Here is a 136,507-nt window from a genome sequence, read left to right as displayed (position 1 = left end):
AAAAAAAAAAAAACTGAAATGTCATGAAAATAATTTTAGAAGTTTATTTTCCTTATCTAGACCAGATGTTTGGGGAACTTCTTTTGTTAAATAAACAAACAAAACATGATTTTTAAGCCCCTCACTGTATTAAAAGTTATCTTTAAAAGAGGACCGTTCATTTCAGGAAAAACCTTTCCAACTCCAAAAAAGCAGAAGGGCTTTTCTTTCTGGTGCCYTACGAGCTTCATCTCCACATCGCTTCTCCCCTTTCTGCTCCCTCACCTCCTCCCAGCCTCACTTCTAACACACCTAGGGAGACATAGCAGAGACTATTTTTTTTTTTTTTCACCCGTGCTGTTTCCCTCACCTCCCCGAGCAGCTCTTGCTCTGTTTCTCCTCTCCCAGCTGCACCACAGGTGCCCACCCAGGGCAGGCTCAGCACAGCAACAGCAGCCAGCCTCCCCTGCCTCCTTAAATTGCTCTGCCGCACCAGAGCCCCGATCGCAGCCCCCCTGCTCCCCCCCCCCGGGCTGCCTCCTGGCCACAGCTTCCTCCCGTTAAACCATCAGCCTTGCCAGACCTTACCCACCGGGTGCCGGAGCTGTGCAGACAGCCACCTGCCAAATATTTGGAGATCGATGCTGTATTTAAACAAGCACACAAAATTGCTGAAGAATTCTCACAGGTGTAGATGGGCACTGATTTCTTTCCTTTGGGTTTTAGCAGCCCTTGAGCTATTCCTTCAGAAAAGAAAGGCTTTAAACCAAATGGAGTTTTCTACCAAAAATGTTTTGCTTCACTGTTTAAAAATATCGGCCATGCTTCTGCTGGGTGCGTGTTTCGCRGCTCGCCTGGCAAACGCCGGGCTCGTATCCGACCCCTCCCGGCAGGCGTCCCTCAGCAGCTCCGAGGACCATCTGCCGTGGCGGGGCGTCAGCGACAGTAACGGTGTTTTGCAGGTGCAGAAAGAGCCGGCCGGGCCGGGAGCCGGAGCGCACGGACCCAGCGGGGAGCACCCGGCTCCCTCCGGTGTGCACCGAGGCCGGGCCGGCGGCCGGCGCTGCCTCCCGGGGTGCCCCGGCCCCTCGGAGCGCTCGGAGGTGGGAGGCACAGCCGGAGACGGGGAGAGAGAGGAGGAAAACGCTTTGGGATGCTGGGCACATTCACATGTAAGTATGTTAACACTTTTGAAGAAATTACCATGCCCGGGGTTGAGTCAAGCTTCAGAGCTCTCCTTAAGAGTTTGCCTTTCCAGATGCTTTCATGCCGGGAAAGGAAAGAAATGTCCCCAAAGAGCTGAGGAGAAGGCTGGAAAGGTCAGCCGCCGAGGCAGCCAGCCTCCATRCGATCCCCTCCATCAAGTGCAGAGTGTCTAACGGCAAAGAAAGCTGCGAAAAGCAGTCAGATGTCCTAAGGGCAAAGACCATTTMATCTGCCACGTCCGCCCCGGCACCACTGGAAGGTGGGAAGTGGCTCCAGAGAGAGCTCGGCCCTGGCGCGYGGGGCAGCCAGCACCTCTCTGCTCTCCCCTCCTCTCCCGTCCCGGGAGATGGGCCCGGGGGTTCCCAGGCTGGGGGGAACCTGCTGGTTCAGATCCTGGCCCCGATAGGTTTAGTTAAATATTGCGTTTCAGGCTCAAATGCATAAAACAAGCTGAAGAAAATGAATCATCGCAGTAAATGATAAGGTGAAAAATCTGCTCAATAAAACCAACCGCCTTGGGGCCTCCTGCACATAAAAGAACTTGAAATAGTGCTCCAGCTCCGGAAAAACAATAGAGTTCCCAGAGGAATCCCAGAGCCGCTCTACTTGAGCTTGGAGTGCTTGCAAAAGCAGTGAGAAAACTGGTGCAGAAAGTGTCAGTGCCCTGGTGCTGCCAACAGCCACGTGCGCGTACCTCCTCCGGGGTCTGTCCTGCTGTTTCTCCCGGAGCCATGGGYGGCTTGGAAAGCACACGCGTGTGCAGAACCCCAGCCAGGACCACGACACCTGCGATCTCTTCTAAAAATATTCAGTTAACATTCAAAGTAAAGAGGAAGCTCCTGCCTCCTGTCTGCACTGCAGTAACAGGGGTGGAGCTGGTCCCTTGACTAATCYGTCGGTAAGACGCACCCGCGAAATCTGAAATTGCCCTGTTTGAGGGGTGCGTGCCAGCTTTGGCAAATTTCCAACAGAAGACATAAAGGGAAATGTCCTTTCCTTCCTGCCTGTCAGCCTCCCGCTCTCCTCGGCATCCCTCTCCCAGGGACTGGAAACACGGTGCAGGGGTTGGTGGCTGGCCAGGCGCACCAGTGGCTAAGCTCTGGCCGACCAGCTGAGCATGGGCCACTTTGCTTCTTTCCTGTATACACATTCAGTGATTTTAATGTAAAACTTGGGTTTTYCTACAGAACAGGAGCTCCAAGTGCTCAGCACGGGATTCACAGCCAACRATAAAACGATTTGAGCGCGAGGCTTCAAAGGCTCTTGGAAATGTCAGCTCTGTACAACTCCCGCGTGCTAGGGAAGCGTGTCCCCCGTCCGCAGAGCAGGCACGGCGTTAAATGTCAGTACTTGTAAGGCTCCTTTGGCAAACCTCAAAGTGCTCTCGCCGGCKCATGGATTCCCTCCTCGCTCCCCACGCGCAAAGGGAAATTCTGCCTCGCTGCAGAGGACACCCCAGGGAAAAGCCAACTGCCTGCTGGATACGGCACTTTGTCAGCTAAGAGGCTTTCCAGAATTCAGCCTCCTCCAGGGAGCCGTGGGCATGGGTCAAACGCTGGTGTAGAGGTCTGAAAATCACATTTTTTTATAGCCCATCTTCCTGCAGGCTGGAGATCCACGTGCCAACACAACGCTATGTGCTTGATCCCCATTATAATGCTAATCCTCTATAGAGTGTGACGTGGCTTTGCTCCTATTCCCAGCAGGAGCTGAGTAGCATCCCATTAATGAAATTATAACCACAGCTCGCACAGCGCATTTCTGCCGAACACATCTGAAATCTCTTTCCCTCAGAGGCTACATAACCAATGCCTGGGAGTTATCTCACTGCTGTTATAAAAGCAACATGATTAGAGAGCTGAACCTAATTTAAATCCCGTTCAATGCTATTGTAAAGCAGCAAGAGACAAGTTGATACGTAATCTGTCGTTGAGGCATCCTCAGAGTGGGCACGTTGGTTTGATACCCAAAAGTTTAAGGGCTCAATTCAGAAACTTTAACATAAATTACAAATCCTGTGTGAACAGGTTCTGTTTGATGAGACTTTCAGCTACTTAGGTACAAGTCTCATTTAACTGTATGACCACTCAAGTGCTCATAGCTGGGCACAGGCTGAAGTATTTTCTCAGCTCCTCAGTTATCCTGAATATGCTGTAGCATCTCTTACCCCAGTGTGAGCAGCGGGTGTGAAGCTGGGGGAAATGATCATAATAAATCTAAAACGGGGGGGGGGGGGCAAAGTGGAGTATGGGGAAGTTTAATTGTACTAATCAGTTCTGATACAGGATCCTCTAATCCCTCGCTCTACGGGTACAGACTGTGTAGGGGACTGGCATGGGGGTGTAAGTGTGGGATTTTTTAGGCTACATTGGCTTCTCCAGAGAGACAAAAATCCCCAAACTGTCTGGAGGAGAGCGGCAGAGAAAGCTGACGGACACCAGCCTTGCTGCCCTGTTCGCCTCAAATGTGGGATTTGAGGAATCTCAATCTCACACAAATTGCACACAGAAATTAGAGCCCTGAGCCACCTCTCTAGAAATACGGGTGTGAATTAACTCAGAGCCCCCTGCGGCACTCTTGTTAGAAGCAGCAAACTTCTTAGCCTCTCCGCTGCGGAAAGGTGATGCTGSTCCCCACACGCCACCAGGACTCCACCCTGGAGAAGACAAGGTGGCCACCACATCGCAGCACAGCCCTGTTGACCTAGATCAGTCAAACTGGACACTGATATAAGAGATTTTTTCTTGCCCTTTCATAGCTCCCACAACACCCCAACAGCTTCTATAATCACCCCCCTGCAGAGCCTTAACAAATTGCCAATTCTTTTTCACATGGAAAAAGCAAGTTGGCCAGTACCCGAACACAACAGCAGACTGCAGCATTAAACTGCTCTCCTGAGCCTGAAATCATAGAGACCATCTCCTAACATTTGCATTTTATAATTGTTCCTGCAAAACAAAGGAGAGTTGAATCATGCCTTTTTCTCCCCTCCCTTCCCCAGAGCTCCTGAAGCCAGATCACAGAAATTTCGCCTGTCTAGAGGGTGCATCTCTCCCCACTGCCGAGCAGAGGGCTCCTCATTACCCACCTACAGTCACAGAGCATTTTGTCCTACCTAAAGTCAGACCCCGTTCCTGGCACTTGGCCATGCCTGACTTTGGATTTCATGCCCAGCAACCTGTTTTCCTCCCCAGGTTAGACACTATCTCTTACTACGAACTGGCTGCAGGGTGTCCATATCGGGCCATGCGTGCAGTGTCTCGTGACCTTCAGCCCTTTATGGGACCTTTGTCCTGGAGCTCCTGTCTCTGGTCCAGCCAGGCTATGATTTCATACTGTATAACTAAACATCTTATGTCATAAAATTGCAATTTGATGGGGGAGAGAAAGAGGAAGGAGAAGCGGCTGTGAACATACAGGAAGGGAAGCAGCARGGAAGGGACCACAAATGCAGCTCTGGGAGGAGATCCTCTATGCCCTATTTCCCCCTACACATGAGGTGTAGACCTTACCCTGGGTTTATTTCTGCCCCGACAGGTTTTTCACAGTCTGTAAAAGAAAAAGCTCTTCAGTGCTGAAAAATTGAACAAGAGCTATAAGCAGGCAGAACATTTGTTTCCTTTGATTTGAAAAGAGCTCAGCTTAAGTTATCCCGCTACAAAGGCAGAGGATATTACAAAAATAAACAGGCAAGGGGGTCTGCTATTCTCCAGGTTCCCGTCTGCGAAGCAAGSCTGATACTTCCCCACAGAGGGGGGTTTTATGGATTTCCTCAGCGTGAGCTAAAGGTCACCAGCCTCCCGGATTAAACCCACAGCTGGATTCCTTGAATAGCACTGCCTTATCTCCCGTTCTCACTTGCCAGGCTTTGTATCCACCTGCCCCAAGACTATAGCTACCGTGGTTGTTCCTAGGAGCTGAGGTAGCTCGGCTCGGCTCTGTGAATAACTTCAGAATCAGCGTTGAAGTTGACAGGATTAATGGACTTGAAGTCAGGTGAAGGGACAAGACCAAAGGAGTGATGTGACCCAGGTGGCCGCATCCATGGACAAAGGTAGCAACAGCCACCAGCCCAAGCTGGCGTCGTCTTTTTCAGATGTCCAACACCACAGTCACCCCGACTGCAAATGGCCCACACTGGGATCATCAAYTTTCTGGCTTCAAATTCTTCAAAAGAGAGGGAGAAGACTTCTAGCTCTGGGAGTTCCCAGCACAGGACGATTGCCTTCCTTGAGGCAATATTTCTCTCTCTGTTTCTGTTTGTCTTCCCATACAGAAATTAGTATTTCTTTCTAGAACTGCCTTTCTCTGCTCAGATCTCTCACGCAGCTGCATTATTCTTCTCTGTCACTCCTGCCTCCTAGGATCTCACCAACCCTTGGCCTATTTTGGGGTATCTCCTGAGGACCCTGCAGCTGTTTCATTGCTTTAGGTGTTAATAATGCTGTAACAAGGCTGAATTTTTAATTCTGTGACTTACTGCAGAGTCTAATCTTTCTCCAACACCACATTCAAGTCAGGGCTCCACTCTCACAATCTTCCTCATGTTGACTAACTAACTAGCCCATCACCCTCCCACTGAGATGGATGGGACCAGCCACATTGTACACTGTGTGAGTGAGACTGTTAATCTATTTATTATTTTATATTTACAACCCAATTAAAATGTTAATTATCATTATATTTTTATCTTGGTGCTGAAATAGGGCATAGACAACATCAGAACCCAGTTTTGCTGTGTCAGGAACAGCTTGTAATTCAAAGGGGAAAGAAGCACTAAAATCGAGGTATCAGACCAGAGTTCAGTGGCAGATTTGGAAGTTGGTTTCTTCTGAGCTTAAGTGCCAGACCAGTCATCAGCCTCTCTCACACTCCTCATCTTCGCCATCAACACCAGYCTGCTCTTAGTTGTTGGGACCAGACATATACCTGCTGCAACTAGGAACAGACAGCTAAGTATTTTAGGAAGGGAGTTAAGACTTCCAAAATGAACTCACCCTTTCAGTTCATGTGCTAACAGCACAGACTGTCACAGGTTTATTTTTAAATGGCCTTTCCCTCTACCGGTGCAAAAATTTCTTCCCATTGACCTGAACGACACTAGCAAAGTCAAGTGGAATATATATTCTTTCCTACTCACTAAATATAGTCATTGTTAATCTGAGCATGTTAAAACCAAAAGGGACGAGACCTGGAAGACAGTTAATGCTAACATGATGGGAGCAAAGGGGAAGGGGTGAGGACTAATCTTGTTGAAGGCAGAATCAGATGTTTAAAATGTAAGCAAGTGAAGTGACTATCTGTCTTGGACTTGCAATAGCTCTATCTGTCTCCGGGGACATGGCACAAAGACTCTTGACTGAGGAGAGACAGGTAAGCAATGGTCTCACTGAGTGAACAGCAGCGTGAGAAACAAGGACACATGTTCACATGGATAAAACTGTGGGAGATCCACAGTTAAGCAACCAGCAAAACCAGCTTGCATAGTGTTTGCAGAGCACGCTGCTGTCAGGTCGCTAGGAGAACATTTTACAGCCACTTTAAAAACAGTGACCCAAGACAACAGATACTCAGAGTCTCTCTTTTTTTAAAATGTAACATCCTTTTCTTTTAAGTCAGACTTTGCATAAGTTCAAGGTTTCAAGGTCTGGGGGACCCAATGCATTTTTGATAAGCAATGGCTTATTTTAGTCAGGTTAGTAGCCATAAACAGAAATTAGCTACACAAATGATAATTTGGCAATAGACTGAAATCATTTGCAAGACCCAACTAGACTACAGCACGAGAAGGTCAGTTCATAGCAGGACTGTCTCATACGAAGATAAAGGGAGGACCAGCCCTGCAGTCAAAAGATTTCAGACTGGTGCAAATGTCCACAGCTTTTTACTGGCCTGATGCCTGGTAAAACCAGCTCACCAGAAGCCCACTCTCTGAAGCACCTAGAAATGACCCTGCAAGCTTTAACAGCTCTCTCTTTCCCAGGAAAAGGAAGATGAGTTTCCTCATCATAGCACAGTGGGGTAGAAAAGCCCAAGAGCAAACCCCAGCCCAGCAAGAAGATTTGGGTTCGCAATAAATCTGTGAACTATGTCGGCTTTCAACATGTCTTTGAAATGGCACAACATCTCTTTAAGCACATCGGCCGCTGTCCAATAGTACCGATTAGCTGCTCCTGCACAGAAGGAYGTCACATATGCACCAGGCAACGGCACAAGAGAATCTCCCCTGGCTTCCAAGGGGAACAAGGAGATTTTCACAGCTTGTCGCTTGCTACAGAGTGCTTTGTTAAAACACTGGTGATAATAAGCAAACAATAATGAATTTTTGCTTTCTGTTGGCTATAAAAGCATTTGCTGTTTTTCTTGAAAAGGAAATGACTCCCAACTTAAAACACTCTTGGAGCAACCCAAAAGCTTTTCTTCCAGTCAATGCAAACAAAAACGGGGGAGGAGAGCTAGAGAAGAGGTGAAGGGGTGGTGGTGGTATCAATGGGTACGGTATCTTCGTTGCACAGGTAATGCAACCCATYCTGAGATAACTGTAAAGAGGTGTTAAGGAGAACATCTCTTTCCAGCTTGAGCTTGCACCAGAAAGAAAAGTCAAGAGGAAGTTTTTTTARTATGTAGCAAGTAGAGATGGGAATGTTTGACTATCTGAGAGACGACAAATGTACTGTTCTTTCCATCCTGAGAGTTTTATAGGAGTAAAATATATCTGTGTAATCCACCCAAGGCCTGACAGCACTTGTAAATCAGTCTGAATGCATCTATGATAGTTACTTGAGAGAAGAGTAGGACGCTGCAGAAMAAAATGGATTGTTTCCTGTCGCAGGACCCAAAAAACATGCAAGTCTCCTCACCAAAATCAGTCCATATTAGCCTCCCACTAAATTTAGTGTTGCTGTGAGAAATTCATAAGCRGTAGCTAAGCTTATGCATTGGAATGATTTTTAACACAGCAAATTCCAGTTTTAACAGTGAATTTCATCTGCAGCAAAAAATGGAAGGAAGTACCAAATCACACCAATCCATCAGAAACTGTCAAAATTGACTTTGCTGGTCTGAATGGGTGTCTTTCTCGTTCACACAGTGCTAGAAGTTTAGGGCAGAGAAGAAAATCTGCAGAGTTTATTGGACGGTATWTGACCATACTACAAAATGTGGGTGTAATTAACCCTTGAAATTGGTGACACTACACCTGGGATGAGTCTGCCCATTAGGCCKGAGAGGTGGGAAGGAAGAGAATTTAAAAAAAACCCATGCATATGTTTCAGTTTGATGTAGATGTGGCCAAAGACCTAGCAAACACAATTGTTTATTAGAGGTTAGTCTTCATCTAAAAGTTAATTAGAACTGTACTGCAAAACTTAGGGGGCTCAAGATGCTAAAGATGAACTTTAACGAAGGTTTAATTACTAGAATTACCATGAAGCATTTTGGTTTGAATGCCCCCACTAACAGTATGGGGCTGTGGCATACCTGAGGAAGTCTCCTAAACAATTTATACACACTGCAGTGGCATCTCTCCTCTAGCTACCGCAACAGTGACAGTAGGAAGAAATAATTAAACACTGCAAGGAATACTGAAGTTTAGAAGTCCCTAGCAGATAACATTTTTGTACAAAATCATCACCAGTGCAGAGTGGGATTAGACTCTGCTTCACACATGGAATGATCATAATTCTGCTGTCAACGTTTTTCAACTTGGAAAGCCAAAGTGGCCTCATTTCTGGAAGCGATGAGCCGAGCTTCATTTTGGCTATAATGGCAGTTCAGTGCATTAGTACCTACATCTCCTCTTTAAAAAATGTATGTTACTGGTCTACAGCAAATTCCCATTAAGGAAAAAAAATACATTATGAAAATGTCCTAACAAATTGGGACACAGCTATTTTAATGAAAATGAATACAATTTCATTAATAAGAAAAATATTTGCTTTTTCCTTAGCACATCAGTGTAGCAGCCAGAATGTCTGCAAACCCTGCACTGAGCAACCCTTTCTAACTGGTAAAAACAGAAGCAATGCCCAGCACATCTGAAAAATTGATTTATCTTTAAGGCATTGCTAATAACAGCAACGAAGGCTACAGTCACAATGGATAAGACCCATTCCATTAAGCTATAGCTTTAATTAATTGAATTACAATGAAATTGGAGTTCAAATTAACACAGAAACAACAGGTCTGACACTGTATTTTTGAACTATTTTTTAACTTATCAAAAAGATAGTGTCTATTATCTGCACACAAGTCCAAATGCGAGGTCCATCTGCTGTTCTCCAAGCTGCCAGCGCAGCTCCGATGCCGGGACAAACTTAGGGGCTCCTGCCGGAGCCCGGCCATGCGGAGCCCAGCACCCGGGGTCGGAACAGCCCCAGCATCTCCGTTTTGCCCATCTTTGCTCCGCCGGCATGGCTGGCCCCAGCCGTCCCCCGCATCCAACGGGAGCAGGGGCACGCATGGAGCTGCTCCCTCCCTCCCTCCCGGGAGGGCTCGCTTTTCCTCGTGCCCACTGCAGCCCGAGCTGCTCACCACCAGCGTGGTGGCAAATGGGTCCAGCCTTGGGCCACTCGTCGCCTGGTTCTGCTTCCAACCACGATTCCCTTCCCTGTGAGGGCTGCTCTTCCCCGTGGCTGCTAGGAGCATTTGATGTTTTTTCCCAGCTGTCAGCCAGGAACGGAGTGCTCTCGTGATTCTTTCAGTGACCGTTTCTTACGGGGTTTCAGCTTATAAATCGCACATTCTGGGGAAAGCAGCAGGCGACCAGGCACCGAAGGTCGTCACTGCTCTGCCGACGCTTCTCACCCGCCGCGCTGCGGCGACCTCGGAGGCAGAGCCGCAGCATCCGACCAGGCGCAGGGAGACCCCGCCGACGCCAAAGCCACCGCACGCCCGTGCTCTGCGCCGGCCCAGTTGGGTTGGACAGTCAGTGCCTCTAACCAGGTATCCCAAAAGATTTTAACAACATGATCATAGGATGCCAAAAATCCCCAATAATCCAAACGCTGATGTAACCTGTTTTTGTCAYAGTCTTGATGTTCCTGCTTGGAGCAGATGCCTTATTAGCCATTTAATTCTCAGCTTCACAGCAAGGCACTACGAGAGGAAATATAAAATCAACAAGGCAGCTGCAACTATCTTCATGTTCTCTCTCAAATTTAATAGAGATTCATGAGGCTTTGCACTAATGCGATGAGAGAAAAGGATTACATGGCTCTCGTACCTCACTCGGATATAAAGGAGGTGAAAATCAGTAATCAGCACATGGATGATAAAGGCCAGGCAGAAATTGTACTAGAAATGAAGATGCTAACGGGAAATAAAGCAGCGCCTCTTCAGCTAAGGCAGTATGTCCAGTTCAGGCCAACCTGTCTCAGAAGTATGTGGCCACAAATAAAGAAGTTTGTCTGCAGTGGTGGACGCATTAACGTGGTGCGCGAGGAGAGAAAGTTGGACTATTTCCCTTCCGGAAGGGATGGGTAACCCGAGTCATGATAGAGTCCCCCAACCTAGTGGATGGCAGAGAGGAGATAAACTGGTTGTTGCTATTTCTCTTTCCCTGTGAGGCCAAACACCACATGAATTCAAAAAGCTAGCAAAATTTTAAAAAAGGAAGATTGCACTGCAAGGTTTTGTTTTAACTGAACAATAATTAAGCTGCGGAGCAGGGAGCGAGCTCCGACCAGGGCAGCGGCCGCAGACCCTCGGCAGCTCTGCCGCCCTTCGCGGGCACCGCCAGCTCAGGAGGGGCCAAGGTGCTGCTGGCATCTCCCCTTCCCGAGACGCTCCAGCAGTCAGACCAGCTCACTGCCACCACCACAAGGCTTTCAGCGAGCCGGGCAGTCACAACCCCACGTTTTCAGAGCCCAGCCAGTGCCAGCAGGCTGTACCGGTCCCACCTGGGGTCCTGAAGTGGTGCCACCATGTGGCTCCCTTTCCYGCAGGAGCAAAAGGGCTGCAGGGCTTACGGGAACTCCTCAGACCAGCAGAACAAGACCTGTGTTTCTTCCTCTCCACTGGCACCTTGCTGACGGCTGAGCCCTCGTCATGCTCAGTTAAAAAGCATGGACACAAATGACTTTACTGTACAAGTACTATTCTTACCTGTGTAGTCAGCGTTCACTTCCTTTAACCTTCCTCCTCATCTCCTGGACATATTTCACGTGATGCAAAAAGCAGCTGAGCATTAATCCTGCAGCCACTGATCCGTCCTAGTCAGCCCTTGCGACGCAGCCCAGCCCTCCTCCTCCCGCTTCGGCCCCGTTGCTTCCCCCTGCCGTCTCCCCCTCTCTCTCAAACGCATTTTTGCACCTGGATGCCAACCCACCCGAACGGGATCCGCAGCTAGCGTCATCACTGCCGAGGCAAAGCACGAGAACCCGGCCCGGAGCTGGGCGCCCTGGCGGCGACCGTTCGACGCACCGCAGACCCAGCCACGRCGTCGTCCGCCCAGTCGGTGAAGTCCCCAGCAGAAGAGGAGAAGGAGAGTCCCTCATGCCAGGGATCATGCCCTGTACTCTCGCCAGCACATCAGGAAAAAGCATAACCCTCAAACCGCACATGAAATGCCCTGAGAAACTTTCCACCTTGTGTCCTTTGTCTTAGATCAGAAAACTTGCCCCTATATATTTTCTTTGCCAACCAGGGAACCTTGTCTGTCATTCAGGAATGCTACTGGGATATAATGGTACCGCTCGGCCTCGGGCCAGCCTGCGTGTGACTATTTATCAGCACCAACACGGCCTGAAAGGGCTTAACTGAGGTTGGACCACAGTGTACCAGGCGCAGGACACACAGCTACCAAGAGAGGATCCCAGCCCTAAAACGCTTAATCAGGCAGCAGGAAGGAGACAGGAGTTTTTTACGACCCTAGTTTATAGGTGTGGAAGATGTTTGCCAAAGGATGACATAAATTGCGCAAACCTTGGGCAGAGCCAAGACTGGAGCCCCAGAAATAACGTCAATTTATTGCCGTAACCTGAGGTCCGTCCCCGTGCCTGTCCCGTGAGCGGCTTGGCTCGGTCAGCCCTGCTCCTCGCCAGGATGTTGGCTACGCGACCGCGCTTTCAGGGCTGCTGTAAATAAAACACGGAATTACACAGTAGTTAAACCAGAGCTTTTTTGCTGATCGTGTTGAAGACAGTGACCTGTTTATGCTTGCCGCATCTCTTATTAAAAATAATGGAGCGGATTTCACCTTCGTAGCTTATTTCCACGGAGTCAGCCTCCGCGCCCCCAAGTGAATGATAATAGCTGCCGTGCCATCGTAATTCCCGCGCAGTAAAGCATGTTCAGACCTGTTACCTCCTGTTTGTTCTTGGCATGGATCATTGCTTCTTCCACCGCTGCGAATGCCAGGCAAAAAAAGAAAAGTGGTCTCCCAGCAGAGGTGTTTAATAAATTTAGCACACATCTGTGAGGAGATCCAGGGACAAGCAAGGCAAGGGAAGCTCCGAGAGGCAACAGGGCTTCACAGTGCTGGCTCCGGCACCTGGAAACGGCCACACTAATTAGTCCGAGGAAAGCAAACATTGGCTGCTGCCGGTGCCAGGCGGCAACCCGAGGTGAAGGCAGAGCGAGAGCTTGTCTTTGTTCATCGCTTCTGTTTGCTACATTAGGGAAAGAAAAGCTGCTGCATCTTTTTTGTGCCTCAGAGGTACTGCCAGCCGCAAGCCAACAAGAAATAATGCAAGAATTGAGTAATTTGTTTTTTGTTTTTTGTTTTTGTTTTTTTTAAGCTTTCCAGCAGCAATCCATTTTTATTCTGCATGTGGACAATTCAATATCAAAACCACAGAGTGCACTTAGGCAAAGCAAAGGCAAGAATTCATGCAAAGCAAAAAATATGACTTTTTGTCCAGTCCTCCAATTAACTTCGCTGGCAATTTGTAACATGAAATTCATAAAAATCCTGAGGCACTTTTTTTTTTTTTTTTTAATACAGGTAAGCATCTTTTATCTTGCAGGAAATTTCCTTTTTCTTTCTCTGCAGGAAAAGCAAGCGCATCAATAAATAAGCAATGAATCTCCAAAAATTTTCTTTGACTCAAAGGCAACGTGAAATTATACAGCCTAATTCACTTGGAGCACTCCCGCCTCGGCTGCGCACGTGCGTCATTCCCAGAGGCAAGCAGTCCGTTTCTAAAGGACAGTCCATTAACCGTCACGAAAGCCCCTCTCTGCCCCTTTGGCGCGGCCACTGACTCGCTCCCGCCATCCCCTCCCTACRTCAAGTTCCTTAATTCAGCTCTGGCTGCTGGCACAAACAGCCRCCCCCTTTGCAGGCATCGCTTCCCTTTCCAGAGGTCTCTCCTCCGCGCCGCAGTTGCTCTGCGTGCAGAACATCCACAGAAAATGACCCAGGATCTCCGCTGCCCTCCCTGCCCTCGCTCCGCACCGGTCCCTGCGGCCAGATGCAGGGAGCGTTCGCAGGCAGCAACTGCTGCTTCTAGCTCAGTGGGGACCACGTCCCGCTGCCACTGCTTCTGCCCTCCAAGCGCTTCGGTGCTCGACTGAAGTGCGTCGGCAATTTCAGCGAGTCCCTCGAGTTCCTGCAGGGTTTTTGTTACTGAGAAAAGAGTCAGATGGCGTTTCCTTCCCAAGGAAGGCAAGTATCATAAAAAGACACTTTAGCTGTCTCAGTTGCCTAAAGCAGCCAGGAATTCGGTACGTCAGGTCACGACATGCACCTAGAGGGGCACCAATTTTGGCTTCCTGCCTGCTGAGCCCTCCAGGAGCTTGGAGTCGTTTGGAGAAGGCTTAGTTAGTCCCAGCAGATGAGTCTTGGGATAGCATCACTCACAGCTCTTGGGGTACTGCAGCTCAGAACAACACAGAGAGAAGCTAACGGAGGGCCCGAGCCTGGGTTCAAGTCCTGCTACACGGTGTAGATGCACTGGAGATGTTCCTGTCTGCAGGAGAGCAAGGCCCCAGCCATCCATGTAGCACTGGTTCAATATCTAGCCAGAGGGAAAAGCTATCTAAGGCCTCCATCTCAATAGAAACTACCAAGACAGCTCCAGCCCCGTTTTCCTAAAACCTGCAAGGGAAAGGAGTCCTGAGAGAGAAAGAAAAATTGCAAAGCTCGACTCCAGTCTGCGAGCGGTAACAGCCAGCTCCTGACTCGCAGCACAGCTGAGCGCCGCACTTCCCCATCATGCTGGGACGCTGCCCTCAGAGACAGAGGATACTCGCTACCAGAGCTGCCTGAAACATCTTTGACAATAATAAACTGCTCCGTCTTGGCTGATTGTCCACAGGAGGGTTTCTCACGGGAGAGACAGAGGATGGGGTGAGCATTTGGCACTAAGGGAGAAGGTGGGGGTTTAGGTCTATCAGCTCTGCTCAGGGTAGGTTTACTTCCTGCCAGAGGAAGGCCTTTACCAGTGAGACGTCATCAGCTTTTCCTTGATCAAATGAGCAGTTACTTGTGCAGAACAGCTCCAGCTGCTTCTCTCCCCGCTAATGTGGCCCAGGCAGTGAAGGACTCTGTGGTGATCGGTTGCATCTATGACATTACTGTGCAAAACGTGCAAGAAAGATTCAGTTTTCCCTCAATGGGAAAACAAAAACACATTTGTAAAGCTCAACATTTTCCATGGAACAGAGCTTTTCAGCCACCCTCTGTCGCCTCTTTCCCCTTCCCAAGGGAAAGCAAACTTGCTTGCAGAGCAAGCCCTGCAGATTCTGCTACCTCAAGAGCTGGCAGCCTTGGACCATTCCTCAGAACATCTCCATTCAAGCACCATTTCCCACTTTTCCTCTTCTGTCAACAGCTACTTCACAGGGTTTGCCGTTCCCACATTCCTCTTGCTTTTTATCTCCCATCTGTTAAAGCCTCTTTTATTATCCCATGCACTTCTTAAGTCAATGATGGTTATCCACGTTCCCTTCCATGCTACATCTGCCATCATTTGCAATTTGGACATTTTCAGAGGCCTGTTTGAATGCTGCCTTAAAACTTTAATCACAACTGTTTCTCCCAGCCTGAGATAATTGGGTGTTAGAGACTGCTTTTCTTATTTATTTTTAGCAGAAGATAAGACACTTTTACAGGTGTTTCAGCATAGTAGGGGAGGGGAGGAGAAAGAATTCAATTATGTGATCAAAAATATTCAATATTCTTTCCCAAGTTTCCTTCCCTCCTATGCAGAAATTGTCAGCATGTTCAGGCAAGCACACATGCCCCAGCAGCATAAAGGTCATGTTTTACCTGTCTCAAAAGTCCTTCTCTTCAGCAAACAGTCAAATCCTCACCATTTCCAGACGTTATCAGCAATGGAGGGACAGGAAATGTTCCAATCTAACTAATTTTAAGAGAATGTAACAATTATTCAGCAAGCTTGTGTAAATTAGGATTGCCTTAGGTACATTTAGCTAATTATATTGGATTTTACGGTGGAAATATGATGCATTAAGAGCCAGCAAYGAAAAGGATGCACTCTGACTCCTGCCCAGTTGATAATTCCTCTTGATTGAAAGGATTTAAATAATGAAGAATTGATAAACATATCTTTGTGCATGCAAAAAGAAAGGGAAAACCCACCTCACATCATAGAGATTTGCTTTCTGGAAAAGCAATTGGGCTTTAAACATCAGTTCTGTGATGGTTATAGGAACACAGACAGCTCCATCATACCAAGTACATACAGATGCACTCAAAGAGCATCCCTGCCCCAGCTGCTCACAAACTAAATAGACACGGCCAAGGGTGGAAGAAAGAAAGCATGAACATTTCTATTTGCAAATAGGGACCGTAGCAAAGAGATTGCCTTGCTGTAAGCCACTTAGGGAGTTTTATTGGGATTCAGAACTGAATTCATATTTCCTGAATCCCACCTGGTTCTGTAGCAACACGACTGTCGCCTGCAGCAGGTGGGTTTAACTGGCTGCTGCTGAGTAGCTGAAATGCTGATGAAGGCGACAGAATRGCACCCAGTGACTGTAAATTGAGCCCAGTAGTGCTGGCTTTTGAAATAACCCACATGCAGTCATTTTATAACTATATTGACAGCAAGAGTTGCATGAATGCCAGCAAACCTGTCATTAGCAGTGTAAATTAGTATGATTTTTTTTTTTTTAATCATAACCATCAGAAAAAAGCCAATCTACATTTAGCAGAGCAAAGTATAATTATTTAAAGGAACCTCTTTGTTTTTCTTTTAGGTGYTGTGTACAAAATAATGTGGGTTATGTGAAAAGGTCATGGGAAAATAACCACATTAAAAACTGCTGTGCATATAACATTCCCCTTCTGCAGTGATGGAGGGGCCAGAGTGGAATACGTGTGAAAGAGATACCGGCTGAAAGGGGAAGTATGGGTGAGGCATACCATCCGGCTTTCCACGTAAGGCAAGGGTCCCTGAGGTTCTCTGCAGTGATTTGAGGTAAGGACATTACTTCTCTTCAGCCACACTCAAAACCACTCGTCCAGGGAGCCTACAATGTTCTGCAGCCTACGTTGGAGCCGTTCCAGTTGATCACACCAGTTGTCCTAGTCCCAGGCCTCACCCCATGCAACCTTCAGTTATCTGGGAACAGGAGGACGAAGAGCTCGGGCGCAGAAAGGATCAGGCTTGGTAGCTAAGAGAGGGCTCCATGGAGGAGGGTGGAAAGACAGCATAGAACTGGCAAACTCATCAGCAYSTGTGSCCGGCAGCAACAGTGGCTCGGACTCCACTGGGAAGTCCATCATCGTAGTCCTCATCGCACAACCACATACACGGCCCCCATGGGAAGTCCTGGTTTACCTAAGATTTCAGGAACGGGCTCCTGTCCTGGAAAGCTGTTCTCAAGTCATTAGCCTATGTGAATTCACCAGCAGCTATGGAAATATTTGCACAGTGTAGTCAAAGGAGCGGATGGATTTCCCCATTAAGTCACCCATTTGCAATTTTTAATGGAGAATTATATGCATTGCTCCGATTCTACTGGGACACACTGAGAAGAAATGCAAGGGTCAACAAATCAGTTATTAATATTACGCACATGTACAAATGAAAGCAACAGCAGTTTGTCACTCATCTGAAAGCTGACAGGAATACGGCAGAATAATAGGGTCTTTCACAAATTCAGACTGCAATGCTGCTCCTGACACTGGCATCTAGCGATAGCTTTTTGTCAAGGAGGGGAGGGAAAAACAAAGCTTTTTGTCAAGGAGGGGAGGGAAAAACAAAGCTTTTTTTCCCCAGAGTGCTCTAGGAAGATCTGTAAGAAAAAAAAATACACAGGTTCTCTAGTTGCATAAATTATGTATCAGGAGCTTTAGTAGGAATGGGGCTTTGTCATAAAATAATTTTCAGAAGAATAAGAAAAGGGAGGCAGTATGTTTTTGAAGGTTGTAACAATGATATAACATGTTATATAGATGGTCATGAATGCCTGTAAGTATTTCCCTGCGCATGTCTATCCACACTTTCCAGGGATGGAGGCAGAAGAGGGGAGCGCTTCCATTAACCCTTTGAGCCAAGTGCCGCTTACTTGCAGTACAGCCTTTCAGTGCAAGCAAAATGCAGTTTCCAGGTCTCTCCCACTCGCACTCAACCTGTCCTGCCCATTGCGGTGAGGCTGTTCCACAGGCAGACCGAGGCTCTGCACAACTGTCTCCAGCGGARCGTCACGTCCGTGTACACCCTCCCAGGTCTTCGGGACAGTACTTCCCAAGACTGGCTTTCTGGATGCTCATGGTCTTCTCATGACTCACCAGCCTGCAGCCCTCTTGCAAACAGACCTTTATGGCTTGTGCTGACTTGCCGGATGCTCTTGCAGCTTGGACGATGAGCGGAGACTCCGTACTGATGTTAGTAATAGTGACTAAACACAGTGCCAGATTTCAGTTAGCTCYATCAGCGCTAACCAGTTTTCGTACTGGAGAGGCCATCACACAGTCCATTTACTGCAGTTTCTGCCCTGCCTCTCTGGAGAAAGCACTGGAAAACCTTCTGGTTTATATAGTAATAACCAATGAGTAGCTCACAGTAGAAAGAAAACTGTACGTTAAAAACCCAGCACAACGATTATCAAATTCATTGTTGGTTTAAGAGAGCATAGATTGAATAGAATGAATGAACTGTGCCAGCTGCAAAACTTCAGGCAGATGGAGTATGAAAAAAGCAGCCCTGGCTGCTAGGAACGATCTTCACCTCTTTTGAAGGAGATATTTCTACAGTGAATGTATTTTTAAGTGATTAAAAAAAAAAAAAAAAATTGTGCAAAGATGGTCTTGCTTTTTCTCAATGTTTCTCTGAAATAATTACAAACATAACAGCTCTTCAGAAGATCAATAGGCAGGATTATAAAAATATCCCAGCACAGACCGATTGTTGCTCAATAAAAAATATTATTACTAAGATTCAGCTTTACTTCTTTGTATTAAATAGAGAATATTTACAGCCCAAGGAAGTACTTGTTTCAAACTGAGATGTCATTTTTTAGCTACRTATTAATCTTTTAGGTTCACATCATCCACCATCATCCATTAACTATTTAGTTAACTTCCCTAGCTATCTCCAAGATGTTCTGAATGAACCTACCAGAGAAGTCTTCAATCTCCTTGCTGCTGGGAAGAAGAAAAATCCTACACTGCAGAAGAAACCAGGCAAGGAAAGTTTCTTCACATACCATCACTAGCACTTTGTTTTCTTAAACACAAGTACAAATTAGTGACTTATTTATATGAAGATATTTAAGATGCAAAACAAAGAAATCTGGTATGCCATATTGTGTACATTTACTATTAAGATTTTAATAGTCAAGAATTTAATATATTTCAAAGTAACTTCAAATCCAATTTTAATGCAGAGATGTAACTGAAAACAGAGCATGTTCTAGGCTCTAGAAAAGGGGGAAAATCCCCACCAAAAATGTAGTCTTAAAAAGTTAGAGGAATCCTATAAGGCCTCTCCGGTACTAGGAAATCTCATTCCATCTGTCTACACGAGTGGAAGTGCATTTCTCATCAAACATCTGTGCATGCCAGAACATCATGCTCACAGGACAGGGATACAGATATCCAGATGCAGGATTACTATTTGCATTACAGTATTGCCACCTAAAGATTTTAGCCTCATTGCACAGCACGAGTGCACAAGGTTCATAGTCGAGAGCAGCAACCTTCAACCATGTAATACAACAGCAACATCATACCCCGTTCTCCTTCCTCAGTTTAAGCTTTCACTTCTTGTCACCTCTACGCTGTGCTCAAAACTCTCAAAAGTGGTATGTTGCCCTTAAGCCAACGGTTACAGGCCACTGAGCAAAGCAAAGTACCACCATTGCCTCCATCCTTCTCATGAGGAACCGAGCCCAGAAAGACTGAAGTGATCTCGTAACTTCACGTAGGGAYCCTGTCGGAGAGTTGGGAACAGACCACACTCCCACCATAGGCCAGCCTGGTGCTTTAGCCACACTAATCTGCCTTACTTCTTGAGATGGATGAAGTTCTCAGTTCCCGTTCTTCTTGTCCTGCTTGGCATGTTAATATGCTGTCACAGTGGATAATGCTTCAGCCTCCCGTTGTAGAAATGCGCAATCTAAGACAACGGTAACAGGTGACAGACAGAATTCATGAACAGGTGTTAATTATAAAAGCCTTTGGATAATATTTTTCCCAATGAAATAACAGGTCGAAAGGTCAGTGCAATTAGCAGAAGCGCCCAAGGCCTGACATTGTGCACTTGGCCAGACTTTAATTAGACAAATGGCAACATGTTTGTACAAATCTTGACAATTAAAGCCAGCAGCTAATATCACTCACAATACTTGGCTAAACTGTGTACGGATAAAAATTGTAATGAATAKAAATCAAAACTGAAGCTATAATGCAGCCTCTTAAACACATTTCCTTTTCTTTTTTTCCTTTTCCTTGTCTTTTCAAACAGTATTTGGCAACATTGCACAGTTGTATGCTGTTGGGGTTCAGGTTATATTTTGGTTATGGGAGGATTTTTTTTTTTTTTTTAAACTCAAATATTGAAGTATTTCTAAGTTTTGTAGCAGCCAACACAGAACCAACAAAACACCTCTGAACGTCCCTTTTTCCTGCCTCTGTATTTTGTACACCCTTGTAGCGGCCTAAGGCTTCACAACGCAAACCTTCTAGCCAGGAGCAGTGCTCCTGCAACAACCCACTGACTTCATTCATGCTTAAAGGTCCTCCTTTATCAACGTGATTGCAGCACCTGAGTTGAAGGATACACAGATTTGAAAACCTGTCACCACAGTCAACCACGCTGCTCTACAGCGTGGCCAGGAGTAAGGGGGACGCTGTCACAGCAACCTCAGCTCCTCACACAGGAGTTACCGTCTCACGAGCCCACAGACATCAGCACTGATGCTGAGCACCATTAACYGGGTGCCTAATAACAAAACTCCAACATTTTTTTATGATCAGGGCTAATGAAGATAACAGGGAGATTCYGAATTTTAGAGGTCTTCTTTCTCACCGTATTTGAAGTATTTTACTTTTGACAAAACTCTACTTATAAGCAATATCATTTAAAATGTTAAATAAAAAGGGCAAATTCTTCTGTTTTTTGTGTGGTAGCAGAAAGCTTTTCCCCTCTCCCCGGTGTCACAGAGGAGTGATGCACTTCACTCGTAAGAGAGAAGCAGCACTATGTTTATTGCAGTAAGACAGCGCCTTAACAAAGTTCAACCATAAATAAGAATGATTTAACGAGGCTCGATTGGCAAGGTTCACTCAGTTATTTACTGCATGAAGGACAGGGTCAGATGCGAGCGCAACGGAGACTCTCCCGTTGAGTCATGAGGTTCAGAGAGGACCCCCTTGCTTTCCAAACTCCTCCTGAGAGGAGCCTGCGTGCAGCTGGATCCGATCCTAGTCTCAGACTTGGTCAACAGTTTATGTCTAAGGGATTATGGGCACAATTAATCAGAGATATAACTCAGCAAAGTTTCRCGAAGTTCGCAAAGGTTCAGCATGCTGTTAATCACTTACCAAGGATCTGTCGCAGGTAAGGAATCTCTCAACCTGGAGGAGTAACCTTGAGCCCCTGCCAYGCAGGAGAGCTCAAGGGGTCYGGGCTGCCCCCTGTTTATGGGGGGGAGATGACTGACTCAGTCATATTTGCATGCTAGACGGGCCTTAGTGGGCGCACRCTGAATCAGCCCCTACATACGTGCTGTTTACAGGGAGGTYMRGSYKRRGGGGGAGAGCACATCGGGGGGGAAGGAGCACACCGTCACAGCTGGTCAGAGCGAACATTTTGGCAAAATAACTTGCAGCATTACTACAAGGGAATGAAATGATTATTTTTTTTGTGATAGCACCAGCCCATCTCCCTGTTTTACACCTGATGCAGTTTTCCATTAGTTTCAGCCATACAAATAACAAGAACATTTTACAGCGAGGAATTAGCCCGTTATGATTTCTGTTGATAGGCAGAATGGAAAGGGCACACTGGCACTATGTTAACAAATCAGCCATTTCATTCCTTTTCTCCCTTTTGAGTTTTCATGGATACTTCTAGACACTGCAATGGCTCATCCTCCAGACAGTCCAATTGAAAAAAAAGTTAGGTTTGGTGATTCAGTGTTTCAATACAAACATTGTTTACAGCATTTTTCCTTGTTATTTCATGACATCAACAGTTGGCAGAAAAAAAAATCATTTAATTTCATTTGCTGTTCATAGGGCTGACTTCCTCCCCACTTACAGTCTGCTGGCTTTTTTGAAAGGAACATTTTTACATCACAGTGACAGTGTTTCATTTTCTTCATAAAAACAGGTTTTCAGATATCTGTGGTTAGTGTCATGCATTTGAATCAGGTTCTCACGTATCGTAGGTTTAACTCTTACCTCTCCCTCCCCACTTAAAAGAAAGTCTCCCAAATCTTTCGGTTATCAGCAGCGGTTTCTCAAAATGCTCCTGCAGGTTATTTGTCCCATCAGTCCCCTGGGAGCTCAGCACCACATAAAATATCATTCCTTGCCCACTTTGTCTCCTTATCTATAATGCCTTAAAATAGTAAGAGCTATAGAAAAGGATGAAAGATGTGTTTAATTTTTGCCATGCGTGATACCATTGAAGTCATTAGCCACTACTGGTTCCAATGGGAGATTATGAACAGCAGGAATTTAACACGCTCATTCCACAGGATTAATAGATGTATGGCTAACGGTGCCTTTGTGTGCAATGACAGCTTGAGACTGTCGATTTCTACCATTTCCTGATTCAAAAGCATCAGGCAAGCCAACATTCATTCAAGAAGCACAAATAGAAGATGTAACTGATGACAAACATTTGAGAGATGCATAAAAATTTAAAGCACAGGAAGTTTTTGACAATGCGATGTGTGAGTACAGGGCACATTTTAACTGGACCATGTTTTAAGAAACCGCCAATATCCAGCTAGAAGCTCTCCCAAATTATAGCATATCATCGTATTTTTAGATGCATCTTTTATGAAAAGGAAGGAGGTCAATAAAGGTTACTTTAGTATACTAGCTTTTTCCAGTCTTTCTTTGAGACAAATTCTATTGCCTATCGTGATAAGACAGAGGGCATTCACCTCTGGACTTAATATGGCTCTGTAAAGTTACTCCAAACACACAGGATATCACCTAGAATTTGCAGAGTAGATGGGAAAAAAAGAGTTATTTCCATCTTGATTAAGATAGCCAGTCTTTGAGAATTAGGAAACACAGAATTATTGAATAGTTAAGATTGGAAGAGACCTCTGGAAATCATCAAGTCCAACCCCCCTGCTCAAGCAAGGTCACTTAGAGCAGGTTGTCCAGGACCGTGTCCAGTCAGGTTTTGACCATCTCCAAGGACGGAGGCTCCACCACCTCTCTGGGCAACACTTAGAAGTAGGCAGACAGTAGTCAGCCAGGGAGTTAGACTTTAGCAGAGAGAGTCAGGGAGCTGCGAGGGCAGCTGCTCCCTGCAGGACAGGGAGCCAGGAGCTGAGCGTGGCCACACGGTTGACGGGCCAGGGGCCTCGCCAGTCTGGGCCCAGGCCCGCAGTACCTGAGTGAGCAGGGCAGCCCCAGGAGTGGCAGCAGGGATTAACTGAGAGTCCAGACTGCCAGACAAGTTTGCAGTGATGACACAGGTCTGAGGTCCAGCTGGTAAATCAGTCCATGGGTCATGAGCTGTCATGTTGCATATTCAGGATTAATTGTCAATAGATTATCAATCTTCATTCAAATTAGAGGTACTAAATTAACATCTTACAAGTTGCAAGTTCACTGGAAGGTAAAAGTGGATTTGTTATAAACAGTCAGGACTCACTTTAAGATTATACAAAATCCAACAGGGTATTTCCCCACCTAAATTCACCTTGTGYAATACAGAGCAGGGAAAATTCAGGTGAAATTAAAGACATGCTTTGCATTACATATTATCAGGAGTCCTTTGATAGTACAAACAGAATAACAAAAGCAATTCTAGACCAGCTGGCTACCAGAAAGATGGAGAAATCTAATTAGCAGGCAAGCAGGTATTAGCTTTCAACCAACTGCTCCAATAAAGCCTTTCCCTTTATACTTAATACTCAACCTAACTACACTTTTGGTACTGAGAGGATCTCTCTAGAAGCAACACAAAATACTCAGAAAGCACTCACAGTTAAATCACAATAGAAAATAAATCAAACACGGAGCTTTCAACTTAAGGGATATGTTTAAGGGAATTTCAAACAGATTGTCATAAAGTTATAGCCAAATTAATTTATGGTATCAAATAAGGATGTTAGACCACTGCAAATGCTGTATTTCATGCTTTCAGATCACGAGGCAAAAGAAAAATTAGCAAAGAAGTGGATGACTTAGCACTTTAACCTCAGTCAACAGGTCCTTCACTTCCTTGCTTCATATAATTAGTTTGTGGGTATGGATGGGACAAGAGGAGTATATGATAAACTCAACTTAATTTAGTAGAAATTTAATTAAATAGGACTTTGCAATAAAATTCTTCATAGAAGATAATAGGCATTGCCTTAAATCCATGAAAACATGAATTTGAAATGTTATCATTTGTTGTCCCATTTAAAAAAAATGGGCAGAATGGTGCTCAGTTATTTCTAATGCAGGAAGTTTATCTAGTGAGAAAGTCTATATTCCAAAATAATCGGTGTCAAACAAAATGTTATGAAGAGTTACAAGTGACAATTGATGTGAAATTATGATCAATGCCAAGAGACTGCAGATATATCTCAGTGGCTGTCAGCTTCTTGATAAAACCAAGTAGTTTTGAGCAGAACGATTATGCAATTTGAAGGAAGCTGACCTACAAGTGAAAGTAAGGTCTCTTCACCTATAGGAAAAAAAAAAAGTATATACTGAGCTCCCCAAATAATTCTCTTTTGTTTTATTACCCACCAGCTGTCTGAACAGCTAATTATGAAGCTGTTYAATACATTTAATTCATTCAAATTAGTGTACCTTTAGAAGAAGTGAAAGCCATTATGAATCCAGCTTTTAAACTACAAAGAATATACTCAGATGGGTGGATTCCGAAAAGTTGATGAAGTATAAGTCATTCTTCAGACTTTCTGCATTGAGAAAGATGTTCTGAAGGAAACTGATTAGAGGATAGATGTGTAGAAGCACTTACTACTTACCTAGGATATTTCGCTTTCCTCTGACAAAGAAAAGGGGGGGGAAGCTAAGGCTACAGACTACCTTTGGTATAGCAACACCTTTGTTTGCCCTATAACTCCGTTTCATAAAGTTATCCATTACTGAGAAATTATTTCCATAATGCCTAAAGATAAAAACAAGGCTGCAAATGACTTAGCGGTTCAAAACTCAACAAGGTTCTAAGTAATTTTCTCACATCTCAATTGAAACAATCTCCACGGAGAAGAGAAAGGATACCACTTGAGCAGCTTCCACGGTCTGCCGGTGGAACTACTTTTTTGAGAGACAGCTGCTCTGCATGAATAGAGACAGATGAAACCTTTTTTTGTATAAAGTGACATTTTTTCTTTTTTCTAATCCACAAAACTATAAGCTGGAACTCCCAAGACAGTAAGGAAAGACTGGTTAACATATAAAGGAAAACAAATGCCCTTCCAAAGTGCTTTGGAAAGCTAGCATTAATGTTCTGAGTCCCTCTGGTTTCTTACATGCATGCAGGGGAAATAATTCAAAGCACCCACAGCTAAACAGTTACTCATATTATTGTAACCTGACTGAATTTAAAGCAAAGCAATCTCACATTACATTCAGTTTCCATAAAACAGAAAAAAAACACCCAACCCTAGTACTAGTTACTGCCAACTCAGAGCTACAACACAGCCTTCCTCATGACTACTCAAGCCTACTTTTTTCAAACAAGTCTCTCTTGCACTTTCTAAAGTCCCTCTCGTAGCAACCTCAGGTATTTCCCACCAGAAATACATTTCTGGCAATATAACCAGGTGGTACAGGGCCCCCCTAAGGTCTGTGGCCACATCACAAAGAACTGAGCATGTACAGTTCTCAGGGACAGGAGACTGTGGCAGATGCAGTCCACTTCCCCCTTTCCTGCAGATCTCAGATCTGCTGCCTGGTCCCAGATGCTTAGCAGGGACCTGTATTTGGGTCCAAAGAGAGGTCTCTTTCAGGGGTTGCACTGAAAATCGATACCTGGGAAAGAGAAATTTGAAAATTTTCCACTTCAAAGTTCTTAAAACCCTTGCCTGATATTCAGCTGCACATTCTACTGATATATCAGACACCAGAAATCATACTGCTTATTATAGCTAAAGCTCCGTGCTGTATTTACAGCAGTTACAGCACAGCTAATGTCTGTGAAGACTCAGACAAAACAAGCAGAATCAATTTCTAAATGGGAATACATAGAGAGGAATTATTCTGGCAAAGCAGTCCAAACTCTTATATAATACAGTGAAAATGCCCATTCTGGTGGGAAAGGAAAAAAAAAAAAGAAAAGAAAGAAAACAGTAAAAACACCAGTACTTTTTAAATCCTGAAGAATACAGCCACCCATATGAGAGTGCTAAATGCAAACAAGCCTCAGTAAACAATAAAGAGTGTATAAAAATGCAGTTTAACCTAAATTTTCCTGGAGTTAAACACTCCATCTCACTTCATACCACAAAGGGGATCTCTTTTTCAAGAAGTCACTAAAGCAAGAAYCTTCTTAAAGAGAATAAATCTGTAAAGCAGCAGCAAAACAAGCTGCCCAGCCTATTTTATCAGAGCTGTGATATTACATGACAAACAACTGGCAACCTAGCTGCCAGTTATTTAACCAYGGTGAGACTTTTGACTCCATTTATGAGGAGAAAGATAAAACTGCCATAAATTTAAAACTGTACAACAATCTGCAACAGCTGTCTACAAAATCTACTTTACATCCTTGTTTATCTCTGTCTTTACTAGCATTTTCATCAACATTATAGAGAAAATGCTATTTCCTTTACACGAGTCAAAGGTTTTTTTAGTGCTAATACAAAAAATCTTAGAAGTAACTTTTAAAAGACGTAGGTAAACAGTGGATAATATGGATATATATTATTGACTAGGTGACTCTTTTTCATCACAATTTATGGGGTCAATAAAATTACTCTGCACCATACACTGAACAGTATATCGTTTCAGGGACTGCCAGTTCTGCCAGTTATTACTGGCCAAAAATTGAAAAGAATCACAGTTTAAATATCATTCTGTCACTCCAGGTGAGAAGTGCCAGCAAGTGGCATATTGACTGCAGTTTTGAACCACCATGTTACCCAAGATTTGAATCATATCAGTGGTGGGGGGGTGTTACGCTTCATTTGAACAAAAAGATTTTTGCGCTGGAGTTACTAATCTGTGTAGTTCTATGCAGTTAACATACCAACTAGTCGTGAATAGTTTTTACCACATGCATTTCTCTAATCCGATCTCTCCATCTGCCCTCCACAAAATTTGACACATTAGAAAGTGAGATATTATCATCACAATCTTTGTTTCCAGATCACAGAGATTTTTGGGGTTCATTAAAACTCCATTCTTTATGAAACCAGAAAACTGCCAATGAGGCCATCTTTTGAATACAGAGACTATTACAAAACCTCACAGTTCAAGCAAGCTTGGGGAAGCATTCGCACGAACCTTTTGTGTAGATAAGGAAATCAGTGCATGCCATCTGATCTATTTATATAAATGATCAGAGCRATGTTTCATCAAAACATACACTGGAAGCACTTTTACAGAATGTCATTAAGTGTTAGTTRAAATAGATAACATCCAGATGGAATAATAATATTTTGCTTTATTTTAAAGGGTAGTTCTGTAAAGGCCAAAAATAAAAATAGCCAACCCCAAACCCCTAAATAAAAGGCAAGACATGAAGACATTTTTGAAACTTGCTAAGACTTAAATCTTGAACCAGCACCATTTAAAATGGATTTACTTTAAACTTATGAAGTGAGATCTAATTAGACATGTTCCCTATGATCCTGAGCATTAGGGGATCAGTTCATTTCTAACTATATGTCCAAATATTGCTTGTGACACCTTGCTCTAGAGAGATATTATTTATCCCAGGCAACGAGGCAGTTCTAGAAATTTTCCTGCCTCACTGAAAATACTGAACAAATCAGAGTTTCCTTAGACTCATAGAACCTGACTTACTACAAAACTAACCATTCTGCCTTCCTTGATGGAAATCCTAATCATACTAACAAACGTCTGAGGTCAAAGTACTTGCCTTGTTTCTTAATCCTATTTTCCTCAACATCCATTAGCACCATCAAAAAGAAATGACCAGGGACTGACTGGTCTCTCAGTCTGAAATGGTAAAGCTGTTCAATCAGACACTGCTATATGTGTGAAGACCCTCAAAACAGATACTAAATAAACTTCCAATCTGCCTAAAATGGGTATGCTGTTCTCAAGAAACAGGTATTTTATTGTAATAACCACGGTATGCACTGCCTATCTGGTATTTGTCTGCTTCCCCACCCTSCTGGACAAAATTAAGGAGAAAAGCATCCAAACTTCAACACCATAAGACTGTGATTCAGCTGTGACCATTGTGTTTAATTTTCATGAAATTTGAAATGAGCTCAGCATACCAATTTTAGAGAACATATCTCCATTTCAGATAAATGCCTTGAATGAGATGCATCAAAACTAATGTAACTTTTTTCATAGAAGATCTTATGATGATGAAATCTATTTAGTATAATTATAAAGCATTTCTAATATATGTCCTTATACTCAGAAATCAAACTAAGTCTATACCTGTAGAAGAATACAGTATAAAATCCATTCACTCACAATTTCTCTTTCAATAATGAAGGCTGGAAAACACCCTTACATCATAGAACTGTAAAGATCCCTTACCAGCTTAAGTAAATTTTAGGAATAACTATGCTCCCACTATCTTTGTATCAGGACTCGTTAAGGTGTCTCAAGTTGTATATTCCTGAACAAAGTGGTATCCAAAGATGATCATTCAGTGATTTGATTCAGATCTTGGTCTACATATATGCCTTCTGATATGCAATGGTACTTATTGAGATTTTTCTTTAAAACAAAGTTTACAAATTCAACTTGACCATTTTAAAACATCAGCCCTCACTTAAAAAAAAACAAAAAAAAAACAAAAAAAAGAAAAAAATCATAAAAATGCAGTGTCCCAAGAGCATCATTAACCTATCATCTAAACATACTTATTGTGCAGAACAGCCTTCTTTTGCCTACTGTAATATCCATTAGTCTAAACATCACTCAAGATTTTCTTCCTTCCTGCAGTCTTAACCCCTTTAAACAAGATTCACAACAACCACTTTTAGAAGATTTACGTAACAGTAAGTAAAGATCACATAAATTCAGCTCTAGTTGCAAGAAGATTGGAGGATTCTTTAATTTTATCTTATTTTCAGTGATTGCTTTTTTATATACTCACTTTCAAGCTATCTTTCAGAACATTTTCATTAAAAAATTTCAAGTCTCACTGTACTACACAGAATGCTTAATAAATAAACCTGTAATAATACTGAGTTCACAAGCCTTCTGAAAAGCATTAACTGGTATCTGTCAGTAATTCATAAAAGCTAGTTAATAGCTTCCTCAAAAGTATGAAAGATACTTATATAGAAGAATGCTGTTTTTCTTTAAAGTATGCCTGCTGAACGACCACAGAAATACACTTGCTTCTCTAGCTAGCTAGAGAGAACAAGCACATAAAAAAAGCTACTGACTACTGGTTACCGAATCCAAAGGGTCAACACCTCAAATGGACGCTCGCAGACCATGCTAAATGATGGACAGAAAATTCCGGCCCTGTGCAAAGAACCGTTCACCACTCACATGCCCAGCAAACACGCATTCTTACATCACTGTGTGCACGAAGGAAGATGAAAAGTGTTTCTCCACTCAAGCTGCTCCCACAGGCAGGCTAGAGAGTTGCTACTTTAAAAGGACAAAGTATTAAAGAAAATGAATTTGTAACAGAAGTTAATCCAACAATTAAAGACTCCACAAGAACTCTGTAGCTAATGAAAGGCGTTTCCTTCTTTATTATTGTGTAATACCTTATCACAGAAACAGGATATTTACAAATATACACATATAGACTGCTGATCATAAAATGTTACTGAAGAATTAGTCAAAAAAATCAATTTACAAAAACCAAAAACTTTCCAAAGAGATTCTGGCTGAAAAAATTCAATGAAATTCCAAGGAGACAGTTCTGTACAGAAAGATAGGTTTTAGCTCCTTAAGTTCTGATAATATTAGACAAGGGAGTTGTGAACCAAGTGAGCTAAGCTCAGCTGTACATTTGAGATGAGGCAGTTTTTTATATAATTTTTCCCCCCACATAATTTCGATGGTCAGTTCTCAGGAGGCACTAGTTTGTATGTTTTTGGAAGCTGCAAGCATTGCTCTCACTTTGGCCATAAGATCCTGTAGAAAATAAGAGGAAAAAGATTAGACTTCTTGGGCTTTAAACAGCTGAAGCATGTGATAACTAAAACCTGCATGAAATGGCTACCTTATGCTCCAGTCACATAGGATACTCAGTGTCATGAGTCTCAAATTTTAACAGCCCCTAATCTAAAAGGCTRAAGGAATTTGGAGGAAGTTCCTATAACTGAATCTAAAATCTGCCTTCACTACACTGCTACAAAGTGTTTTACTGAAGTATTTAGAACAATTTCTACGTGTTTTTCTACATGACAAAAAGCATAAGTCAGCTTAACTGGAACTGAAAAACTATGGCTGTCTTCATGACACCCCAAACTGTTAAGCACTGAGAGGGCAAGAGGGGGGGAGGGAAAAAAAAAATGGTAAGAAGAAAACAGTAACAATTCTATACAGGACAGCTTTTACAAACCCTGTGGTCAAACTTTAAATTTCAAAGGCGATTTTAAAGCTGAAACAAAAATTAACAGTGCAGTGGAATTTCCACATATGCCAGAGAGACTGAAACACAAGACTGCTGTGAAACAAAATAGCAACTCTCAAACATGTCTGAGCATCCAGGGGGAACAGCATTACAAAAGCAAATGAAATTTCACCTAAATAGCATCCGATAATTGGGCTGCAAAAAAGTGGTCACAAAATAAAACATGTATATCAGTAATGAATTACAAATTACTTAAAAACATTTCTTCACAAATGCAATGTAGATGAATTAAAATACCTGGTTCTTATTAAGCATTTTTCATCTGAAGCTCTCAAAACACTTCATAGGGGAATTCAGCATCATTATTCCCATGTTATAGATGAGAGGATTTGAATGAGAAAACATACTAAAGTTGGCCAAAGTCAACTAGCACACTGGCAGCAAAACAATCTTGCTGATAATTAGGTAAATTGGATTTCTTTGCTGCCTCAGAGATAACAAGATGCTAAACTAATCTGTACTGGGACATATCTTGCAGGTTCACAGAAGTCCAAAAGCTCTTAGTTACTATTTGTGAAAAGTAAAACAAGAACCGTGTTTTAATGAGTTCTGGAAGCTGTTTGTCAGGGGCATTTTAAACTGTATTGCAGTTTGGTGGCCAGGACTAGTAATCTTTCCTTCTCTTACATCTGCATTTTGAGCAAGCAGACCAATATTAGCTTGCAGATGCTATGCCATAAAGAACATTCAATACAAGAAATACATGTACCAGTAACCTTTGTCTGAAAGGTATATATTTTTAAATGATGGGACGTTTACTCTACCTCAAAGACCCKGACATAGTTCATATCTCATTTCTTGTACTGGCGGTTTCCGTGTGTTTATTTGGTAGCTGAAGAAGTGCTATGGCTTTTGAGCTCTGTTTTCTTTCTCCAGTACCTATAGTTTTTATTGTCCATTTTACTACATATTCCTGTTCTTGGTTTCTCTTCCAAAATGAATCAAAGATAGTGTGTAAGGTACTAGTCTAATAGTATTAACTCCCAACTACCACTATTTCCCTAGGGGAATTACATCTTGGAACAATATTAATTTATTGAAAGAACAATCAGTTTCTATCCAATGAAAAAATAATATGAAGAGCAATTTTGATTTTGTTTTGTAAATTTTCCAAAGCATAATTCAGAAAGAGTGTTCCTCCTCTAAACTTGACATATAAAATTAAAAGAAAGTTAGACACATGTATAAACTGCGAGGACGAGTGAAATTAAAAACTGTAAACAGTGATACTATGTAATCGTTTTTTAAAAATAAATGAAATAATTTTGACAAAGGTTGAGTATCTTAACATTAAAACTGTTAGGGAACCTGAATACATGTAGTTCATTGCACACCATACTAAGGCATATACTCGATACTGTTATTCACAGATAGTCATGCAGTAGTGATTCACAGCAAACATAACATATCAACAAAATCATAACAACAAAAGTTCACATATGTAAACAGCAACAAGGGTAAAATCACTGACTTGAAGATACTGCTCAAGGCAAAGCATACTTGCTTTAGTTTACAAGACAACGTATTTTTCCTCTGTTGCCAGCCCTGCAAACTTAACCTCCGCCAAGGTGATTCTCCTTCGTTCTTTCTTCCATGAATGAAGTTAGAAATACTACCTGGTAAGATGGGCTCTCAATAATACCTGCTGTTGGTAACTGATGATGTTGGTTCCAGCATAAGGTGGACTTTCATATCTTAACAGTACATTAAAAATGAGCTTGACCTTTAGAGGTTTGATAACACTTGAAAAGACAGCAGCTAGAGAAGCAACAAATTTGTTTTTTTTGATAAGCAAACAGATTACGAATGACAATGAGCATGTCTCTACATCGTATGCAAAGCTCAGAATTGTACAAGATATTAAATGGAGAATATGACATGATGGAAATACTTAATCAGGCAAGATGTTCCAAATTTGCTTGTTTGTACCTGAGTGATTTTACTCTGCACTGAAGACACAATYGCTGAAGAGATCTGGCCATCTTTTTCCTGAGAAACTCCCCTAAAAAAGATAAAATCAGAATTAGAAATGTATAGTATACGCTTTCAAGATTCATTTCACTGACCATCATAATTTTGGGCTTTATTGTACAAGTCTCATACATTAGTCAACAGTTTCCTCATTCAACTGGAAGCCACGATAAGTCACAGTCAGAAGAGTCACTCATGCAACTGATATTAGAGAGAAATCTGAATAGCAGGCTAGGGATTTTCAACAGGAGTTTTGTATTTAGCGGAAACTTAATTATGAATCCCTCAAACACATTACAATTTAAAGCAATCCCCTAAAATTCCACTTCAAAGAGTTATCACATTTAGTGACAGTTACCAATTTCTAACCTAGAATTAGGTAGTAGAATTTTCAGTGCAAGCTTTACTTTAAGAGTATGTCAAGATGTTTACTTGAATGAGGTCCACAATCTCCCATTTTCCATACTAAATAATCACGTTTCACCTCAAAGGTAACAGAAACTTCTCTGACAAAATTTTTACTATTTTAAACAGGAARAAAAAAAAGTAAGTATAGCATAGGTGATGTTAGAAGTCTTCCAGTATTTGAAATCTGATCCTAAAATTTCATTGTGTTGCATAAAAACTCCAGCAGATAACAGTTGCAACATCTTCATTAGACTCTGATGCACACAGTACTGTCTGTCCTCCCAGTGTCTTCTACTTTCAAAAACCCCCCAAAAAACAAAAAACAAACACACACAYATATATAGATATCTGTATCTACCTACCTATATATTTATAAATAGATAATCTCCTCACTATACAAATTAGGTCAAAAGATACACTCATGGTCAAGAGATGTCAGCACTGTCATATTACAGTAAGAAAATGTATTACCTGGAGCGTTCCTGGCTGGATTCCCTACTCTCCACAGGAGAGACACTAGTTGAATGTACAGAATTTTTGTGTGTGGATGGTTTGCCTGGTGATGCAGATGGTGAAGGAGACCTAGCTTTGGATTTGGTACGTGATCTAGACCGCCTCTTCTTCTTTTTTTCATGGGGACTTCTGCAAGAAGGAAATAATTTATTGAAGATTTAAAGCAGTATTAAACTAGCTGGGTGGAAGCTACTTCTGATACTTCTATATGTAGCCCTCTTCCACATGATACTTCTCATGCACTGAGCAAGCATTAAAATCTTACCACAAACTGTATTTCTATGGTCACACAAAATACTCCCTCAGCAGCCCTTCTTAAATCACATTAGGTTCAGCAACTACTAGTACCTGAGCCTCTCACCTGGAATATTGCTTTATAGATACTCAGAAATTACTGTCCAGTATTTGATAGTTCAAAGGAAGACAGAGAAAAGTCACTGGAGACTTGCAGAATAACTTTGCAAGAGGAAAGTTCCTTCCTGAACAATACCAGAGAGTTGGTGTATTATGAGAAACTTAAGAGTTTATATACCTTTTATAATATTCATAGCCCACAAATGAACAAACTATGGAACATATATGCAATATCAAGCTCTAAGAGAATTCAACTAGTAATATACTAATGATAGAACTATTAACATCTTTTTATCTAGCTATGAATTTATGCCCTTATGTTTTATATACCAGTATTGACATTACTGTAATTAAAATTACTTAATTAACTTTGAGGCCAAATACCTCATTGTGGGCACATCTCTCTAGCAAGCTGTCTAGTGCATAACAAACACTGAGTTGACTGCTGCCACACAAAATTCAAACCTGCTCTCAGCTATCAGGCAAAACATACACTACTCGCTCACAGAAAATCTAAGTAAACTAGTTTATAACAGAGCTAGAACCCAAAGCTTGCTTCCATTACAGCATTGCGGAAAATGTACTCCACAACTGAAGACTGTGAAAAACGGTCCATCACAGCATCTAGATAGTTACTTGAAAAATTAATAAGTCAGTCCTAAGAGTACTAAAACAGTAGGCTTTCTGCAATCACAGCTGCAATACATCCTCATCTATGTTTAACTCCAGTACTATTTTTCAGTCTACATTTTTGGCATTTACTGCCATATTTTACTGTGCATTGTTCTGTTTTCTGTTTGAGACTTAACAAAAGTTCCCAATTTCTATCTATATAAACAACATYGTCTGAGGAAGAATCTGGTTTGTTTCACAATAAATCATAAAAAGTCATTTATAGCTTAAATTGCTGAATGGTCAAGCAGCAGACACACCAACACTCTGCACTGGAAAAATAACACAGAGCTATGAAAAATTCTTGCCTTTTTAAGAGGAAAAACATTTTAAGATTCTGAATATTGAATCGTTTCTGCTTAACCAAATTTGCAAGGTGAACTCTACAGAAGCTTCTATTATCTCAAGTTGTTGAACACAAAAAACCCTCAAAGTTTAAGTATACTGATGAAGCTCTCAATTATATACACCACATATCAATCAATTAGAGGCTGACAGAGACTTCAAGTTATCTTAAGAAAAAAAAAAAAGCAAACAACAAAGGAGTATTTTAAAAATCATATAGGTGAAAATGAGCTCTTTGCTTCTTACTCCACACGAGATATGGAGAAGAAYGTTAAAGAATCTTCAAAGATGAGAAGAAAATTTCTGTATGCTTAGTTTAATAAACTCAATGTGTTCAGTTATGTGTACATTGTATGTGCACATGTATGTGTATGAACAATTTTCACTTCCTTTCACATTGCAATTAGAGGTGCAAAAGATAAGACTTTTGGGCACACACTTTGCAGATGCTTTACTTCTGCAATCAGTGAGCTGAAATAACGCTTGTTACGCCATTTTGATGATAATAGGCTCAGAAAGATGATATGCAAAGTGTGTGCTCAGAAAAGGCACCTCTTGTTTCATACTGCCCATTCCRGTCATACAGTAAAAAATTGCTGAATGTAAATCATACTGATTGCTAAACTGGAGTTTCCCCTTATTTGTGAAGATACGATGTATTCTCAAACAACTTCAAAATACCAGTATGAACAACAAAGTACCAATATATTGCCTCTGTGCAGCAGCCGTACAGCCAGCACAATCAAAGCCAGACAAAACGACCCAACAAGGAGGAATCTCTCAAGTCCAAACAAAATCTGAACTCTCACAGCTAGGAAACAGCAGTATATGTAAGGTACACTGATCTGGTTGTACATTTAGTGTTCAAGCATACTCAAAATGGGGGGAGAAGAATTAGCGCTTCTATGKTTTTTTCCACAGATGTTTCAAAATACCATTTATGATTTATAAAACTTCAGATCAAAAACCTAAGATTTACCTAGGCAGYATACAAAATATCAGACCTGTTTCAAGCCCCTCGCCAGGCTGGCACAAAACATTCTCCAGGACTGGGTACACTTACCTGGAACGTGTGCGTTTCCTACTATTTCCAGGACTATTACTAATGCGATAAGCCGTTGGAACACTCCTTTCCTCTCTCCGCCTTTCTGGTGTGTGAGCCCTCCTCCGAGGTGACCTTGATCGTGACCTAAGCAGGAAAAAACATCAAAAAGTTTGTTTTTTGTTACTTATGCTATTTATCTCATTACTTTTATTTCAGTGGAATTCTGCTGTCACCAAACCCAAATATAACGCCAGCCAAATGCCTATTTTATATCAGCATGGGGGTTTAGTCTCCAAGACTTGTCAGTTACATAAGAATTTCCAACCCATCTGGTACATTTAGGACAGAGTTATCCATTGCTTTTCACTCCCAACAGGGGAGGAAGCAGTTCTCTATGGCAGCGTGTGCTAATGTCAACTTCTACATCAGTAGGCAACAAGGTTTTTACTTTAGTGCAGACAGTCACCTTTTGTGGCAACAGCGTTTGCTGTTACTGTGCTGGCATGCACAAGTCCAATTTGGTTTGGAGCCTAGAATTATCAGGCCTGACCTTGTCCCAAATTAGCAGTACGTTTTCAGAATTGCTGCATCACAGAGATAAAGAGAAATTTTTGTTTTCAGTGCATCTCTAACGCTGACAAGTCCAGGAAATTTTGTCCCTGATGTTGCAGAATAATCCTAACACGGCCAAGATTTTCACCTGTGCAAGTGACTACCAACCCATGACCAGCATTGTTTGGCACTAGCACTTCAACTTGAAATACTTTTCCTATGGACAGAGAGAGACAGAAAGAGAGAAAGAGAGAGAGAGAAAGCATGCCCAGTTAAGATCAGACATCAATTTAAACAGCTTACGCTTTTTCCTCCGTGATTTGGAATTAAGTGGATGTACAAGTAAAACCTGATATTTTTTTAGTAACAAAATCAATGTAATGGGAAAAATCCTGAAGGACGGAGGGGAGGGGGGGAAGACGGAGAAGGGAGCAAGACAGGGACCCTGCTTGAAAAAACGAAAGAGAAAACAACYCCCCAGTCCCCCCCAAATTCTTGGTAGTGATAGTTAGTTTTGGTCCCACTGAGCTACATAGTTCTAATCATTTTACTCAGAAATKTATTTATTTCAAAGCCTTTCCGATTTATGTATTACAGACTTCACTCCATGTCTATTAAGCATTCATCTTCTCGAAAATACCTAATTTGTGTTGACTAAAAGAGAAGCATTTGTGAACCACTGCAGACTCACACCATATATATAAATATGTATTTACACACGTGTACACACACACACACGCCATTTCTCTTACACCTACAGTAAAACAGGCCTACTGAAAATAATAATGATTAAAAAAAMCCCACAATGGCAGTTAAGTATTGTAAGTTAACTCCTTTTTCACTTAGAAATCTGATCTTTACCAGGCCTTTCAGAAGGATTAAAAAAGGAAAAAAAAAAACCAACCAAAAAAAAMMCCAAAAACAGATCATAAAGTTGGGGGTCAGTCAGACACCTTGACGTTTTACCAGGATTTCCCTCAAAAGAGCTCCAGCAGTCAAATCTTTTCGTTGTCGAAGCTGACTGATAATTTTCCCGCTCTGTTGCTGCTGCCATTGATGAGCTGCTCAGACTCGGTTCCATGCTCAGTGTCCCTGTGGATGCTGTGAGTCTGTGATACGGAGGCACACACTTCACATTCAGAATAAAATGTGCTAGTTTTGGTATTAACTAGAATCCTGAAAAGGCTCAGTCCCTTAACCAAAAGCGGAACCTTAGTGAAAGAAGCTTATATGGACCAGCCTATAAAAAGTCCAAACAATCAGAAAGAAAAACGCATTAGCTTCATTTTTATGAACTGGATATGACTTCCTTGGTTCTACAACATTCTCCCAATTACTAATGTTAAGAAATTTGGCCATTAACTTCAAACAATTAAAAATAGCTTAACAGTTTTACTGTGACACATCAATTATTACTTAAATTAGACTAATTGGTATTTCATAAGACACACTATTCATTTAAATAAAGTTAATATCACTTGTGTTTAGTAGCATCCCAAAAGCTTGAAGTGTTACGCAGCTTGGCATGTCTCATTACAATGTAGGAATAGAAACTACATGGATAGACACTGCCTCAGCAGTAAGAAAACAGATTTGAAAGGAGAAAAAAAAAGATACCTGTTTTTACAAAGAACAACTACTTTCAAGTTTCTCTTAAATTTGTGAAACTGAGGCAGAAAGACACACATACGCTTAAGTATTCTATCCAAACTCACTCAAAAGTAACCCACTAATAAAGCATCCCACTACTGATTACTGTTTGTGACTCATTAACTAGATAAACAATGTACATGGCTTAGCACTGTTCCATTACTAGGCAGTATAAAGAAAAAGGATCAAACTGAACTTTAGACTTTCCAACTSTATTCTATTTTAAAATTGAACATCCAAAGTTCATCTGACCAAATCACTAAATCATACAATACATAATGAGCTCCTTTGCATCCCTTCCTCTCTTCTCACACACAAACACACTTACACACATACAATACACCATAAACTCAGATCATATGCTTTCTATTTGATAGAAAATGAAGACTGACATTAATATGGTCATTATTGACACTTACTGTCCACCAATTGCAAAACCTCAAACTCTTCAGCTAGAGCACCAGTGACTGACAGTCTACACTACTGTAAAAACCACCCTTATCAGATACAATTCACAACAAATCTGTTATGGTGCTTTAAAGTTAATCAGAAAAAAAGGCACCAAAGAAGCACTCACTACAAGTGACTGAAAAGGTACCAAAGGCTGTTTGTTTTCCAAGACAGATTTAATAAATTTGCCTCATCCTTGGCATTAATTACTAATTCATAATAGCTAGTTATCTCTTTGGGACTAACACCTCCACAGAAAGCCATGCCGTAACACCTTATGGTGCTGCTGGACATGGTTTACTGCTTTCCATGATTTTTGTTTAAGTTTAGATCTGTCATACCGGTCCAGAATTAAAACCACAGTATATCAAGAATGGGACTAATTTTTGTACAAAAAGTAACATGCATTTACATAAAGGAACTGCTCTTAGCACACTATATGCCACAATAAAACTAATACACCTGGGTTCCTTACACAGCTACAATTATTTTAACTTGTTTCTTTAAAATAGGTTTGGATGCACTATCTAGAAAAATGAATATCCAAAACATTCTTTGAATCAATTTGTTGTTATCAGAACAGAATTTTTAACTTCAATACTGCTGAAGATACNAAAAAAAAAAAAAAAAGCACAAATACAAAAAGACTATTTTAAATTAAGCAGAGCCGCTAGACCTTTAACAATTTAAAAGCAAATGATAAGCCAGTGATATAAGTGATATACACAGAGGTATACTGCAACGTTCATCTGTAGGATTTCTAAACACAAAACCTATTTTGAAAATAAACAAATAAATACAAAAACCAAAGAGTAAAAGCTTGTAAAGAACACCAAATTCCACTTGTACAAAGACAGCACAGAAACTTACAGTAAAGTTCTATGTTGAACTTCACTTCTCACATCTCGTCCCTATAAACTTGTCACAATAAGTTATATAGTAACTATGTTTTTTAATCTAATATTACTTTTTCAAACAACTTTTACAATTAACTACTAACTACCAAGAGTGTTTTTACATAGAAGCTCAACACATGTCTATATGGAGACCCCACAACATCTAAGGCTTTAAGAATATTTCTTAAATACAGGGCATGTGATGATTGGTCATTATCACACTTTAGAGTTTATTATTCATCGACATCCAACTGCAGATATTCTAATGAGAAATTATGAAACAAGTATAGCTTCTCTTTTGGTTGTCACAGTTAAGAATAATAGTTGAAACAGTTCCAAATCCAAAATAAATATTTTCATTGTGCAGATACATCAAACCTAACAGAAAAGTTACGAAAATTTGTTTATTAAGAAAAAGATCTTGTCTGTTATTCTAAGTGACTTCATTAACAGGTTCTGTAGCAGCAATTACTACAGAAAGGGAAAATTCTAGCTTTTATTTTTCAGTCCACTCCAGAGGCTAAGTAAAACATCAATAATTGTTCTATATTGAGATTTGGAGGTTAGAATACGCATTTTGTACAAAATAGAATAAGGTGACAAGAGCTACACCATACAACATTAGATTGAGACATTCAAATAAAACAAAGTTACTCAAAATAGGGACATTACAGTTTAATTTAGCACCAATATCCACACAATAAAGATTACCCTATAAGCCCCAATTCAGTAACATCAGGTGAACATCACATTAACTTCTGCAAATAGTTCAGAACTTTATCCCAGGGGGGAATGACTCTTTACACTATTCATTCAGCAGTAAGCTATAACATCTAGTGGTTTAGGRATCTTGGAAAGAATACTATTCTGGGTCAAGCTTTGGGAAAACGAAAGAGCAAAGAGATTTGAAAGGTGCCATATTTGAAGGAGACAAAATGATAATTAAAGGAAATAAATTGCTCTGAATTAACACCAAATATATAAATAAAAAGGGGGAAAAAAACAACCATCTTCATAGTTAGGAACTAACACTTGCCTTTTTGTTTTGAAACCGTAAGACAAGGCATGTGTTTTAACTTAAACATTAGAGAGAGAATAGATCTATCTGGCTGGGTTATGAATCAGCCTCCCATTCTTGCTTCTTTAAAAAGTTTTCTGGTTTCAGGAGCAAAAGCCTTAATTTTGGAAGCACAATGAACATGTCAAAGCCTAACAGACACTTCCAGTAAAGCCTGGCTAACTATCATCACAATTTCTTATATAATGTGAACCATATGGATAATTTTTCAAGGGTGCTAATTAGAAAAACAGGGCTAGAAAAGATTACTCAGTATTTCCCAGCTATAATTCTTGATACAGAAATTTCCCATGATGGAGTTTTCACAAGCTGTATTAACTACCTTTACCACTGAGACAATATGAAAAGCTTTCTAGTCTCCCTTTTATCAATTTAAATTCATTATTCATTGCCCAGACCTCAGGGACTGAAAGAAGAATGGCCTATTCCCCTCTTTCGTGGCATATATGAAGACTCATTTCATCTTCCTTCAGTCTTCCCAAACAGTCACAATTCCAATTCTTTCATCTTTTTCGCAGCTTCAGTAATTCTTACAGATCTCCTCTAAACTTCCTCTAACTGGTACACATCCTTCTTAAGTGTCATTCACAAGGCTGGACACAATACTCTAGCTAAAGCCTAACTACTGCCATACAGAGCAACAACAAATTTACTTCCCATCTTACAGATATTGTTCCTGTTTATACATCTCAGTACAACCGCCTTCTTTGCAACTGTGGAACYTGTCTTCCGACTGGTGATACTTGATCCATCCTGCATAAGACCTGCTTGTCTTTACTGACTAGATCTTTTTTCAGGTTACAAAAATTATTTCAAATTCTGTCTCCCCATCAACTTGCTCTTTACTGGTAAATAACAATAACAACAAAAAAAAGAGTTAAGAGTAACACAGCTCTACTAAGGTAAACCAATACTGTCACTATATTAAGTAAAAGAGTCAGGAAAAAGGCATTCATTAATTTGAATTACAAGAGGACACTGGGCAGAAGTTTAGGTTTAGCCATGTTCTTTTGAAATGCTGTAATTCAGATTTCTAACAGGTCTCTTACCTGCTGTAGTGGCTACTACAAGTGTTTTAAATGGTCTGCAAAAAGTTCAAAGGGAATTGGCAACCACTGAGCAATGATGATACTGCCATAAAGTCCCAGAGCAAATGGATTTCTGAATTGGAGAGACCCTCAAGAAACCTTGGCTTAAACTGGTAGAAAAGCCTTTTCCATTCAGCTCTAAGTTTGGTCAAGTTTTAAGATGTGGTGCAAAATGTCTTGAAATTTTGTCATACAAATGTAAAATTCAGCTAGCCAGCATCAAGCCTTTTGGACTTCTCAATTAAGGTGTAGGATTCAACAGCTGATCAAGAAAACAACCAACCAGATTTAATCAGGTGTCGTGTTGATTCCTTATGTTAGGGCTATTACATGCCTGTTACCTGATTTGTACCTGTAGACAAATTCAACATGGCACCAGCAGAACCAAATGTAGACTAGCTGAAAGAATTCAAACCTCTATAAAGGACCAGGTATCTTCTGATCACCCTGAAGTCATTGAAAACACATCTTAGTACACACCAAACTGATCTTGCAAGTTCTCAGTGCCAGATACAAGCTCATGCAAGATGCAGCACTGTCTTTATCACATTGAGCTGCATACCCAAGTACTGGTAAGGATCTTCTCAGGTGATTCTTTATCCTTTTGAAGGTACCAGGGAAGACAATTTCATTCTCTCATCATTACTATGATGTTCCTCCTTGATTTTACCATAAATCAATAAAATAGTGGACAAATATGTACAACATAGCTTAGATGAAATGGCATGGCAGCTCTGAGTGAAGATATGGCTTGACAGGGAGTTGACGAGTGATTCACCCGAGGAGACTTTTCCAAGATCTCCTTAGCCCTGAAGAGACTTGTATTCATTTCTTAAGCACAGAAAGCTTCATTCAGCATCACTCCCTTTAACACACTGGTATGCACAGAAAAGGAATGGCACAGAGTATTTTGGAATGTGTCCTAAAACATATGGAGTATCAGTACTGTCAAGGTCAAAGGTAGTCAAACAAGCAGCATGTCAGACCAATCATTTAACCCTGTGCACCAAGTTCTTTTCATTTAATTTCTTGAATCTCTGAATAGCAGAAATGTCTTCAGCAAAGAATCTTAGTTAACCTAAAAACGCAGTATAAAAGAACAAGTTCTAAATCATTAACACTTACTAGTCTTAGTGTTAGATACTTTGCTAAACAAACAAACAGAAAATGCACAAGGAAAATATGCGAACAGAAGTCTTGGCAYGTTGCTAAAAAGGGGTAGGAAAGAACTGAGACATAGCTGAACCTGCTTTTCTCAGGAACAAGCATATAAGGCCATAGGCTGGGCCACAAAGATAAAAGGAAAAGAATATACAATTTTGAGTGCATCAGATAAATGTACAGCAATAGTAGCATGTATATGCACAAATCATTTGAATCAAAAGTTACTTAAATACTGTTCAGGTATTCTGTAGCCTGATTCAGAAAACACTACTCCAAGAATATGTCCTCCCTACTGACCACAGCAACTGCTATGTGGTTGGGCTTTGAGATATTAAAAGTTTTACTGACAATAAATTTTAAAGGTACTGAGACCCAAATGTCTTAGATGTGATTAACAGTATTAACAACAGAATATATATTATATAATCTTATAATCAGAGAATTAATATAATGAACTTAACCTCCTTAATGATTAAATATAGAGTTAACTGCACTGGGCAACATTCTTATTTGGTCTCTCCTCCTCCTCGTTTTCACCCTTCTTGGTTCCCTGTCATCTCTCTCCTGCCATTCATTCATCTATCTTTTCACATGCTACTCAACTGCTGGCTTCCTTTCTGAACTTTGCCGTTCAGCCACCTGGTTCTTTATCTCTCATCTTAATATTGTCTGGTTACTTTATTCCAGCAACAGCCACAAACTTCTTAGCAAGTTCTCTTCTTCCTGTTATAATCACATTCCTACATATTACCATGAGGTATTTTACTGACCAGACTGAAAGAGCATTTACTGGTGCAAATTTTGCATTAGATAATTAGAAGCTAATGATTATGTTGTTAAAGTTATTTTAAAAGATGTTTTACATTTGATTATTATTTATTCAGCATCCTAAAGGTGACCATACTCTTCGTAACGGTTATGAAGAAGCTTACAAAATGAAAGAAGTGCAGAAATGTGTTAAGTATTAGCCCATACAGAACTCTAAAGAATACATTTGATTTCCAAACCCACCTTGAATGCCTGACAGTTCTATAGGCAGTGGGAAGTGAGTGCTTTGCTTTTGAGTGTGATCTAGATCTGGACTTCGACGACGAATGATACTTGGAAGGTGATCGAGATCTTGTCCGAGATCTTTTCTTGTGTTTCTTTCTTTTCTTTTCTTTTTCTTCATCCCTAGGAGGATCTTTGCTTTTGCTCAAAGGCCTTTCTGCTTGTTTAACTTCTAAAGTAGGTAAAGTTCTTACTGCAGTAACAGGACATGGTATACTACTGACGCTCTGCAATCAAAGGTAAACAAAAAACAACACAGTATTCAGTTTTCAAAGATACATACAAATTTTTAATCTGAGAAAGTCTTATATATATGCATAGACAACACAAACATCTCTAGTTCTTTATACTAAACAGAGGGCTAAACTTCTACTCCTGTGCACGCCACATAAATGCACCCTTCTTCTGGCAAAGAAACTTAAGATATCTTGCTCAGTAGTCTTTCCAGCTGTACTATGCATTTTTTGTAGAAATGCTGCATGACAAGTGCAACAGCAAGGAAAATAATACTTAAAAACTCATCTTACATTTTTTGACTTACAAAAGCACATGAGAAAGACGTTCAGCTTAAGAAAACATTTGATAAATCAATAACAATCTACCTCCCATAAATGCTTTAAATCTTCACAGTACTGCATTAGTATTATTGGGTATGTAAGGCTGACATCTTCAAAACACGTATCTAGCAGTATTTAATAGAGGCCTATACAGTCCCCCAGAGGTATGTATGCAAGTTAGGATACACATGGTAAGACTGTCAGCTTAACTAGGACACAGTTCTGAAGTTTTCATCTGTGGTTGGTTTTTTTTTGGTAGAGAAATGCATTCTAAAAAATGGGCACTATCAGATAACGGTTCATCTATGTATCCTTTCTATTTAAAAAGGGATAAAGTTGAAAATACAATCAGGAACTACTGACATTCAAATTTAAGTTCTAAAGCCACTTTCATCCCTGAACTGTGCTACTTCAATTACAATGTCACAAAAAACAGTAAAATAAAATGAAATAACGTTGATACGAAATATTTCTATACCTTGTAAAATAAATATTTTGCATGTAAAGAGCTGGAAAGATCATAAAATGTTATTAATCTTAAAGATAAATCAGGTCATTGCTTAATTCATACTCAGTGAATAATTCTGACTACAGTTAATTAAGCAAAGCAATACTCCAATAAATTTTCATATTATYAGTTTGCACCTGAGAAAATTCTGCTGAATGCCTTGTTTAGAACAACTCAAGTCAGGCACTATAGATATGCTCCTTATTTCAAATTCTGTCACTCCCCAAGCTGCCATTTCAAGGCAACTGGAGAAATCAGTTTCCTTCTGTCATAATTTCCGCTCTGTCTGGTCTGACACTTTCACCATTTGATACAAGGATGCTTACCATGATCAGAATAGAAACTAATCCATTAAAATGTGAAATAACCAAATTAGAAATTGGTGATATYTTCTCTCTCTTTATCCTTCTCCTGCTGTGAATATGTCAAGGCAATAGAGTTGACCACATTTGAATAATTGGAAATTGGGAGTTCCTTCCAGTATTAGAGAGCCATGATTCTTTTCTGAGCTTTAACTGATAACGGCTATTACAATATTTACAGAAATGGCAATGAAGCTGTATTAAACTTGTTTGCTTCAAGGATTTTAAACATTTCATAGCATGATCACTTGAGTTAAATGTAAATGCCCCTCCTATTTCAGAATTGCTGGTTTACTAGAGGCCCATTTCCAATTCCACTAACTTCACAATCCGCATAGAATTCTAGACACCTCATCTCCAAACTCCAAGGTTTCCTCAGAGACTACTGCAGCCTACTTTTGTTCCTCGACAATGTTATTCATCTCTTTATACAGTGTCTTAGTCTTCCCTTTGAAGATTACTGAATATGTAACAGATCAGTTTGCCTTGAAGTAGATACCTCTCCTAGCTTGAAACAAAATAGCTGTAGGCAAAGTAGAGTTAAGAGGGAAAACAAGAGAGAGAACTAAGAAACAACAGCCCTCAGTGCCCAAGTTCATTTAGCTGCATAAAATACAAGCTATCACACCAGTACCAAAAAGGAAATTAATACTGAACAACACGTTACTTTCAGCACAAATGTCGCGATGCTTTCAGCAATCGGAATGGAGAGCCCCAAACGTTCAGCGCCCCGACGCATACAGAAAGCATCGGGGTGCTGAAAGGGTGGGCTCTCCGTGACTTTCCGGAGGCTTACATGAAGAGGGACAGAGCTGGTCAGATATCTCCCTTAGGTGTGGTCACAAGCTCTCTGCCTGTTCAGACAGAACCGCTTCAGGTWACTTCTGAGTCACGTTTGGGAAGCTACAGTGGAAGCCATGCAGAAGGGACTTTTCCCCCTCGGTGAACACGTAGGTCCCGGAGCACAAGACGACACAGAAAAAGAAATCACCTGCTGGACCAAATCTACACAACACACCATTGAGACGGGGAGCTGAGATTATAGCCGTCAGGGCACAACAGCAAGATCAGCTGCGAAGAAAAGCACCGAATCCCTCAGTGGCAACTCCGTTTGCCTTCATGGAAAAAATCACTAGCAAAAGAGTCCGAAACCCCACCTGCGCGGACTGTAGAGCTAAGTGAAAGAACTTAATGCCAACAAGTTGCAAAGCCACATAGAAAAGTTTCTAGGTGTGTAAGTAATGCTGCTGAATAAAAATCTTTGAAAGAATCCACCCTCTTAGTTTCAGACAAATAAAAGAAAAAATAGATATAATTTTGCATTTTCAAGTTTGAATGGCCAACTACACACAAATTAATGGCCGTGAACTGGTGTTTGTTGTATGGATCAGTACGGCTTTATATCTCAAGTACTTTGAACAATAATAATAAAAAAATAATAAAAAAAAGCAAGCCCCCCCCCCAAGTTCCAAATGCCAGCAAGTTTCCTCTCCCCCTCCCACAAAATGCCACATTAGTATGCAATTTTGTTTCAATGCTTTTGTCTGTTCTTTTTATAAAACAAGATGAAGAGAGCCTTCCCCCACAAATGGCCTGCCTCCATGCCAAACAAAGATATAAAAACTATATAGTAAAAAAATACAAACTAAGAAATGGATGACCCTGAAAGATTCAGTTTTCCCTAAAGCTCTTCTTTAAGTACTTGTCAYATAATATTCATTAGACAATTAAGTTTTGCTCATAAATCAAGGATTTTTTTTAAAAAAATATATATATACACACAGATATAAAATTATATACAACTTGCACACGTTTATCATTCTGTAGATGCATACTGTAATACCTATGGTCCATTGCTAAAAAAAATAGGGTCAACTACAGCAGTAAGTATCAGAGATATACATGATCTGTACTAGTTGATAACCCTCTTATGCTTGGCAAATCTTGAATAGCATCTTATTTTTAAACCTGCACTATGAATTTCTGTCTCACTTGTAAACATATTATCCTCTGCAGAAGAAAGAATATTGTTATACACAGGACAAATGTAAGGACAAATCATCTGACAAAAAGAACAAAAACAAATCTTCAGAACTGAAAAGATGAAAGAAGCAAAAGAAGTATTGCCTTGTGCTATAGAATCTTTATATTCAAAGGCAAAAAGGCAGATGACATTTGGGACATGCCATTAAAACAGAATTACTTTCAAATTATGTGCTTGTCAATTTTTACAGCATTATGATTGCAAAATCTCTCCTTGTTTAAATTGGAGGGTAAGAGTTATATAGATAAGAGTTTGGGTATAACTAACTGTCTTTTACATGCAAATCAAAGTACTCATCACCCACAAAGCATTTCTGACACAGTATACAATATGAGAGATTAGCAGAATAGTCTGTATTAGAAACCCAGCAAATATATTATTGGCTAAATCATGGCTTGTATACAAAAAATATACTGTACTACAAACGCAAACCAGCTGTCACTTACATCAAGTAGCTACTTTAAAGAAGTTAAACACACTGTACTACAGGGAATATATGAAGCCTTGTCTTGCGAACCACCAGTGCTGGCCCCTTCTCCTATTATTGTCAGATATCACCTGTCCCAGTAGATTCTGGGAGACACTATATCACTTAACAGTCACTTAAGACCACTTTCTTTGAATAGGCCYCCATAGGCCTTCCTTTGGCAGGGACAGCAGGGATTGGACTTCAACTACACAAATTACATTTACTAAACCTTTTTGCAGTAAGTAGTGATTTAGCAGGTTAGGTTTTCCCTTCTGCAAGATATGTATAATCTGCTATGGTCGAATACTGTTAAAAACATTAAGCAAATGTTCAGAAGCAAGACAGACATCAACCCATGCCAATTTTCCTCCCATAAGGCTTGGCTACAATGAGCTGGAGAAGCCCTGGCCACAGATTCTTTTCCTTTTTCTCTACCTATTGTTCCCAGACGCATCTAAAAACAACGCTGTTCATGTTGACAGAGCTGGGAAGCATCAGAGCTTTCAGCTGGCATATGAGTAGTCAAACATTTTAACCCCACAAAAAGGTGGTATGGCCTACTGTATGTATCCCTTACAAGTGTAATATTTGTATTCAGAATTCAACTCATGCAAAGAGCCAGCATTATTTTATTAAACTGAAAAAATTGTAAAAGAAAACACCAACCAACCCCTTCCCCCCAATCCCATCTTAACATGAGCCCTCCCAATATTTAGCCTTACTTAAGGTTTTGGTTCAAAATGAATAAACAAAATTCATGTTTTGGAATCAAGTTTGAATTTCAGATTATGAAATAGTTTAGAAGAAATGCAATTTGCTTGTTAAAACAAAACAAAACAAAAAAAACACTCTTCAACCCAGCACTCCAAATCAGTACTCCAGTTCTGCATATCTAACTCTTGCAGTCCTTAAAACTAGAAGTTGTTCCCTATCATAAGCCAATGAACTTGTGTTTGTTGATGATGGACAGATTGCAACTAACAGATGTGTTAGTTGGCTTGCTACAAAAGTGTCTATGTGAATTATATATGAAAACACAAAAAGTGAAATGCTACACAGTTATCTTTTACCCAAGACTTCAAAAAGGGCAGAGATTTGACTAGCTACAACATCACTAGAAGCTGATCCCTTTTGGGGTCTGAGCCCCTGGTCACTATGACCAAACTTGAACATTTTTCAAGTACTGGTCTGATGTATAACTGTGCTGCTGTAATGCATGCCAGTACAGTGAAAAGCCATTTCTGAAAAGCTGTGCTGCTTCATCGCTCAAGCTGATCTTTCAGCCTTCTGTTCCTCTTGCTTGATTTTACTTTAAGCAAAAACAGGAAACCATATAAAAAAAAGGAATTCAGCTACAGAAAAAGCAGATTTAACTATTTTTATGATCCAGGTGAAGGCAAAACGCATAAAAGCACGATAGTCTACGGTATCAGCTGTCCTCTACATGCAGTCAATAGAATCAATTTTGTTCAAAGGTAAAACATATATTCAGTAACAGCATTTCTTTTAAGAAACATTTGGTATCAGGAAAATCTGACAGAGGTCAAAAAAGCTTTGCTGGTCTAATGCATTTCAACAGAGTGTGATAAGCATGCCTTCAGCAAAATTCAGGCTGCGTATACACATATAAATAGCATTACTAGTTTTTACACAGTTATTAGGCAAAAGCAATCTCATAGGCATTATGCATCTCCCATGGAAATTTTCAACTCCTTTTCATGCTTTATTATACAACTCAGTCACTACTCCAATTTCTGAGACAGATTTTAAACTACAAAAATCATTCCACTACATTTCTTTTATGACCATTACATATCAATCTTTGTTTCCTGGACTCTTTGCTGGGTGCTCCTTCCCCCAAAAGGGGAACCAAATATGTTAGATGACATTTTTGGTGGACTTTTGAAAGTAATAATTATTTTTTCTTCATTTTGTGGAACATCCCTAATTAATTCCACTGACCAAATTGCATAACTAGTTTTTCATCTGTCACTAGGCGTAGTTCTTGATTCTAGCAGTGTTTGTCATTCTGATTATATACCAACTTGTTGACAAACTGATTGTATATTGAGACCTATAACCTTGGTAATAAAAGTAGATAAATACTTTTTAAAACATGCATCATGTCAGATTTACTGAGCCACCTAATTAATGAACAAACAGACCTGATACAAAGAGGCTCTCTAACCAGTGTCATAAAAACATGAACAAAATAGGAAAAAAACAAACAAAAATCCAAACCAAAACTATGTATTTATGTATAAAYGGATTTAGATATCGTGATGAAGCTTACGGGATTCTGAGTGTATACACAACAGAGGTTAACAAAACCACAATATGCTTTCATTTATCTTTTGCCACGAAAAATTCTTGAATCAAATGGTCTGTTATGAATAGGCAAACCACGTAAGCAGAACAAGAGCTTTTACAGCAGACAGCTTATGTACCAAACCGTATGTAGTTGGCAGAACTTTCAAATATGGCAAATCGAAACTGGTGACTCACTATTCAAAGATATCAGCTTGAAAAACATTTATATTTCAAACTAAACTAAAATCAAAACAAATATATACATATATACACGTGTATATAGAGAGCAAAAATGATAGCAAAAATGAGAGAGCATGGTAGGAGGAATATTTGTTCCCCAAGATATTATGGCATTTTAGACTGTTCATTCACACAGTACTAGTATTCCCAATATAAATGTCAATTTTATTTCAAAAAGAAAGGTCACATTGGTGACATTTAAATATATATTTGAAATTCTAAATAAAACCATTTATCAAGAAAGCATTTCCACACCTTTCTACTGGTAAGAAGTGGTAAAACTGGTTGCTTCAAAACTCTCCTTAAACACACTGGATTTTTTTTTTAATGTGAGAAAAAGTGATACCTCCTCTGAAACTGTACTTATGTGAGAGAAAGAAAAAAGTTTGTAGCAACTAAGTTTACTGGGAAGAGGAATTAGGCAAGGTTTTTCCTGAAAAATTGACCATTTTCAGTAAGTTGACCTTAGAAGAAGTTCAAACATGAGTAGGGACACTTATCTGCTCTTCTGAAAACATGACAACTGTTAGTGAAGAGTTACAGTTATTTCAAGCATCCTCTTCATAAATATCAAAAGTATCTTAGCTTAAGAATGTATAGGTCCTTGACAAAACTCCTTGAGAAGGACAGTAGAACTGAAAGGCTGGGAAGTTTTGCGCTATCATTGTATGTGTTGAAGAGTGAATGCAAACAGAACTGGAAAAAAAAAAAAAAAAAAAGTACTTAATACACATGCCAGTCATAGGCAAAAATTTGTTAGCAGTAGCAGTGATCCTAAACAGGATCTCTTTTAGGATGTGTCCACACTCAATTCACAAACCTGCTACTCTATGCTGATATGGATCACCCAGAACACAAATCTCTCTTTCAACTGCCTGTTCTCCTAAAACTTTGAGGCATAATCCACAATTTACTTAGGAAAAAAAAAAATCACAAACAATTGAGGAATGAATTATTTGTGATGTACTGGAATTCTCTTCTTAGCACTGTGGGAAAGGAAACGATGGAAAGCCACATCATTCATTCTACCAGTCTGCCACAAGCGAATCAATATTTGTGATTTTCAACAAGAGCCCAAAGATGAAAGTTTGCTTGATCAGTGGAACAAGAAACAGCTTGTTGGCTTTTCTGGGAGCGATGTATTTCCAGAACTAGGAAACTGAGGTTCTACTTCCCAAAGATACTTGTGTTTGCAGCATGCACAGAAGGTCTGACTGCAGACCTGCAGTTTATAAACAAACACAAGAATTTTAATTTGGCTTGTGTAGGATCCAGCAACAAACCCCTGAGGTGTATGAATTTCAGGCCCTGAGTATACAGACTAGGTTTCAGGAAACCTTACACAATCCACACCAAAGCCCATTCCTACTTTGTCCACCTGCTGGTTACAGCTATTGCAGTGAAGATGCAAGTCTAAGGCGACTTTGTTGAAAATGGATTTTGACAGAGTTTTTCTTCCACTAAGAACAGAGATTGTCTGGACTTGTTGGAGGTGGTGATGCAGGTACTGAAAATACAGACAACCCCCACCACTAACTTTTTAGCAAGCATACATGAAATTACTCTGGATTGGGATATACTCATGATAAAATAATGCTTAGGCTGAAGAAAAGGAGTGACACTCCTGGAAGTAAAACTATCACTTCATAATCTAGGGCATGCACTATACCGGCAGAAAGAAAGAGAGAGACTTGCTACAAAAGCTAGCAGAGAGAGGAAGGGGGGGGGGAAAAAAACCCAAACAAGTAGTAAACTAAGCTATTCTCCTCCATGGAAGGGGAAGAAGTCAAGTAACTAGGAACTCAAGTGGAAAATATACAACATAAAGTGGAAAGCGATTCTTGGACAGAGAATGTAGCTCTGCTGCCAAAACCTGCTGATGGAGAGAAAAGCCTCGGTACGGAGCTATGATGTATGAACAGATCAATACTAGAAGGTTTTTACATACATAATAAATGCGAATCCCTCATTTAGGCTATTAAAATTGTAGTTATTTTGTTGAAATCAGGAAGGTTTTATGTGAAACGCATTATTTCTTAGCTACTGCAAACAGCAATTTCCATTTATGTATAAGAAAAGAGCAAACTAGTGGCTTCGATCAATGTAAGTTTTTAAGAGTTCAGTTTTATATTTCTTCAAAAAATTGCAAAAAAGCAAAAAAGTCACCAATTAGAGACAGGAGACAAAGAATACAGTATTTATATGATTTCTACTTCTTCCAGCTTTCCACAACAAGCCGGAAATGATTAATTCCAGAAACATCATCTCTCTCAATCTGTTTACAGTGGCCTTGAAGACATCAATAAAAATCACAAATATACTATTGAAATAAACCATTCACTGGAGTAAGAGGACAGAACTATTTCACTGCTTCTAGAGTCTGGGATGAAGCACACAATAGAAAATTTCATTCTCTATCACAGAAAAAGCTGAGACCTTGACTATAGCTTTGTCTATGTTACTGTAGAACACACACTTGCGATCTGAATTTTTCTGTAGCTTGTACTTTTCCGATTAATTTCTTGCAGAAATGTCATTTCTCTCTTCTTTATAGCACAAATACAGGTATTCTGACTCAGCGCTTAACTCGCACATTACCACCTGCTGGCTTTTGTGAAGGCTCACCATTTCTATCCTAATGGAACTCTTAAAAGTATTAATGAACTAACTTGTACCAGGACTAGAAACCAAACTTAAAAATAAAATCCATGTACACATTCCTTACTAAAATAAGACCAAAGTGAAAAGGAAGTAAGCTAGCAAAATTTTACTTATCAGTTGCAGCCCTCTAACTGCTGTGAGAAGTACTATATATTTACAGTCATTATTTTACAAATTTTAAATTACTAGCTAAAGATTAGTCTGTATTTCTGTTGGGGGGGGCACATGTGCGAAAGAGCGTGCGCACAAGCAATTACCTATATATTACAGCTATATACATGAGGGGTGTGTGTGTGTGTATATATATATATCATGATAACACCAACCTATTGATTTTTATATAACAAACTACTAGAAAACCCATGGACATTGTAAAATAGAATTAAATACTTTTACAACTTAAGTTACATGCCTTTTGGTCCAAGATCCCTCTTTAAGCTTACCTACTCAAAAACTAAGTGTTATAATGCAGATTTCAAGAAGCTCTAGCCAAAGAGATACTGTAATTATAACTGCTGATCAATAGACTGACTGGTAATAGATCTATCCACTGCAGAAGATAATGCCAGTTAACTGATTACAAGTTACTTCAGCATAATTAATCTTCTTTTTCTTCTTTGTGATAAATTCTAGTAATCCGGTGTACAGTGAGAAGAAAGTAACTCTTAATTTCCTTTGGCAACAATAGTCCAAACAGTTAAACATTATTAGCAACTCCACTATCTCTCTTGAACCAGACATAAAATTGTCATCAACATTTAGGTTACTTTTAGATTTGGCCTAAGAGTGCACTATCATGATGACCCACTCAGAACAGAACTTCTGAAAGCCCCCAAACTGACATTATCCTATGGTAATATCTATTAGAGTTGAATATCCAAACACTGAAACCAAGTGTGAACAGACAGGAATATTACAGATGCAGAAGAAAGGTGGAAAGCAGTCTGGCTCTGCCACATGGCTATTTCCACACTAGGCTTCTGGAAAGCAGCAAAGTGTACAAATTTCTACTAATATATATATGTATATATATATATATATATATAAGAAATTTTATTTATATATATAATTGAAAGTAGTGCAGGAATATGACACTCCAAATTGATTTGCTACAGATACATAGCTGCCTCTATTGCCCAAAATAGAGATTCTGCTGAACAAACCCTGGGGATTAGATCATTTCATCATCAAGTAGGCACAGGCATGCCCTGTGGAAGTCAACTAAAAAAATTATTAGTCCCCTTAATTCTTTCACTGTGAGTTTTTTGTTTTGACTCTTTTTTGACTATCTGCACAGTGGGTAACATGCACATATACATCTCTTTGTATCATGTTCCACTATCTGTAAATTTAGAATTTTATTTTAAATCATCTCCTTACACTAAAATGAAGCCTTTTATAACTCCCCTACTAAACTGGAGTCTAAAGGAGAGAGAAAATATCCCAGCATTCTAAGCTTTTAAAGAATTTACATTAGTCATCTAACACAATGTTGACAAAGAACAATCATTATATAGTCCAGTTTTCTCCCACCTGTGTATTTACCTTCTCGATTAAGGATGTCCCAGCTGGAAGCTTTAAACTGTATGGATCAATTCACTAACTATTCACCTCAGGTTTATGCCAGTGTAATAATGAAATCAAACAATAAAACTTGAGAACAGTAGCAAAGTAAGTCTTAATGTTCAATTGTCTGTGAATTGTTTTTAAACTTGAAGATGTCTACTCACACCAAAATACACATTAAAAAAGTAAGTGTTAAAAAGCTATTCAAATAACCTTCAAAGGAAAGCATTCTAATTCATGGACCACTAGTGCAGACAAACTCACAAGCTTGTTTTACTTTCTGTAACTGACCTCTGTATTGTGCAACATATTTCTCTACCAATTCTGTAACTGACTGATATGAGAAATACCTAAGATAACTGAAAAAGATTAACAGTTCTCTAAATTCAAATTTCTCTCCATTTGCAAAAGCTTTTATCTCTTCAGTCAACTTCATAAAATACTGTCAGATTCACATTCTGTAGATAAGTTTACTGCTAGCTTTATGGTAAAGAGAAACTTATTTCCTGCTTACCTCGACATTGAAGGAATTCTCTTCAATCTTCTCAACTTCTGCTTCTGCCAGAGGATTTTTCAGGGTCTGCAAGAACAGCGCAGCTTTCCTTTTGCGTTCTGCTTGTAGTTGCTTTTCTTTTGATTCTTTGGAGGCCTGTGCAAGCTTCTCTCTTGCTGCAGCGGCTAGTCTATCCTCTAGCTTCTGTTTTGCTGAGACACAATTAAACATTAAGTTCACAGTGAATTACTGTTGAGCAACTTATTTCCTTAAAAACRCCCCTTTCCCCCCAAATCCTCACAAGTCCTTCTATGACATCCATTCAAAGACATAACARGGACATATCAGCTTGAAATTACAAAATTCCAAGCATCTTAATTTACAGATAAACCACTTGTTTGATGACAAGCATTAAAGACTAAGTTTAAAAAAACTGACATGAAAGTCCTAGTTACAGCTCCTGCGTCTGTATTGTAGCGTTTTATGAGTCAAACACCACTGAACTCTACTGAGAGTATGAGAAAGCACCCCACTGTTTTAGGCACCACATAAAAAGCTTTCATCCTCACAGCTGTCAATCTAGTCCTACAGTAATTTACACAGCTCCAGAAGCCAACTTCAAGCATTAGTACAGACCACACTACTTTTTAAAAGGAACCACCACCAACTTTTTTCTAGGAAGTTATTAGTTTTTCTAAATAGCAACATTTGTGAGCAAGTCCCCATATCCTTCTAGTTTGGCCCAATATTTTTCAGTTCCTTTAAGGCCTTGAGAAATTCTTAACTAACAGAGAAGAGCAAGATCATCTTCAGAAAGAAAAGATGCAGAGGGATATTCGGACACAATCAATTTTACCACCACTCTTCCCTATTAACTCGTACCTCAGCCTGTGCAAGAACAGCAACATAAAAATGCTGCTGTCAGCTTTACCTTGTTAGAGTTCTGCTAAATGGATACTTGTCATATGTTTACTCCAATTTAAGTTCAGTACTTGCAAAGAGGTTTCAGAAACTGAAATCCCTTCCAGCCCTTTCCCTAGCTAATTTCTCCCAAAACAACCACACGTGAAAGAGAAAGAATCAACAGAAAGAATTTTGTTTCATCTTCAGAAGAGTGTCTCTAATGCCAGATCTGCACAGTGCCTCTCTGGATCTTCTTACACATCCCACCTGAATCCCAACGCTGTGGAAATATCTAATAAGTATGGAATTTAATAGGACAGTCCTGAGTATTCCAAGTCCATCCTCTGTAAACACATGGAAACAGTGCGTACACACTGTTGGGAGTGCATACAGATCATGATCTTAAATTCAGCTGTTTGTTAAGGAATTTATTATTTATCTTTAAGAGGTAAAAATCCATTCATACATTCACTTCTTCCTGCTCTTCTAAAACTTTCTTGCACGGACAGAATCACAGCTACAGAGGAATTCCAAGGTGCCAGCCACAAGCCTCTCTGAAAACTCTCAGAGGAGGAAGGATGGCAGAGGCATAGAATTATCTGGGCACTGAGCATGCACCTGACTCTGGAAAAATGTGGACTATCACATGAGTTTTCTAAATAAATACTTTGGGGGGGGGAGGGGAAAACACAGCCTACACACTTTTATAAACAAACATGCGAGAAAAAAAATTTAAACCATGCAACACACCTGGTTTAAAAGTCTCTATCAGTAATTATACAAATACACATAAAAAATGGATAAACATAAATTACAATTTACTCAACTAAATGTGTAATGCAACTCATATTGCTTCCAAAATACAGCTAAAATGGATATACTTTTTCAACTCACAAAATGCAATACTCTGATATTGATATATCCGGAGTATATTTCATGGCTACAAAGYAGGCTTTTAGAGCTCTTATTAAACTAATTCAGTTAAGTTTGCAACAATTATCTTTCATTAACTGAAAGATCATGTTGATATTCATTAACAAAATGATAAAAATTTATCTGCAAATGTGTGGTTTCAGCTCACTTTAGCACAAGTGCAACAAACAACAAAAACACCTTATCTCACAAAAATTTCACCTACTGCATGTTGAACTGAATGGATTGTGCGACAGCTATCTTCTCTCCAGAAGATATCAGAAAGTTTTAAGGCATGACAATAATAATCTTAATTCTACATCTATATTTTGACATCATTAGCTCTATAATGGTGTAGCCATTGTTCTACTATTTTCAACTGAATGCAGTAATACTTCAAATATTTGTACATTTAACAAGAACTGAATCATTCCCTTCAAGACAGACAAGGCTTTACAGTAACGCATAAATCCCCACAACTTTATCCCCAAAACAAATCACAACCAGTAAATGTCATTCCCCAATTTAAACTTTGGAAGATCTCTTAACATTGGCAATTCTGTAAGAAAATTCCTGTATAGCACATGTAGGACTTGAACAGTCTCCCTGATGCATCAAAATGAAAGAAATATAAATGCAGTAAACTTAAAGTTTCATCATCAGCTGAGGTTAAGATGGGAAAGTGATTTCATAAAAGGGAACATGGTTACTCTTTACTGCTTGCAAAACAAGTTCTGATGTACAATAATATTTTTGTTTAGATTTACATTGAAAAAACTTATTTGGAAAATTATTAGTTTGTAAATAAAAATATGTACTAGTGATCTTTTAATGTACATAAAAGCAAATGTGTTACCTTAATTTCTCTTTAATATTCATGGATAAGTGATCTTTGACTGCATTATTAATGTAACAAAAGAAAAATCCTTAATTATGAATGCAGAAACTTGGTTGTTTGATCATTCTCACATAATAGTTAGTTTGTTTTTTTTTAATTAAATGATACGCTTATCTGAGAGTTTTTAGAAGCCTCTTCATTCACAAATTGTAACTAAGTTTTTATCTGGGAACTTTCTGGATAGACAAACAGAATTCATTCTGGTAAGTCCTTAATATCCATGAGAAATAAATACAGTTTCTGAAATTCTGGTTAAGGGTGATACATTATTTTCATTTAAAATAGACCTTCCAGAAAAGATGCTTAGATCACTATGCGTAATACGTTAAGATAAATGGACATACGATTTGAAATAGATTAAGAAAAATCTTATATGTAAAAAGATACCAAAAGGCATTTTAAACATCATACTATGTAAAAATAAACACACTTTCATAGATTGGTGCCCTTGTATTAGAAAGCACAGAAACTAGCTTGCTGACATCAAATAATTTCTCCTCTTCCTACATTATAGCTAAACCTCCTGAACCTGAAAAACGTGGGATACTTATCCTTTTCCACAGTATTTATGAAAACTATTTAAGTAGCAGTGTAAATTCAGCAACTTTTTCTTCATGCTTCTTAAAGCAAGAAGCAATGTCAACTCTCCATTTTGCTCTTTTCATGGCTCTGATTCTCACCTCATGTTTCCCAGTCCTCTTTATACACACTTCAAAGCGTTTACACAAAGAGCTGCTCTAGATAATCTTCAGAAAGTGTGCGCTATTGTTTCAAGCAACATTTACTGTTATGTGATTACAGAAAGAAAATAAACCAATCTGTTTACCTATGCATCTAACAAAAATTGTCTAACCTTTTTCATCTTACACTTCTAGATTTGTGTTCTGTGCACAAACAAGATGACTTTTGTTGAATTACACTTTTYCCCCACACACAGCTTTTTCTAACTATATCTTAAACTTCATTTTTATCATATTTAATATTTCCTATGTGCATTAGATGTGTGCACTACAGCACACTGCACCACAAAGTTTAAAATGGAACTGCTACWCAGGAGCAAAAAACCCCCTAAGTTTAAAAGATGAAAAATTACAGTTATGAATACACCACAGAAATATAAGAGCAATATTAAGTTTTTAAGCTGATAAACACTTACAGCACCTTACTTTAATAAACAATCTCTACTGTGAAACAGCCTTGGGGATGAAGGGGGAGAAATTTGATCCCTTTAAAAGAAAATTTAATTCAAATTCATAAAACATACCCTTCTGCCCTTACATGCATAAGCACAGTAACAGAAAAACCCAAAGACTTAAAGGCACTGTATTATAACAGGAACAAAACAGTAAAGAGTTGATATTAGTGCATACAGGCAGGTTATATAGCTGAAAAATAGCTCGAAGCATTTCATTGTTCTGGGAAGGAAAGCAAGTAATGGGCATGCTTTTTTCTGGACTGTGTTAATGCAATCTGGAAACTAGAAGTCTAGTGTTTTATTCAGAGGCTGTAATCAAAACAAGAATATCAAAAAGACCATACATTATGGCAAAGCACTCAAATCCAGTTTGACTTTAGCTGAGCAACCAAAGAAAACTTCATTCTTAAAAATAAGCAGGAAGCACTGCCAGGGGAGCTGATTCCTGTTAAAATGACATAGTGAAGATTCAAAATACCTGAAGCATCATACTTATTCACACAACAATTTTGCAGTTTGCCTGAAGGACTCAATCTTTCATTTTGCTTTCAGTGTAACAYTGGATACCTTGTTTAGCTTCCAACTCCTCCTGTGTAAGTTGAGGTTTTTTCTCTTCAGCAGCAGTACAAGGAGCGATAACAGTTGGAGTATGGTTTGAAGCACTATTAGCATTCTCTTGGCCTTCCTTGCCCTCTTCTTCCTCCTCGTCACTGTCATCATCTAATTTAACACGGTTTTTCTCCAAGGGAAGAAGGTCATTTTCTTTGGCCTTGATTGCAAAGCTTATTGGAGCAAATGATGCTGTGAATGAACAGGTAAGATCTTACACATCATTAGACAACAGTAGAAAGCAGGTTGAATTTTTTTACTTTATCTATTACTCATGAAGACTACACCATGAAAAGATAAGGGGGAGGGGGAAACACAACACTTGAGTCATCTTAACGTTATGCAAATTACTTCAGGGAAAAAGGACATGACTGAAATAGGTTTTTTTGCTTAACAACAAATGTTTAAGTCTTTTTTAATACTTCAGTAGAAGCAGGAAAAAAGATACTCTAAACCACCTCAGGAACTGCATTTTCTCAAGTTAAATAAAAACAATTTAATATTCTGTCCCAAATAAATTGTGTTTGTCTAAGTAATTTTTCTTTCCCCAAATAAGCAATCTACTCTTTCAGATTCAGGNAAAAAAAAAAAAAAAGGCAAAAAAAAGCAAAGCAACAACAACAACAACAAAAACCTTGTGCTCTTCGGAAACAACATGACTTTTACCATATTTGAGCTTCTGGACTCATTTAAGAAGTCTGTAGCAATTTACCTTGTGAATTTGTGGATATGTAAATATTTGGATCTATTTTGTGCCTTTCTTTTTCAAATAGCAATGGTATGATTAAATTGATCAGAGAACCCCTACTGTACAATCTTCTTTTTTGTCAATCTCCTATGAAATTTTCATCATGCAACCGAGTCAGATACATAAGCCCTTGGTTAAACCAAAGTATTAGAGGGGAGGAGAAAAAGGAATGCTGGCCACAAATTTTAAAATTCTATGTTTTAAATGCAAGTCCTTTTTTAGAGCCAACCATATGGTTGTTAAAATGCTTATTCATTTATTCTAAATTAGTTAAGGGTCCCCCCTCCACCCAAATTACATAAGAATTGATCTTTGATTAAAGCATGAACCAGAAATGCTCCAGTCTAGGATAAAATATTTCATAAAGCTGTAAGAGGCAGAAGATAGTTGACAATAGTTTTGCATACTTAATCGTATCGCGCATTGTCATTACATTGCCAGTACCTCTACATTACCTCTATAATAAACCTTAAGATACATCTCCTCATATTAAATAATGCCTTTAAAAATTCTATTTTTATTGAAATCCGATATCTCAGGCCAAAAAGAAAATCCTAGAAAAGATTTCAGTATTTCCTCTCCACGTTTAATTCTTTCTTGTTGGAACTATTTTCCCAGTTTCTCCTCACTGAGCACTCCGTCAAGGCTGCTTTCTGAGACAGTGTTGGATATGCTTGCCTACGTTTCCTTCACACTAAATGTGATGTTTTGCAAAATGATAGCATTTGTCAGGCTCACACAGCAGTACTTAAAGACTTATTTCCATCTATATGAAAATTAATTACTTTGGGGAGTTAACAGCATTTCATTATAGGAGAACTAAATGCAAAAGCTAAGCAGTTTTCCCCAAATACAAGTATTTCTTAGCCAGTCTTGCTGTGGCAAGATTGGTGGTCACCTATTCCTTTCAAGCAGCTGCTGTTCCCCCCCAAACAAAAAAGGCAACACAACGCACTCAGCCCAGCACATTCAAAGGAAGAAGAACATCTGCATATAGACAATAGAATGCTGCAGTAAAAAGGAAATTGTGGATCATTTCAAGCTAGGATTTACTCGTGGATTTTCCAAAAATAATAAGCAGAGCTAATACATTACTACATTTAATTCTGAACTAATCCTTTTCCCTCAAAGAAATTTCCTTGGAATAGTTTTGAAAAGCAGTTTCTGGAAAATATGGAATTAATCTGTTAACCGTTTATCCAAATGCAACTTTAAAGAACAAAGGACTGAACTTCTCACACATCTCAAGCAATAGCAATCTACTGCCATATGGTCTGCTGCAATATTTCTTCTCTCTCAAAATGCCTTTTGCATATATATCCTCTAAGCTTTCAGTTAGGAAAATTTAAATACAATAATTAATTTACACACCAAGGTTTATGAAAAATGAGCTTTGCAACTTGTAATTCTGGGGATAGAAAATAGGCTTAGAAATAAGGAAGAACCCAAGAATTACAAGATAACAAATAGCAACAGTGATTTTCCAGCTTTCTCATATGGCCAAACAAATCATAAGTGAGATTTTTAAGCCTTCAGAGGCAGAAGAAAAAAATCTGGTACAGATGTTATGTCTGTCTTATAGCCAGCTACTGTATTTTGGTTACAAGAAACTGGGATTTGTACCATATTAGAGAGAGGAAATGGGAATAAGTTTAGAGGAAGAGGGCTGACATGAAACAACGTTTTGGTTACATTTCGTAATCTATATGTGAGCTAAAAAAAAAAAAAAAAAAAGCAGCACTCTGCATTGCCATTTATTAGTAACCTTAACAACAAAAAACATCATTGCATTTGCATTTTCTATTATACGTCACATTCTCTTAAAAGGGAATCTTTGAAGACAGGAGAGATTGCTCCTTCCCTGGGAAAGCTACTCAGCCTGCCCAGAGAAGAAACTGCAGCGGGAAACTGCAGGAAAGAGCTTGGAGCCTGCAGCCCACAGAGAGAAAGGAACTGCAGTGAGGAGCAGGGAAAAACAAAAAGAACTTCCCACAGATCACAGGGAGCAGGCAAACTTTTCAGCAATTAAGAAAGCCACCGAATTGGCTGGAAGGCAGTAACCACCCATGGGAATGCAGGGCAAGAGTTAGTTTTTTCCTGTTTTGTTTCTTTAATTGCTTTTAGTTCTACTTAAAAGATTTGTCTCTATTTTTTACTGAAAAAAGGAAAATTAATGATATATATTTCCTGACAGCCCAGGAAGTCAGCTCTGGGAAATATATAATATTTTCTCAAACTCAGGACAATATTAGTGTGTYATATGACTTGCTTGATTGGTTTCCAATGGATCCTCCCACTTGGTCCCTCTGCTGCTAAGACTGCAAGAGGAAAAATATTCTACTTAGAGAAGGACCTTTTTTCCAGCCTGACTAACTTCCAACATGGGAAGACGGAGAAACTAAGAGAAACTAAGGAATATGCCTAGCCTACTTCCTCCATAACGTACAGTTTCACTAAGACTACAGCTTCTATTCAGAAGAAATATCTCCTTTCTTGTAGGGAGCTTGTAATAGTCAAGTTTTAAATGGCTTAATGACAAAAATAAGATTCTATTAAGGCCAATGATGAAAGCCTTCAACTTTGTGCAAAACTGAAATAAAACAATTATTCTGTCAGACAGTTAACACCTGATATGATCTGATATAAAAAAAATATGAAAGCAATCAAATTATTTCAGTCCTTTTTTGAAGCTTGTATTGAAAATATTTCTTCTACATGCTGCAATTCCTTTCCTTACTTTTTTTTTTTTTTAAAGTATATTCCAACAAATATTTTAGCGTCCAAATCATGCCAACATACCTTTCACCAGTTTACCATCACTGACAGTTTTAGAAGGAGGAACATCCTTTTTAGTTCCTGGAACTCCCTTAGCACTTGGTTCAGATGCATCTTCAGGTGTATGTTCATCTGCAAATTGAGTCTCACTTGGAGTATCACAGGCAGTATCCGCTGGAACATCTTCAGATGAAGATACTCCCTTTTCAAACAGAAAAGGGCAAGGTTACGAACTGGGTAATTCAGGACAGAATTGCTGCAGTATCTGTAGAGCTGCAATTCTTCCAGCCACTTCAAAAAAATCACATTATTAACAGCTAATTGTATATCAGTAATCTATTCTATGCAGTCACAAGTTAAAGTTTGCTTCTTTTAAGTACTGCACTGTTCCATATAAACCCAAAGGTTACACAGAGACCTGCAATAAGAATGTGTTGTGATTTTAAAGGAAAGAAAATGTTCTTCAGCTGGTTTGCTTTTGCCAACAACTGTTTTAAAAATAATATTTTTAAAATTAGGGCCAAAAAGTATATCCAAGGTCTACTCTTCTAGGTCTTGATCTTCAGGGTTCAGAGCAACATCCATTAAAGTTAATTCATAGTGGCAGAATGAAAGCTCATGACATTTTTGCTAATACACAATTGCATAATACTTTCTTTACAAACTCAAGTTATTACAGGGATGACCACAGGTTGAAGTGTTTGATTTGTTCCAATCTTCTGCCGGAGAAACAATGGGTCCACTGATGGCTTTTGTGGCACTAAATTGACAGAATACAGATGTTTGGGGATTTTCAAATAGGATACTGGAAGCATAAACTATTATTGGTTCTACTATTACATGACCATATCAAGCATTTGACCCTGCTTGAGCAGGGGGGTTGGACTAGATGATCTCCAGAGGTCCCTTCCAACCTCAGTGATTCTGTGATTCTGTGATTCTAGGTGAGCTCTAAACTTGTACTACAAAAATATTAAGACGTATATTGTAGAACATTAAAAATATTTAAAAGGTGAGTCAGGGTATCATATTAAATAATGTAACATTTAAATGAGCCTCTCAATAAGTTGTTTGGTTGCTTCCAACTGGCGGCTGTTAAGTATACTGAATGTTGGTATTGAAGAGATCCTTTCACTGCTCCCTGCAGCTGTGCCCTGACCAACAGCAGTAATTTCTGAAAACCTTCAGAGAGGAAAAACACAAAGGAATCTAGGGCTTCAGCCTAAATTTACTGAAGCCAAAAGTCCAATTTCCTATTAATTTTAATGGCCAAAGGGAGAGCAATCAATTGCAGTAGTTGCCTATACTTACATTATTAAAGTAAAAAAAATAATATTGAAATCATTATTTAAAAAAAAAAGTATTATCTACAAAAACCATGCAGTAGGAAAACATGCATTGCTACACAAGACCTCAAGGAACTTAAACCAGTTTCTGCTTGCTTCTTAGCTATATTCATTTGAACATGTAAAAGAAATCCTTTATTACTACATTTTGGTTTGTGTACATTTTTCCCCAGAAAATAAATGTTAACAAGTCCTTATTAATTATGTAACTACTATGAATTCAAGCCCATTGATTTGCAAATACAAAATTCTAGTATAACAGTCAGCATTGTGGTAAAGGACAATTTTGCATGTAACACAGCAACTGAATAATCTATCATATTTACCACAACTTGTCTTTAAAAGCAGTGTTTTCAAAACATTTTTCATTAAGGGAAGTGTCCCAAACACTAACTAGTAGTGAATTGCATCATTTTCCAGAAAGCTATTTTGAGGAGTTAAACCGAAAGAAGTCAGGTCTATTTGTAATTATTCTTGAGCCTCCAATCTAAGCCTTAAGATGACAAATGACCTAAGGCCTAAAAAGAAAACAGCTCTTCCCCATGAAAAGTTAAGATGATCTAGATGAAGTGTTTCTGATGCTATCTGTAATTTTCAGTAAGAGAAAAACCTACTCTAGTGCTATTAGCTAATGTGAGAATGGTTTAAAAACAAGGATGCAAAGTCTGGATATCATCTTCTAATAACCTGGACTAGAAGTAGTGAAGGAAGTAGGACACTGAAACRAGATTTTGAAGCTCCAATATTGCTTGTCAGCCATGCCAGGACTCCTCCATAACAAAACCTCCCTCAGAAGCAGCATGTCAGAAAAGTAGTTTAGCTACTATTTTATGAAGAACCATGAGGCATGTGAGAAGATGGGACAGTCAAAAAGCCAAACCTAGCCATTCCAAGGACAAAACCCTAATCCTAGAAAGCTCTAGACCTCCTCAAGGCATATATTCCCTTGTGTAGAATGTCAGAAATTTCTCTGGTTGCCATTTCATATCGTAACCACGAGGTTACAATATCCCCCCAAAATGCAAAACAAAATTCAAAAACAACAAAAAAGCATTCAAGCCATGAACATCTTTATACAAAGAGTTCCATTTTTAAAAAGTCTCATGGTAACATGCCAGAAAAACAATTCCTTTTCCCATTTACGATACATTTTTAATATATCTATATACAAACATTTGTGTACCTGAGAGTTGTCATTGCTCTCTTTTTGAAGGAAGAACTGTTTTTTAAATTCATAATAAGCATTATATTGGTGCCACGGCTGCAGAAACTCAAACCTGTTAAGAGAAAACTGAATTTGTGAAAATGCACATGAACACAGTAAGTACAAACAATCATTTACCATCTAACCATCTCCTGCAGAGGAAATGCTATTTAATGTTTGGATGCAATACAACTTATGCCTAACATACATTCATAGCATGGTTTCTAGAGACATTTTTGTTTCATTGATTGTTCTGGGCAATAATGCTTTAACGTTACCTTTAGATAGGTCCCTGAATTTCACACACACACACACACACACACACACACACGATAGTAAGCTAGTACACCCCTTTTTGAGATATGCGTGCCCTGCTAATATATTTAAAAATGAAACCCTTAACTATTACCAACTATTAAAACAAAAGTTAAAATAATGCCTTCTCTTACCTAAGATCATTCTTGGCACGAACACTAGTTTCAAATTTTATTCCATTCCTAGCAACATACTCGGCGAGCTTGTCAATAACAGGCTGGATATCTGGGGGTGGAGGTATAATGGCAACCACTGGAGCAATTGTGCTGAAAACATCAGAAGTACATCATTTTTACAAAGAGAATATAAATAGCTTTCAGACTCTCATTTTAACAAGTAAACATTAAATAGAGGTTTGCTCTCTGGGTTCATTACGCAGTTAAAGCAGCTACTAATTTTCCATCAAGCAAAACGTTCATAGTAGCTGAGTAACAATAACCACGCATAATATCAAAAACCAAAGTGGAACCAGGTGATCRAAACAGTATAAACACTGAAGAACACTACTAAGGAACCAGGAGTAATAAGATTGTTACTGAGCATTTCATATCGCAGTGCAGGAAAGAGTCCCCTTCACTGAAGCAGCATATCTACACAATTACACGCGGTACCTTGTAGAAGTTGTGGTAGAAGTCAACCCACTGCTGCTATCAGTTGTGTCTGGGGGAGGCGGAGGTGTCGTTCCAGGGGGTGGAGGCACTGTTGCTACCCCTGTGGTGCTTGACACAGTCACCCCCGCAGGCAATGCATTGTAGTAGGTGGCAACGTCTATTCCTGGAGGCGGAGGCGCAAGGCAATAGGTTCCGTCAGGTAGCATGTAGTAACTATAATACATGGCTGCCACGGTTGCTATGAAAAACAACAAAAAAACAACAAAAAAAAATCCAAAACATATTTAATATCAAAATTTTAATTAGAAGAAAAAAACCCAATTAGAAAAAAAMCCCAAACATTATTGCATCAGTACAAAAACATCTAGATTCTATATTCACACATCACATTTTAACACAAGAATATATAAATAATATTTTTCAAAGAAAAACGTTCATATTAATGCACTTAGAATGAGTGAGAAATACATACATCAAAGGACATAATCAGTACTTACTGAGGATCAGATGAAAACCAGATAGGTATGAATAAAGAAGTGAACCAGAGAAGGCCTACAAAAACCAATCATTTCATATGAAATCATTCTTCCTAAACTAATTCACCTCAGGCATTTTAGTTCAATTAAAATCGTGTATGCACTAAGAAGGAAACGCACACAGATTCAAAACTAACTTTGAGAAATTAAACCAGTAGATACTAGTATCACTAGTGGTTTAATTAAAGCAATAGTATCACTATTGGAACAAAATTGTTTTTCAAAACAGAAAATTAGAATAAATATATACTTAGTTCTAMGTTCTGGTTTATTAATAGTCTTTGCTACTACCACTGATGAAAATAGAAGTAACAGCTYTAGATAAAGCTAATAAAAATTTGCTTTGAGCATTCAAGTAATTCTTGTCTTAACTGGTAAACACATTTGCATTACAAGCTTTGGGATCAGAGTTGTGTTGATTGTATATCCAGTTACATAAACAGTATATCCAGTTAAATAGAAATTAAACGATGTAGCCTATTAACTCTGAAGCTACGTAGTCATTCACATTCACAAAACGTAGAAACTTAAAGCTTAGAGGTGATTTTCTTTCGGTATAACAGAAAACATTAAATTATACTACCTCTGTAGGAGTTACAACTGTAGTTTGGCTGACCTGAGTTGGAAAACGGGTAATTTACATATGCTACAGTCATAACAAAATTATGGATATTTCACACCCACACACCAAAAAACCCCACACAAATTCACAGTGGCCAATATTTTATTCCATTCATGATCTAAGTACAAACTCTTCACTGAAGAAATAGCTGCATACGTCACTGGTATTCATTATGAGCAGAACAGAATTTACTTTTAAGAATAACCTTATTAGGTAACCTTAATCTATTTTATTGGCAGTGAATTTTTCCTCTACATTTGATGGGTCAAACGTCAAGTTTCAGATTTGGGGTCACTTAAGTTCATCTTAAATTTCTGTCCAAGCAGATGTCAGAAGGCACATATTTCACGTTGCCCTTTTTTTTTTTTAAATAARCTTGCTTTAAGACTACAGCTGCTTACTTCAGTAATGTGCCATTGCAGTTAGYACCATAATTTTGTATTTCAAAGTACTATATTTAACTTTGATGCTTTTTAATTTTATCTGGTGCCCCTTTTAGCCTTCCATTAGGGACATACACAAGCCAGGCACTGAAGCGCTTCATGATTAGCCATTCATTTTATTCTCTCCAATGYGGCTTCTTACTTTAACCACATCTCCCCCTACCAAGGCTTTCTAGCAGAGACAACCTAATCGCTTCCTGGTCCTGTGATGGCTAATCTATTTTGTAGTAACAGAAAAACAGCTATTTCAAAAGAAAAGGTTAATAAAACACACTGCTAGTGAAAATTGCCACTAAAACCTGCTAATTTTGTGTGCTTCTTAAAAATGGAGAGAAAAATCTTCTATTTAAACTGCATTAGTTTAGATGAATTATCAGGAGTTACAAAAGACACGTGCAAGTGCAAGTTGTATTTAACCATATTAGCTTTACCACCTTACATTACATCACAGAAACACTACAAGAAATTTTTCTTTTTAAACATGGGTAAGAGTTTTACTCTTTCCATAAAAGCTTGAAGCTGAACATTAACTTTCTTTGCATACATTTATAAGCAGCATTTTTCATGCAAATATATTAAAATAGTTTAAAATGGAAGGGAATTACTAATTATTTCCAAGATAATTTTAGGACAGAGAAATAATAGTAGTTTGCATGTCTCAAATTGGATCCTTTTCGCAAAATCAACACTGATCTCATTAACTTAGCACAAAAGTTGCACAGTATCAAAAAATACATGTAATTTATATATACTAGATAATATACATCTACTTACTGAAACCWCAAAAACCAGACACGTTTTGCAATTTAACACCAAGACAAAGAACAATTGAATTGATTAAGTTTTCCACACTGGAGGTTTGTCAGATTCTAAATGCGCATTTGTAGAGAGTGCAAAGGCTTTTTTTTTTTTTTAATTAAAACATAGTATTTAATAAGGGTCTAGTTAGCCTACCACTTTTGCATAGCAGTTACGTCTTGTAATACTAAAGATTTTCCACATAAGGGTGTATAAACAAAAAGTATTTAGGTAAAAATATCACAAGGTATTTAGAGGAACAGTTTATGTCCCTGGAGGCAAAGCTTAACCAATGCTTCAAATTATAAAGAATTATCCTCTTAAAGTGAGTTTCATAAGCAATCCTGTATGGCAGTATTGACTTTATTCAAAGAATAAGTTGTCTGTAAGGACAGTAGAATAAAGATCTGTTGAGTTATAAAGGCAAGAAGAGGAGCTGCAAACTTTACTATTAAATGATAAACTTCTACTTTGAAGTTATGCATCATATTCATTCAGATCCAAGGCTGACATGAAAGTAATGCGCCTCAGTTTTCTGATTACTCTAGAGACATACTAATTCTACTTTTAGTCTTTCTTGAAATATCTAGCAATTTTATTAAACAAAGAATAGCCTCTGTGGCTACGGAACTTAAGAGGTAGCCCTCCAGCTCAGGCATTGTAATGAGAAATACATTTTAAAGTTCAATTTTTAAAATTTGAATCTTGTGTTTTCCTGAATTTTATTTTCCATGAGTAACATTGTACCAGTGCACAGAATAAAAGAAAGGTGAAATGATGAAAAATTATATGAATTGACCATATAATAAAAGATTTAAATATTTTTTCACTTTAAAACTACTGCCAACGTTAGAGCAGAATATCATACTAAAACCTGGATTTACCACCTAATCGAGATCTTTCAATATATATAATTGTATCTTTGCAGCGTTTTTGTAGTGTCAGACAGTCCACCAAAATTGTTCAAAGCAGATTTACTATATGCTTTTTTGCTTAATACAGCAAGCTTTTTTTGATGGAACTCTTGTGAATTACCTTATAGAACAGTTTTATATTCAACACTGAAGACATTTTATAATCTCAGTGCACTGCTTCAGAAGGTATGACTGAATTAGTTTATCCGACTTGTTTATTACTACTTGCAAAAAAACAGCACTAATGAGACCTCACTAAAACAACTATTTTACTATTATGAAAAAAATGGCTCGCTTAAACAGGTACGCCTGTACTTACAGCTTGACATGAAAAGGATTATAGTTCATATTAGGTGCATTCCAAATCATTCAACATTTAAGTTTTTAAACATTAYGTTTTACTAAAGAAATGAAAGATCTAAAATCCGATCTTTAAGTATGAATCACAGATGATAGTATTAGATAATGTAATCACATGATTATCAGTTAACATAAAATATTTTTTTGAGTTATACCAAAAGATGTGCTTTTGAACTCAGATTTTGCTCTGCACTTTTTTCCCCTTAAAAGATTTTACAAAGGCAATGACCTGAACACTAAGCTACTCATAACAAATCAGTTACAAGACATAAATGCACAGGGAAACATTTTCAAAGTAAACAGTACTCTTTAATCTTTCATCATCATCTTACTAACGGAAAAAAAGAATGAAAATTATTATTTAGTATTTAGTTTAATGTAAAGTTCTAAAATGCCATTTGATTTAATAGCTACTAGCACCAGATACAAAATGTCACAACTACAGAAAAAGATTATGAAAAGAGCAAGAAACTTCCAAAAAATTATTATTATAGACTATTGCATCTGGGCTCCTGGCTTCTTAGGAAAAAAGCTGTAAATTTGTGTTGGGGGATTGGAATAGACTCTTGTTTTGGAAGGATTATCACCTTTCTTACACAATTCTGCTGCATTAGGCTTCATTAACAGCAACTGATCGATCAAAAACATTAAGGGTCCTGTGCTAATCATACTTGCATACTGAAGAGTTGGCTGCCACCCCCAGTTTTTTTTGCTAAGCAACTAACAATGTGACAGATACTCCGTGGATAAAAACACCTTCAAACATTCAGGAAGTTGAAATAGAATAAATATTAGCTATGAATGAACAAATATGAAGCTAATACATTTTTCTCCCCATCAGCATTCACATACAATTTAACGTGATAAACTATCAGCTGCCTAATCACAATGCACTTACAATCAGAAGAATATTCTACTTGTGATGTCTGTACAGCTGCCCCATCTGTTGACTGTGGTGTAGATGAGTTATTATCTGATTGTGCTTTGCGGACCAGTGCTGCAAGCGGATGATCAGGGTCCACTACCTTCAAAGGCTGCAAGAATCATGAAAACAGAGAAGAGATTAAAATTTGAAGTGTATACTTGAAACATAGTATCATAAATCTAATTTTGGAAGGCAAATCTATCTAAATTAATAGACATCAATAATACCATCCACGCACCAAAATTCTTGTTTCTGTAGCTCTCTATCTCACATCAGTATCAACTTGATTCTTTCTTGTATATTTGTCCAAAAAACCCTCATTTAATGTGAACGTAAATCCATGACATGAAAAAAGTGTATATTCTCCTTAGTTTACCAAAGTTGTGATCAAATACAGAACTTGATTTGTCTAAATATTCAACAATGTCCCTGCCATTCCTCTGAAAGCCTCAGATGTGTACAACCATCTGCCATTCTCATTATTCCACTATCGAGCAAGCTCAGAAAACAAACATCTTTAACGCATCCAGTAAAACTTAGACTTAATGAGCGTTACTAATTCTGCTGAAATATTAGTCACTGAAACTATTATTTGATGTCAAGATTCTATCTACTAAAATCTAAAAAGAAAACATTCTATCTTGTTTAATATATGAAAAGCATTAAATATCTTAAAATCTTTAGCTTCAGAACAGTTTGTGGGATAAGCTCTTGACTGATATGCTGCCCTTGATACCAGAGCACATCAAAAACAGGAACATTATGGCTTAAGAATGGAAAAATAACAATTTATGTACTGGGAAAAAAGTAACTTGGAAGTTTACTAAAATATATTTACATTTCCAAGTAACTCTGAAAAAAACAAACAAACAAAAAAAAACTTTGCTAACAAAACATCTTAACTCCTGCATATTAGAATTTGTGTGTCCTGTAATGAGACATTTTACAAGGTAGAAAGTCATTTTAATAGGGTTGAGTACCTTCATGAGCTCTTCAAGTCTACTACATTTTTTAGATGCAAAGAGACTTGGATGCAGATAGTTTCCATCATCATCATCGTCATCATCATCTTCTTCCTCAGATTTGACTTTTGAATCTAAATAAAAGCAGTGTCTGAATTTTATCTGAGTTTTATATGGATTTGCATAGGGGTAGGAAGACATGCACAGGTGATGCATATGTTCTTCCTTTAAGAAAACATGATTTTCATAAATTTGCTTATTCACAAAAAGTGACAGATACAAGAAAACATTGCTAGCCATCAATAAAACTAAAACTTAAGTACACAGACCAACTTTCTTAGGGTGTTTCTAAAAGCTCCAAGATCATAGCAGCTTTTGTATCTGAAAGTCTCACCAAAAGATCTTTTTATAATACAAATCTTTTTCTGTTTAAGCAAAATTTCCTCTTATTTTGAATCACCATATCAATCTCAGTTGCAGGATGACGGTATTGCCATTCCAATATGTCAAAAAGATGTGGCTTTTCTACCAAATAACATCAGTGGACATTTCAATGACTCACATCCTAGAGTCAGCCATTTGACAAGCAATCACTTACGTTTTTTCTCTTCTGTTTTATTTTCAGAAGGAGCAGCATATCGTCCCTCTTTCATAGCTTTCTGAATGAATTTGTAGTAGGGATTGAGGTAGTGATCAAATCGCAGGAAGTCAAACTGGGAGTTGCGTGCTTGCTTGGCTTTTAGCATAATCTCGAACTGTGCTCCCTGCTTACAAACAAAGTTTGCAGTTCGTTCTATAATTGCATGCATTTTTGCTGTTGGTGGCTGTGGGAGAAAAATAACATATATTTTCATAAGCAGCCTGTAAAGTTTGCCAGAACTCCAGAGAGAATTAGAATCAGCATCAGTTCCCTACCCCACTTCTAGCTTTCTTTAGCATCATAGTTTCATAATCACTTTCAGTTGGTGGAAGCCAATCATTACTGAAAAAAGCAGTTCATCCTTCCCCAGCTGGTCATACATCTCCTCTTTGCAACATCCTCTCCTTGTACCAGCGCAAGTATTTTTGCCATTGCACACCAAACTCAACTGACAAACAAATCCAGGTTTGAGATCAGGGCAACAAAGAAATTCTTTTAAGCCAAGTATATTCCMTAGCAATAAAACACACTTCTGCCGCCACCAGACAGGAGACAGATGTGTTTCTTCACGCAGCAGTGCCAATTTCAAGTGGCTCTATTTTAAAATAACTCAAGGTGCTCTGAAGACTCACCATGCAATTTTTTCTTCCCAGCAGCTGTTCTCTATACTGTTATCACTAAACATCCGAATATTGTTCCCTAATTAAAAAAGCTTGTTACTATGCATTTTCTTGAAGGGGACATGTTGCTTCTCAAGACCAACATAAGAACTGCAATTCCTATGTGCTGTCACATTCTCACAAAGAGTCAATGACAACACTGAATACTTCATTAATAAAATAAAAAAGAATTTGAATAAAGGTAAACAGCATCAATGCATTTCCACTTCTGAAATTTCATGTAAGGAGCATTGCAACCTCAAAACCAAAAAGTGAAAAGAGGAAGAATGGATGAACTTCACCATTCCTTGTCTTTAATTTCATACTCAGATAGGTCTGTTTTGTCCTGTGCTCAATAACCTGTAGAAATGCATAGTGTATACCTATGAAGAATGAAGTGTCACATTAATGATTCATTTTAGCTTTCACATTTTTTTTTACTCTAGAATCAGAAGTACATTGCAGAGCTCAGAAAATCTTTTTTTAAGAGATCAGAAGCACACCAGACATTGATGCTCTATTTAAGAAAAAAAAAGTCTGAATGTGACCAAAGAACACATTTTTTAGAAATTATTTCAGCTGATTAGATTCTTTATTAGAACAACATATTCAATCTGGAAAATAATTAGCTGTTTCAAATTTTATTTGTCCCTCTAGAACACTATCAAAGATTCTTTTAATTAGAGGCAATGTAGTTCTCAACAATCTGACAGCACTTTCTGCATAGTCGGTTTCACAATTTAATCCTATGTTGAGTTTTCCTATTCCTGCGGTTCTTATGCAGAAATACAAAAAACACTTTAAGGCCTAGAGATTCATGAACAAAGCTAAAAAAAGAAACAAACCCTTGAGCAAAGAAGATCAAAAATGATTGTATCTGAAATTACTGTCTGGTGTTGAATTTGCAACTGGTGCTACTTCATAAGCCTGGGAAACAAACACTATGAGTATTAATATGCTTCCAAGATCAGTAGCAACACCACTGATCCACAAAACTTTCCAAAGTTCATGAAGTGAGAAAAATTAAACGGCCATCAAATAGAGAGGCAGCTGTAACAGACCTAATCCAGTTGCTATTATATTTAATAAAAAGATGAAACATTTTAACTGATAAGATCTATTTGTTAAAATTTCCGCACATAGGAGTAGCTGTCAGAATAGGGAAGAAACTGTTCTGAAAAGTACTCCAGTTACATTAATGCTATAACTTGGTCAGGCATTCCGATCTTTAATTATTTTTGTAGTTAAAAGTTTTTCCTAGGTGAGTTTCCCTTACTGCAAATTAAGCAACTATCCTCCATCAAGTCCAGAAAATAATTTAAGTCTCATTTTGCCTCTCAGAATTCTCACCTAGAGAAAACAAAGCAGTTCTCAATCTTTCCTCATAATTTTAAAAGATAATATGCCCTTATTGCACACTTCCCTGGCAWTCCAGGCTACTCAGTTTATCCACAACCTTCTTAAAATGCAAAAAAATGCAAAAAATTAAAGTTTTAAGTTGTAGAAGACTTTCTGTATCTTATATACAACTCCTGTGTTATAAACTCCAGAACGACATTACTGTTGCAATGGGTGTTACCATACTCTTGACATTCAACAGYTCACTACAGCCTCTAGATCTTTTTTGCAGTAGTGCTGCTTAGCTACTTAATCTTCATTTAACATTTACACTTTGGACTGTTCTTTACTACAGGAACTATTTTATACCTGTCTTTATTGAACTGTAGCTTACARATTTTGAATGAAGTCTCCAAGTTACCAAGTCGATTCTCAAATTTTATCCTGCTTACAAGCACTTTACAGTTTCCCCCGCAAAATGRTTAACAACATTTACAAGTGTCCTTTCCCACCACTATGAACACCATCAGCAAACTGTCATAACTATACCTCACAAGTCTTTAATTTAAATGTTTATTTGCAATAGACTCGGGAGAGACCTAGGACATCATTTTGTCATGTTCACAAAGTAACAATGTATCGCTATGCTTTTTCCAATCACCTGTGAACCAACATCACGGCAATCTAATTTATGAGGTGTTTCTCTGCGCTATGGGAAGAGGGTACAGTAACAAGTACTTTTTAAAATGTCTGTGAAACCCCACCAATGATTTTTATTTATACACATACATTTATTTATACACACACACACACACACTCCCCCTCCCCAGCATTTGCTCTCTGTTCATTTGAATATACTGGAATTCAGTAGCTGACTTACTGAAGTAATTTTGCTTTTAGATCCCATATTGTATTTTGCAACTACATGTAAGAATATATCTTAAGCTTTAGAAGAAAACAAAGCAAAGCAGCTTTGTAGAACGGCAAAGTATCTTTCACTACAGTTAATTCTTGAAAGCAACATCCAAAAGCTAGAAAAACAGTGTCTGACTGAAAACTCAACATTCTTATTCTAAGACTAAAGTATAACTCATAATACAAAGGCAATAATGTATAAAAATCTTCACTGAACTCAGATGTAGGTTTTTAAGCACTTCACTATTGAAACATGTTGTAAGATTTAATAGAAAATAGAGAAAATAAAACTAGAAGWAGTAAATAGATTTGTTAAATGTCTCTTATTTCATAGACATACAAAACAAGATGGATGATTTTCAATTAGTATCTAATTAAGTAGAAAACATCTTACAGAAATACCCTATGTTCAAGACTAATTATTCTAACAAATTGACTTGAATCTTTACTGGCAAAGGTTATCAAACTGAGAAGGCAGCCCCAAAGTAAATTAACACTTTCACAACAACACTGTACAAGACAGAATATTATTTGACTTTTCAGTATCTCTTATAAAACTTGAAGCATATTGAAATTCCTCATGTTTACAACTGTACTCAGATACCAATATTACCTCATTTCACTGAAATACCGTGAAAGGAGAAGACTGTTCAGGCCCCTTCAGGGAAAATATGCAAGCTGCCATCAAGTTTACAGCTTACAGTGTAGCAAATTCTGGTAACATCACATGAAGGAAAGAACTTCTGTAATGCTATTYGTAATTTTCTAGAAATAAACTATTACTTTTCTCCTTGAATAGGCTAGTCTTAAACACAGCTTTAAATACAATCACTTCCTCCCCCCTTCAGATCAAGACTGAAGTAAAAAACACAGAAAGAACCTCTAAAAAAAGCAATCTTTTGGTTTAACTGCCCTTTACATTKGGAATGCCAACCCCGGAGTTYCTTTAGGATTTTCTTAAAAAGAAATCTGCCATTTCATACACACTTCATCTTGTGTGCTGGCTGATGCAGAGTGGTTACCTTAATAATGCGCAAGAAAAACAATTGCATTTTTCCAGATTATCTAGAAATAATACCACAAGTGATGCTAAAAGCACTTAGCACAAACATTTTAATATTTTCTATGCAAGTTTTCTATGTGAGAAAGAAGATTTAACATAGCTGTCTAAATTGGAACAAGCTACTATACTAGCTAAGCTACTGTTCTAGAATGGTTTAAAAATCTACCAAGCTAAAGCTAATGGAAAAATGCAAGTAAGGCACCATAAATTCATTGAAAGTGTCAGAAAAATAGGCTGTTTTGAATACACACACTTACCAATTCCACATCAGAAGGTACATTCAGTCCTGAAGGTGCAACAAAAGGTTCCTCATTTTCTTCTACATTTTCTGTCTGAACTGTTTCTACAAGAAATGACAGAGTAAAATACTGTATGATGAAACACAGTAAAGTACACAAATATTCACCAAAAATTATTGAAACAAAGTGCATCTAAAAAGATGTGCAATCCAGGAATATCTCAAATGAAACTATAACCAGCATTAGCACTAAACATATATTTAAATGTCTCCTCTCCCCTATATTACATGCAGTCTTGTTTACACTAAATATGAGTAAGATTGTGTAAATCATGTCTTAATGGAGATATTAAGAAGTCTAAAACCCTATAATCCATAACCCTGAATACAGTACTGAAGCTAAAHAGGTGTCAAATCAAAATGCAAATATCCTTTCTCACATGACTACTACAACTTTTTTTTTTTTAATTAAATAAAGGAAACCTACCCAAAATKAAGGGGATTAAAAGACAATGATTAAAGTCTTGTAGATACCAAGTTTCTCTAAAGCTATTAAGACCCAGGTAGGTGGTAGCTGAATCTAGTTGTCTGTTAATCTACCATTTCATCCTATGCAAACAAGACAAGCACTTCCATCATCTTCCTAACCCTAATGAAAGYTGTAGAGTAATGCAATAGGGAGGCTAAAATCTATCTCCCACAGAGACAAACCAGTAGCTGACTTAATAACTGATTAAAATAAATGTTGCTAGTCACCTGCAAGGTCAGTCTTAAATTTGTTTGATTATTCTTATACCAAGTTTAACATACCCAAATACTTAAACAGATTCATCATGTGAACTGCTTATCTAAAAATAGCTATTCTTTTATAAAGGTCAATTTGTATTACATTCTATTATGTGGCACACCAGAAACATTCCTCCAAAAATATTTTGTTTTAAAAATTCCTACACTTATTTATGKGGAAAGTTTACATTTTTAAAACTTTGAGTATGATCTATTCTACTAGCTTTGTTTTAAATATCTTCAGAGAAACCGAACTCCAATCTCAYCCTAACAAGTCAGGGAACACAAACACTAGTAAAACCCAAAGGATGAAAATGTAACTTATACAATAAAGTTTATGTCTGTATTTTAAAGTAATTCATCATCATCCTGACATTACATTTTTATTAGCGCTCAGCTTCAAGAATTTATGAAAAGTTACAGGCAAACTTGAAGGACAGGGTTGAAGAGAGCAAATAAAGCAATGAAATTTCCGTAATAATACATACATTAAAATCCAAGACAATGTGTGTTTTCTATTCTTTATGAATTTAAAAATCAATGGGTAGACTTGATGTATTTACAAAGGATAAACTATTAGTTACCTCATATGTTAAAYGGCATCTATGGATACAGACAGCAGAACAACAGCTTATCATGTGTCGGTGTCATAGCAAGTATTTGCACAGAAGCTCCTACCCATGCAAGAAAGTTAAGTCTTTGTTCCTTAACCTTTTTTTTTTTAATGGACTTAAACAGATTAGCTCCAAAAAGCACAGAGAAATTTTGGCATCAAGGAAAGGAGAAAGAATAAGCAGCCAAGAAAGAACAGGACTGTTTCTTTTGGCAGGAATTCCAGCTAACACTTAGAGAGTTCACAAAACTACAGTCTGGAATTCACATTACTGTTACCTGCATCTTCCAATACTGAATTTTGTTATACTAAGATTTACCAAAAAAAAAAAAAAAAAAAAAAAAAAAAAAAAAAAAAAAAAAAAGGTAAAGAATTTACAGGCCTGTGTTATTGGAAATTCTGGTCATACAGCATTCAGTTGAAAGACTGTATAGTTAAAGTACAGCAAAACATAATATAGATGTTGCTATCTCACTTCCCCCCCCCCCAAGTACTTTTCCTCCCAACTTCCTAGAAAATCCTCTTTTGTTATCCATCATTACTAAATATATTCTAGAAGACACAGTTCAACAAGAAAGTTCACAACTAAGACAATGTTCTAATGATCTGCTACGAAGGCCTCTGCTTCCCATGAGCAGCACCGAAAATTCTCAGATTGCACTGCAAAATTTTGTAATAGTTTAGCACAACACTTCCTTGCTGCATCAAATATTAAACACAATTTAACTTGTAAGGAAAAACAGGTAGTTATATCTCTTTGCCAATGATTAACTTGTCATATTTTAACATCCATAAGGAACCACACTCCTAAAAATATGACTTAAGACTGGAATTATTCTAGATACCTCATCAGTTTAGCAAAGAAAAATAATGTGGAGCAATCCAGACCAACAATTTGGACTCATGACAGCACTCTTACCAACTGGAATTTCTGCTTGTTCCCCACAGAAATGATCAGAGGTAGATTCCCTAACATTATGGCATGTTTTCATACAAAGTTTTGCAAACAACTCCCACCATATAGGCATGCTATAAGGTTCAATAGATTCTTGTTTAGGGACCAAAAAGAAGGGGACATTCACTTTTTTAATCTCTACGCAGGAGAGAGAGATGTGGGAGCTGAACAACAAACATGCTCTCTGTTATCCCCAATTTTCCAGTAGGCTTATCCCTAGCTATTTACTGGTCTACATAACATGCAAAACATCCATTTGACAAGCAATATTCAAAAACTGCAGGCAAAGAGAACTTTGAAACTGGTTGGTTATGCAATTTACCAAACAAATGGGAATAAAACAAATCAAAGATAACCCAGAAAAGACTGTGCAATTCAGTATGAGTAGTGACGAGTACAGGGGAAACTTTTGGCAGAATGCAAGTGGTAGTGACAGTGCCCTGACGTAACCTCCCATACCAAACTGCAAAAACAATCGAACAATCTTTAAAATCTAAAGAGATCCTGCATTTTCTTTTTATATCACACAACTTGGTAAAATAAATACATCTCATACCATTGTAATCCACCAATATGCAGTTAGACAAACTAATTGTTTATTAAACGATCCTAAGTTTACTAAGACATAGTTCAATAACACTGTGAAAGCTTCCTTAAGACTTCATGTTAAAAATACAAAGTTATTGTAATTAAAGATGGGAAACTGAGAACTGGAACTCTGCATTTTATAAGATCCTGGAGAGGGACACACTATGTTAAAGAGAGATTAGTTTTAAAAATTAAGGTGACAAAATCTAAGCTTTTAACAACAACAACAACAACAACAAMAAAAAGAAAACATTGTATTCTGGTTAATTATTGTTCTGTTGTTCTATGTTTGTAGTCACATTTTCCTTCTTGACCAGGAAATATAGTGGTAATAGAAAGCCATGTGAGGAATTACTATTTATGAATAGGAATCTGCAAGACAGCAGAACTAAATTTTCTGACTACTGTAGTATTGACTATGAGGTACCAGGAAAACATTTGAACACATCAAGAATAAAGTTTGTAAGAATTCAGTAAAACACTTCCTGAAAGATTTTGCTGAAATGCTTTGAGATTTTTAATGCGCATTTTAATGAAACACAGATTTTTAACCTTCAACTACAAGTTAACATGGGAGACAAAGGTGCATGTTCTTCATCTAAATTAACCCCTGGCTATGTTTACCTCTTACCTCTCTGTTTTGCAGGCTGATGCTCCTCCTCCTCAGTGGGTTCTGAAGGGTCATAATAATCACTGCCATAACGGAATCCCACTGCATTATATGTACCATCCTCTGCCAAAGCTTCACTCAGTCTCTTATATTCCTCCTCTTGAACAAAAATGCAATTACCAATTAACACAACATAATAAAAAGCTAATTTCTCAAAAAAAAAAAAAGCAATGCTTCTCACTTAAGTTTTTAAAAATTAAGAAATTTTCACCTGTTCATTTTAACTTTAATTAAAAATCAAACAGAAAGAGGCAGCATTTATATTTGCTGACTATTTCTTCCTGAAGAAATAAAGGCTGGGGGTTAAAACATTCTAGTGAAATTATGGACACAAGAATACTGACTTTCAGTTAAAAAAAACAAAACAAACAAACAGACAAAAAAAAATACACTGAAAAAGAAGAAGAATGTGTTTATTTGGGGTGTTTTTTTTGGTCTGAAATCCCAGTCTGCCCTCAGAATCTGGGCAATTTCTGTGTGGATCTATATTTAAACTATCCTGAGGTCCTCTCACATACGCAAAGACTCCCGTTTTTCGAATCCACTGGGTACTGTCAAGATAACATCAGAAAAAGTGAGTATAAAATAAGTAGGAGTAAATTTAATTTCGTAATTATTTATTTAAACATGTGCTAACTCAGGAAGTTTCCTTGAGCAATACCTTGCCTCGCCTCCTCCTCAAGCAAGTCCGTATGCAAGGCTAAATACCTCTCTTCATCACAGAGGGCATCTATTCTAGCTTCCTCTTCAGACAATTGATAATCTCTGTTCCACGTGGAATATTCAGCGTCATATTCAGAAAGGTCATGTAGGTGACCACGCCCATCATACCTGCAAGATGAAAGAACTGGTCAATGCAAAAAACTTAGGGCTTGGGTTTATGTGACTACTTAAATACTTACCCATTAAAAATGAAAAAAAAATACTTATATGTTAAAACATATTTCCTTTTAGAAGTTACGTTTAATTTTGCTAATCATTTGTCACCAACTATTGAAAATTTGTTTAATTGTCTAAATTCCTCTCAAAGAAAATAATAAATTACTACAATTAAAGGCAAAGGTATCCTTTAATAGTTTAAATGGGATCCATTTCCTTAACAGCTCTTACCGTATGTGGTTCAACCAACCAATCAATGTCACTTGCAAAATATGTTTTTCTGGAAAGTCAAATAGCTTACATTCACACAAACCCGAATACATAAATACCTATCCGTAAGAACCAAACGGTCGAAATTTCCTCGCTTCTTTCTGCTAGTCCCGAACTCTCAGGAGATATCTTCACCATAGAAACTTGCGTCCATTGGAGGTAAAATCATGGCTAGGCTCGGCCCCTAGCCATTTGGCTGAGGAAATAAGTTCTGGGTTATGTGATAGAGAGACACACATACATAGGAACAGTAACATATACATGCAATTCAAGGAGGTTCACCGTAAAAACGGCAAAGATCAATGACGTACAGTTCCTTTCTACTAAGCAGAAATAATTTTATTTGCAGGAAAAGCATTGCATTGGGATAATGTTTATGCATCAGTAAAAGAAACTGATTGAAAAGTAAAGTGACAGTAAGCTCGACTCCGCTGAGGTGTCTTCCCACACACAACTCTTGACTTGTGCCAACTTGCTAGACCAAAAACAAAGAAAGTAAATATTCTAATAGCAAAAAGTTAATGAAACACGTAGGTCTGGTTAATCAAGCTCTGTCCACAGGCAAACTTCAACCCATGTCTTCTCATARCAATGTGTTTTTCTCAACAGGTGAAAATGAAGACTTCCTGCTGCTGGAGATAAAAAAAATCTAAGCTTCCAAAGGAGTTTATAAGATTAGTAAATGCAAACTTCCTTAACTTATAAATGTAGGTTATTTGCATTTTTTGGTATTATATGCATATACATGCACATACTTAGTTTTTGTTCCCAACAATTTCTGTAGCTACTCTAATTTGGGTTACTGTTGCGCAGAATCATAAAAATGCCTCTACCTGCTAAAGAAATCTGTCATAGAAGTGAGCTGCCATTAAAAGACAAGCATTGTAACACTTCTATTTTCATATAAGAAATAAAACATAACTAACATACGTTTATGGTTATTTTTTCTTCTCTTTTTGTATTTATTTCAATGTGGCAATTAACTTCAATCATAAAAATCATAAATGGGGGAAAATCCAATATAGTGCCAGGGTATTTTCTCCAGTCTTCTGGAAGGCAATAAAAAGACTAACCCTTTTTTTTCCCAAGCCAAATACACCTGTTAAAATTGAAACATGGAAAATCATGTTTAGCACCAAAACACTGATGAAATTGAGGGAACAAATGTCTATAGTATGTCATGTGATCCTTTTCAAACCCAAATTCTTCCATCTTTCCCACTGAAGTTTTCAGGGATAGCCACAACTCCTCTTAAATTTATTCTGAATAAATTTATTTCTAAATCCCATTCTGCACTGCTGATGCTATTGTACCAAAAAATTCTATTACTCTCTCATGCCGTAAACCAGCCCCCACTACAAAACAACCAAGAAAAAAAAAGTTGCACCCGACATAAAATTTGAAAAGCAAGCAACTCCAAAATACAGAGCCATTCTGCCTAATGCAGTCACTCACAGCACAAGGAGAAAGCTATCTGGCCAAGAATTGCTCTGGAGGGATCCCATCAATAGCTTGCAGCCAGATTACGTAGGAGAAATAAGTAAAGTCCAGTTTCCCCTTATGTGGATAAAAATCTTTCCACTCCCCACACTGCACTCTACTTGTTTTGGGGACACAACCATTAGATGTCTAATAAGTATTCCCATGCAATAAGACTCCCTTAGTTTCCAAGTGAAAAAAAGATGATGTTTGGGGTTTGCATTGAAAACAGCAGCTCATTCCCACTCTCCACACCACGCTGTAAACCCTACCCTAGCAAGTGGAGGAGGAAGCCTCAAAACACACTGATTATCAGAAGGGTTCGGAGGGAAACTCCCGAAGCTGTCAGAGAGGAGAACCCCAAAGTTCCCCTTGCCAGGGGGAAAGGCTCTGCAATGTTACAAAAGAAGCATCATTACCAGGAGGAGCAGCCCTCCAACTCTGCCAGCGAAGAAAATCCCCACACATCTGCCAGAGCGAACCCTCCTTCGCTCACACATCCCCCCTCACTTGCCCACAGCATAAGGGGAGGAACAGAAAGAGGCTATAACAGGAGATCTCGCAGCAGAGGCTGGGGGTTGGGTTGCACCGACCTATCGATCATGATCTTGGGGTCTCCCATCCAAGGAATAAGGTGTCGCCCCTGCTCCTGGTACTGAGCCTTCTCATCATCTCGAAACAGCTTGCAGGCATAGCCGAACACCAGCAGCTCCACACGGCTATTCCCACCTCCACCTCCTCCTCCTCCACCTCCTCCGGGGGGCCCAGGGACCGCTCCCCCGCCTGACAACAACATTAGGGGCGGCGGGCCTGCTTCTTCTGCAGTCCGTCGAGAACCCCCGACCCCTCCGTACATCACCAGAGGATGCAACGAGGAGGAGGAAACTCGCAGTAACAACGACTGTCCGAGAAGCGAGTCCCCCTAAAGGCCGGGGCCGCGCTAAACTCCCCAGCTCCAGAGCAACACAGTCGCCATCACCCGAAACAAAATGGCGACACTTCCGCTTCCGCTAGGAGAGTAAATGGCACCCGGGTTTCCGGTAGTTAGCAGATTCGCCTAACGCTTCAGGAAAACAAATATAAAATAAAATGAAAACGCAGCGAAAAGCGGCTTTATGTTGTCGCTGGCGGCTGAGCGAGGGTATTTGGGCGGCATGTGGTGAGCAACTGTCTGGCAGGCGGGGGGGGAGCAGGACGCCCCGGCAGTGGTGAAAGTGCGCAGGGCAAGCGGAAGGCTGGGGTGCGCGTGGAGGGCCGGGGCGGGGGCTGCTGGCGCCCGGGGCGGCCCAGGGCGGGGCGGGGCGCTCGGGCCCGGCGGCGGTTAGCGGCTCGTCACGGCGCCAGGTGGCGGCCGAAGCGGTCGCTGTGGGAGCCCTGCGCGGGCGGGGGGGCGGACGGGCTCGCCTGATGCGGGGTTTAGGCTTAAAAAGGCGAGTGACGCAGTGCGCTGAGTTCCTCAGGGCACCCCAGCGAGCCTGCCCCCAGGGAAGGAGGAGCTGATGGGGCTAACCTGAAATGAAGAGACTGACCAGTGCAGGGCTAGGCAGAAAAAACGCGGTGGAGTTGGCAGCTCTCGAAAGGAGAAGARTTGTTGCGGGACTTGACTGGAGAAAAGTAAAGCAGGAAGCCAGAGGTGGTGTCCACTTAAGGCTCTGCGTGGGAAGTTCAAGGGGAGAGTGGGTCTGGGAACCAAAGTTGGAAGGGAAAAGATTGAGGAGTAGGGGAAGACTTTTCTAGAAAGGGAATTGGTTAGATGGCTTTGCTAAAACTATGTAATCTAGACTGAGCCTATAGAGCCCATAGGGGCAAGAAGCCATCTAAAATGTGTTCTGATGGAGAACAGTCTTACAAGAGATAAGAGGGGAGAAAAATAAATGTCCTGAAGTCAACAAATATATATCCAAGAAACAAGCTTCATGATGAATGTGTGGAAATCTTCAGTAATCTGCTTGCTTCAAAGCCTTCAGTGAACAAATCTGCTAATGGTAGATGCTTCTGACTCATCTGTGTTCCTAATTTTTAAAAATATTGACTGAGCTGTTTCAAAGAAGAGMGATGTTCCAAATATAATGCTAACCTTTGAAAAACATAGATTGTGTACATGCATATCAAGGAGTGATTAAGAACAGCCTTGAAGATTGTGGAGCAGCTTGATACCACCTGGGAAACATTCAGAATAAAGAAAGGAGCAGGAAAAAACAGTAGGAAGTACTCCAAGAAAAAAAATTAACAGCTCTTGATGGGGAGTATAAGAAAGCAATTAAATATTGACATGTAGCAAGGATTTGGTGACTTTTGTAAGGCCAGTGTTAATGAAAATGATTCAGCCAAAAGATAGAGCAAGAACCCGTCAAATAAGTATGGCATAAAAATGGCTCCATGCAGCTGAAGTGGCAGTGTAATAGGATAGCTTCAGAACATTTTGCTAGGATATCAGCATTTGAGACAAGGATATGAACTGTGTATGAGTCAGATAAAGGACAAAAATGGAAATCTTAGTTACAAAGAATGCAATTACAGAAAGATGGAGAGAGTATTTTAATGAGTTCTTTAATGGTGAAATGGATAAAGGTGAACAAACAGCAATTTTCCAGCTAGCTGAGCTGTTTGTAGAAGAACCAAGAGATGATTCAGAACACCCAGGAACAAGAAAGCACCAGGTGTTGATAATGTTCTTACTGAATTATCAAGAATGGGGGGGGGAGGGATAAGCTAACTACAAGACTTTAAAAAACTAATTTGTGTTAGTTTGGTGATTTGAAAATAACCTAAAGAAATGGAAGAGGGAAACCATGTGTCTAGTTCTGAAAAAGGGGACAAAATGAAACTTGAGGCCTGTAGTAGCATCTTATTGCTTACTGCAGCATGTGATATTCTAGCCTATATGTTACTGTATAACTAGTTTGCAATCAGGAAAGGAGTTGAGAGAGGTTTCTGGAAGAACTACTGTACATCACTTTCAAATTATTGATTACCTAAGAAAAATAAATAGGAACATGACCAGACTACATATGATGTGCCTTAGTGTATTTAAGAAAGCACATGATAGTGCATTATGAATTTGCACAGTAATCAAAAAGCACTCCCCTCATCTCTTCCTCTGGGTAGTTCCCTACCCCCTCACCCCAATTTATAAGAAAGTAAAGTTTATTTCATTTGTATTTTTTGTTCTAGTGTATGTCATCGTTGGGAAGGAAAATGAGATAATCATACTACAGGATTTTTTTTTTTTACCACATTTAAAGACATGTCTAACTTTAGTATCTGCTAGTAAGAAAAAATACTCTGAAATGACTATAAACTTCTGGTTTAGGGCCTTTATATGGTAAACCGCCCATGTTGGTTCAGATCTTTAATCAGCCCCAGTTGGCCTGACTGTGTTGAAGAGTAGTTAGCTATGAGGGGAGAAGATTACCAAATGAGTAATCTGTCCCTCTCTCTTTTTCTATTTTCTTTTTGTAGTCGGTAGGAAAGCAAGTAAAAATAAGTCTTTTTTTCCTATGCCGATACCAGGCTTTTTTCTCTTTAATAATAGAGCTGTAGCTTTGTGCTTTACCTTTAGCTGAAAGCGGAGAAAAACATTTTTTTTTTTCCTCTGTTCTTAAGTAGGTCTGAAAGAAGAGCATGTTGTGCTGATTCTAAAGAAAGAAAAATACCATTTGCATCATGTTTTGTCCTTCAGCGATAAAAAGAAATTTTCAGCATAGCAAAAGAACAGATCAAATGTTATTCCAGATTTACAGGAGAAAAGAAATCACAAGTTACAGAGTTGGAGACCCTACAGAAAACAAAGCAAAGGAGAGGTAAGCAGCTCTGTACAGAAACTTGCAATTTTTCAATAAGTAAGAAACTGTCATTTTTGGGATGGGAATTGGTATAGATTCCAAGAATGGACTTAGATTCTTCCATATTGGTTATAARGGGACAAAACTATATGAAAAAGCTACTGTAAAAGATTTTATTGGTCAACACGTGAATGGTGCTTTCTGTAGTAAAAATGGAAAGCTTGTGCTTCACTATACTAATCTTGACATTGGCACTCTTTTAGAGTAGGTCTGTTATTTTTGTAGAAAATGCCATGCTCAGAAGATCTTAGCTCCAGCCTGACTAAGGAAAGTGAACGTAAGGGTGTTTTTCTTCTTGGTCACCATTTGTTCATTACAAGACTTGGCATGAGCCTGCACTGACTTCCTTATTCTCCCTCAGTGGTATTTTGTAAGAGTAGAGCTGCAGTGTTCTTTAGGGAAGGATGCACAGAATCTGTGAGGTTTACTTGAATACTAAAATTGTACATAATTACTCTCTTAAAGAAGATGGCTCTCTAAATTCTCATGATTTTGAGTAGGTTTTATTGTTACTTTTGCCGTTACAGTAGGATCCACATATAAAACATTTGGTAGTTCTCCTTGGACTCGCATTTTAAATACAGAATTGCTGTAACATAGTAGCTAGATAAACAACTTATGGATACGTTAATGACCACAGTATGTATCTGGCTGCATTAATGATTGGGTACCAAGTAGTGGTTGAGGATTTCCAGCTTTTTTTTTTTTTTTTTTTAAGTTATAAGCTTGCTGCAGTTCATAGTTTAGTTGCTCACTTTATTTCCAGAGTTACTTACCTCTAGTATGAATTGTATAGAGCTTCTATTTATCTTTCCAAAAAAAAAAAAGAGAAAGGGGGAGGTGGGGGGGAATCACCTGTCTTTTTAACACATTGATTTAATTTATTGACTACCTTTCTTTTTCTGGCAATTTACACAGATAAACCATGTATCCTTTGGTGGATTTTTGTGTGTGTGTATTGCATAGCCTGCCAATTCTATGACTAACTTATCTGGTTACTTTATTTTGGGCAAACTGCTTCTTTCATGATGGTGGTCACAAGAAAAAAAAAAAAAGATGTGCTTAAATATAAACAGAAAGCAGTTTACACTAATGCAAAAAAAAAAGTATCCAGAAAAAGATTGTATTTTTTTTCCAAGATGTTTCCCTTAGGAATGTCCATCAGGTTCCATCAGGTAGACCTTCTTGCTGAACTATATAGTTCAGCTATAAACTGTCATAATTCGGTTGAAGTTTCAATTCCTGTCGTTTTGATGGAGTAGAGCTTATGATGCTGATGATGACAAAATACTATAAATGTAGATGAGGTTGTCCCTTATTTTCTTCCATTTACTTTATTTTTTCTGTATTCAAAAATATTTTCACTGTTGTATTATAAAAGTTATTTAATTAATGTGCTTGAGAAGGGTAAATTAAAGCTTATGAGTCGTACTAACAGTCAATGTTGAATTTGCTCCTGAATTCCTTTATATCAGTAACTTCGTTTTTTTCCTGTTTTTCTCCAAAAAGTGCTTGTCTATGAGACTTTTCAGCTAAAATCTGTATAATGTAAGCAATTTCTGTTACTGTGCAAAAGATTCTTAGAGCAAATGAAATAGCTTTAAAATAAATTCAGTTTATAATTAACCAAATTGTTTACATTCAGCTTTCATCTCTTAGATTTGATTTTGTTGTTACTAGGGAAACCCATGGCATTTGCATTTTGGCATAAGTTCCATACAGACTGTATTATGGTTTTGTGTGCAAAACAGTATCGTGGATAGTAATGTACATTCTAAGGGTTTGGGGGGAGTTTCCTCTTTTTTTAGTAATGCTCTGACATCGGATAAAGTAATCAAAATGAACAGCTGCTTTGTATGTAATACTGATGTATTTAAGGGGAGCCTTCAAAGTTGGTGGTATATCTGTCTTACCTCAAGAAAGTTTTGCATTAAGTTCTTTGTGCAACAAAGCAGCCAACTCTGTGTTGCAATCTGGTCAATAGTACTTATCCCTCTTGATTAAGAAAAATCCCCTCTGCAAAAGAAGAGGAGGTCATAGCTCGGCAGGTTTAGTATATTCAGATAATAAACTTATTTTTCTTATGAGCAAATTTTGTTTTGGGATGTAGGTTAATCAGTGGTTAATAGGCAGTACCATTTTTCTAACGGTGTGATAGCATTCTTAATTAAACCTTGGAAATCTCACTTCATACATGAGGAAATAGTTTTTTCTTTTTTTTTTGAGCTTTGCATCATTGAAAGTATATGAATATCAGAAGGAAAGGTCAAAGTCTGCCTTCATGTAACTGTGTATTAAAGCCACTGTTATTTATTTGTATTAGTGGCATGCCTAAGGAACCCAAGAGAGATTCATCTGCCTCAATGGATTGTGAGGACATATTTATTACTAATAACAACAAAGAAATAGAAATTATTAATGGTTTTCATTTTATATGATAAAATGAACATCAAAGCTAGGGACAGGCTTAGTTGCAAACTTCATGGTTCTGGCAATTCTTGTTGCAAATGAAGTAAATGTTGATCTTCAGCAGCCACTGCTTTTCTGAGGCTTTTTTTTTTCTTTTATGGAGGCGGGGGGACATTGGATGGTGATCTTGTTTGATTTTTAGTGCTGGCATTTGAATGTTAATAAACTTGCTTCATTGGTTCCTTTAATCCATAAAGAAGAGAGACATGAATGTGTGGAGAAGAAAAATTACTATTTTTCCCCCCTTTGTTGGCATACTGTCTGCAAACTGATCAGAATATCCTTTACTATCTTTGTGGATTTTTTTTTTTTGCCTCACAGTTACTTTCTAATTCCTGTGAATGTTCACAATAGCAATTTGTTAATTCTTTTAATCCATCTGTGCAGTGAGTTATCGGCTTGCTAGACTGCTGTTCGCATCAGTGGGGGTTTTATTGATCTGTAATGGAAAGCAGAACATTAAGTCCACATCATAGGATGTGAGCCTAGAATACAATCATTTGCTTAGTTTCTATGGAGAATTAAAGTTTGAGTAGGTTAAACTGTAATGTTTATTGTTGTCAAACAGAAATCAGCATTTCCCCACCTTTGTGTGGGGGATAAGTGGGGAGATGTTGTCTTGTGAAAGGTTTACATCCAGAATTGCTGCTGGAGTCTACCTGCACTGTGATAAGAACTGGCACATGAACAGTTTGCCTAACAAGCCTGTAGGCAGTAATCTTGCTTCTAAGTCCTTGACAGTGTCTGTGAAATGATGAAGTCATATGAACTTCAGAGTAAAGGTTTATGTTTGTTTGAGGTCCCTAATACGCAACTGTTGTAACAACGTGCTAGTTCATACATACTTTTGTATTGGATCTTACTGCTGCATTGTTTAATGTCTGAAGTCTAAAACATTTTAAAAATGCTGTTTGAAATAAACATTCCTTTGAGTCAGAATATAACTTCAAGAAATTGTAGCTTTTGGGTAGACAGCTTACAAATCAAAGCGGACTGCAATTGCACATATCAAGTTATGTGGCTGAGTAAGAGCTTGTCAGAAGTGTGAAAACAGTCCCTGATAGATACGTTAACCCAGTGTCAGATGGCACAGTTGGGCAATATACTGCATGCTGTTGCTTATGGCTCTCTGCATCTTGCAGTTGCCTATTGTGCAGAGGAGAAGATCTCCTGCAGCACTGTCTTCTGTAAGGCTGTATGATTCACAAAGATATCAAATATGAGGCCTGAGGGCCTTGTATTGATATTGACAGTTTGAGTAATCAAATCAGTTGATTTTTTTTCCCTAAGGGTTCACATTTCCCTGTCAGAAAGTCCTTAGGTTTCTCCTTCAGTGATCGATGTTTGGTTTCTAAATGTCTCAAGTGTGAAGTGTTTCATACTCAACAGCTGGTGCTTTCAGTGCATGCTATGCACTTTGGCTTCAAATCAGTCAGTGTAGAATTTGTCACTGTCTTCCTCTGCTTTTTCTCTGGTGCAGCTTGTCATTGTCCCTTGCACACAAGTCTTGCCTTTCCCATTCGCAGTTTGACTGGGATCAAGTAAGAAACTTGAAGCCCTGTGGAGCTGTCATACCTTTGTAAGGGATCTGCTGGGATAAATTATTAGCGCTTCCATAATGGCAAATTCTAAGACTTGAATTAAAAAAAAGGAGAGGGAGGGAACTCAGTGCCACTGTTCATTGAACCATGCTTAAGTACTTTATCCTTTGCTATGTTTGATTTTTGATAACATTCTTTTCTGAAGGAAGAATCTGCGCTAATAAAACAATAAATATCTGTATGTAAAGGTATGTACTTGGATCTAGTGGTTTATTTCCTATACTTGAAGTAGTCTGTGCTAAAACATTGTAGAACAGAGTGTGCTGATTGGGTGATGAAGAAAACATCCTACATTGGAGTTCGTTATTTTAACATTTATTGACACTTTTTTTCAAAGTTGTACCTGTCCTGCTGTCTTGTAATGATGTTGCTTTCCAGAGCTKCTTTCTCCAATTTTTGGATGCTGCTTTTCTTAAAGGATAATTCTACGCACAAGGCTCAGAGCATTATCGTTCTAAGGGGAAAATCCTGAGCTGCCAAGTCTGGAAGTAGACTGCTCCAGGATCTCTTGATGCTTCTCATAAAGAAGCCCCTTTGCCTAATGCAATAGTTACTGTTTTCTTAGCTTGGAAGTCAGAACTGTTTAAGGCACTCCAGTTAATATAATTTGCCTGTACAGGAGAATCAAAAAGAAATACTTCTCAGTGCTGAGTAAGTTAATAAAATCTACTGTGAGTAACAAAGACACGCAAGATGCTTTTGTCTTCTCCATTTTGTGTGCTGCTTTGATTTATAAGGAAAGCACATGCTATAAAAAGTGTTGATCAGTGTGGTARGCTGAGGTCTCGGCATATAAGCAATCCAAGCCTTATGATGTTTTTCCTATTCTTGTAGGCATCATAATATAGGAAAATCTTCAAAGAGGAAGATCTCAGCCTAGCAGCTGGCTTTACACAGCCAAAAGTAGATCAATGAAAAGCTCTTAATTTCAAATAGCATGTGCATGAGTGTGTGACTGTCTTGCGAGCAATAGGAGAATGAAGAGCATTTATTTCCTTGAATTTCTGGCTTTGTCTTGTGATCTGAGAGCCTATTTAAAGGGTCTTGACAAGGAGTATTAGAGGAAGGCCATCAGGGATTATATTGTATTAATAATCAGCTGTGTTTGGTTTGCAAATATTGATCACAGAACTTCTTTTTGAGTGCGAAGACTAGGGGATGGGCCAAGTTTGAGTTGTGAAGCTAAATGAATATCAGCCTTGATCATTGACTTAGTCTCAGAGGTGCAAACCAGGCACAGTACAGAGCTACCAGATGTACGCTTTTTTTTTTTTTAAACATTAAGCCAAAGACTTAGAAAATATTTTCTTTTAGAACACAGTGGCTGACTAAAAGATTTGAAAGCCTTTGTGGGAGAACTTTAACAGCAGACTGGATGCTTCAAAGATAAGTTTATATCATTTTAAGTAAACAGGACATCAGGATTAGAGAAATTCTGCAACTCCTCAAAAGATAAAATCTGCATTGTCAGCCTAGACACAATCAAATCCACACTGGAAGATGATGTTAAGGAAAAGCTGCTGTCAGACCTAGCACCTTAGATACCAAGTCTGAAGGAAACCAAATTTACCATGCTCAAAAAAGCTACATGATTTAACAGAGACAGAATGTGAACATCTTTTAGTACTGTGGCATAGCACAAACACTTCTTGCTTTTTTCAGTTACTATGTCAGTGACTCCAGACAACCTGCTGCCTTTATAAGGTCTATTTCTGGATCGTGCTACATTAGTTAATTATTGGCCTGACTATCTGCAAAATGTCAGTGTGGTTTTGGAATGGATTCTAGCAAAGAAGCACTTAAACTTGCAGTGTTAATCTTCCCAACTACACTCAAAATGCTATCTTTGACTTGTTTCTCCTAGTACTTGTTAATTCTCATGGCCACAGAGTGGAAGTGCTTTCCTCCTGTGAATCCAGTCACTCTCTGACTATTGGCATGAGATGCTGTCTGCTCCAAAGGTTTGAAGCCGGATTGGATGAGATGTACTGATTTTTATTTACTTGTTGATTGCTTGTGTCATCCAAAGCCTTTTGAGGCCAGTTCAGCTTTTTAATAAACACTTGGACAGACTTCTCACTTTTTTTTTCCTGATTCTAATTCTGTGATGTTGAGCATTTATTTTAATACACTACCAGAAGGCAATTCATTGTTTCAAACTATCTCTGTATGTCTAATTTCATGTACTTGTTTATGAACTATGGGTTATTTTAGGTTAGGAGAACCTACTCAACTTTCCTAATGCGTTGATAGGGGGTGGTATTCCTTTAAACAATGTGTAGATATTCTCATAGTTGCCGTTGTTTTTTGATGTTTCAGAAGCAGCAAAAATATATCAAAACACCAATGCAATATGTACAGTGTAAGCATGTTGCTTCAGAATTTGGTAAATGTAATGACTTGGACCCTACTCTGTGCATGTAGTTCTTTCATATTATCTTTCATGTGGAGGAAAAAAAAAGTAACAATTTTGTCTTGTTTGGCATCTGATATTAATGATTTTATATATCTAATAAATCTGGTAGGAGTTTTGCTGTTTTACCAAGCTCTAAGTCCAGTGGTGTGATGTAGGGGTAAGACAGGTGGCCTTTGCTTTCTTTCCGGTCTTCTATATTTATTCAATGGAACCCATGAAAGATTACACAATCCCTAATGTTCCTGTTTCCCTTAGCACTAGCCGGGTAGTCCAGTTCCTATAAATGGAGCTAAATTCCTAAATATATTAGGAACTATATTGCTAAATATGGACTAAACTCGAATATAATTTGTCTGTAACTTTTTCAAATACACTGTTTTCAGGCTTAGATAAAGAGATCAAGTTGATCAAGTTCTTAATTTTTCATGATGGACAATTAAAGTGGAATTTTCTTCACCAGATCAATCAATTTCTAGGGAAAGTGAATGCATATGACTCCACCTGGTTTCAACAGGGGCTATTACCTTTTGGGATCCTAAAATCTGGAAAAATATAACTCATTCTTTGTCATTTATGTGAAGAGRAAACAGCTGTTTAGCAATTTAGAAAACTAGAAAATCCAGGAATTTAGTTATTTTGAGGGAAAGGTCCTGCTTATAATAAAGCAAAACCAAAAAAAGTTGTGAAAGCTTCACAATTCTATGAAAACTGTTTAACTTACGTTTTGAGCATAAGCGCCTCAATTGATTTAGCTGATTTCCTGGTAGATTATTGTGGTTCATATTGTCTGTAAAATTAATGCATTTCTTAGTTATTTGGTTTCTGCTCTTCAAAAGGAATGGGGAAAGGTTCCTCCAAATCATAGCATCTGGCTTGTGTTGGTTTCTACCGAGGGCTGCTTTGGCTAGAATTAAATTCATTATTTTAGTAGTTTTGTCCCCTGTTAATCACAACTGATAGTCTCCTGTGAAACCCCTCTACTATTTTCACTACTTTAATAAAACTGCCATGCATGTAAAGCTGTAATTCTACAACAGAGCATGTCTTTTGATATTTATTCTTGTTCTTTGTGAAATATGTTTTGTAGGAGTTATTCAGGTACAAGCTATTTCGGCAAATGTTATTAAAAATGGTATTTGAAAGGAAATGGGTTAGGTAGAGTTATATGAAATACGGTGAAGCCTAAAAGCAGGATTAGGTCTATAGCTTTGCTATGGATCCAAAAATCACCTTTTGTCTGTTGTGGGGCCTGGATTTTCATATCCAAACCTATAGCATCTGTTTTCTTTATTTTAGAATTTGCTTTCTTGTGGACTGATTAATATGATGTTTTTGTCACATCTCTGATGCTCAACTGAGCATCCTATGGATGGAATATGTTCCTAGATAATTTCTTGTTGTTGTTTTCCTTTAACCATTTTGTTCTGGGACTAATTCTGGAGTAGAAACATCTGATGTGGCATTCAGTAGAGATGCTGGAGACCCAGGCCTAGCTTTGCCTGGTTTGGTGCAGGAGGTTAAATCTGTCTTCCATATCCTAAGTGCTGTCATCCTTGGGTAGTTTGCTAGTCTGGTGTGGTGCACTTCTGATTTCTCTCTCTGGATTTTGTGTGGAAAGGGGGAAACTATTCTGATCAAACAAACATAAAGTGAGGTTTCAAAAGCCTGTGTTTCACAGAACTGACATTTTCCAACCAGGGAACAAGAATTTTAAGGCTAATTATAGTTAATTAACKCTGGATAGAGATCTTCAAGTTATGCTAGCTGGCTATGTCATGCCTTTGGGCCTCCAGAAGAAAGAATGGGCTTGCAGTCTGTCCTGCAAAGATTTGAAAAACACAATGCKAAAGAGAAAATTCCTGCTTCTCTCCAATTTAGGAACATCCTTGGCTGTGGGAATTAAAAGAAGGATTTAGCTAATAATTCATCTCTGGGAGGTAGAARTCTGTAAGTGACTCTTGTTCCTACCTAATTAACGCTTGTTTATTTGGAAAAAGAAACAGTGCTTATGGTTGTAAGAAACTCAAAATTCCAGCAATGTCAAAAATATTCACCTGGAGGACTTCAGCATTCTTTTTCCTTGTTCTTTTCTGTGGGCACTACTTATTACTGCAATAAGAAGTTTGAGGGTGACTGAACATCAGGTGTTTCAGGAATGCAAGAGACAGTGCCATTGTGTTCTCAAATGGGTAGGTGTCTGCAGAAGTACTTCACCTAAGGAATCATTGGGTACAGTTTCGCCATGAGACAGGATCTGACCCTACAAGCACTCAACATACTGCATGCTATGCAACGTGTATGTTATTAGTGTTAGTACAGCTACCAGGCTAATAGCGTACTGTGAAAACATCTTGAGATGGGAAGATTGTGGCTTCACGCTTGTGTGAGCTATCCAACCTCCAAAACAGGATGTTTCCCCGTCAGCTGTTAGTGATGGAGAGAGAATGTCCTGTTCTAGAGACTCCCTTTCACCTTATGACTAGTGGTCACTGAAGAGTAGACACTGAGTATGCATAAGGAATCTCTACAGACTAGTCTATGAACCAGAGCATTTTTCAACTCTCATATGTGATGTGTTTGCATGGATTAAAAGTATGTGTGTCTTTGCACATCTCTGCATTAGGCATAGCCCCTGCTACCTCTTCACAGCTTTGATTTGACAGTGATGACTTTCTACACATGCATCCAAATGTGGCAAGTGTATCACTAAACATTATTCACAGATAATTTATTGATCTTCATTCTCAAAGCAGTGCTCAGGAAACCAACAACATAGAATGTAGTGAAATATCTTAGGGTATCCACATGGGCAGTTCAAATGCTTTTTTACTCACATATAGTGGATAAACTGCTGTGCCAGTACCCGTGTTGTGTATTTATTAAAAATGTATTCTTGTGCTTTAAGGTACTTGTTACTGTCTTCATGTCTGATAGCAGAGAGAAAGAATGACACATTTACTATAAATCAGCACATGGGTACTGGCTTTCTGTTGAGAGAAATATTATTTATTAGAGCAGCAGTTGGCAGCACTTACTGCCAACTTTTCTCATCTATTTAGGTGATGGATAGTAGTAGTCTCACTGCATTGCCAGATGCATCTTTGGTCATGTGCTATTGTGCTCTTTGTGTAGGAATAATGTACTGTTTGAAACACTTTATGAAAGTGTTGCAGTCTGCTATACAAACCTAACTTCCCAGTAATTGAAACATATTGTTTATTTTAAGATTTGTTCTGTTATTCTGTACAACATATGGGGATTAAACCCATATAAAAATGTACTAATGCTTTGTAAAGAGAAGTCTGATTGTACCCTGAAAATGCAAAAAGGCAAATATAACGTCTTGGATAACTTCTGTCTACTTACTGTTAGTGATGTATCTGTTAAAAAAGAGTGTGTTCTATGGAGACAGGGCATGGCCTAACTGGAAGAAAGCAAACTTCTATTCTTTTCCTTATTCAGAAGATGTGTTACACTGAAAGCAATACAGGAATGGTATAGTAAAGCTGGGGACCAATCTCCGGATTTTGAGTCCTAGTCCTATTTTGAGCATAGGCACAAATTTCTTGACTACCTAAAACTAGCTGTCCCTCAGAGTGGAGTCTGCATTAGGATTTTGTCTTAGAAAATTTTTGATAGCTTTCCAAATTTTCACATGTGTGTTGCACTGAATTGTGGTCAGGATGCCAGGAAACATTACTATTTTCTTCCACACTGAGTAGGAAAAGAAACTGAGCTATTTGGTTGCTGCCAAGTTTAAGATTCTGTCAAGTACCTCATCTTCTGGAGCAAGCCCACAGAAAATATTACTGTAACTGTGAACTGAAGCTGAGCAATAAACTTGGATCAAGGTCAAAGTTGAATTATACCCCAAAGTGTTTTGGGGTKGTTTTGGCCTGATCCTTTGGTATAGTGAAAGGCTACTCACAAGCCTGGCGCAGGGCTGAACCTGGTTGCCTTTCTTTATCTGAACCTTGAGCTTAGTTTTCATTCGTATTTTAAACATCTTAGCTTTTTTGCATGTCCTGAGTTTAAACACTTCAGACTTGTCTTCATGGCCAAAATGACTGCATAGCATTATATTTGAGTTACTCCTCTAGTGGCTGCACGATGGAGTTCCTTCAGCTCAAACTAATTTAAATGGTGCTGATTACACAGTGCTTAGATAACGGTGCTGAAGCAGTTGAATTTGTAGTTGGGAATAGCTAAGAGTCAGGGGCTCTCCAGCTCATCTGTTGAGAGGCATGCTACTTATAACTGCTTTACCAGGTAAGCGACTGTTAGTTGTGGACAAGAGTTTGCCTTATTCACTTGAGTTTTGCCCTGAAGCTGTTGGTTATTCTGGTCATTATTTTCCTTACTCAGTAAGTCAGGGATAGTTGTAACGGGATAGTTTTCCACCTTAGGGGCTATCTGTTCCTATGCAGTATATTGTGCAGTACTGAGAAAAGGCATCTCTAAAAGGTCTTTGGGGCAAAGGTGAATTAGACGCTGTACAACTTTCGGCACAATGGCACAGAGATCCAGGACATGAGGCCTATTCTTAGGCATGCAGCAGTAATAAATGCAGGACAAATGTTTCCAATTATATTCTATTTATTGCATTGCCTTAGTGTCCTTAGCTAAAGCAATAGAACAAAACCAACTCTTGACAGCAGCAAGTAGTAATATCTTAAGAAAAAAATCCACAAAAATATGCACCAAACAAGCCTTGGATTTTCTTCAAATGAGGAGCAGGGAGGGGGGAGCTCATTATTCTTCCACCATGCAGCTGCTGTGCTTGGTAATTAGAGAAAGAAATGAAAAGCTTTCAGTTCATTTCTGTGCTTTGTTTTTAATGCACCAGTGGAGGAGCAGACACACCAAAAGCCTGTGAGAGAGATCTTTTTGCTTGATCTTTGAAGGGTAGGGGAGTTCTTCGAGCTAGCTAATGCTGCTTCTAATAATAGGTGTGAACCTTGCAAATCTATTGAGAGTCTACTTGTGTTCAATTTAAATTATTCAGTTTTGGGGTACCTCCATTGCAAATACATGTAAAAGCTAATTTACTCGCCTTCCCCTCCTTATTTGTCCTTCAGGTTATGTGTGTGAGCATCATACATGCTTGACATTATTGTGAGTTTACTTGAAAGGAGGTATGCATTTACTCTGCAATCTGTAGGACTGAGTTTATAAGGCCCTTCCAAGGGACAGAATAAGGCGTAATCCCTCTAGCCATGCACACAGGCACATATCCATGCTTCCATTACTCTGTACTGTTAAAGGGCTACATAGATGCTTGCATATTGCAACTCAAAGGGTAGCATAATTTGTAACTAAATCAGAGGACTGGAAGTCAGAARTCTGGCTTCACCTAGTTGTGCTATCAGTTTGCTGTTTGTGACCGTATCTTGCTTTATGTCTACCACTCAGTGCAACACAGTGACTTCTGGAGGTACATAAATAGCTGAATGAGACTGGTCTTATAAGATCTCCCTCAAGGAATACTTCTGGCTTTGCAGGGTTTCAGCAGAGTCCTTTTTGCGGTGTACAGGCATCTATATTTTCATTTATCTGAAATGTTTTCCAAACTGAGAGTTTCAGCACATCAGTAGTGGTGTCCTTTTTTTCCCTCCTCCCTCTTCTCTCAGTTCAGTTCTAATATCCAAACAATCCCGAGTTCACATGTGTTTTATGACAGTTCTCTCTGGTAATAGTTTGGAATTTGATTAGTAGAATAGAAAAGTGTAGAAAATATGCCAGTAATCTTCTGTAACTGTACTCCTTTAATTGCAAGTAGGTGTGTGCAGCGGGGAAGAGACCAAGGAAAGACAATTGTCCCAAAGAGCTTATATGCCAACAAGAGAGATGTCAAGTAGAAGCTGGGAATCATAATGAACAATCTCTCCTTGTTTCCCTACAATTATTGATACTGGCTATCTGTAACGTATACTACAGTTGTCTTCATTTCAAAAACAGTCCACTGTCCTCATTATACAACTATATTACAAGATGCAAGTGTACAAAAATACTARGCATCTCATAGAATAAGCTTTTTTTCTTGTCACTGTTTTGTTGATTCCTTCTGCCCCCATCCCCCCCAACCTTCATGGGTGTAATCACTAACTGGACTTTGTAATTAGAGAAGAAACATGAAGGATGTGCTGCTTGTCTGTTTTTGGCAGAGAAAGGCTCTAATCATTGATATAACTGAGAAGGGAATTAGGAGGGATGGTTAGTTTTTGTAGACGAGGTGAAAAGTCATTTGCAGATTTTCTGTGAATGTTAATGATCATTAAAAGAGACAATCAGTTGCATCCATTCAAATCAAAGTGAGGACTGCTGGCTGGCAAAGATTTCACATTGGTCTGCTTGGTGTGTAGGAGTAGTGATCTTTGTGATTTATTCAGAAATTTTCCTTTCAGATACACTAACTTGAACAGAACCAGCTATTGATGTCATATTTATATTCATATCCTGTTGACTGTCTGGCATGTGTAAATGACTTCGGAAATGTGCATTTTTCAGCAATTTTGAAGCAATAAATTCTTTGCCAAGAGATCTAGTGTATTTGGAAGGTGAGAGGGAACTGAAAGTTTCTATGTGCAGATGACATCATAAAATAACAAAAAACCATGAAGCACTGCTTGTAGCATGCGAAGCTGTTTGGCCAGATTCATATGTGCACTATGACCCACATTGTCTGTGCAAGGCAGAAGAGGGGCCTTGGCTCCCTGGGAGTGGTTATAGTTCCTTGATACTCATGTGCATGCTGATAGATTATTACTCCTTCCCAAAGTTGCCTCTTTATTAGTGACACAGTCCTTCTCTGCAGCTTTTCTTGTATGACAAAAATGGCTGGTAGCGGGAGATAATTTTGGTGTCCCTGTGTCATGTAAGAGCGGATCTTTTTTAGGAAGTAAAAGGACATGCAAATAGAATGAATGGAGGTTCAGAAAGGTTCATTGTAGAAACCAGTATCTTGATTTTTTTACTTTTTTGAGATGCCTAAAAAGGAAGCCATTCCAAACCTAGGTTTTGCATCCTTTATCACTTCTTCTCCCCGGTAAACATTCGGTTATTTGAAAATGAAATGCAAGCTTTCATGCCAACAGTACTACAAGAGGCTGGAACCAGATGTTCATTTAAAATTATTAGCAGCTAGACAGTAATAAGCACATTAATGTTAGGGTTAGAGTGTCCCTAACAGTGCGACATCTTACTTTTCCCAGGCACCTGTGTGTCTGACATATCCCAAATGTTTGCAGTGACACTATCAAGTGTTCAGAGGACTGAGTTCAGTCCTATTTACAGATGCGATGTATGTGTGTGGAAATTTCTGCATATGAAATGCAGGGTGCTTTCCTGCTTAGGTCAACAAAGTCTATTAAGTTTGCTTGTCTAACGTTTGTTAGAGACGCATGATAAATGCTTATTTAGTTAATGTCTCATGCCTGTCAGGATGAGCTGAAGGAGATTAGTTGCAAATAATTGCCATTGGAACACTTGAGTTATGTGAAACTGAATTAACTGAGAAAATTTGTTCTAGTCTGCATCAACCACACACCAACCTCCTGGGAAAAAAAGAGCGTGAGAGTCTCTGCAGGCTAGTGGGAGTGCTTTAGGCAGCAGCTATTAGTGAACACTATTGCTTACTAGCTATGGATTTTTTTTACTCCTGTTTGGCACAATCCATTATTTGTGCCTCTCTTACAATCTCCCAATCAGCCAAATTATGATCATGTTGAACTCTTAAGCATAAGCATTACAAAAAAAAGGAGAAAAGCTTTTGAGAAAGGTGTAATGTTTCTTTGTATGCATAATGCATTACCAGTGACACTTATGTATGATTTGCCTGAAAATGTGCTGATTGTAGCAGCATATTTATTTGCAATAAAGTGTTATTCTATGCCTGCAGGTTGTRTATTAAACAACTTTAATTAGAGAAGATAGATTAACCAGGAAACTCATACAGATTAACATAATATGGGTAAAACAGTATTTATATGGTGCAGTGTCACTGTAACCCTCTTTCACAACTGTAATCTCTTTGTTGCTTCCTTTACACCTCCAACCTGCTGATTGTATTAGCAATTTCCAGCAGGGGCAGAAGCCTTGGATAATTCATGCCGGTTGTTCAGAGTATTATGAAGCTATCTCAGTTATGTGTAGTAAGAACCAGATCTTGATTTCATTAAAGTAGATGGCAAAGCTCCCATTGACTTAAGTGGGATCAGAATTCTGATTTCAAAGAGGAAATGAATTGTCCTAAGTGTGTGTTCGTAAATATGCAAAGCACCTCAGGATAATTTGAATGGCATAAGATTGAAAATAAAATACCACTTTAACATGTCACAAAAATTACGTGAGTAATATACTTTCTTATCATCAGTAGATGACCTCTCAGAATTGCTTATCTTTTTTCTTTCTACTTAGGTTAAATAACCTTGATGTGATGACAATCTGACCACAATTCCTTTCAAGGAAATGGCTTGAAAATACAAAGTATATTTAATCTTGTTAAGGGTGACCACATGGAAAAAAAATTAGCATCCCATGTAATGAAGCTGTCAGTGATGTCATATGGCGAATGAATACTGCGAATCAATACAAGTTGTTCTGCTTGTCAGCATTCAGGAAACAAGTATGTTAAAACTTGGCAGCAAAATCTTAAAATATAGGCAGGAATTGAATTGTAAAACTATTAATTTCCCTGTCTTATAATAACTTGATTTAGCCAGAACAGATTTACACCAAGCCTATTACTAGCTACAGAGAGAATTATTGAATAGGCACACAGAATTTCAGACTAACACAAACATGAACAAAGATGATATTTCATTAAGACACTTGTACTTTACAGCTCGCCAAGAATCACTGGTAAGCCTACTCTAAGCAGCACTAGATAGTGCTGCATAGTCTTCAGCTGAGCTCTTCGGGTCCACATATAGTATCCTAAATGAAAAAGGCCCCCAAAAAGTGGCATCAGAAAAAATTTCTCTTGAGTTTTGTAACTGTTTGTTTCTTTAAAGTAAATTTCCATTCTTGCTACACTTGGCTTCATAGATTGTTCTTGTACAAAGTATGGGATAACTTTCAAGAGCAAAAGGGAGGACATCATATTTGAGTGCAGCACAAGTAGCTCTGAGACCACAAAGAACTCCAAAGCCTAAATGACATCCGAAGAAATACATTTCCTCCAAAAAGAGATCTTGCATTGTGTTGGGACTCTGTGCACTGAAAGGTACAAATGCTCATGAACAGTGAGTAGATCAGACTTATTAACCCCCCCTCCCCCCCGGTGTCACCGGTTGCGAGTCATTCACAGAATTTGCTCTCACTGTGGGCTATGCTAGCATGCCATATTCTTAAGGACTCTCAAAACACTTTCTACACTTTAATAATATACGGGTGGTGATTTTGCTACCAAAATGCTGTCACTTTTCAGGCAAAGCCTGGCAGCTACTTAGGTGCTATTAGCAGTGCTATGTAGCAGCTACAGCAGCTAGCACAGCTGCTTACATGCAAAGGAAATGTGGATAGCCAAGTAGCAGGTAAATATCTTGGTAATTTAAGATCATGTTAGAAGGAAGTTGTACATTATGAAGAACCTATTTGTCACAGTATGAACTGCTCTATATGTCTGTATAAATCTCTTCATGAAGTATGTGGGTTGATGCCTCTTCTGTTGGGAGAAAGTAATTTGTGATCATAATGGGCATCACAAGTTTTTATCTCCTGTCCAGTGGGGAACAGGATCATTAGCATAGCATACAGAACAGCCAGGCTTGGACATCTAGTTCTTGTATCAACTGTAGTGAATTATCAGTTCCAGAGAGTGCTTAAGTACTATTGTAGAAGTCTTGTCTGTGCTCTAATGCTGTCTGATTCTGCTTAGTTGGGAGATCTGGGTGATTTGTTCCCTGAAGAGTAAGCTACATAGTTTAGACAAACTGGTCGCTAATTTTTATAGAGCTGTATTTTTTTTCCGCTATTGTCATCAGTCTGAGTGATTTTTATATACCTTTTTTAATGGGTGCATTTGTAGTCAGGCAATTATCGTTTTGTCATCGTGGCTAAACTGAAAAGAGCATTGTGCAAAAATGACAGCGCTATCTATGTTTCAGTATTGCTGAACCTAAGCAATACGCTCTTCATCTCATAACTGTATCCGTCTGTAGTCTTCCCTTCCCTGTCTCTAGAGCAACAACAGCCGAGCAGCTGCTTGATCACATGTGGATTGCATATTATAAGGCATCTAACTTGTATTCTGATCTTGAGGTGACTTACTACCTGCAAAGCTAAGGACCCCATGGCCTGCATGTATGCTGCAGTCTCTTGTGTAACTAGAAGACCTGTAACAACACAGCATTAATAATAAGTTTAGGTTGGATTTTTTTTTTTTTTTTTAATGAGTAGTTATTTTACACTCATGCCCCCTTTATTCCTAGGTGGCAGTGTATATTGATAATAAAGATGCCATCAGCTAATCATAACCACTTACAAAACTAGGATGCTTGCAAGCACACACTGAATAGCTTAGGGACCTCCATTAAATGGAATATTACTGTAATTATTAATGTAAGTAGAAATACTAGTAGAGCCAAAGTGGAAATACTAGTCAGTATTTTGATTTTAGTTGTCACAGCTCTGACTTTACAGAGTGCTTGTCAGACTTGCAGCTCTGTTGTGAAAAGCAATATAGTTAACATAGCTGGGCCAAATGTAACTTAACGAGTTCAAGCGATATAAAGCGAAGGTGTTGCAGCAATAATCCTGGTCACTTACTGAGGTTCTAGCTTGTACTGGTATGCGTGCCCTATATGTGCTGTGATGTCTGCCTGGAGTATCTGGACAGCAGTCACACCCTTCACAAGAGTGTCTGTGCAAACTGATGACTCTTCTCTGAGAAGGTCCAGGGATGCTTTCATCCTCTAATGGTCCTTAGTCGCACCTCCCAGCCTAGTGCTTGCGCTTCTGAAAGATGTGTAGTCTAGTACAGAGTAATGCAGAGATGCTGAAGGAACTAGCTCAGAACCACAGCTGAACAGCTGTGTCAAGGCACTGCTGCTGCTTCTGGACCTACTGGTCCTGCCAAGGGCCCCCTGTTCTCACCTACTGACACTGCTGTGATACTTTCAGGTATTTCCACATGCTGCTGTTCTGGACTGAATAGACTGATTTCCAAGAGTGAGCTCAGAGGTTGTTCAGCCCATATCAGTTATAACTTATTTTTCCCTCTGAGACATATGGATTAATTCTCCCATAATGCTAGATGTTGCCTGAGCATGTATATAGCTACGAGAATACATAGAACAAGATTTAAAAGTCTTGTTAAGCTCTTGCTCTGTTCTCTTTGCTTTCCTCCTTAACATTTTCAGGGGGATTTCTAATTAGTAGAGCTACTTAGAACACATGGGAGAGGACTGAAAGAAGAAAAAAATAAAGGGGGAGGGAGCAGGAAACATGTAGTAGAGAAAAATATGTTCTTGCAAATTTTGTTTTTTAAATGAAATCTTCAAACAAGCTCCCCTAGCATTTGGAAAAAATATATAAAATCACTCATGCTAAATTCCATAAAGCTCTTGGGATTCCTGCTCTTTTTTATTTGTGAATAGTGTTCTCTCATCCAACTGTAACATAAGATTCATGAAGAGCCACAGACCATTTATCCTCACCTCTCCCTACCTGTCCATGGTAGAAGCCGGGTATCTTTGTTTCACTTTGGAGAGGAGATCCCAATCAAGCGCATGGTCTAGTTATAAATATGCCATGACTCAGTTTCTGTCCTGGAAAGGTTACAGTCTTCATTTCCTGTCTTTCCCAACCGAGGACACTGGGAGAAATCACTTCACTGTGTTTCTGTCATGTCCCAGGCAGTTGGCAGAGCTGGGAATGAACCCAAATTTCCTAATGCCAAATGCGGTGTTCTCCTCATTGCACTACATTTTGCACAGTATCTGACATGTACTGGCCTTTAGTTTGCCTTGCACAGTTGTTACTCTGCAATCAACTTAGTAGATGGAACAAGCTTGCTGAATTTGTGCATTTGCTTATTTAATCTTTTGTAGATATGCCTGTGTAATGAAAACTTGATAAAATTTTAATGGTTTTTAAAAAAAAAAATACAACAAACCAACCCTTTCATCAGCAAATCATTATCTCATTGTAGACAGGTCATGCCAGAGTGTTTTCTGGCCCAGAATCTGAACAGCGTCTAACCAGGAGAAGTCATTCTTCAAACRTGAATCCCAGAATGAGCAGTAGCATTATATAACATCTATGAATTATTCATCAGCTCTGATTTAACATTCATCCTGACACTGAGTCTAAAGCAAGCCACGTATTTGYTGGTAAAAATAACAATTTGCATTACAGTAGATAATAATGCAAATTGTTATTTTATCCTTAACTGACAATATTGTTACCTTAACTTTATCTATACATAAGAGTTGTATCGCTTCATACTTTGAAGTCCTCTGAGACCCAGTAGTCATTCTTTTGAAGTTGTTTTATATATACATATATGTGTATGCATGTGTTTTTAGATGTATCTACACACACATGCACAGCTGAAATTCTGCCTTTGTTTTTTGAATAATATCAAAAAGGCAAAATAAAAGAATTGTGTAAATGATATATTCAATGTGTTACACTTTCTACAGTATGCTAGCAATCCTTCATGTATGCTTCTCTTTCTCCATTCCTTTTTCAACATGATTTTTCCTCATTCAGTGCACATTGTGCATTCAATATCTCCTTTTTTCAGCTGCAAATGTTGCAAATCATATTCTTTGACTTTTTCCCTTTGTTTTTGCATAGCAGTTGAATACATTGACTCCTGAGGATAATAACTTAAAATGGCCAACTCTGCCTGGAATACTGAATGTATAAATCAATATCATTGGTGGTATTAATTTTTTCAGCAATTTCCCTGCCCTGTGTTGCAGTTTTCATTCAATTATGTGGTGTTTAGTGCTGGGTAGTTATATAGGACAGTGGCAACGTGGGTTACATAACCTAAAAGGCAAGTTCTCTTTACTTCCAGAGTAATTAATGCTGTTTTCCTACAGTATAGAGTCAAATCCTTAGCCACAGGCCCATTAGGCTGACTACAGAAGGCCCAAAACAAAGTTCATGGAATTTCAGTTGCCTTACAGCACTCCAAGTGTTCGTCCATTGACTTGTGTGAAGCTTTTCCAGTTTGGGTCTGTTTCATCATCTTGTGTGACCAGAGGGCAGTGACATTAACACTCTGCTATTTGCCCATCTGTCCTGCTTAGCCTGCATGACCTTCCTCTGTGCCTCTAGAAGACTAGTCCTTGGCATACAGCTCTGAAACACAGCACAACAACAAGCACTCACTAAACCAGCGTTGAGGTGAGGACAAGTTCAATGTTGACCTAAAGAGGCAATATATTTAATTTTAAAGCCAACTGGAGTTTATCCAAGATGTTTGGCTAACAGATATGGTATAACTTTAAAAGAGCGTGATTGGTGAATACAGTTCACCAAGATCTCTGTTTTATATTGCGTTGGTGAATAATGATTGAGAGAGACTTTCACGGCCATTTGTTATGCTGTTCAGTTGCTCCCGGAGCAGAATTCTGCTTTGAGTGCTCTTTCAGATTTTGTTACATTTGTCTTTGCCTGAAGAGATTTGTATGCAGGGAGTGCTGTAAAACAAAGAAACAGAACTCCAGTGCAAAACTGATGTGAACTACTGTCTGCTAGTCGCAACACCGCTGGGTTCTGGACATGTGAGGCCAAAACAGCTTGCACAGACATCGCTTTTCCTGGCCCTGTTAATATTCTGAGCAAAATCTGGTTTGCATTTATTAGCCATCAGAGATGTAAATATTGCTGTTTGCACTRTCAGAAGCAGATGTTTCTCCTTGTGCATAATGGAGGAACTTTCATATGCAGAAATAGAAATGTTTCTGAGGAGAGCAGTGTGTCATGGGGGCAGGAAGAATTATCATTTCCTGGTCCATGCTGTTTGTAATTTGTGGTTTTGAAGCAGATTCTTAAAAATCATTTTTAATAGCTGTGGGTGGGAGAAAAATAGATTTGTCCCCTTTGTCACAGGTGCGTGCTGCTTTAATCARCAAAGGCCTTGCTCTGTAATGTAAAAGCCAGTATGTCTAGCTTTAATTATTTGTATGCACAGACTTGCTTACATGGAACCCATTCCATTAGGGAATACTGTAGCAGGTCTGAAGATGAGACTGGAGTGTGATTTGCTGACTATTTCTAGCAAGTATATCAACTGCTGTTGTATACAGGGCCTGTTAGGTCTGTTACAGATCAAATTAGCTCCTCCCTGGTGMTTTTCCAATCTGCACATCCTAATGCCACCACTCCCACTTTCCTTTACCTACAATCCTCATATTTACAATACTGAACTCTTGAGAGATTAGTTAGTAGCATCCCTAAAGAGCTAGAACAGGGTAAAAGTGTGAAGACATAGATGGGAAGAGGAGTGGGCAGGAAAGGGGAGCCCTCCAGGGATTTGACAGTTGCCAGATCCCAAAGGAATTACCCCTCTAAAGATACCCATTTCAGTAGACATGTTTGGATTCAATACAAGTGCTTTATTTGTGGACCAAACCTCTGAGGAACCAGCCTGGCTAGACTTCAAGACTGGATTCCCCCAGTACCTGTGCTGAGTGTTTGAATCCACATTTAGGAGCTTAGAAGAGGGCTAGAAAATGGTCTTATCTGTCTTATACATGTGTGAAACTAAAACTTAACATGAACAGGTTTTGATGTATGAAACAGTAGGAGCACCCTTGCGTGAAAACTCAACTTCTCTCACCTGTTGTTAATTTTGAAGTACCTGTCACTGGTACTTGCACATTGTGTACATGTGTGCTAAAGCACTGTTTAATAACCTGTGATTAGGTTGCTTTCATTCCCCCCACAATTTCTTGTACTCTTCTTTCTCTTCAGATCCTTCACCATTCTGCTGGGCCTAATAATTAGCATGGAAAAACTTTAGAGGAGCCACACATATGTATTGATGTGCATTTAGCCCTATCCTTTCCACTTCAGATCAAAGCTCTGTCATGCAAGGCACTGCAGAGGCAGTTCCTGTCCAGAGAATTTACTGTCAAGGTAGAGGCTGCAAGCAGGGGGATTGAGATAGGATGTTTGGTTTAATGCCATGCTGCCACATTCTTGGGCCAAGTCTGCAGCTCTTGAAGAAGCCAGGTGTCTTCAGTGGTCTCAAAAAAGTGGAAAATAGCTTCTGTAAATTTCCCACATTGTGGTTCTATGATATTGCTCATTACAGTGGAAATATAGCTTCTGCTAATTAAAATAGGTGCTAGCAATTAAATTAAACAATACCTTAAAATGCTCAGCTTCATGTGGTCTTCAATAACGGCTATTTCTGCTGGGGATACTTTCTCATGTGTGTATATTTTTCTAAGATGATTATGCCATGATTTCATTTGTTTCAGAGCACTGAATTCTTCAAGGGCATAAGCAAAACTTCAACCTCCTATTGAGATAGGGCATAGCAGAAGGGGACGAAGGAAGGAAAGAGAAAATAGTCAGCCGGTCAATAATGTGGAAAGTAAAACTGAGGAGATCACACCCTTAGATTATTGGATAAATAGCTAATTTCAGTTTTTTTATTAAGGCCCATTTGATATATGAATCAAGGATATATACGGCATCTTTCTTGATCTCACTACTTTATTATTCAAAATATAGCTAAAGTCTTTCTCTATTATATTTATCTCAACTATTGTGATGAGCTGTAAAGCAACAGAGCATTAGATAATGTGTGGACCTGTATATTCGGATGCGTTCTAGTAATTCTTACCCTATTTCAGATTAGAATTCGGATGGGTACCTGCTACTGAAACATATTTTAACTGGTAAAACTGAAGTCTATGCAAGTGCTCACTGAAGAAGAGAGCAGAAATTTCAGCAGATCTTGGTGTCAACCTCTCAACTGTTTTGAGACGTTACCCATCCAAATCTATTCTTCCAGCACTGAACAAAATGAGATTTCCCTCATCTGTTCAACACACAGGCAAGACAAAAAATGAAGGACAGAGTTAGGATTTTAAAATATCACGTCACTTGGAAGATGATCCTACAAATGAACCATCTATAACTAAGACTTTTATTTTCTGATTGCCAGTCTTCCAACATTGACCGCAAGACTGGAGAATCGTTGTGGGTTATGTGTCTCAGATGCCTAATGGTAACAGGCAGTTCACTGGCCAAATTCTGCTTTATCTCCTTGAATTTCTCACTAATTGCTGATGGTGCAAATGTAGCAGGACTTCTTTCTTTTTATTTCAAGCACCCCACCAACAGAAGAAACCTGCTGTTCAAGCCAGGTTTTTATCTGAGTTTGCAGGGCTGTCATAGTTTACAGGTCAGAAGAAGTTTTTCCAAATTTGAGCTGAATTTGTGAAGGAAAGCTGAATGAAAAATTATGTGCATGGATTTTTTTTTCACTGTGGCTTTCTAACCTAGACCCCGTTATAAGAGGGGGTGAAGTTACTTATTCCTGGAGCTTTTCCTGGGGCATGCTGGCATTTTTTTATGAACCAAACTGGAATGCTAAATTATCTGAGTATACAGAAGTAAGATTCAAATCTGCATTTGACTTCAGTTTGTGTTGCTTCCCCTTCCCTTGTCCAATACATCTTTCCAATTGCAAAGTGCGCATATCCTATGGTATGCTGTCTATTGCAGTATACACTTGTGCCTTCCAGTTGACTGTCATATGGAACTGAATCCCAGTTAACTTTTTCCTGTTTCTCTGGAAACAGAGCCAGCTGCTGTGGCATTCATCCTGAGCAACTTGGCAATTAGAAAGCCCAGCTAGAAGAGCCAAATGTAGCGGRTTTCTGTGGTCTGTGGACCCTATTTTATTTTGTTTGGCTTCTAACTGCTGTCACGAGTAGGTGTAGAGTAGAGGAGATTGTTACCGCTTGCAGATATAACCTCCTGACATCTAGTATTTCTTTGTTCAGAGAACTGTCCTGAGAGAGAAACTGCCTGACTGGAATCTCTGCTTTCCTGTTCAAAGCAAGTTTCATCTCCTGCTCTGAATGCTATTTATTTTGGGGAGGAAAGGACCATGTTTTTTACTAGATTTTTCTGACATAGAGTCCACTTTTGATTTAGACCACACAGATGAATTTACAGACATAGTGGTATCTTGCAGAGCTGCACAGTAGAAAGCAGCTGTCACCTAAAGAAATTGTTGGAAAGCAAAACCCATCCTTCTAAAGTGCCTTTGCTTTTTGTAAAGCAAGATTCTCTGACTGCTTTCTTATGCCTTCCCTTGCCAAACCTTTCTTTATTTTTCCTCGCTCTTGCAACACTAGTCAGCAGCACAACTTTCATTGATTTCAACAAGTGGGAAGACCAGGCCTACAAAACTCCTACAGCTATGGGGTACAACAGTCAGCTTTCTCAGTGCGCTCACATGCAGTAATTGGTTTGTGTGGAAGAAACTTCTGGGCTCAGCCCAGTCATACGGGTTTGCTAGAGAAAGACAGGGGACTATGAGACGCACAAGCCTGGGATCTCATTTAATTTGCAGCTTCTGGGTGGGGAATGTGAAATGGATTGAAGTGAGGGCAGGTTTCTAGTGGCAGCAATCGGCATGTCATTGTTTTCATGGCTGGCATCTCCTTGGCCCCTCTGTAGGCTTTACTTTCTGTAGAGCTGCTAGAGATCTGTGAGGTGACAGAGTGTGAATTTACTGCTGTACCATTACCATTTATTTTTTGGATGTCTTTACTTAATTTTCATAAGAACGCATCACCCCTATCTAGAAATACTCTTTACAGTAAAAGCAGCCAGTTCGTGCTGTGCTCACAGCTATGTTCTCTTTAAAAATGCATTCAGCACGCCTTAAACAATCCTAAGCTGATGAAAATGATACCTTTTTCATTGTCTGGTTTGTAGATTCCACAGCAGGCCTATTGCATGTTCCCTGTGCAGACTCCTCAGGTAAAAGCACAGCACATAATTTGCATCACATGGTCAATGTCACCCAATTATTCCCCTGCAATCTAGTTTAATAGTGGAGAGGAAAATTACCAGGGTTTCAGTTCAGATGAATAGCAGAGAGTGTAAGACTATAGTTTACTGCAGGGAGGGTCTGAAAGAAGGGGATGGAAGGTGAGGAGGGAGTTGCTGGTTGTCCTAAAGAAGGCAGAAGCAAGATGTGGTGATTATCATCTCGAGGTCAAGACAGACTGAACGAAAAGTGATGTAAGCACTGGGGATTGGAAAGAGAGAACAGAACTGAACTCAGATATTGGTGAGTGCCAGTCTCAAGCGAAGGCTGGCTGCAGAAAATTTGGGAATAGCTGTGTGAATAAAGATGGCATAACCTTCTGTTTGTCTGAAAGTTTTGCTGTGCTGAAGAGCTGTTTTCCCAAAAGCCCAGTTTCTTTCACCTCCTTTGAGTTGCAGTATATTCTGTTGGCTTTTGGAAAGGACTGGGATATGCTGCTTCTTTTGAGAAAGGTCCATTTTATTCTTGAAGAAGTCATATATCATATCATCGCTTTATTCTAGTGTTCTGTCAACAGAGAATGAGAATATCCTCAAAGTGTGCTGGGATTTCTGGAAGTAAAAACTGCAAGTTCCAAGCGCCACTTCTGGCTGTGGTAGAACAGGGCGACGTTTGACTCACAGCACAGCCCTGTGATAAGTGATGTGTTCATTACTGCATATCTGTGAGATCACATTATTCTTTTGCTTCTGTGTTTTGTATTATCAGACTAGAATACAGCTTCTCAGAGGACAGTGTGGATATTAGCTCCATGTATCTGTGTGTTAGAATACCTTAAAACCTTAAGTTTTCTCATGTGCAGCAGACCAGCTGAAGCCTGTGTCCTTATGGGTTAGTACACTACCTACAGGAAATGCTGCTTGCTGGGGTTTCTTTCCACACCCTCTACCTGTTTGGCTGAGCCAGCAGCCTTACATACCGCAGCTACTTCAAAGCTGTGTGTGCAGACCAGGGAGCTTGTCACTCCCTGTCAGAACAGGAATGGGGGAGAGGTGCAACTTCTTTTCTCTCGTTAGAGACTATAATTTGCGTCTTTCTCCCTACTTAGCAGACAGTTTTTATTAAGCTTAGAGGCATTCACTTAGAGACCTTTTCCTCTGCCAGTTTTGTTTGAAACCAGCCAACAGGTTCGGAAGTTAGATGGAGGGAATATTAACAGCACATGAATAGACAGATGGCACAATTGTATATGTTTCATTTCCTATGGGAAACCAGGCACAATTTTCCGTCAGAAACTTGCACTTTTGAAACATTTAATGGGAAGTTATTCAAACCAAACTTTTGTAAATTGCAGGAACTTCAATGTAATGTACTAGTCTTTGCATATAGTTAAGTGCTGCCTGAATAATACATATACTGAAAAAGTTGGATATTAAGTGACCCACATTCCACTAAATTTAGTGGAATATTTGTCTCTGTGCCTGCATTCCCCATCTGTGAAATGGGAATAACGCTACCTCTTACTTCTTGTCAGCCCTGTAGAATTAACTTCACAAAAATCCTGTAAGAAGTGCTACTGAAAAGCTGACAAGGAAAACGGAATTCTGTTTTCGAACTAGGATTTACCTATGGTGCAGGAAAAAGGGTCAAATGTTAGGCAACACAGAATAGAGATTACATATCTGTCAAACTGAATGCTGCCCATTCTATGTACTGAATGAGGCTGGAGTCCTGTGGAAAAACAGTATGTGGTCAGATGACTAAAGACACTGACATAATGCATTGGTACAAGATGGTTTGACTAAGGTTGTATAAATAACATTGGTTCTGACATCTCCTAACACCTGAATGCTTGGCTTTTAACTTTAATAACACTCTTGCAAGCTTCTTTGCATGTGCATCTGTGTACTAGGTAATTTCTTCCTCCCCAGTAGAAGTGCCTCTCTGCAGAGGAAATACAGGGGCATGTAATGCAGAAGAAAGTCAGACAGCAGAAACAATCTGATTTTGGTTAGCATTTCCAGCTCTCATTTTCATTTCCTTTTTATGAATTCCCCTTGTGTCTGAAGTTAACACATGCTCTGTGATTTAATTTTTTCACTCTTCCAGGAAGTAGCCCTTTTCATTGCCAATTTAAAAAGATATGTTTATCTTTTGTCAGCATCACATTCAGAGCTTTGGCTTTAAATTCAGCCTGTCATATGAACTAAATCGAACAAAACCCTGTAAATCCAAATGCTCAATAGCAGAGAGAAATGAAATTTGTTTAGGCCATCTGTGAAATGTCTATCTGACCATAATGCAGTCCTAAGTCCAAAATTTCACTGGAACAATTGCACAAAAATCTCTGCAAAAGCACCAGGAACACCACCAATCTTCTGTTTCTTTATARCTTATATACTGGAAGCAGAAACTGTGTGCAGTTCATTTGCATTTCATAGTTGGAAGTGGTCCTACACTTCATTGACAAGATAAAAATACATGAGAAACTTCGTGCCACAGATATACAGCTGCTCTGTATAATATTTTTTATTTTTTTTTCTCCAACTACACAGATCATGGATTTTAGGAATAAATAACTCAGTATCTCACTTGGCTTTTTATGTCAACAACTTGCTCAAATCACGAGACATCATCTCCAAAATGCAGTGGAGGAATCAGTCGTTGGTAACATTCCCCTAAATGACTTTGACAAATGGCATGTCATTCTGAAAACATATACTCGACATTCCTCAGTGTATCTGAAGTGCTACCAAATGTGTCTACTCTTCCATGAGAGCTTAGATCTCCCTGGGGCTAACAAGCCTCATCAACTTTTTAAAACAGAGTTTTGGAGATTAGCCTGCTATGAGAGAAATAAATTATGTACTGCTCTGACGCAGAAAGGAGTTCTTGTTCTTATTTGGCGTGCAGCTGACGTGGTGAGGATGTGTTGGGAACACAGGGTTTTAGTCTTGCAAATCTATTAACTCACTTGTGGCTAAGGCTTGGATGGACTATGGAGGAGAAAATCCATGTCAGTGTATGTCCATAATTGAAGTGTTTCGAAGTTATGTGAAATCTCAGCAGGCCAGAGGAAGAATTCTCTCTCTCTGTTTTTCTCAGTTAGGGCAAGGAAAAGATAAGGAAAGTTTACAAGATGATGGTTTAAAATAAAAGAAATCTCACTCCTTCGGCAGCCTTACATTCAAGATCAACTATTTTGTTAGTGCATCAAACACAGAGGCACACACTTTGTTTAAACTTATTCTGTCACTGTGAATATGAGATTTTTTTATTTATCGATTATATGTAGTTAATGGGGGAGGTGAATCACAATTGTTTAAGTTTCAAGTGAGTATCTTCTAACCATGCTAAATACTTAACAGTGGGACAGGCTACAAGGAAACACATGAGCATGTATTCAATTAAATCACTGAGCTACCTGCATGCTAAGAGTCAAGGATCTATGTTAAATGTTCCACAGGACTAAGACGTGGGAGAGTGTCTGGGAGTTGGATGCTTGAACAAAGAGGTCCTGAGTGGAATGCACTGTTATGTTAATGGCAGTGAATAGTACACTGGCCTGGGAATCGGGAATTACCCTGAAGAACCATTTTGATGAAAAGTTTTCTACAGAGATTAGATAGAACACTCTGGGTGAAACTGTTCCTACTGATACCGTAGTCATTTCTTTGRCAGTATTAAATGCCAGTGTTGGGATGCCCATTCAGATTGGAATTCAATTGCCTATTGGATCACTGACACCTGAAAACACACATGCTTAACAAAATCTAGGCTCTTTTGCAAGCTCTTTTGGATTTGTCAGTGTTTTTGCAGTATATGCTGCTCATGCCAGTGATTGCTTGTTTTAAATACTGGAGAATCAGCGTTAACTGCCAAAAGGACATAACTCTCTTAATAAGAACTTTTTAGTCCTTAAGTATGTGCTCAGGTAATAACCTTGCAATCATTACCCTAAACTGCTGAGATACAGTAGAACAAAGACAAGTTTTGAAATTTTATCCTCTTACTGCTCTCTCCTATTTGGCTTCATCTTCTGAAAAACATGAGGAGGAAGAAGAAGGTTAAAACCTGCAGTGGTTTTCTGTGTTCATTTCTTTGAGCCAGAAGGCTCATCTTTGATCCATGATATTAGTTATGTGTGGTAGATAATAGGAGTAGGTGATACGAATCTCATATGGAAAGAAATATTCCAAGTAAAGATTAAGTACAGCTGCTCTCTTCTTTTGCAAAGAATGTCTCACAGGGGGCTGTCCTTTATTAGGACTGTACTGAATCCGGCCTCTTCTGTTTTACTTTCTCCTTTGCTTAACTTTGTGCACAAGTTTCTATATTCTAGTTTGAATGATCATGTGCCCTCAGATGCTGGGGTATTCCAAACCATGGATATTTTAACAACACATCAAGCAAAGTGCAATAAATGATGACAGAAGGGGTCAGAAGAGTAGGAAATCAGGTACTTTAGACAAGACTTTCAATTGTGACTGTTGACTCGGTGCTCAAGTGCATGTAGTTTGAAAGCATAGGCTATATAATCTGTAAAAATTGTCTTTCTAAGATGTCTCTGAGTTGGTACCCGATATTGAACAAATGCTCTGAAAGTCTTTGTGCTACCCTGTTTTCTATCAGAGGTTTTTATCTTACAAAGAGAGGAAAAAAAAACCTAGGAAAATCTAAAAAGCGAAATATTGCAAAGGCTGAAAAACTTATTCATRAGAACTTTTCAAAATTCATCACCATCTACACACCTGAAAATGACTGCTTTTTTGACCTTGGAACAACAGATAGGCTCAGTTATTAACTAAAGCTTTTATTAAGGGGCTACAGGGGGAGCATAGACAACTTAAGAGCTTCTGTTCCTATTACTGAAGGAGTATCTCCTTTGTTTTTCTAATCTTTGTTAAGAGTAAAAGGTGCAGCTCCTTGATAAGAAGCAGTATCTGGTTAAAGATGCACCATCACTTCTGCTTTTCTAGGGAATTACTTCAAATGAAGAGATGGTCTCTATCAGATCTCAGCAAAGAAAGGTCAGGCCATCAGCCACCTTGCATGTCTTATACCAGTCAAATGAATCGTGAACAGATTGCTGCTGCCTCCCAAGCTCCTCAGACGTTTTGCAGCTTCTGCTGCCAATTAGGAATCCATATAGGACCCCAAACTGGTGATTTCTATTCACATTGGGCTGTGCGTAGAATAGCAATTTTTTTTCTCTCTGGTGACTCTCTGAAGCCTGTCCAAATGTCTGATGTGCTTCCTTCTTTTGTGCACAAAATAAATACTTTGGGGAATTAAATGATCCTGCAGGATTCTGGGATGCTCTGATGACAAGTGTTTTGACTAAAATGTGTTTCTGCTTCCTTGGCATTCAGGCTACTAGGTGAATGTCAAACCAACTAAGATAGTAGTTTGCAGTCATGTGAGAACATGTAGGTTATGGACTCTCAGGCAACATGCATGTTGTACCAGTTTTGTTTCCAGCCCTAGCTACATCATTCTACCTGCTTGTGGATTGGTGCTGATTGTTGTACTGAACCGCTAGACGCTCACCAAATATGAAGACTTCTTATCTGGGAGTCTGGATTAGTCAGTTGCCCTGCGATAGTGAGATTATAGCATAAAACAATGGTTTCCTATTAAAAAAAATTAAGCATGCTTTCCAAAATGAAGTGTTTAAGTTCACTGTGAACTGTGAATGACAGAACACCAAAAATGAAAATGACATTTTGAGACAAGTAATCAAAGCTGGCAGCATGCAAAAATGAATTAGAGGGGTAGGTGACTTGTCCCAGTGCCAAGGAGCAATGACAGGCAATCATGTTCACTGACGGAAGTTGAGTAATGAGGAGCAATCTACGGAATAAGTGATAGAAGGTAATAACTGAGGTGAATGGCAAAGTGTTTATAATTCACCTAGGCTTTATTCCTTATTAAAAATAAACAGCTAGAAAACTTAAATAGAAATAGCCTATGATGCTGTATTTCTAAACAAACTTAGCAGTACATTAGAAGCTTTCACTGTGTTTTGAAAAAGTTAATTTGCACAGTGTTCCTATGAACTAGAATGAGTTTTATCTCCATGTTGCACTTGGAAACTAAGGCAGAGAGGGTGAGATCGTTAAGTGATTTGGTTAAGGTCATGTAGAGTGTGACTGTCACTAGCTTGGGCAGGGCCCTTAACCAATGAGTCTAAATGACTTGCTGGTGCTGAATTGTGTTCTGCCAGCTTCCAGGCATGAGAGAGGTCTCCTGATCGTCTTGCACCCCCAAGGTACTTTCTCTCATGACTAGTGATCATGATGGGTTGTTGCTTGCATTACACTAAAGACTAAAGAATCAATTGAAATCACACTGTGGAAAGTGCTGTATAAACATAGTAAAAGTTGGCTGCGTGTCCTGAAGCTCTCATACCTACAATCTGAACAGGGAAGCAATGTCTTGATCCTACCAAAAGGATGTACCATAYGCTACTGTTAACTGGCACCCTCTTTGCTTGGATGTAGGTTTTCATATTGGCTGCAGAGTAGTTAGGAATTACCCGTCCAATTAGGCATTAATTGGAGTTGTTGCTGCTTCTGTATTGTCTGAGGACTCATATTTAAGATAAATTATGCACAAAGAAAGGAGGAGATTGTTTGTATCCCTCATGATATCTAAAGGAGAAAAAGACTCCAGACAACTCCCAAAGTTTGAAAGCTATTTTGTATTTAAGTTATTCCCTTATTAAAAACTAGTAGATCCTAAATAATGCAGAACCTCCTGACTGTTCCATTTGAGTAAGTTTCTCTTTTGCTTGCATTTTATTTACTCAGCCATAGCATTCAGTGCCAACCACTGACTGCACAAGTGCATGTGATGGTAAACGTGCTTTTCTATGCTTAAGCCATTTATTGAAAAAAAGCTTACTTTTACTTTGTTCTTAAAATACTTAAAGAATTAGATGTCCAGYTCCATTTGAAATTCAGTGGTTGATGGATATCAATTCCCTTAGGCATCTTTTGAAAAATCCCAATTACTCTGTCCTGTGACAACTATCAAATGGCTGTCTTTCAGCTGATAAATAAAAGTAGGCAACAAACAGCCTGCATCCTCCTTTGACACTAAGATGGTGATGTCTTTACATGCATCTATAGGAAAATTGTGCAATGGAAACAATAGTAAAGGATTAAAAAGGCTAAAATATGGATATCTTTTGATGTTCCTTGTCCAACTGTTCCTACATGTGCCTGAGAAAAGTTTGTATATGCAATGTAGTGTTTCCATGTAAATTTAATAGTAACGCTGCTGAGAGCCTAATGTTAAAAATGTTTTTCTGATACAGCAATGTGTACACTGCTTAGCAAATATTTGTGGATCTGGCTTTACCCCTAGGTGTAAGAAATTAAGATCATAATCATAACTTGTCAAAGAAAAGGAGGATTTGGTGGCTGCATCTAGGGAAAGCTAGAAGGCAGGAAAGAATCATCAAAATATGAAAAGCCTTGAATGTTTTGAGATTGCTTTGGAAATCATGCGGTAGCAATGTGTGGTTCCTTCCCTCCACCCCAAAAAATCTGTGCTTCAGTAGAATGGAGATGGTTATTGAAAGTCACAGTGGAGCATAGGTCAAAGCCTGTCAAGGAGAGAGAATGATATATGGGAAAGCAGCAAATCTTCTTACACACAAAAAGGAGAGAGATGGGGAAGGACTGTTGAAAGAATGAAGAATGTTTTGTATAGGTTCTTAATAGTCTGGCTTATATTTGTCAAGAAGGTCAAATGGGAAACATACATCTCCACCTCCTCATGTATCTATCTCCTCACCTTGCCATTTTCTCCTTTTCTTCCTCTGTGCACTCTTAAAGTGACTGAATCTTATTAGAGGGAAAAACGTTACTGAGATGTAACTGACTTGGAGATAGTTTAAAAATGGACATTGAGACATACACAGTGTAATTTATGCACTTAGATTCCTATGTTTCTTTTTCTCAGCTGTAGATATAACGAATGTGTAATATATGTTAGCAAAAAACATTTCCACTGTTTATTTGTCTATAATCCTTTCCAGGTTGCCTCATTTAGTTGTATAAGTAGGGGTTATAAGAGCATGAGTTCTTTCTGTTTACGTGTACCCTTCTTGGCTGTGAGTGGCCACAGCTCAGTAAGAGGAATAGATATAGTTGCAGAGGATCAATTCAATTCTTTTATGCTGAAGACAACTGGGCAAGTATGTTCCATTTTTGATATTGTCTCTGCCTCTTTCAGTCCTGCATTCAGTGGCCACCCAGTAGGATCTGGCTAGGTAACTTCCTGGGTTTTGTGTTTTCTCAGCATTTATATCCTAGTAATGTGTAGAGGGTCCAAAAACCAGGAACACAGAAAAGAACTTTTTTCCTTAATTATTGTATTTAAATGGTATTGATTGTGCTGTCAGCTGAATGTTTGTGCTTATAACTCATGAATTAGGATGACATCTAGCCCCATGTGACTTTTGGCATCTGGGAGCCTCAAGTGCCTCATTTATGTATAAAACAAAGTTGAAGTTGCTTTTGATGGAGGAATAACGATCTTTTCACAGAGAAGTAGTGATAGGAGAAGAGGGGAAGTGAGCTTTTAACTCTTCAGCAATGTATCTAATAAGTTTTGAAAAAGTAAAAGGAAAAAGGGTTCTGATAGGTATGTTACCTGGGAGGCACCTATGTGGAGGGGGGGAGAGAGCTCCGGCCTACATTCCTCTTCTCCTACACCATGTTTATACCTCAGCTTTTCGAACTTTCATCTTAAGAGCGTGGTTGTTTGTGCAGTTAAGGGTTAACTGATGATCGTTGATATAGTCAATGATTGTAGGAGGCARTGGGTTACTATATAAACGTTTCAATCTGTGTGTTTATAACTAACCCTGTCTCCTGTCTGCGATGTTGTAAACATACTTTTCAGTTTCCCRCATGATACTGTGAGATGCTTAGACATGAGGGGAGGTGAACTGTCTAAGGTCTCAGATTAGTAGCTTTGTTTCTGCAGTTTCTCTTCATTACTTTTTTAATAGGCAGAGGGAATTTTTTCATGGAATGGCCTAAGATGGGACTACCTTTCAAATGGGCTCCTTCTTTCTCACGAAGGTGAATGTGTGTTTTGAACAAATGCAGGCAAGAAGTCACAGAAGAGGATCACTAATAACAAGAAGTTTCAGCTATTAGTTTTATGGTTCAAACTAATGTCAGAACCACAGACCACCATTAACTTCCACTCTAATGAAGCATACTACTAGCCAGGGATGGAATGCTTGGTTAGCATATGTCAGAGTAATTACAGAATTTGGATGAAAAGTACAGCTTTTAATTAGCTGTATGCTCTAAAGGAAATGAATGACAAACTATCTGTATAATTCATGACCCGTCTCTGTTAACTTGATGCTGTGATGCATGAAGTTCAGCTCCCTTGTTTCCTACCAGTCAATGAAAGTGTTTATACTGATGCATCTCTGAAAGGACAGAGATACAAAGGAAAGGGATGTTGTATACTGTGACAAAGAATGAGATGAGCAAAATGTTCTCAAACTATGGTGCAGTGTCTCCCCTATTTTAAATCATGAGCAGAAGAGATAACGCTTGCACAAGCAATTGCCCTAAAGATTTTATCAAAGTCTTGATAAGAATGGAGTTGGTTCCTAAGTCAGTCTTCCTATGAAAATGCATTTTGGTGTAACAAGTATTCGCCTCAAACATCTCATGCTGCTGAAGGAGACGGATACCTTTGTAGAAGACTGAGAGTGTTATCCTTCTGAAGTAAGGTAAATCACTTCTTAATCTGCCTGGGTTTAAGAGTGGTTTTCCAAGAAAAGCAGGACTGCAGTAGGCCGTTCTGAGGAGGGGCATTACGAGAATCAGCCTACTGTCAGGAAAGAAATGGAAGAGAGATGGAATAAACCAGAGCATCTACAGAAAAGAGCAAAATTGCTTGGGGATATAAATCTGAAGATACAAAATGACTCTGCCAAGTTAAAACAGCACAGTAAAACAAGCAAAGGGGAGGCATTAGGAAATGAGAGTGTAAGGTAAAGGACTGAGACATAATGCAGCTCTGAAAAATCTGTTATTTGGAAAATAACAGCAAGAGATAAATACAACCGATCTGTGAAAATAGCTGTTAGGTACTGATATAAGGGCATGTCCTGACATCCATGAAGTTTGCTGGAATCTTCTCAGTGGTATGAATGAACATTGAATATCACTCTAAAATAAGGAACAGTATAGCTATGTTCATGTTATCCTTTCAACCAAGACAGAAAAGTAGTAATTTTGGTTTGAAGTTGCTTTGTTGCTGATGAGGTAGTGTGTATACAACTCCGGTAAGTGTAAAAAGGAAAACTTGTCACTGCTCATGACTGCAAATGAGAAGAACGTGAGAAAGTCCTGATGGGGCAGAGCTTTCTGAATAATGCTTTTTTCCCCCTATTTTATTTTGGGGCTCCTCAGATTTCTAGAATACTGCCTGCGGAACTCCTCCTCTCCACCCGTCTCCTAGCATAATGCTGTTTCCACACTGTTCCAACCTTGTCCCACTATCAGTTCCTATAGAGATGTAGAAACAATTTAAGTTTGCAGGATTGCTAATTGTTCCATTTTTATTTTTATAGGTAAAAATTTAAATAAAAACCCCCATCTTTTTGCTGTGAGATAATGAGGTAAAACCTGTCAGTCTGTTGTACACATTTTTAGGTAGCAGATTTTTATTACAGTAGCACTACAGAGTCCCTTGAAAACAGCAGTATTAGCTTGGTTTAATATACCCCCTTATGATTCTCCTTCAGCCTTTTTCTTCAGGTTTCATATTGTGCTCTTCCAAAGGCAATGAGAATAATTTCATTCATCTCTTGGCACATTATGAAACTCTATTAAACACTCTCACTGTTTTAGTTTGCTCTGTTTCTCCAAGACACACAGCACTCATGCATATTTGGACATGGAGGAAGTAGAGGACTGAAGGGAACAGATGCTGAATGCTTATAGAAATGTAGTGGTATCTTCATGCTGCTGCTTTTCTTCCTCCAACCCCTTCCCTCCAGCTCCACCTCTGTCTATGAAAACAGTTTGAAATGCAAATACATTTATGTTACCCTTTGATCTAATTTCATCTGAGTAATTTCTCATCATGTTACAAACCACTCAGTGCATAAACCAGTAATTAGACATTATAAATGGAGTTAGGTGTAATTAGCTATTGAAAGGAGAGCTAATAATGCTGTTAATGGAATTTCTCATTGTGGGGAAGAAAGGGGGATAGTGTTAAAATATAAGAAATTCCAGTTAATGCATAGAATTAGCCCTGTACTGATTTTGTATGTTTTGTTCTGCAATTCTTCAGATAAAAGATGTTCCATTTTACTGAGAGATTAACTTTAGCTTATGGCAAACTTTCTTGTTAAGTTAACAATAATGTAATTTTTTTATGAACTATGCTGCACACACTGCAACTACTACTTGCTTCTAGAGTGGATGTTTTGTCTGATCATTTTTTGTTGGTTAGGAAAATAYCTGATTATGTAGCATGGGTCCCATGGGAGGAGACATTTGTATATTATATATGAAACCTGCCTTAGATAATGTTTTTACATCATGTATCTTGAGCCAGCCTGCAACATACTGAACAAACAGAGGGCAACCAACTTAGCTAAAAAAAAAAAAAACATTTTGCATAATGTGACTCTCCCTGGCTGTCTTCCCCGCTCTCCTTGAAGCAGATTAATTGAAAGTGTTGCCTAGTGATGGATAGTGCTTCTTCTAGCTGTACCTGAAAAAAGCCTGGACTGTTACTGCTTTTGATTCTGTTTTGCTTCCCATCATACTCCTAAATATCATTTGGCAGTAAGTGATCCTCCTTATTTCAAAAATTATCTCTATAATTTAATTCATTTTCTGTCAAATGGCTCTGAGTAGCCACATTTAACTCCTAAGGTGCCATGGTTTAATTGAGGAAAAGATTAACCTCTCAGGGTCACTTTTTCCTTGTAAGAACTTAAAACAAACAAACAAAAAAACCTGCCAATCTTGCCTTCCAAATCTTTATAAAGTTATTTCTGTTTATTTAGAAAAGCTCTTTCAGTAAGTATTTCAAAAGATCTTGGTTCCCCTTAGTCAAAATGCTAAGAACATGTTTAGAATCTGATGCACGTGAATGTCAGAAGGTCAGGCAAAAGCTTCAGTTAAAAAGGGATGTGGACAATGAGGTGAAGTACATAGGTCCATAGRATAATTCAGGTTGGAAGGGACCTCAGGAGGTCTCTAGTCCTACCTCTTGCCCAAAGAAGGGTCAACTATGACCCTTCAGGGTCAGACCAGGTTACTCATGGCTTTATCCAGTCTGATCTTAAAAACCTCCAAGGATGGAGACTGCACCACCTCTCTGAGCAACTTGTTCTGCTGCTTGACCATCCTCATTGTGAAAAAGCTTTTCTTTACATCCTGTTTAAACCTCTCTTGTTCCCACTTATGCCCATTGTTTCATGTCCTGCTATACCATGCAGCCCCATCAAGAGCCTGGTCCCATGTTCTTGATGACTTCCTGTAGGTATTGGATAGTTGATATTAGGTCCCTCAGAGCACAAGGTGCTAGTGACTGGGACTGATTACTGCTCATGCTGGCTTTTCCAAACAAGAAAAAGATTAAAAAAAAAAAAAAGACCTTCCTCAGGAGAGGATTAAATGATAAATGTGCCCTCACAAGCTCATGACTGTTTTTGAATAGCATCCAAGGATTTATCAAACTCTAAGTTTTGTGCAAAGTAATAGCTTAAAAATAACAACACTGGAGGAAAGGAAAATGCTAGTAGCAAGCTTGGAAAGATCAATTTTCTGTGAGTGTTTCCTATGATAAAGAGCTAACAAACCTCCTGAGAGCTTGGTGGTAGAAACAACTGTTTCAACTGTAGGATCTTAGGTGCTGGGACCATATTTTATTCGCTTTAATGGGTTGAAGGCTTCAACTACTGTGGTACAAATTATATTATTAGTGAAGGCCGTTACTTTCTAAAGTAAATTCTGCTTTGAATTTGACAAGGATATTGTGAATAATTCCTTGAAAATAAAACAAGGATAAGTTCAAGCTACAAATCCTCACTGACATGCAATCTGTGCCTTTAGCCTCCTCAAGATTTTTCCAAATATAGTTGCAAGATCCAGCTGTGGGCCTCGTCAGAGGCCTCTACCATCCAGCTTCTTGAACAGAGGGATGTAGGCAAAGGAGAAGAAAAATAGTTTCCTTCAGCCAAAACTGAAGGGGTCTGTCCATACAATTAAGTGTTGGGAAGGATGTCCTTTTCCTTGACTAGCAAGTGAGAGCTGCCACTTTTCTCTGTCTCTCCCTTTTAATATCTGCTATGGATGGAAGAACCTTTGCTGACCTCAACATTAAGTAAACTGTGGTTGAATGAACAGAAAGACAAAACCCATTCTGTCCTCTGGGCACCCAGAGTACATGGATGATCAAGGCTATGGTGGTCCGAATGGAGTGCAGCAGGGCTTCTGTATGCTGAGGTGCCCAGCTCCCACCTGATCATCATGATCAGTTTTGAGGACTCTGTGTGTGTGCAAGGGGAAAAACAGCTAGCTAAGGAATATAAAGCAGATGTCAATTTATCAGAAGGGTTATTACTACGAGTTGCAATATGGGTCACCAGCTCTTGGAGATCTTTTTACTGCGAATGATTTTATTAGCATTATGTCAAAATAACATAAAACAGGCCAAGGAGAGGGAAAGGGGTTTTGGACAACAGCATATGCATGAGAACTTCCCATATCCGTCTTCAGCCTGATGTAGGCAGCTGTGCGCATCTAAGACATTTGATTCACTTTGACTTTGGCCTGTTGACTGAAAGTCAGTGAAGCAACTTTTCTTGTCTCTCTGGAAGCTTTTATACTGTATTCAGTATGATGGTCTTTTAAAAAACTGTCAATAGTTGACTGGAAGAAGGGATATTAAGCTACTCTGGTCTCATGAAAACCTATGCTTAATTACATTTACGTGAAGTAGAAGGATATTGTGACTCTATTTAAAATCAAGCACCAAAGGCAGGGATGTGTTTTCAAGATTAGGATCACTGGATTGGTTGTAGAAGGATCAGCTAGGCAGGACAGAGATTTGTTTTTTCCAGGAAATACCATTGGGCTTTTAATTTGGGTTAATTGAGGAATATTTTTTTTCTTTCCGTTGCATTAGTGATTCACTCCACATAGCATCCCACTTAGTTTCACAGTGAAGAAAGTTCTCTTGTGGCTCTTAGTAATGTCTCAGAAGAAAGGATAAAAGGCTAGCTTGTTCCTGTCCCCCATTAAAGATACATGCTTGTTACAGGTATTGCTCAGCCTGTGAAAACTTACCTATAATCCAGCTACTTCAGGGTCCATTGGTTTGTGTTGCTTTTTCCTAGAGCCCATAGGGAAAGAGGTTTCTCTCCTTCATATCCTCTGTGCTCTAAAAGGAAGTTGTTGTCCAACTGTTCCTTGCTGTCTTTGTGGGCCTTCTTTTTAACTGCTAATCCTTCCTTGAGGATTCAGGGATGGAGAGAGATGCCAGCAAGCAAAAGGCAGGACAGACAAATTTGTCCTGAAACTTTTCCAAGAGAATACCTACTCCGTCTTGTGGGTATTTGAATGGCAGCTATTGTGAGTTGCAAGTCTCTAGCATTAAAGAGAATTAACTGAAATGACATGTTTCACCGCTGTGGTGCCGCATACAAGTAGATGACTCCAAAGTGGAAGCTGACAAGACTTGGCTGCTAGGAAGTGACTACATCAGATTCACCAGCTCATTGAAACTAGGTTTTTGGGCAGGGATTCCAAAGATATCAGAGGGACACATGCTATTTAAGAGTAAAAAAATGACACACAAAACAATGTTTTTTGGCATTAAAACTAAATTCAATTTTTAATGAAAATGTGAGGACAGTAGATGGCAGGGCAGGCAGTTGAGCCAGTTTTTATGAAAAAAAATGTACGGTTGGGAGCATTTTAGAACAAAGCAGCGATAGCTGGGTCCTGTGCAAAAGTTATTAAATAACTTAATCATAAGTAGAGATGGGATTCAGTTTCAAATGAAAGCTACATCGAACCTAAACTCATAATCTCTTTAAAACATAAACGCTGAACAGTAACCAGAAAATGATTGAGCTTTTTCTATTTATGCTTTTAAAAAATCAATTAAAAACCATCTGTCTGCTTTTGCAGAGCAGTGAAGAGGAACCAGTACTAAAATACCAGTCAGTGATTTGTACATCTTCCAGCCTATAGCTCCAGGCAATACATAATGCCATATTTACCTCCAGATAAGGTGGTATATTTTTCTAGGAGAGCTGCCCATCAGCTCTGTTTCCCTGTGTTCAGGATCAAACTGTTGTGAAGCTTGGCACAGAGYGTGGAATGAGGTGTGCCTGCAGCCACCTTCCTCTACCATCCAAGGGAGCAGTGAAGAGAAGTGCTTGGCCCACTCTGCTGGGAATGGCAAGCGGTAGTGTGCTTCCAGGGGACACATGGCATCCCCTGGTCACTTGTTTGGCCCGTGGCTGCTGGCTGGAGCAGTCAYGGAGCCTGGGCTATGGCCATCTCTGCTGAGTTAATTCCCCAGGCAGGTGGTCACTGCAGGAATTATTTGCTGGAAGTGGGAGCAGCTGGGGAAGGCAGATATGCCCTCCTCTTTGACTATTTTGTGATCTGCTCTAGGGCTTCCCTGGCTGGTCATTTCATTAACAGAATGAATCACTTCCTTCACTCTTTTTCTGCTGTCTGGGGGAAAACAGCAGCTGGATAATAGGCAGGGACATACTTGAAGGTAAGCCCAAGCCTGTAAGTTTAGCCACCTCTGATTTAGCTTTATCCCAGTGTAACATTTACCACATCTCCTTGTCAATATGAGTGGTTTATAGAGCATTGAATGGTCCAGACTAGAGCTTCAAGGGGAAGCTATATGGGAACACAAAAAATTACACACGTCTGCTAAGGCATATCTAACTACACAGAGACAGTTCATGAAACTCTTGGTCAGATAAGGAACCCAGAAAAATTCACTAATGTACCAGCAAACAGTTCTATGGCCAGCATCAGGAAATCATTGAAGAGGCCTTCCAGTAAATGAAAACAAACCTCTTTGTGCTGAGAAGTGAAACCAATTATCTTCTGGTCATTTAAAAAAATCAATTGTTAATTAATAGTCCCAGGACATCACATTGTGAGTGGGAGATTAAACCAACTTTATCAAAAATGAAAAGGAAGAGAGCTAGAAATAGTTCCTCAAGAGAAAACTTTCCTCATCTACTCTTTAACTTATTAGAGGATAGCAATACCAAACCATTGAAATGTTGTTTGTGATGTTATTTCAGACATAGATTTAGTTTAAGTAAATACTTAATTTGTAAAGTTTCAGCACAAGCAGAAATGAATCAATGAAAACTTTTTTTAAAAAAAGGCAACCAGAATTGTCATTTTATAAACCCTGTTAGACAAATAGCTTTCCATATTTCCTTTTGCACAAATTAAATGGGGTAGGAGTTGAAAATGAAGTGGGATCTTCATTAAACTAAGGTTTTAATGTAGTTATTAAATGGAAGAAAATGCAGTTGATGCCTCTTTAGAGAGAGGAAATTGGTGGAGGGAGGAATGGAGAAAAAAAAAAACTGGGAGAAAGGAAGAATCCATCTTTGAAATGCCACACATTGTTCCTGCTCTGGCTAGAGACCAATGCATTCTGCAGTATTCCAGCCCATTTCCCCAGCCTGCTTTTCAGGTATCCCAAATAAGAGAGCTTCCACAGATTCTTTTGAGGATAATGACTACAGTGAAGGTGGTGGACGTGGTCCATTTTATTCACCCTAGACTTTCCATAATTGTTCATATTGCTTTGTGCTCCATAGTAAATAATTATTTGTTCTCCTTGTTGTTTGCTTTCAATTAGATAAAGGCTTTTATTTCGATTAACRCTACTTTATTGTTCATAAATCAATTCTTTCATGTCCCTGATAATTTTTTTCTCTTTTCTTTCTTGAACTGCTTACAGTCTTTCAGCACCTCTGTGATAATTAATAATAATAATGACAATGAGGGTAATGAAGCTGAGTGCTTACAGCAGGCTGGAGAGAGAGAGAGAGAGAGAGGAACTGATGTGGTTGAAACTCCACTGTATAGCCCTAAATTCTTAGGACGCTTTCTGCTGTTGTGTAACTGAACTTTGTAACTAATTGCTGTCCTTTCACACTCTTTCATTTCTTTTGTTGTTGCAGCTTCCTCTGCATCTTTTCCACTGAGCTTTATATTTGAGATGGTTTCCTTAGATGATGAACCATGTTTTTTGCAACTTTCCTTTATTTAATCTTCTTCCCATGTTTTCACCCATTTCCGCCACATTTCTTTAGTGTACTCCTGTAATTGGTTGCTATTTCCATTTTCCATGTTAGGGTAATTTGCCAAGAAGTAAAACAACCCATAGACAGTATCTTTTTTCTACTGCAATAGGCTTCTCGGGAAATGTGGCAAGGCATTTTGGTCCCTGTGGCATGGTGTTGCCACCACTCCCTCTGCAGATCCCCACTGAATCTATGGCATCCAAAGTAGGACTGTGAAAATGAGGTCCTCTGTCTTACAGATTGCCCAATCTGAGATGCTCCTGCAAGGCTCAGAAATTTTGCTCTATCTCCTGACTTTTAGGGAGCAGAGCAGATGCAGGGAAGGGAGGAAGACCATCTCTGGTGGGGGGGAGGAGGGAATCTTGGCAGCCAGAGACTCAAGGTGTTAGTTTTTATGGTTGTAGCTACTCTTTCTGCCAAGACCTGTTGGCAGAGGCCTGCAAATAGGCAGTGGCTGAACAAATAACAGCGGAAATGGAGACTCGCGCAGACCCGCTTCCTGAAGCAAATCCGTAATATGCAAGTAACAAGTCTGCAAATTCTTCCTGTGCAACTAGCATCAGTCAGAGTCTCAGTACAGGGGGAAAAAAAGCACAGCTCTGGCTGTGTTCAGTCCCCATGTGCAATATTCTCACTCTCCCCTTCATGTGGCCTACTATACCAGCCAAGGCAATACAAATATGACCCTTGCCCAAAGAGCTCAGAGATCTTTATACCATGTTCCTAGCTTATTTCGGGAGAAGAGTTTTGAAGGTGTTTCCCTATATCTCATTCCCCTGTGGGGGGTTCTCCACACTTTTATGTGTGAACACTCATTCCTAAAAGTTCAGGCAGCTGTGTTCATGAAGTAGAACAAYATGCACCCTTTATGCTTTCCTAAGTGTTGGGATGATGTTTGGTGTTTAGGTTTGAAGTGTTTTTCAATGAGTTAATGAAGACCGGTAATGTTTTAATCTTTCTGTGTGTGGTGAGATTTGGATAGAGATGGAAACCAAGTTCTTCAGAGGTATTGCTGCTGGAACTAAATGATGCTAGTGCTATATATGTCTACAATTTTCTCATAATAAAATCAACAGTAATGCCAACAGCCTAAATAACCAACAGCCTAAATAAGAGTCTCTGCAGAGCTTTAACACCTCTTCCATCTCCCAGGTCTTCCRATTTTTGCCACTTATTTTTGTTTCCTTGCCTCTAAACTATCTCCCATTAACCTGTATGTCTGAATCACTTTTCCTTTCCTTCAGCCTCAACTTGTTTTGCTGTTATTCCATCAGATTGGAAAAGAGAGAAACAGTTATTAAAACTGGAATGACTTAGTTGAACATCTTTCAAGACTGCAACTACAACAGCCATTCAAACTTCTCTTTCTAATTAGCATAAGTAGTTAATAGTTAGCCAAGAGCAGGATTCAGATAAATTAATTACCACCAAAGTTTTTATCCAAAATGAGACTTTGGCCAAATATTTAAGGTAACTCATTATAACTTTAAAGTAGGAAAGTGGCTACAGTGTAAATAGCAGTTCAGTTAGTAAATTTGTCAAATTGTCTTCTGCCATTTCTCAGTGTTGTCCAAGAGAAGGCAAAAAGTTAAAATTTCTGCACTGGATAACACTGTATTGGCTTCTGTTTCATRCATTATCCCTCTGAATAATTTAAAATGGCATAGTTATGTCTTCATTAAAATCTTAATATAGGAAGAAAAAAATAACCGAGTTATCTTAATTTGGCCAGTCAAATGGACAAACCCTAGGTTATTAGTCATCTATTAAATTATTTATCCAAATGTACCCAGTGAAGAAATGAAAATAGACCTCAGAAGTCTTTGCTATTGACTTCACTGGTGTACCACTGATTTTATCATAAATGTGATTTATTCTGCAATCCATACTGTGTTATGTAGAGGACTGATCTGGTGCATCAGCACTGATAGCTAAAATTTGTTGCTTCGGGCGTTTGCAGAAATTTAGTGATGAAGCCACTGCATYTACTGTTCCCAAAGAGAGCTATTCTTCCAACTCATTGTCTTCCCAGAACATGAGCCCAGATTCTTTGCTTACCTTATTATACAAGGATTTTCCATGTATTTTATTCCAGGGCCAATTAAAATCTGTTTTAAGTAATCTGAATGAATATCAGTTTTTCTTCTTTGAATCTTGAAACATAAATCAGTTGCAGATAATCTTAAACAAAAGGCCTGCCTAGTGGCACTCGCTCTTGAATAGTTATTTAGCAATAGCTAGATCAACATGGCAGTCCTCTAACTTATAATGGCTTCAAAGCTGCACCATGGATATATCCTTGAAAACTTTTATCCTAGTGTTTGTTTTAGGTGTTTTACTTTGTCCTTGTCTATCAAATGAGGTAGATGAGTACAATTCCAAATCCTCTGTGAGGATTACGTCACTGCAAACGCTGGGACTTCGGGGAGAGTGTCTGCCCCTATCCACTAAAATCTATCTTGGGAGGATTTTTGTAATCTCTGAAATCTTGGATTTCCAGAGCTGTTCATAGAACTCAGTCAAACCTTTTCTTGTCGAGAGCTGTGCAGACTGCCAACTATGTTGTTCCATTGCATCTGGCTTTATTTGTAAATAGTTTCTCTAAAATCCATTAAATCATCATGCATTTTTTTTAGAAGTCTTTTTAAAGAAAGAGTGATGGCATGAAATGCACAGAAAATCTACTTTAAGTCTGAGTCTAGCTTTCAGTTTATGCTTTTATTTAAGGATGGCAGTAGACATTTTATTTGTCTAAGAATATAGAGAGAAAAAAGGTTGTAGGCAGAGGTAAAATTTTTTAACAGATCAAATGATGAAGTTGGAAAAATTAGTTATGTATATCCAAGAACTTGTCTGAGGAAGGGATGTTAAGAAGAACTTGTGTGACTAGAAGCTTTTCTAATTTGTCCAACAATATCTGCTGGTCTAAAATAGCCAGTTCTAAACACTGCCCTTTATTTAAAGGTGAATTGAATAGCTCATATATAGCTCAGTCTCTTGAGTTCCTTTGGGATGATCAAGGCTCCATGTAAAAATCTAATTATTAAGTTAATCACCATTCAAATGGCAAGGAGTAAACTACAGAGCTGTCATTTAAGGGTAACAGTAGGAAGATGTCAGCAGTTATATTTGGTTTTGAAATGCATGATTTTTCATGGTTTATTGAAAGCAGCACCTCCCCAGAAATAAAAAAGGCTTGAAAATCAATGAAGTCATTGTTATTGTAATTTAGTGTTTTGATAAAACTAAAAATTAGCCAGTTAAAATTCTTGTCAATAATGAATAAGAAACATGAATGATTGTAGGCACAAACACTTTTCTGTACCATTGTTGATATATATAAACACACACACACACGTGTACTTTTGCTCTAGCCACAGAGAAATAAGAAATGTTATTAGCAATGGGAAAGACAGCTCAGAATCAAGATGTGACTAAAAATATTTCTTTTCTTCATAGTGGCATTGTGCTAGAGTAGGAAGAGAATAGAGAGTCTTCAGAGCCTGCATCATCATGACACTGCAGCAGACAGGCAGCAACAAGTCTAAAAATAACAACGTATGGGTGGAAGTCAAAGAACACAAAGCTCTGTCTCTGCAAGATGTTGAGCAGCTTCCAAGCGTTTGGTACTTTGCAGGGCAGAACTCCTGAACAGTGGCACCAGGCTTCTGTTCTTCCACCTCACTTTGATTTTTACCTTCATCTTTCACAATTGAAACAGTGAAACAAGCTGAGCTGAACAAGAAAGCTAGAAATGCGTAAAGTTATATAGCAAATTGAAAGCGAAGGGGTCACTGTGGTTTTGAGTTGTTGAAAGGAGTTGCCTACAAACACAGGGCAGAGAGTAGCCCAAAGCTTATAGCACAAGAATGCAGCTGAGGAGAAAGAGTCTCAAGTCTCCGACAGATTTCTCTTGTAACTTTAAACTAGCAGCTGGGTTTCATGGGGGTCAGTCCTGTATTTCTGACGCTGAGGTGGCAAAGCTTCTTTTCAAAATCTGCAAGGTGCACAGACACTATGGTATGGCAGGTAGCATGGGGTAAGTGCAGTCTAAGCGTGTTGGAAATTCATCAGATTTGGTTTCTACRTCACAGCCATGTCTTTCATTTCCATGACTGTGATGGCTAATTTGTCAGAGACATTCATTTGTATCAACAATAATCGAAGTGCCCTTTGCTTTTCTGGAGCTGCTTGCCGTGGTGCAGCTGCCACTGTTTGTGTGCGGGACCAGCCATCATGTGTTTGAAGAGGTAGCAGGCATCACACTTCTACTGTGGCAGCTCCCTCTCTGATGAAGAGCATGGCCTATGGCTTTTCTTGGGGCAAGATAGGAAAGGACCTTGTTATAAATGCACATTTCAAAGTAACATGGCACTGAATATGCGGAGCATAGCTCACATCAGTCATTAAGTGGGCTGTCTTAAATAGAGCAGATCTAATAAGGCTCTTCTTTAGAAACCTTGTGAAATAGCAAGATAATTGTCTGTGGATGGTTACCTGAAAAAGTTTTAGACTACATTTGGGAGGAGAGTCTGATTCTGTATGTCAAGCATGACTGATTCCCACTCCCGTCCTCCGGGTGATTCTGAAAATACTTTCTCTTTGACTCAGAACCCAGCCAATGTCTCAGTAATAGTTAGAGGACATTTGTTTCTGGGGCTGTTGTTTTTCTGATAAGATAGACAGAATCTTGTTTTATGTGTTAGCGTATACACCGTAAATCTCATGCACTTTACACAAGGGTGCTATTTCCTGTATTCTGGCTCAATTCCATTTCACACAGTTACTACGTTTTGTTAATTAATCAAAATTATTTTCAGTTAATGCTTGCAAGGATGTGGTGACATAGATTGAAGGATGATTGAGAAGATTACAAGTGTTCTAGAAAGCAGAGGAATAAACAGGGACTTGAGTAGACACCATATTTGCTAAAGGATACACCTTTCTCCAAATATAGATTCAGAAGAGTCTGAGTCAAACTGAAGATGACAAATTCAAAAGCCAATGAAGAGAATGTTCTTAATACACAGTATGTAATTACCTCTTGGTCCATATTACCCTGAGTTATGTATTTGAGAAAGAAGTGCTGAATTAGATGACATAAGGAATTACCATTACATTAAATTGGAAGCAAAAATATACCTCTGTAAAAGCTCTCTCTTCAGTTTGACTCAGAAAAAATATTAAACCACCCACTTCTAGCTCATCAAAGCCTTGATTTATTAGACTGCTTAAGCACACACCTGTACGCTAGACTCTAAGTTACACCATTGATTCCATTAGCATTCCATGCTCACTTGAAGTACGTGAAGGGGTTTATTAGCAATTAAAATTATTTTATTAAATAATTATTAAATAATAATTCATTATGTAATTATTAAAATTATTATTAGCACAATGTGAAGGGGTTTATTGGGTGTTAGCCTAAGAAAACTGTTAATTGTATAGAGTAAGGAAGTGTGTTTTTCCATGAGAGCTCTTTTGGAATTTGTTCTGGGATATTGCTTTCTCTTGTTGTGCCCATTGGGGAAGAAGGAAGATCTGAATGTTTGTGTGGAGCTTGTTAGCCTTATTAGACTATATCTAACATAAATGTCAAGCAACTAAAAAGCACAGTCTGTTCCTTTCACTGGAGTCACAACAGGTTCTGCTTGAAGAACAAAGACTTAGCATTATTCYTGGTACGGGTAATGATGGTTCAAGCAAAAACAGCTTAAATCCGAATTATTTAGTATAAGAATAAAAATATTTAGTATCACATTCAGGAAATTAATGAAAATTAGGTTTAAAAGTGAGAATGGAGCTTTGGTATCTTTGCAGGAGAGCATGCATTTTATTTAAAATGCAAATTAAAATCAATACTAAAGAGTGTGTTCATTTGGTTTTAAATCTTTGTATATGGCTGCTGAGCTTGCTTTCTTCATGGAATTTCAGAATGAGACCGATGGTCATTAACATAACTTCATGCTGGGGAGTTTCCTCTTCCCTATAGCCTCCTGCCCCCATTATAGGTCTTCTAAAGAAAAATTCCATCAGAGCCCAAGAGGCTCTTAGTGGGGTGGGCAAATGTCATTTGTATCTCCAATGAACTTTTAGCATCTACAGCTCTTCTAATTCAGTGCTGACACCTTTTCTATGCATGTATATGATACTGTGGAGAAGGCATATTAAGTTGTCTCATGTATTACAGCACAGGTATTTACTATTTAACAGCCCTTCATCTGTTGGCACTGTTATAGTGAGAATCACTGCAATTTCTCCCCTTCTCAATCCTACTCCCTTCCCCCAAATGGAGACAGCAACCACAAAAGAAATGATCATCTTCTTTAATTTTAAAAATTCTTTATTTTTTCTTTTTTAATAGCAGGTGGGAAGATCTTGAGAGCCTGACTTAAGTGCTTGACACTTGAGATTGCCATTTATACCAATGTATTGATATTAAATATGATATTGACATTGTATAAATGTGATTGATGATGAGAACAGTAATAATTTGGCTTGAGACAGATGTGCACTAGCACACAACACACCTGGCAGAGAAGAACTTAGTACTGAATATTTTCAGTCAGCACCTGTTTTACAGAATGTGGTTTATACTTGCAATTTCTGTGGGTGAATTTTGTTAGATATGTGTGGGCCCCTGAATGCTTGGGGCTAACCAAATCTTACCTACAGCATTGTCAATCGGTAGAAAAGATGGGTGCTGATCAGCATCAATGTGGAAAGATAACTAACTCTGAGCATGTATAGTACATAGCATTTTATTATCTTTACAAAGCCTTACAGTAAAGTATAAAGTCCAGTGTCCTATAACACATAAAAAGATCACCGAAGAGGAACAAAGTATTCTGTTACCTTTCTCTTGTGCGAGTCATTACAAAATCAGTCACATGGTGCAATGGAGGCACAGCACCATGTTTTGATTTCATTGTGTATCAGTGATAAATGTAGTGTTCTCTGTGTAAGACATCTGATTACATGGATTCGATTAAAACTTAAAAAAAAGGCACTGATTGACCTCCTTTGAAAAGGACTTACCTAAAAAACTAACATGATGTGATCCCCAGTAAATTCTTCTAACTTAATTTTCTTTGCAGTGTTCATTTTTATAAAGCAAGCTTTACTCTATTAAGCTGTCAGATAAAAAAGAAGCTAAAGGCCTGGCCGCATTTTCATCTGACAAAGGATACGTTTAGCTAGCTCAATTACTAGTGGAAGCTGTAGATAGAGACAAAAAGGAGGACGACAGAGCAATTTATTTTTACAATAAAACTATTAATTCTTGCACCCCCTCCTTACTATATTCTGATGCTTAACACTACATTAGTAAGGCACTTTTAATATAACTATGGTTGCTTTTGTTCCAGCTCTTACTGATTTTTAGATGTGGCCTTAGAATTGACTGTCCTTGGCCAGACCCAATGTTACTCTCTATTGGGCTGAAACGGTTTGATTTTTACAATTTCCTGCAACACTTTTTTTCTTTCGCTATTTTTTACCCTTTGGATTTAGGCAGGAGAAAGAAAAAACATAATTTCATAATGCTCCTCTCTTCAGATAGTTTAATCTAAAATTTGTAGTATCATTGCTGGGATTTCCACAGTCTAAAGCTCAACATTTGGTCTCTTAACTGTTTTTCTTTGTGATCTTTATATGCCA

General features: G+C 38.7%; 1 protein-coding gene and 1 long non-coding RNA gene across 18 annotated transcripts; one reads left to right on the top strand and one right to left on the bottom strand.

The window, feature by feature from the left end:
- Positions 1–29,638: 29,638 nt before the first annotated feature.
- On the bottom strand, positions 29,639–84,162 carry SFSWAP (splicing factor SWAP). Of its 15 annotated transcripts, none has more exons than XM_026058908.1 (19): positions 83,766–84,162; positions 81,206–81,375; positions 80,506–80,643; positions 76,952–77,037; positions 72,678–72,903; positions 72,098–72,213; positions 71,091–71,226; positions 66,520–66,757; positions 66,043–66,174; positions 65,573–65,666; positions 63,068–63,245; positions 59,479–59,733; positions 55,025–55,215; positions 43,755–44,020; positions 37,371–37,526; positions 35,884–36,009; positions 33,408–33,578; positions 32,487–32,559; positions 29,639–30,055 (listed from the first exon to the last, which is right to left on the bottom strand). In XM_026058908.1, the coding sequence occupies exons 1-19, from the start codon at positions 84,026–84,028 to the stop codon at positions 29,990–29,992; spliced, it is 3,081 nt and encodes a 1,026-aa protein (XP_025914693.1). In that variant the 5' UTR covers positions 84,029–84,162; the 3' UTR covers positions 29,639–29,989. The 15 variants fall into 15 exon arrangements, 11 of the variants coding, with proteins under 11 accessions (XP_025914693.1, XP_025914694.1, XP_025914699.1 ...); XM_026058909.1 differs by having other exon boundaries at positions 59,479–59,712; XM_026058914.1 differs by having other exon boundaries at positions 81,253–81,889; positions 83,766–83,853.
- A 362-nt stretch (positions 84,163–84,524) lies between these two features.
- LOC112962523 lies at positions 84,525–105,966 on the top strand. Of its 3 annotated transcripts, XR_003252332.1 has the most exons (5): positions 84,525–85,832; positions 86,779–86,975; positions 101,919–102,126; positions 102,549–102,726; positions 105,655–105,966. It is a non-coding gene; the product is annotated as an uncharacterized LOC112962523 (long non-coding RNA). The 3 variants fall into 3 exon arrangements; XR_003252331.1 differs by lacking the exons at positions 102,549–102,726; positions 105,655–105,966 and having other exon boundaries at positions 84,531–85,832; positions 101,919–102,524; XR_003252333.1 differs by lacking the exons at positions 102,549–102,726; positions 105,655–105,966 and having other exon boundaries at positions 84,534–85,832; positions 86,782–86,975; positions 101,919–102,524.
- Positions 105,967–136,507: the final 30,541 nt, after the last annotated feature.

This window comes from Apteryx rowi, unplaced genomic scaffold (genome assembly GCF_003343035.1).
Source record: "Apteryx rowi isolate R43461 unplaced genomic scaffold, aptRow1 scaffold_15, whole genome shotgun sequence".
In the NCBI taxonomy this organism is placed as follows: Eukaryota; Metazoa; Chordata; class Aves; order Apterygiformes; family Apterygidae; genus Apteryx; species Apteryx rowi.
This window is presented reverse-complemented; position numbering and strand designations above follow the sequence as displayed.